A 144,179-nucleotide genomic window follows, 5' to 3' on the forward strand; every position below is an offset into this window, starting at 1 on the left:
ACTGTCTCAAAACGTGATGGTACACAGGTCGAAAAACAAAACCAAAACAGAAGAAAACTCTTTTGTCATTCTGACAGTGTCTATACAGCCATAGAAATGTTACCTCTCATAATACCGCTTCGTGGTCAGTGTTACATGCTTTGCGTCTCTGGGCTAGCCGATGTCAAGAGCGCAGAATGCAGGTATTAAAAACACTCAGTTGATGTAACTGTGAGTCATTACAACACAATGGGTGTAAATGTTCGTCACACAACAGCGTGGAGGGCAGGAGAAAAGGGAAAAAAAATTCTAAAATAATTAAAAACCCAAAATAAGAACAAGATCTTTCTGCTTACTACTTATCGAGGGTGGGTTGGATCTAAACTGCAGAATCTTGGGCACACTGAGACTCAATGCTACAAACATCAGCTCATGTTTTTAAGCAAATGTTGGGCATGATACAATTGGTTAGTCTGTGTCTTCTGCTAAATGCTGTAATGGATAGAGTGAAGACTGCAATTTTGCTCCAGAAAAGATAAGCCGTGACTATATATGAAGACAACAACTCCAACTTTCACAAGCACTAAGCACTGTCATTGGTTAAGTTTTAACCATTTTTCCGTTTTGTTTTAGTAAATGCTTTGATATTTTAAAACTTAAAAAAATCTATAGTTTAACCTTTTTGCTTATATTCACTTTGTTTGTTAATTATTTATCCTTGTGTTAAAAAAGAGCACAAAATTGAACAAAAAAAAGCCTTTTTTTAATTTATATATAAATTTGTAGTGCTGCAGTTGTCATTTTAGAGAAGAGTGAGTGCCTTTTTCTAGCATATCACCCACATTAAAGCTCCACAAGTGCTAAAGTGAGCAATTGACACTGAACTTGTGAACTTAAATAAATGAAAATAATCTGTAGATCCGGCCTACTAGCAGCTAATGTTTAATGTCAATTTTACCTCCATTTGTAGGTTACATTTAGCCACACCCCTTTTTGTCTTTAAAGCCATCCTACTGGTCAGTGAAGGAGCCTTTGACATTGAAATTTCAACAGGGAGGCTTGGAGCCAGGGCCATTGTGAACTGTTGAAGTAAAAGTCGAGATGTGTTTATAGCTCCAGCTACCTCTATCTATAGTGATTATTTTCTCATGCAGTTTTATCTTTCTTATGTTTTTTTATCACATATTCAGTTTGAATTACCCAGGTATGTGACAGGTTACTTTAAAAAATGTGGTCCCTGTCTAGAAGAACCTAATGATACAATTCATATTTTGTATTGTGGATGCATTCATATGGAAAACATTCACAGCTCAGTCCTACAACAGCTAGATTTTCTATAGTTTTCGAAAAAAAAAATTGTTAACCTTTTCATTTTTATTTAGAAACAAGCAGAGATATACAAATATTTAAAAATCCAACTGAGGCAAATTAGTATTTATATATATTAGCAAAATGTGCTACCCTTGTTAGCTTTATGGTTGCCTTTTCTAGATGTCAAGAAATTGACAGATTGAAAGCTTATAGGCATCTAAGTTAAAGAGCTCTTTATTTGTAGCATGTAAAATTTGCAAATGGCATTCATAGTCTAGCCACTGTGTCTCTCTTCCTGAATATATGAGCAGTATTCTTTTCACAGTACTGAACTGACCTCTTCTTTTCAACCTTTAACTGGGAGCCAAATAAAATACAGTGTTATGTATGTATTTTGCAGCTATGCAAGCTATTTACAAGGAATAAAATTGGAACTGCAGCCATAACGAACGGTGCCTTTGTATCACATATGTCTACTAGTAGCTTAGAGAATTTGGTTTGCTTCCACAAAGGATCAAGTATGTGTGCTATTTTTGTTCTCGTTTGAGGTTGTAGTAAAGCTGAACTCCAAGCACTTGCAAATGCACTTATCTATTCAGTAACAATAATTACATTCTATATTTTTAAACGCATCTAGTATAAATGCCTTTCAACCTCTTGTTAATCCATATACAGCTGCACTCTAAAGGATAGAGCAAAGTCACTACCCCATGAGTCTGTTGCTTCACCTTTAAACTCATTCATGGCTCAGTTTTTTTCATTCAACCAGCGGGCTGAACAAAAAAAAACGGAACCAACTCCCCCATCAACACATTTGGGGTGGATGTGAGAATCCTTCCCATTGTGTCATTGTATTCTGACAGTGGAGGAGTCAGCTGGACTCCTCCACTATCAGAATACACTGATTAGCGCTGGAGTCTATTGGCTGCAATACTGATGAAACTAAAATTTTCCAACAAGCCTGTTTGTGAGCCGTCGATCAATTGATTTTGAACAGGGCTAGTCATAGATAGAGTGAAATTTGTCTCAAAATAATTATGGGCAGCTTTACTTTCCAATCATAGGCTTGGGGCAGATAAGGGGCCTAGCTTTGTCCTGTATCTGTAGCAGAGAAAAGTCAGGTCACAAAAACTGGATTCACTGTGTAGTAGGACTGTGTAACCACAGTATCTGTGTGGAAGGACTGTGTAAAAGACAATATCCTTGCTGAACCGTATTTTTAATGTTGTTTTCATTGATACATGTCCTTTATAGCCTAACCCTGAAAAAGGCCTGAAAAAATAGAAAGTGTCACCTCCCAAAGCCTTTCGTAGGGTTTCGTAGGCGATGCTGTATCAAAATGTTGTATCAAAATAAAATTGACGTCCCTTTTTTGCCCACAAATAGAGCTTTCTTTTGGTGGTATTTAATCACCTCTGTAATTTTTATTTTTTGTGCTATAAACAAAAAAAGAGCAACAATTCTAAAAAAAAAAAAAAAAACAATATTTTTTTACTTTCTTCTATAAAGCATTCCCAATAAAAAAAAAAAATGTTAAAATCAATTTGTTTCAGCATTTTAGGCCAATATATATTCTGCTACATATTTTCGGTAACAAAAAAATCCCAGTAAGTGTATATTAATTGGTTTGCGCAAAAGGTATCGCGTCTACAAACTAGGGGAAAGATTTTTGTCATTTTTATTTATTTTTTTTTTTTTTACTGGTAATGGTGGCGATCAGCAATTTTTAGCAGAACTGCAATATTGCCAGGTCAAACTTACACTTTTGACACTTTTGAGGGGACCAGTGACATTACTACAGTAATCAGTGCTAAAAATATGCATTGTTACTATACTAATGACACTGGCAGGGAAGGGCTTAAACCCAGGGGCGATCAAAGGGTTAAATGTGTGCCTAGTGGATGCTTTCTAACTGTGTAGGGGATGGGTTCACTGGATAAACACAGAGACCTGTGTTCCTAAATAGGAGGAACACAGGATCCCTGTGTTCTTCACTGACAGAACAGCAGTCTGCCGTGTTTACATCGGCAGACCACCATTATGTCTCCATGGGGAGCGATCGCGGGTGCCCGGCAGACATTGCACCCACTGGACCCTCTGATTGGATCCCCCTCTAGCCAGTCGGCGTGTGCGCGTGCCTCCGGCAGTGCACGCGCGACCACACTAACTGATACACAGAGCGACATACATTAAGTCATTTTGTGTAACAGAGTCAACCTGCCGTCATATAACGTATACGGCGGCTGGTTGGCAAGTAGCTAACTCCATTATTTAATGAGTCACTGGCACAAAACATCTATGCAGCCACTGAAGTTTGTAAAGTCTGCACTAACTGTGTACTTGTTCTCGGTAAGTGATTCACAGGATACTGAAGTTATAATCAGTAAGAATTTCCTGGAGCCTGCACCTTAAATACGAATCAGCAATAGCAGTTCCCATGTTATGACTATAATGTTTTTAAGAGGCAAAAATTCAATTGGCCAATCACAGCACAATGTCCTGTTAGAGCCATGATTGGCCAAAGGCAGGGTGCCTTTAGCTAATTATGGCCCAGGGGCTAAGTCCACACCCCACACTATATAAGGCTGCTGCTTAGACGGCAGCCGAGTATAGTGTGTTATAATAGAGATTAGGCAGGTAGTTAGTGGATTGTGTGTTGAGTCAGTTTAGTGCAGTCAGTGTAATGTACAGACATACTCCACTTTTAAAATGTATAGATATGTTGTAGTTCTGGGTCCCCTCTCCGTGCTCCCCAAGTTTTGTGTCCCTGTCACTTATAGTTCAGGAGCAGTGCCATTCCAAGCTGACCAAGATTTCCCATAGACGCCAATGTTAAAGACAGGGAGCCGGGCCATGCCAACCTGACTAATATTTCCCATAGATGACAATGAGCACTGAAAGCCAAATTGGTCTAGGCAGGAAGGGGGTGAAAGTGCCCAGTATTTTAGTGGTTAAGGGGAACACTATGACAGAATTTAAAAACAATGGGGTGGGCAACTACATGGCAGATGAGGTTTAATGTTGAAAAATGTAAAGTAATGCACTTGGGTGCCAGAAACCAGAAAGCAAGCTACTCATTAGGGGGGGAACCTCTGGGTGAGTCTAGGATGGAAAAGGACCTAGGGGTACTGGTAGACAACAGGCTTGGCAGTGGCATGCAATGCCAAGCCGCTGCAAGCAAAGCCAACAGAATACTGGGATGTATAAAAAAGGGGATTCACTCCAGAAATAAAGAGATTATTCTCCCACTCAACAAGACTCTGGTCCGGCCACATCTGGAGTATGCTGTCCAGTTCTGGGCACCGGTCCTCAGGAAGGATGTGCTGGAACTGGAGAAAGTCCAGAGAAGGGCAACAAAAATAATTAGGGGAATGGAGGACATCAGCTATGAGGAAAGACTACAAGCACTGAACCTATTCTCTCTGGAGAAGAGACGATTGAGGGGGGATATAATATCAATGTACAAATACTGTACTGGCAACCCTAGCATATGGAAAAACCTATTCAGAGAAAGGGAATACAATAAGACACGTGGCCACTCACTAAAACTAGAGGAAAGGCGGTTTAACCTTAAAATACGCAGGGGGTTCTTCACTGTAAGAGCAGTAAGGATGTGGAATTCTCTTTCACAAGCAGTCGTATCAGCAGGGAGCATTGATAGTTTAAAAAAACTATTAGATGGGCACCTTAAAGACCACAACATACAGGGGTATACAATGTACGGTTAACAGTAAACACACACACACATCATAGGTTGAACTGGATGGACTGAAGTCTTTTTTCAACCTCACTAACTATGTAACTAAAAAACAAAAATGGCATAGGGTCCCCCTCAAAATCTATACCAGTCCCTTTGGGTCTGGTATAGATTTTAAGGGGAACTCCACGCCAAAATGAAAATAAAAAATTGAGTGGGGTCCCCCTCAAAATCCAGACCAGACCCTTATCCGAGCATGCAGCCTGGCAGGCCAGAATAGGGGGGGAGGAGTGAGCCCCCCACGAACCATACCAGGTCACTTGCCCCCAACATGGGTAGGGTGCTTTGGGGTGCTGTGGGCCACCCCAAAGCACCCTCCCCATGTTAAGGGAAAGTGGCCTGGTATGGTTCAGAAGGGGGGGGCACTCGCTCGTCCCCTCCGTATCCTGGCCTGCTAGGCTGCATGCTCAGATAAGGGCCTGGTATGGACTGGCGGGGGGGAACCCCACGCTGTTTTTTCATGTTTTTTTATCTGTATTGCCGGGAGCCGACAATACATAACAGCTGCAAGCAAGTTTTGACATTTTTTTCCTTTAGAAATGACAGTATTGCTGCAGCAAGATCTATACATCGTACAAATACGCCACTTTGCAGGCACATTAAGAGGACCCCCAGACACTATATTTAAAGACATTTTTCATTTTTACTGTTTCACTTTAGGCATTATTAAAATCACGGCTCCTGTAAAAACTATTGTTTTAAAAAAATGTTTGCATTGATACATGTCCCCCAGGGCAGTACCCAGGTCCCCATACACCTTTTATGGCAATAACTTGCATATAAGCCTTTAAAATAAGGACTTTTTATTTTTCATGTTCATGTTCCATAGACTTTAATAGAGTCTGCATGTTTTGGATGTTCTGGTGCGAACCGAACGGGGGGGGGGGGGGGCTTGTTCGACCCATCACAATATGTAACCAAAGAAAAGTAAAAGTCCTAAGCTTCATACACAAAGGTAGGCTTAGATCACAATTGAACTTGATTAGGTTTCATGAACACAGGGTGTTTGCTTTTCTCCTCGGAACGCCAACACTCCTGACACTTCTGTGCACCTCCTGTACTCTTCTTTGCCTGTACATATGCTTTTATATGGATATTAATAAAGTGGTACTATCACGTACCTGATCAGAGGCCGAGGTGCTGAGAGGGCTTCCCTTGTGGCTAAGTGCAAGGCACCCCTGGAGGTGGAGACAGGGAATGCTGTGCCCAAAGGAACAGGGGTCGCCAGCTGAGGCAAGCTCCGGTGAAGAGGTGACTGCGGTGGTTGTAGACACGTAGTGCGTGCTGAAATGCAGGATGCCTTGAAGGTGACTGGAGAAGGTAGCCAGGCAAGCGACAAGAGCGAGGTCAAGATCAAGCCAAGGGGTCAAACACAGTTCATCAAGCAGTAGAGGAGTCCGTAGGAGCAAGCCGGGGGTCATACACGGAAACAGCAGACTGAAGCATAGTGGGTAAACAAGCCGATGGTCGGAGCCAGGAGGAGAGACAAGACAGGTGAGACAAGCCGGGTCGGTAACAGGTAATCCAAGTAAACAGGAACAGGAACTCAGGAAACAGGAAACAGGAAGCTGAAGATCATCCAGCAACTAATGGCTGGAGCAGGATGGTTTAAATAGGCCACTGGGCGTCGCTGCATTAGTGTGGGCGGAAGATCCAGCTCTCTTGTGGGAAGTTCCCTGACAGTGCCCCCCCCCCCCAAAGGGCAGCCTCCGGATGCCCAATTGGGCCTGCTTCTCAGGATGCTTGTTAAAAAATTCTCTAAGAAGTTTGGGGGCATGAACGTTATTTGCAGGCTCCCATGAACTTTCCTCAGGTGAATACCCTTTCCACTTAATCAGGTATTGGACCTGTCTTCCCCTCTTTCGGCAGTCTAGGATGGCCTCTACCTCATACTCAAATTCCTCACCCACCGAGATGGGAGGTGGAGGTGGATCATCCCTTCCTGAGAAAGGGCCAGAAGAGGCAGACTTGAGCAAGGAGATATGAAAAACAGGATGGATCCTGTAGGAATCCGGTAAGGAAAGTTCGAAGGCTACAGGGTTGATTTCCTTCTTGATTTTGAAAGGGCCAATGTACCTTGGACCCAACTTCCGTGATGGGCAGGGTAGTTTGAGGTTTGCCGTGGAGAGCCACACTTCATCCCCCACTTTCAAGGCTGGATTCTCCTTTCTCTTCTTGTCATATGACCTCTTATAATCTTCCTGCGCTTTACGCATGGTTGTCTGGAGGGTTAGGTAGTTCTCTTGGATAAAGGTTAATCTATCCTGAACCGCGGGTACCGTTGCTTCTGGTACAGAGTTGGGTAAAAAAGAGGGGTGAAAGCCGTAATTGGCCCAGAATGGGGATTGGTTGGTGGTAGCATGAATAGAGTTATTGTAAGCAAACTCTGCGCAGGGCAGTAAGGCCACCCAATTATCCTGTGAGAAGGAAGAAAAACAACGAAGGTATTGTTCCAACGTTTGATTTGTTCTCTCCGTTTGGCCATTGCTCTGGGGGTGATAGGCAGAAGATAGGCAAATCTTGATATCCAAAGCCTTGCAGAGGGCCCTCCAGAATCGAGAGGTGAATTGTACCCCCCTGTCCGAGACAATACTGTTTGGTACGCCATGTAGCCTTACAATCTCCTTGATGAAGATATGTGCTGTGTCCATGGCTGAGGGAGTGCCCACCATAGGCAGGAAGTGTGCCATCTTTGATAAGCGGTCTACTACTACCAGGATAGTGGAAAAACCTTCAGAAGGGGGCAGTTCTACAATAAAGTCCATAGACAACATCCTCCAAGGCTGGTCCGGAACAGGCAGAGGTCTTAGCAAGCCCCAAGTCTGCGTGAGACTTCCTTTATTTCGGGTACAGGTCGTACAAGAACTTACATAGTCTTTGCAGTCCTGTCTAAGGTTGGGCCACCAATAGGAATGTTGGATCAGTTCTAATGTCTTGCGGACCCCAAAATGGCCTGCCGGCTGGTGGTCGTGGAACGTTTTAAGAACCTGGACTCTGGCTCCCTCGGGTACAAAAATCTTATCCCCGTGCCACAAAAGACCTTCCTGCCTTCTAAGTGTGGGGATTTCGGACTCAGGGCACCGGGCAGAAACCTGTTCCAGGGTGGCCCTTAGATCAGGCTGGATAAGAAGAAAGTTCTGGGGAGACAGAATGGTGCTGGGGGTGGCAGTATTTGGGGTCTCAGGGAACATTCGTGACAGAGCATCCGCTTTACCATTCTTGGATCCTGGGCGATAGGTGAGGTGAAAATTAAACCTTGAGAAAAACAAGGCCCACCTGGCCTGTCGTGGTCTCAAGCGCTTGGCAGATCTGAGATACTCCAAGTTCTTATGGTCGGTGAATATCATAATTGGGTGCGCTGCACCCTCCAGGAGATATCTCCACTCCTCCAGAGCGACTTTGATGGCCAGCAGTTCCCGATCCCCAACATCATAGTTCCTTTCCGGCTGAGAGAGCTTTCGGGAGAAGAAAGCCACTGGATGCAATAGTGCTTTAGGGCCCAGACGTTGAGATAGGACGGCCCCTGTGGCGACTTCAGATGCATCAACCTCCAGTACGTAGGGCAGGGCGGGGTCGGGATGCTGCAGGACAGGGGCAGAAGTGAATAACGCCTTTAATTTATCAAAAGCCTCTTGAGCCTCTTGGGACCACTGGAAGCGGCAGTGTTGGCGGGTTTGCTGGGTAATCGGGGCGATAATGCCAGAAAAGTCCTTGATGAACCTCCGATAGAAATTCGCAAACCCTACGAACCTCTGAATGCCCTTTTTGTCCGTGGGAGCTGGCCACTCCAGGATGGCAGATACCTTCTGGGGGTCCATGGCTACCCCATCAATGGAAATGATCAGACCCAAAAATTGTATAGAAGTCTTTTCAAAGGAACACTTCTCTGCTTTTGCATAGAGTCCGTGTACCCTTAGTGTGGACAGCACTTTCTTGACATGGATTCTATGTAGTTCCAGGGTAGGGGAGAAGACAAGAATGTCGTCCAGGTACACAATCATGAAGTTATCCAGGTATTCTCTAAAGATATTATTCACGAAGTGCTGAAAGGTAGCTGGAGCATTACATAGACCAAAAGGCATAACCAGGTACTCAAAATGCCCAAAACGTGTTCGAAAGGCTGTTTTCCATTCATCGCCCTCGCGAATGCGTACTAGGTTGTAGGCACTGCGCAAGTCCAATTTAGTAAAGACCCGGGCGGTACGGAACCTCTGAAAGAGCTCAGGAACAAGCGGAAGAGGGTACCGGTTTTTAATTGTGATTTTATTGAGCTCTCTGTAATCCACACAGGGTCTGAGGGTATGATCTTTCTTTTCTACGAAGAAAATTCCGGCGCCAGCTGGAGAAGATGAGGGGCGGATGAATCCCTTTTTTAGGTTTTCATCAATGTACTGGCGCAACACCTCAAGCTCGGTCTCTGAAAGTGGAAAAATCCTTCCAAAGGGAACTTCTGCACCAGGTAATAGCTCGATAGGGCAGTCGTAGGGGCGATGAGGTGGTAGTATATCGGCCTTCTTTTTGTCAAAGACGTCCAGGAAATCATGGTAAACTGGAGGAACGTCCTGGCTGGAGTCGGAGACTAGCTGGACGGTCAGGCAACTGGAAGGAGACACAGGTTTGGGCATCAGACAGTGCTGAAGGCAGTAGGGGGACCCAAAGGAGATCTCCCTTCGGATCCAGTCTATCTGCGGGTTGTGTGCCTGCAACCATGGTATCCCCAGAATTATGGGGAACATGGGGGAACATAAAATATCAAACTTCAGGAACTCTTGATGGCCAGAGTCAGTAATGGTAAGAATAGGTACCGTCTCGTGAGTAACAGGCCCGGATCGAGGAGTGGTACCGTCGGCCAACTGGACCTTGAGTTTAAGTTCTTTAGTCTGAATAGGAATCCGGAAGTCCTTAGCAAGGTTTACATCCATGAAGCAACTACATGCCCCAGAGACAATTATTGCTGGGAGTCGGACCTCCCCTTTCGCTACCTGTAGGGAGACATGGAGAACAAGATGAGTAAGGGAAGATCCTGGGACTTGCTGATACATGGAGTTGTGTGGGGAAGACTTACTGGGCCTCACAGGGCAGTTGCGGAGAAAGTGTCCGGCCTCCCCACAGTAGAGGCAGAGGTTAGCCCGCCTGCGGCGGAGTCTCTCATCAGAGGTCAGGGCAGAACGAACCATGCCAATTTGCATAGGTTCTCCTTCAGAGGAGGCTGCTGTGGCTGGAATAGGTGCAGGGACAACTGGGACCTTAGGTAGCATCCAGGAAGGCCGGAAGGACTGAACACGTTCAGATCGCCGCTCCCGCAGGCATCTGTCCAGTTGGATGGCGAGCTGAATGAGGCCCTCCAAACTGGTGGGGCTTTCTACTCGTGCCAGCTCATCTTTGAGGGCCTCAGATAGGCCAAGTCGGTACTGGTGCCTGAGGGCGGCATCGTTCCATTCAGTATCCGCTGAGCATTTGCGGAAGTCCACAGTGTAGTCTTCAGCAGGGCGCCTCCCCTGCTGTAAGGTATGGAGAGTGGCCTCTGCAGTGGCCCTGCGTTGTGGGTCATCATATAGTTGGCCCATGGCTTCAAAAAAGGTGTCCAAAGTGTTGATGACAAGACTTTTTTGTTCCAACAGGTGATGAGCCCAGGACTGCGGTTCATCAGATAGCAGAGAGATGACAAATCCCACTTTAACTGTTTCCAGGGAGAAGGTCCTTGGTTGCAGAGCCAGGTAGAGAGAACAGGCATTCTTAAAAGCCCTGAACTTCCTCCGATCGCCGGAAAAACGCTCTGGAGTGGGCACCCTGGGTTCAGGAGGAGGAGCCATCATCATAGGAGTGGGTGAGTGACGCTCCGGAGTCAGTGAGGCTGATGCAAGACCTGCAAAAGGAGGAGCTGTAGTTGCGGAAGATACTGCCAAGTTCTGTAAACGACCCTCCAACTGGAAGTACCCGTCCTGTAGGTTGGTCACTGCTTGGGTGAGGGCTGCGACTTGCTGGCACAGAGCCTCAAGCTGGGAAGCACCTCTGTCGGCCTCTGACATATTCTGGCTGGATGATACTATCACATACCTGATCAGAGGCTGAGGTGCTGAGAGGGCTTCCCTTGTGGCTAAGTGCAAGGCACCCCTGGAGGTGGAGACAGGGAATGCTGTGCCCAAAGGAACAGGGGTCGCCAGCTGCGGCAAGCTCCGGTGAAGAGGTGACTGCAGTGGTTGTAGACACGTAGTGCGTGCTGAAATGCAGGATGCCTTGAAGGTGACTGGAGAAGGTAGCCAGGCGTGCGACAAGAGCGAGGTCAAGATCAAGCCAAGGGGTCAAACACAGTTCATCAAGCAGTAGAGGAGTCCGTAGGAGCAAGCCGGGGGTCATACACGGGAACAGCAGACTGAAGCAGAGTGGGTAAACAAGCCGATGGTCGGAGCCAGGAGGAGAGACAAGACAGGTGAGACAAGCTGGGTCGGTAACAGGTAATCCAAGTAAACAGGAACAGGAACTCAGGAAACAGGAAACAGGAAGCTGAAGATCATCCAGCAACTAATGGCTGGAGCAGGCTGGTTTAAATAGGCCACTGGGCGTCGCTGCATTAGTGTGGGCGGAAGATCCAGCTCTCTTGTGGGAAGTTCCCTGACAAGTACTTTTGGAAAGACAAATAAAAATTTGGTGGGATATCAACACATTGGACCTCTATATAAAAAAAAGGTATAACTCCTAGGAGGCTTAGATGGGACATACCAGCTAATGACGGGCTCCAAGAGAAGGAATTAAAAGAAGAATGGTTAAATCTTTTTAATAAAAGCGAAGCCAGACTCCTAGATTTATTAATTAAAAGAAGACAGACCAAGCTAAGAAATGTAGAGGCTAGGATTCAAGAACTAAAAAATACACTAGCTTCACTAGTGCAAATACAAGAGTTTATAGATAAATCTAAGTTGGTGCAAGAATATGTGACTAAAATCGATAGAGAGACCAAACATAAAAGACTATAAGAATAATAAATCTATAAATGGCAAGACTATGCTACTACTAATGGATTAGAATCACAGGAATCCACTCTGGAAAAGATACCTATATGCAACAGTGCTGTGGTGGATTCCTCTATGATTAATCAAATATCCAAAAAAAAACCCAATAAAGAATATACCGAAAGTACAATTTCAGAAACCACAAGAGTCCAAGACCCACACATAAAATAATGGTGGTCAAAGGGTCAGGCCAGATCTCCTAGCCAATATCATTATTATGACCAACCACCAACATACTCTCCATACAGAGGCACGAGAGGGGCTTTAAACTACAGAGCCCCCCGCCGTCCAAGGAAAGCATGGTATTCCAGAGGGGCGTATCAGGATCACTTTGTGAGGGGATAGAACGGTTACGGCCGGGGGCAATACCAGATGGATTAACACAGGGGAACAGGATATTACAAGAACAATTGGACGCAACCAGAGTACAAACAAGAGAGAGACAGAATGGAGGGACAAACACTACAGGAAAGAGAAAGAAGAGAAAGAGAGGAAAAAGAGGAGGAAGGAGACAGAAAAAGAATGACAGACAATTAGGATCCGGTATTTTTAATCTAAGCAAGGCTGTTTTAACTGATAGTGAATTGAAAGTTTTAGATCTAGGACTGAATTTTATCCCTAATGCCAATATCAATAAATTTGATACATATATAGATGTACAAAAATTTGTGCGTAAATTGAATATTAAAAAATATGTTGAATTAAATAAAGAGAATTTTAACAACAAAAACAATGTGAATACTCTTTACAAACATAGTGATTTAAAGAACGCATCAGTGTTCAACCGCAAGAGTAAACAGAATGAGTTTTTAAATGTTTTTAAAAAGATGGTGGAAAAGGATCTGAAAACAATAAACACCAAAGGTAAATACAGATCATTTAAAGACATTGATAAAGGCATCGAAGAATTAGAGAAAAGAAAGGATATCATCATTCGGACAGCCGATAAAGGAGGGGCCATAGTCATCTTGGATAAGAAAGACTATGAAGGCTATATGAATATTGTCAATATGAATATGAAGGCTATTGTCTGTGAAGGACACTTATAGAAAACTGACTGGAAATCCAACACATAGATTGAAAAATGAGCTAAAGAAAACTATAAATAAAGGAAAGAAACCTGGAATATTGAATGAGAAAGAAGCAAAATATCTAATACCTAAGGCTCCCCGAATACCCACTATCTACTATCTACCCAAGAAAATAAAAATTCCACAAATCCGCCGGGGATACCTATAGTTAGTGGAATAAATTCCATTTTTTCCCGTATTGGAGAATACATTGATCTTTACTTACAAGACATAGTCACACAAAATTGATCCTACCTCAAAGACAGTGGTGAGTTGATTAAGACACTAGAAGAGCTAGAGTTCAACAAAGATTGTATATTAGCTACCGTGGACGTTAATGCACTATACACAAGTATAGATCAGACAGATGCAATGAAAGCGGTTGAGTGGGCATTAAAGAATAGATCGGATTTAAAGAAAAAGCAAAGAAATTTTATTTTAGAACTCCTTGAATTTGCTATGAAGAACAACTATTTCTGTTACGGAAAACAATATTCACAACAATGTAAGGGAGTGGCCATGGGAGCGAAGTATGCCCCCAGTGTGGCTAATTTGGTCATGGCAAAATGGGAAACAGAGGAAATAAAAGGAAAATGGCCTGAAATAACACTGTACAAATGATACATAGATGATATCATGATCGTATGGAAGGGTACCCAAAGCAATTTGGACTTCTTTCTCGATGAATTGAATGATAATAGATACGGTTTAAGTTTCACAGGTGAATATAGTAAGGAAGAAGTAAACTTTTTAGATTTAGTCCTTTTCAAAACAAAGGACAGGTTGGGCACGAACATTTTTTTTAAGACAACGGATCGAAACAGTTATATACCCACTAGTAGTTGTCACCATAAAAGGTGGGTTTATAACACACCTGGGGGACAATTCACACGGATTAGACGGAATTGACTTTTTGATAGTGATTATCTCATACAGACAGATTGTCTTATTGAAAGATTCCTTGAGAAAGGATACGAGAAAGAATTCTGGGAAAAAGAGAGAAATAGGATCTTCCTAAACAGCTGAAATGATGAAATGTTAAAAAGAAAAAAAAAGTGAGAACAAAATGGACGTGAGCTGTAATTTTATCACGGAATACAACCAACAATCTAAAAAGGTTTAGAATATGATAAAAAAAATACTGGCCTATTTTATTACAAGATCACACTCTTAAAACCATCCTTCCGAATAGACCAAAATGTATTTATCGGAAAAATAAATCTGTCCATAGGAGGATAGTCCATACAGTGTTAGACCCCCCTCAAAGGATTCAGATTTTCCAGATCTAAAAGGCTCTTTTAAACAATTGCAATGCATGTAGATTGACATAAAAAGGAAACAGGAAGAGAAAAAAGTTTACTGCTACTAACACCAATAAAGAATATGAGATCAATTCCCTTATTACATGCGATTCCACCCATGTAGTTTATGTGCTGGAATGTCCGTGCCAGCTACAATATGTGGGTAGGACCACTAGAAAACTAAATGTCAGAATTGCAGAACATTAGGATAATATAAAAAAAGGATTTGAAAAACATAGCGTTTAAAGACATTTTAAGCTCAAATACAGCGAAGATCCTAGTTTACTCTCATTCTACGCTATAGATAAAATTAAAGAGAACTGGAGGGGGATGGATAAAACAAAAGCCATTTCACGCAAAGAGACAGAATAGGTATATAAAATGGAGACTTTATATCCACTAGGACACAATATAGACATAGGTTTAAATTGCTTCCTTACTAATTTTTGAACAATTTATTTATAGATTCGGATACAAAATGATAGTTAATATAATTATGCAAAGTAAGATTTTTTTATAAATTATTTTATAATAATTTTTTAATATACATTTTAAAATTGTTTTTTATTTAATAGAGTATTTTTTAAGACATAAATATATTTTCCTCTCGGTTTTTTATTAGTAGATGTCTTTGGAATTTTTAGGACGCACTTGTTTTTGACAAAGTTATGTGTATATACATTTATAAGGTTTGCATTCATAATCGGGTATATAGATGGTCCCCATTAGAATAGCAAACACTCCTATAATAGAGTGAGGTGTCTGTACCTTTAAGACATATGGTATGTTCATTGGCTTATAATGGGCACAGCATAGTCTATGAATCTATAGGATAAGGTTTTTTGTTTTATTTTTCATTATAGTTTTATGTGTGTCGAGATATCCAGATATTAGCAGATTGATTTAGGTTAGTTATCAATCTTTTATTTGTTGCTTTTTTATATGGGAGTATAAGCGCACTAGTTGTTACTATTCTGCTTGTGAGAAGAAAGGTTTTGAATAGAGCATTGCGAAGATTGGATGGGGGAAGGGAGCGGTTTTCCCCTATTTAATATGGAGCGGTGTCTCTCAGCGTCCTGCCGCTCCGTGAAGACGTCATTGTGACTAAACTAGTAGGGTGGGGCTTGGGGGCGCTGAGTACAACACACCGCAGACAGCACAGGCACGGGCACGCTCATACTTTGGCTGGTGACGGTCAGGACACGGCTGCACTGCTTTATCAAATGCTGGATATCCTAGTGTCGGGTAGACACATGTATATGTAAGTGTAACTGATTTTTTTAAATAAACTTTTTTTCTGTTTCTCTCCTCTCCTTGAATACAAAACTCCCTGTCAGGGGAGTGTCATCATTCTGAGGATAGCCTAGCCGTGTGTATGATTCAGGTAGGCTGGATATACAAGCAGGATTGCCATCCATTATAGGAAAAGGATTGTCTCCACCAATAGTGGAAAAAGCGAAAGTGCTGGCTTTGCCAGCTTTATTTCTGGTGAGTTAATTTAGGGAGAAAAGTCTACACGAATGGTGGGATCCTCACGCATGGACACCTAGCAAGCACTTTATTGTTTATCAGCACTGTGATTGCACGTTTGCACATCTCATCACTTGGGGGACCAATATTGCATCATATCGTTAATAAGCATCATATGGACTATTGTTTTTTTTTTATTTCACATATGGACATTAATAGTTACTTTATTTCATGAATTGAGTTATTGGATTGATGTTGGTAATATTACTTATATTTTAGAAGCACTAGCACTTTATATACATATACATTTTTATGAGTGGTTTTGCACTTTAGTTTGTTAGCACTACAGCACTATTTTTCATTCATATACTGCCATCTTGTGGACAGGTTGTCAATATAATATTTACATGGTGTTAGGTTTGCACAAAAAAAAAAAAATGTTTTAGGATGTATTTCACACTACTATAAGAGAGATTTTTTTGCATGGTTTAACCAATAGCACACTATAGGAGATCTTTCTTAATTTTTAAGATACATTTTTTTCATTTATTTTACTTATAGCACTTTAGTATATAATTTTCAGCATACAGGTTCATTTACATGATTGTAGATCACTAGTTGGCCAATTTATATTCTTTTTCCATATAGGTTTCCATATATTCCTTTAATATCACGTTAGTTATAAGAAAAAGAGGTGATTATAAAATAAGAGAATATATATGATATTTTTCGGTTATATGTGGGTTTACAAGAATTTGCGCTAGTTTTATCTCTTACACTGCTTAAAAAAAGAGCCTAAAGCTATGTATTGCACACACATTTAGGCATGTTTTAATGTTTTTAGGCTTGTCAAGCATTTGAACATTTCTGAATATTTATTCATTCTTGCCATTTGAAAGCATTAATGCTCAAATGTAGGGATGAGCTTCGAGTTCGAGTCGAAGCTAAGTTCAACTCGAACATCGGTCGTTCGATCGTTCTTCGAATGACTAACAAATGTGCTTCTTCGTGGGAAATTCGAGATCCCATAATGCAGTGGTCCTCAACCCTGGTCCTCAAGGCCTACTAACAGGCCAGGTTTGCAAGATAACTGAAATACATCCCAGGTGATATAATTTGCTGCTCAGTGATTGCAGTACATTAGTCTGCATCTCCCCAAGGTAATACTTAAAATCTGGCCTGTTAGCGGGCCCTGAGGACCGGAGTTGAAGACCACTGCCATAATGCACTACGGGCGTGCCTTGCCTGCTGCACGTTATGTGAATGGCCAAAGCATGCACCCTGACCTCATGCTTTGGCCAATCAAATGATCTCTGCCATGATTGGACTAAAGGCAGGCTGCCTTTAGCCAATCATGGCTCAGGGGCCTAGTACACGCCCCACACTACGTAAAGGCTGCCCACGCAGCCGAAGCGTGTAGTGGGATTATGCGGGCGAGGAGACAGGGAGAGGAACACTTTTGAGGCAGGGCGAGAGTAGCTTTTTTTGGAGTTTGTCAGACAGTGCAGAGAGACATTTTTAGCAGTGTAGGGAGGGACAGGAACATGTTTGAGGCAGGGAGAGAATAGTTTATTTGCAGTTTGTGAGACAGTGCCAGTGAGACATTCCTAGCAGTGTAGGGAGGGCCAGAAGCGTGTTTGAGGTAGGGAGTGAATCGTTTCTTTGCAGTTTTCTCAGACAGTGCCAGTGAGACATTCCTAGCAGGGAAGGAGAGAGATTTGTGCTTTTTACAAGTTCAGAGATCAGATCGTGAGAAGTATATTCAGTAGTGCATACCATAGACCATAAACCATACATAGATCTCTATATATATAGGGCTATTGATTATATCATATCAGTGAGAGTATTGTTAATTAGTCACTTGCGTACATCCTATAAGCAGCATAGCTCATCTATAGGGCTATTGATTACATCATATCAGTGAGAGTATTGTTAATTGGTCACTTGCGTACATCCTATAAGCAGCACAGTCAATCTGTAGGGCTATTGATTACATCATATCAGTGAGAGTATTGTTAATCGGTCACTTGCATACATCCTATAAGCAGCGCAGCTCATCTATAGGGCTATAGATTACATCATATCAGTGAGAGAATTGTTAATCGGTCACTAGAATACATCCTACAAGCAGCACAGCTCATCTATAGGGCTATAGATTACATCATATCAGTGAGAGTATTGTTAATCGGTCACCTGCGTACATCCTATAAGCAGCACAGCTCATCTATAGGGCTATAGATTACATCATATCAGTGAGAGTATTGTTAATCGGTCACTTGCGCACATCCTAAAAGCAGCACAGCTCATCTATAGGGCTATAGATTACATCATATCAGTGAAAGTATTTTTAATCGGTCACTTGCGTACATCCTATAAGCAGCACAGCTCATCTGTAGGGCTATAGATTACATCATATCAGTGAGAGTATTGTTAATCAGTCACTTCGGTACATCCTATAAGCAGCACAGCTCATCTGTAGGGCTATAGATTACATCATATCAGTGAGAGTATTGTTAATCAGTCACTTCGGTACATCCTATAAGCAGCACAGCTCATCTATAGGGCTATAGATTACATCATATCAGTGAGATTATTGTTAATGAGTCACTTGCGTACATCCTATAAGCAGCACAGCTCATCTATAGGGCTATAGATTACATGATATTAGTGAGAGTATTGTTAATCGGTCACTTGTGTACATCCTATAAGCAGCACAGCTCATCTATAGAGCTATTGATTACATCATATCAGTGAGAGTATTGTCAATCGGTCACTTGCGTACATCTGTTAAGCAGCATAGCTCATCTATAGGGCTATAGATTACATCATATCAGTGAGAGTATTGTTAATCGGTCACTTGTGTACATCCTATAAGCAGCACAGCTCATCTATAGGGCTATTGATTACATCATATCAGTGAGAGTATTGTTAATCGGTCACTTGCGTACATCCTATAAGCAGCATAGCTCATCTATAGGGGTATAGATTACGTCATATCAGTGAGAGTATTGTTAATCGGTCACTTGCGTACATCCTATAAGCAGCACAGCTCATCTATAGGGCTGTTGATTACATCATATCAGTGAGAGTAATGTTAATCGGTCACTTGCGTACATCTTATAAGCAGCACAGCTCATCTATAGGGCTATAGATTACATCATATCAATGAGAGAATTGTTAATCGGTCACTTGCGTACATCCTATAAGCAGCACAGCTCATCTATAGGGCTATTAATTACATCATATCAGTGAGAGAATTGTTAATCGGTCACTTGCGTACATCCTATAAGCAGCACAGCTCATCTATAGGGCTATTGATTACATCATATCAGTGAGAGTATTGTTAATCGGTCACTTGCGAATATCCTATAAGCAGCACAGCTCACCTATAGGGCTATTGATTACATCATATCAGTGAGAGTAATGTTAATCGGTCACTTGCATACATCCTATAAGCAGCACCGCTCACCTATAGGGCTATTGATTACATCATATAAGTGAGAGTATTGTTAATCGGTCACTTGCGTACATCCTGTAAGCAGCACAGCTCATCTATAGGGCTATAGATTACATCATATCAGTGAGAGTATTGTTAATCGGTCACTTGCGTACATCCTTTAAGCAGCACAGCTCATCTATAGGGCTATAGATTACATCATATCTGTGAGAGTATTGTTAATCGGTCACTTGCGTACATCCTACAGCTCATCTATAGGGCTATGCATTACATCATATCAGTGAGAGTATTGTTAATCGGTCACTTGTGCACATCCTATAAGCAGCACAGCTCATCTATAGGGCTATTGATTACATGATATCATTGAGAGTATTGTTAATCGGTCACTTGCGTACATCGTATAAGCAGCGCAGCTCGCCTATAGAGCTATAGATTACATCATATCAGTGAGAGTATTATTAATCGGTCACTTGCGTACATCCTATAAGCAGCACAGCTCATCTATAGGGCTATAGATTACATCATATCAGTGAGAGAATTGTTAATCAGTCACTTGTGTACATCCTATAAGCAGGATAGCTCATCTATAGGGCTATTGATTACATCATATCAGTGAGAGTATTGTTAATCGGTCACTTGCGTACATCCTATAAGCAGCACAGCTCATCTATAGGGCTATTGATTACATGATATCATTGAGAGTATTGTTAATCGGTCACTTGCGTACATCGTATAAGCAGCGCAGCTCGCCTATAGAGCTATAGATTACATCATATCAGTGAGAATATTGTTAATTGGTCAATTGCATACATCCTATAAGCAGCACAGCTCCTCTATAGGGCTATAGATTACATCATATCAGTGAGAGTATTGTTAATCTGCCATTTGCATACATCCTATAAGCAGCACAGCTCATCTATAGGCCTATAGATTACATCATATCAGTGAGAGTATTGTTAATCGGTCACTTACATACATCCTATAAGCTGCAAAGCTCATCAATAGGGCTATTGATTACTTCATATCAGTGAGAGTATTGTTAATTGGTCACTTGCATGAATCCTATATGCAGCACAGCTCATCTATAGAACTATTGATTACTTTATATCAGTAAGAGTATTGTTTTATCGGTCACTTGCATACATCCTATAAGCAGCACAGCTCATCTGTAGGGCTAAAAATTACATCATATCAGTGAGAGTATTGTTAATGGGTCACTTGTGTACATCCTATAAGCAGCACAGCTTATCTATAGGGCTATTGTTTACATCATATCAGTGAGAGTATTGTTAATCAGTCACTTGCGTACATCCTATAAGCAGCACATCTCATCTATAGGGCTATTAAATACATCATATCAGGTCATTGACTATCTATTGGTCAGTTGCCTATACCATATATTAATCTGTATCAACATCATGTCCGAACGGCCGACAAGGAGAGGCCGAAGCTCACAGGCCATGAAAAGAGGGCAAGCAGTCTCTGTGTACATTGTGAAAAGTGGTCACAGTGGACATAGTGCATCCTCTGCAGGCGGGGCACGCCCGTCCTTTATTTCTGGTGCTGCCCGTGCTATTTAGCCACAACATGTGGAAGGGTTGGTGGAGTGGACCAAAAAGCCGTACTCATCCTTCTCATCCTCTGACACCCACGTTCACAGTAGTTTGCCCTCCACCGTAGCTGCCAAAGTGGCCCGTTCCACAGGCTCCTTCTCCACAGCTACTCCTTCAGTCGCCCCACCCTCATGCAGGGAGGAGTCACCTGAACTATTCGATCATAGTGTCAGTGACATGCTGCTCGAGGATGCACAGCAATTTGAAAGCTGTGATGTTGGTTCCCAGGTTGATGAAGGGAATAACGTGAGCCTAGAGAGAGGGGGGTGACAATGACCAACAAGAACCCAGCAGTCATGTTGCCACAGCTGAAGCATATTGCCAAGTTTGCTCCAGTGACGAGGAGAGGGAGGATGATGAGGTCACTGACTGTGCTTGGGTGCCTGACAGGATAGAAGAGGAGGAGGGGGAGAATGAAGATGACGCACAACTCCAATGAGGCAGGATGTGCTCCAGGGGCTGCCATAGCTGTAGCCAACCTATTGCGTCACAGCACAGAGCTCCACAGGTGCAGGGTGCTGCAATCTTCCCACAGACTCATCAAAGTTCTTTAGTGTTGGCTTTTTTCAGCACATGTGCAGTAGACTGCAGCATTGCTGTTTGCAACATCTGTTTAAAGCGGATCAAGCGTGGCTAGAACACCAGCCGCTTGGGCACCACATGCTTGACAAGGCATATGAAAACCTGCCATGCAGTCCGTAGGCAACAGCACCTGAAAGAGGCACTAGATCAAAACAAGCATACATCAACTTGCTCCTCATCTGTGATCTCTAACCCTACTATACCTCATGCCTTCTCAAATACCAGTATTGAGAGGGATGATGGTATAGCAATGAGTGCCACAGAGACTTGCACCCAATCTGCTAGCAGTGCACCACCATTAGATTTCAGCAGCAGGCAAATTTCACTACCCTAGTTTTTGAACCGTAGAAAGAAATACTGTCCGAGCCATCCACATGCTCAGCGTCTTAATGCTAGCCTGGCCAAATTGCTAGCATTACAATTGCTGCCTTTTCATCTGGTAGACTCTGCTCCCTTTGTGGGATGTGCTGCACCACAGAGGCAGGTCCCAAAAAGGTTATTTTCGCATAAGGCCATTATGGCTCTCTACCGTCATGTGGAAGGTAGTGTTTTGGCCTCGTTGGACAAAGTGGTCAGCAGGAAGGTGCACCACATTACTGCTGACTCTTGGTCCAGCAGGCAGGGACAGGGACGTTACATTTCTTTACAGCGCACTGGGTAACTCTGCTGGCAGCTGGGAAGAATGCAGGACAGGGTTCCGTGTTGCAGCTTGTTTTGTCACTAAGCCTCCAAAAAGCTGGTGATGGTTCTGCCACAATTGGCTACTCCACCACCTCCTCCTCCTCCATGTCCTCTTCTGCTTAATTGTCCTCTGAAGCAGCAATGCTCCCTAAGCGCTCAAGCAAGCAGTCAGGGTAAAAGATGCCATGCTGTGCTTCTGTTGGTCTGTCTAGGGGATAGGAGTCACACTGGTGCAGAGATGCAGATATTCTGTCAGCTCTGCAGGGGCAGGCTCAGAGATGGTTGATCCCATGACAGCTTGAGCCAGAAATGGTTATATGTGACAATGCACCAACCTTCTCTCCGCCCTCCGACAGGGACACTTGACACATGTTCCATGCTTGGCACATGTTCTGAATCTGGTGGTGCAGCGTTTCTTGAGCAGATACCTGGGCTTCCAAGATCTCCTGAGGCAGGTCAGATAAGTCTGTGGCCATTTCCGCTGTTCGTTCAATGCCAGTGCTCCCTTATCTGACATTCAATGGCAGTTCAACCTGCCCACAAACCGTCTCATTTGTGACATGCACACCAGGTGGAACTCAACGTTGGCAATGCTGAAGCGGCTGCACATGCAGCAGAGGGCCATCAATGACCCTTTCTGAGTATGGCACAAGCACAGGGTCAGGGGAGATTGGCTTTTTTTCGCCATGCCAGTGACTTTTGATAAAGGATGCTTGCATCGTCCTGTCACCATTTGAGGAGGCCACAAGGATGGTGAGCCAGGACAATGCATGCATTAGTGACACTATCCCTCTAGTCTACCTGCTGGAGCACACGCTGCGTGGAATCATGGACAGAGCACTTGAGGCAGAACAGTCGGAGGAAGAGGAGGACTTCCTTTCCTCACAAGGCCCTCTTTATGCAGATATCATTCCTGAAGGGCCACAAAACACACAGGAGGAAGAGGAGGAGGATTTCGGCAGCATTGATGTAGAGGATAGCATACAGCAGTCTTCAATGGATGGATTTGATTCCCCAGAAAACCCAGAAGTTGTACGTGGTTGGGGAGAGGTTGGTCCTGCTAACAATGTCATCCTTAGTGATCCAGAGAACTTAGAAGCTCATGCCTCCTCCAACTTACATTGCATGGGCTCCCTGATTCTGCAAAGCCTGTGAAAGGACCGGAGGATTCATGCTATCAAGGAGAGGGATAATTACTGGTTTGCAACCCTTTTTGATCCACGTTACAAGGGTAAAGTGGCAGAGCTCATCCTGCCTTCGCAGAGGGAGCAGAGGATGAAACATGTTGAGGAGGCCTTGAAAAAATTTTGTGTACCACCTTTCCAGACACTGGGAGGTCAACATTCTCTGGACGTGTTTCTGAGGCATCGTTCAGCCAAAGGAGAAGTGGTGGAGAAGGCGGCCGGCTGACCGATGCCAATAAACAGTTTTTTAGCCCTCAGCAGCACCCAGGGCTGTTAGGTTTAAGCAATCATCGGCAGTGTCTCCATCATATGGTGCATGATTATCTAGGCGCAAGAGCAGACTCGGGGACCTTTCCAGCTGAGCATCCACTGGGTTACTTAGTCTTGAGGATGGACCACTGGCCAGAACTTGCTCAATATGCAATGGAGCTACTGGCCTGTCCTGCTTCCAGTGTGCTTTCCGAACGGACATTCAGTGCTGCTGGAGGTTTTGTGATGGACAAAAGAGTGCGCCTGTCCACAGACTCTGTTGACCAGCTGACTTTTATCAAAATGAACAAGTCCTGGATCAAAAAGAGCTATCAAGCCCCTGAGGGCTTGGTTACGGTGTTCAGGCATCACCAACAGCAAAGGCCCAATTTTTGGCACCTGTACAGCACATGCAATTTCAAATTTGTATGAAGTTCTTACCAGCGGGTCCCGTCCTGCGCCCAGCAAGAGTAACTGTGAGGGGTTACGATGTTCAGGCACAACCTGCAGCAAAGGCCCAATGTTTGGCAACTGTATAGCACATGAAATTTCAAATTTGTATGGAATTCTTACCAGCAGGTCCTGTTCCTGCGCCCAGCAAGAGTAACTGTGAGGGGTTAAGGTGTTCAGGCAACACCTACAGCAAAGGCCCAATTTTTGGCACCTGTATAGCACATGCAATTTCACCTTTGTATGGAATTCTTACCAGCAGGTCCCATTCCTGCACCCAGTAAGAGTAACTACGAGGGCTTGGTTATGGTGTTTAGGCACCACCAACAGCAAAGGCCCAATTTTTGGCACCTGTATAGCACATGCAATTTCGTATTTGTATGGAATTCTTACCAGCAGGTCCCATTCCTGCACCCAGCAAGAGTAACTGTGAGGGCTGGGTTACAGTGTTCAGGCACCACCAACAGCAAAGGCCCAATTTTTGGCACTTGTATAGCACGTGCAATTTCAAATTTGTATGGAATTCTTACCAGCAGGTCCTGTTCCTGCACCCAGCAACTGTGAGGGCTTGGTTATGGTGTATGGTGTCGTGAAACGCATCAACCTATTACCTGTCCCATGTCTTACCAGTCTTGTATTGATGCCTGTGATGAAGAATAAATATACTTCAATTTTTGATTTCAACTATACCGGAGTACGGTCACCTTTTCTTCATGATATTGTAGCTGTCTGGATGGCGGATCCGACCTGCACCTAAGTCATACCTCACCTTGACCTCAACCTGTGTTGGATTCATGTATGGTGTTCAGGCACCACCAACAGCAAAAGCCCAATTTTTGGCACCTGTATAATACATGCAATTTCAAATTTGTATGGATTTTTTAGCAGCAGGGCCTGTCCCTGTGCCCAGCAAGAGTTCCACCCTATTTTTGAACTTTACACCTCAGTTAGATGAAAACATTCTGAAAAAGAATTGGATAATTATTTTTTTTTTGTTTCACTTACCTTATTTTTAATAAAAATTAACTTACCTTCCTTCCACTTCCTCTATATGCGGCCACGGCCCCTGACGTCAATTCCTCCTTTGCATTGACTCCTGGGAGATGAGCGTCATCAATCCCAGGAGTCAATGCGCCTGCACCGGTGTCCCTCGTCACTTCCGGCGCATGCGCGTCATTCCCTGCTGAATTAGAACAGCTTCTGGGCATGCGCAGAACCAGCTGTGGGATGACGTGCCTGCACCGGAAGTGACAAGCATGGCATTCTGGGACTCTGACATCCAGGAAGAGGGACACAAAGAGGGACGCAACGGCTTCAGCTGCCCACACAGCAGATGGCAGCACTGGACAAGAAATTTTCAAGGTAAGTTTTTCTTCTTACAGGTACACTAAGCGGGGGACAGTTCAGAGGCTATCGTTGCTTAAATGCACTAGCCCTGACTGTCCTAGGGGTATTTTTATAAAAAAAAAATAAAAATTTGGCCGGAACTCCGCTTTAATAATTGCAGTTTAGAAAACTAGTACATTTTACTAAAATAAAAGATGATGCAAATGCTGACAAATAGTGCTTACTGTAATAATTACTATAAAAACATTTTAACAGAGAAAGAGACAGAGAACTTTAGGTTCTTTGCAATGACTAACTCTTAGAATTCTGACATCAGTGTATACCAATTGTCCATTTAAGTGAAAAACAGAGCTCCCTGCTTGCATTCACCAAATGATCGAGAGGCTCATCTGATAATAGTATCTTTTTAATATGAGCTCATGTTTGATTCACAGAGTCATAAATAAGTGGCTGGTGGACCTGGCTGGGTAATTAAAGGAGAACTATCAGAAATAAATCTTTCACAGCATCTAAAAGCAAATTCTTCTAATCTAAGAGAGTGGACGGGATAGGATTCAGTGTCGAAGTGCATTGTGCAATGCATTCATTTTTCTTTCACATGCGTTGCATTGATAAACAAAAAGGCACACTTAATTAGCTTTTCACTTTACATACTAATTGCTGAGACTGTTTTATCTGGAGTTATCCTCTAAAGTCAATCCGTAATGTAACACTGAAATATTTAGAATATGCTGTTCTGCAGCTGAATAGCTCTTATGTTTAACCTGGTTTCCATTTCATGCACCTGGATCTAATGACAACTATGTTTGTTTAGGCCGGGTTCACATATGTGCGAATTGGATGCAGATTTTCCCGGCGTCCCGGCATCCAATTCACATTACATGCAAGTGTGACGGGCTCTCAATGGAGCCAGTTTACAGAGGTCTAGGGCAGCCACAATTTGCATTACAAAAGGGTCCTGTGTGTATTTTGGTCCAGTTCAGATGCTAATTAAGGCGAAAATTTGGACCTGATTCGCACTTGAACTGGTGAACCGGAACGTACCAGACCCCACCCTGGAAACCGCACCCGCACATATGTGAACCCGGCCTTAGTTGCCAATGTAGTCCAGAGCAGACATGAAAAGGTGTAACAATAGCCAGTGCGTCTATGCAACTGCTATGAGGCATTGGGGTTAGAGGAGTTGAAAAAAAAGCTGTATGAAGGTAACAGATCCACTTCTGTATTAGTAAGGGTTGGAAAGGTAACAATTGTAGCCAATGCTGACCCCATTTGAAGTCTGCAGTCTAGAATTGCTGACAGATGCACAGGGGAAGTCTTTGGGCTCCTCCCTAGTTGTAGCTCCCCCTTGATTTCTTTGTTTTGAAGCTTTTTTTTGTCTTAGCAGTACAGCCCACCCTTCTCCCCACCTCGAGTTAATTTTCAGGTTGCTGGCCAACAATTTTTGCCTTGGTTGAATTGTAAAGACAGGAGCTATTACACCCATTTGCAATTATTCAAAGATAGTCAGATATCTGATGAGGAATCTGCAATTCTTCTTAGAAAATGTCATCTGTTTCAAGCACGGTGTACAGTGGACATGTTTTGTGTCAGTGACTTGGCTTCTTGCTTTTTCATTAATAATAATCCTCTATGCAATTTTCTTGAAATAAATTAAAATACAAGAAGTATACAACTATAATACATGCTCAAACACAGAATGACTTTAGTGCTTTCTATTTTTTTGAATAATTTAACAACTATAGCAATTAACAATTTATAATACAAGAGAGTACAATGTTAAAGTACATGGTTACAAGAACATTATGTAAGCTACATATTATAAGTAAAAAGCACAAAAGACTAAAATTGCTGGTGTAACTTGTTTTGTTTGCCATACCAATTAACATTTTAAGCCTTGGGGGCGTGGCTAACAAGGGCATGTGAGTGGTCGCACCTTCACGAGGCTCCCGACACTTACCCTGCACCGATCCTTCCCTCCCGCTCTGACCGGCATATCCCCGCTCCAGCCTGCAGCCCTGTGCCCTGTTCAGCCTCCGGTAGTGTCTGCTGACCCCTGCCGCAAAGGACGGGAGGATGCCACGGCCTTGGCGGCTCCAGATATACAAGATGGCGCCCAGCAGCAGCGGGTCTCACGTGGAGGAGGGGAGAAGCACAGAGGAACTGTGAGTCGCACTTCTAAACCCCCTAAACAGCTGGGGAAAGACCCCCCAAAAGACATCCTTTATTATGCCCAAAAAAGTCAGCCTCTATGGGTCAGACAGCTCAGGAGGAGTGTGTGCCCCCCCCCCTCCTGAGTGGGGAGGAAGAACTCCTGGAAAGTATGCTGACACTGGCCCCTAATCAGGGAGAGATGGGTGCTGAGGACACTCCACAACCCAGCATGCTGATATTCAGCATGCTGTATATAAGTGCACAGTCTCAGTGGATGATTTGGGGATCTTCCTGAGGAGGTCTCTCTCCTTCCTCAAGATCTGCAAAAGATTAGGGAATGCACCACTGCGGCTGAGGGTAGAATTAGCGATATAGAAGATCAAATCCCACCCATTGCCCGAGACACAAAAATAGTAGCTCAGCAAGTTGCTGCTGCCAACAACAAAGCTTATGACATAGAAAACCGTCTTCGTCGCAACAACTTGCGTATTGCAGGACTCCCTGAAAGGGTCAAGGGACGGATCCCACTACTTTCATTGAGAACTGGCTGCTGGAAAGGTTGAGAGTCACTGCAAGGGGCCAAACCCATTTCTTCGAAAATGCTCATGATGCCACTGCATGGTTGGATCAAAATGAACAGAGCCTACAAAACTGACGTGCAGGAGGAAATGAAGGTTGACATACCCTATTTTATTTCTTGCTATGTATTTGTGGGCCTAGCACCTTTGTCTGTTCTCTTGGAAATCGTTTTTTTTTTTTTTTTGCCAGGAGGGCCATTTACTAGATCTACAAATGTGAGCAAGGCCTATGCAATTGTTTACAGAGGAGTTTTCATGAGGGGCCCTGGCCTCTCTGCTGTTTGGACTTTTCACTCAACTAAGTTTGTCCTGTTGACACAACCAGTTATTGCGAACCTAGTCTGTATGGCAGGGCTTCGAATACTCTATCAGCGCAGACTTTTGACTTTGGCATGCCCCCACATTGTCTCTGTTGAACCAGTTCATCTGTTTGATGCATATGTTTGATGTCCGGTAGCCTACTGTTTCCCACATACACCAGCCGCTATACCTATTTTTGACTGGGGGGGAACTACCTGATGCCTTTTAGGAGATTAAACTGTCTCTTTCTATATACCCTGGCCCATATACCGGCCTTCTGGGAACTGGGCTCTAGGGTGGACCTGGATTGCCGATTTATTTTCCTATACTGTCAAACGTATACTTTTACTGTTGTGCTGGCTTTTGTATATATATATCGCCTCCCTTTTCAGGGGAGGTGTTATGGGAACTGCCGTCGTACCTGGCTGACAAACCAGACCCGCCCCCCCCCCCCGGTACTCATCCTTGGGGACTTTAATTGCTACCTGGACCCGCAATTAGATAGACACCCACCTGTTTTGCAGCCTGGAGTTGGGAGGAACAAAGTGCTAGTGAAATTAATATCAGGGGTGGGTTGGACTGATTTATGTAGGTTTAGACACCCCCTGGATAAACAATTTTTTTGCTTCTCTAAAACGCATTGGTCATTATCCAGGATTGACCTTTGTCTGGGTAATACTTTCTAGTATTCCTTGGGTTTCCTAAATGGGATACTTACAGCAACAGGGAGTATATGAACATTACCCTCTCGTGGTATGGTTACGAGCTCAGCCCCCCTCATCACTCCCTAGGGCTCCTTGGTAGATGAACACCTTTTGGCTGCGACTTTATCCCTTCCATGATAGAGTATTTACACAGATAATGCATTTTTAATTTAACGTTTTATTGGAAATTTTCAACATACAGATAAAAGATACAAAGTGAACAATTATAGAAGAGCAAAAGAAGTAACATTGGTACAATAAAAGTACACGTGGTAAGGTTGTGGTAGAAACATGAATATATGTCCAAACATAAGCATAAAATACATTGGAAGATATTGAAGCAACCAGAAGGAAATGGATTACACAGTCAACCTGATCCCTGCCCGTAAGTGGATCATAGAGTGTCAGAAGCCTTAAATCTAATGTTTTAAACTGATGTTCACTCCGGAGACCAGACACCCCTAGGGGGATCAAACTGTGTCCGAGTCCGCGGAGCAGCCACCGTAATAAAGTGCTCACTATTTTAGCAGTCGGGCTTGGATAGGCAAGTGAAGTGTAAAGTAGGTCTCAGGTGCATGGTAGTTGTTAAACATGGACTGCGGTAGACCAATGAGAGAGAGAACCGTTGCAGGCTATAAAGAAGTATGATGTAGGGGTTGAATAGAGAAGGGGGTAGGAGGAGAAAGAAGGGAAAAAAAAGGGGGGGTAAAGAGGGAAAAGGAAAAGTGCCTGTTAAATGAGGCAGGCCAGGTCTGTGCTTGTTCAAATGCGTCTATTAATAAGAGCCATGTCTATATCTCGAAGCTGAAGCTATGCAGGGTAAGTGCTTAACCAGAGCTGTCCAACAACTTGCGATATGTGTCAGAGTAAGTAAAATCTAGCCAAGGGGCCCATTTAGTATAGAACTTGTCAGGTGAGTAATTCGCCTGATGTGTCAGGTCTTCCATTTTCTTTTTCGGGTTTTTCTTCAATTTCCACTGGTCCATATCTTCTTCCTCTGTTTCCTCTTCTGGGTCTCCTGGTCTGTCCACCCCGGAATGTCCATTACTGGTATATTTAATGAATCACAAAAAGCTTGAGTATCTTCTGGGAATCTTAATAACACAGTCCTCTCTTCTCGCCGTACTCCTTGACCTGCAGGGTGGCTCCAGAAATATTGTATGTTTTGTTTCTTTAAGACCTCCACCACTGGTCTCAGGATACGTTTTCTGTTGATAGTCTCCTGCGCCAGGTCTGGGAAGATCTGAAGATCCTCACCGTCATATTTTAATACTAGTCTATCTCTCATTTTCTCCCAAATCAGGGCCCATGTCTCATACTTATGGAATCTTGCGATCACATCTCTAGTTTTCTCTCTTGGTATGTTTGCAGGTCTCCATATTCTATGGACTCTTTCAAATTCGATTTTTTTCTGTGTTCGCTTTTCCCATAAGAGGATTGAATACACTTTCCAGCATTTCTTCTAGATTTTCATCTTGTCCTTTCTCTGGCATTCCTCTTATTCGCAAGTTTTTTCTTCTATGTCTGTTCTCTTGATCTTCCATTTTGTATAGCATATTTCTCTGGTCAATCTGCATTTTCTTAATTTGCTCCTTTAAGTTTTTTAACTTTTTTCCGTAGATGTCTGACCTCTTTTCTGTTTCTTCCACCCTTGTCAGGATATGTCCCAAGTCTCCGTGGAGGGTAGCCATTTCGGTTTTAATTGATCTCTCTAGGCTAGAAAACATTTCCAACATCTCTGATTTTGATGGGGGGTGGTCCTTTACCCCTGTTTCCTCTTCTCTTCCCAATTGTCCGTCTCCTACTGTTTGAGTACTTTCCCTTGACAATTCCAAACTCTCTTCTCCACTTGCTCCCATAGATTTTTGACCCTTGGTTTTTTTACTTCCCTCTGTATTTTGTTTTGGTCTTACGACTGGTTGTTTCTCGGGTAACGTATTTTGCCCTTTCCCTTCCGGGGTCATGTACATTTTAATAGTCCCTGGGCTTGCCGTAATTTTTGCAGGTTTCCCTGTCCCTTCTTTTGTCTGTTTGTTCTTCATTTTTATCTCAGGTGCTTTTTTAGTTGCGCTGAGTGTAGGGGGAGTGAGAGTTTATTTTAGGATAAGTCAGTTTATATTATTTATTTCCGTGAGAGATTATATCATATGTCACCTGTAGAGGGAGGTACTGGGGAAAAGGGTATGAATCCTTAGCTTGCCCTGTATTTTATATCCGTCAACTTTTCTGAGGCCTTCAAAAGGTTGAATTGCCGTATGGTTTAACAATAAACTCAAGAATAAAGATTTGAGTAGCTCCTTGAGGGTGTCCTGACAGATGTCCCTTTACGGGGGTATCGGGGAGCCCTATGCCTCGTAACCCTCTTCGATTTTTAGCCGTGTGTTTTTATCAGCTAAGGTTTCCCCAGAGGGCTTATTATGGGCTGAAAGGAATTTTTAGGCCAAAAGTCTATAATGCTATTGTAACAATCCCCTCCTGCGGGGATCCGGGTGAACAGCTTTTGATAACCTGTAATACAGGATCACTTGTAATCAGATAGGTCCTACTCCTTGGATTTTTATCCTCTGATCCTCCAGCCAAGCTTTTTATATTTTAAACTTTCTTGGTACAGGCTCTTATAATGGCTGAAGGGCCTCCTGACGTTTTATTCTTGCTTTGAGTATACCCGTTTCTTCTCAGTTGTTTATACGTGCCAATAGCTTAATCATGGTACTAATAGTTGTATAGCAGTGATCTTAATAATACAGGGGGTTCCAGAAAACAGCAGACAAAGAAAAAATGAAAAAAACCTCTGCAATAGGTTGTTGAGGCAATAAGAAAAGTCCAGAAAATGCAGGCTCTGGCCAGGTACTTTCCCCTTCGTTTATCGCTTTCTTTTTCTTGTAGCGAGTATAGGGGGTAATGGAACATATAAAGACAGAATATAATATCGCCCTGGTTCAGTCTGTCCTATTCAGACCTGACCCCCCCGTTACAGAAAGCAAATAGTTCATCCAGTAAGTAAACAATCTTCTGCTAGATTACAGCAAATGTCTCAGGGCGGATAGGAGCATAGAGATAAGAAAAGGGGGGGCTTTCACCCTCTCACCACTTCGCCGTAGGTTCGAGCTGTCTCCTTGGCCGCTGGGTAGGGTTCCGGTTCTCCTCCTTCTGAGCGTGGTCGACCGCCGGACCGAGTGTCCCGGCAACCTGCGGTATCTCTGATGACATGCTCCGCCAGGTGCCCGGTCCCTCTCTGGCTGCTTCGCTGAGGTCTCATGTGCCTTGCTCAGCCTCTGCCCCTCCGACCTCAGCTTCTTCAGCGGCTGCCTTCTCAGGATCTGGAGTGGGTCGCGGTTACGGCCAGTCGTATCTTCTCCCAGCAGCGGGGTTCAAATGAGGGATGAGGGAGGGATGGGTCTCGAGGGGAGCCGATCAACAGCTCATGGTAGCGGGGGAATAGAGAGCTCTCTGGAACATCTTTCTAGATTGCTTTCCACGCGGCATCAGCCTGCACACCGGTCTGGGGCCATTGACAGGCTCCTCCCTCCTAACGTAGCTCTTGATGACATATTGTCCCCCTTTTTTCCCTTCTCTCTATATCGAAGCTGGATGTAATGCTGGGGTGGAAAGTGCTGTATTTTTCCCTTACAATGTTTTGTACCAATCTGAATACTACCTGACTGTATTTGTTTGTACTGAACTTTGTCTTTCTTATATGCAATAAAGAACTTGTTTTATAAAAAAAAAAAAAAACTATTTCAACCTTGTGGCTGCTATTTGCAGCTGTTATTGCTGAAAAATGGTTTGCTATGGCAGTTAATGAACAAAAAAAGGTACAAGAAGCAGAAAAAAAGGAGGGGAGGGGGGTCAGGGAATGGGGCAAGATTAAGAGAAAGGGAAAAAGGAACTTGAAGACCATCTCTGGGATGATAATAACTCCTTCTCTACGCCTGTAGCTGATTGCTGGATAAAGAAAAAAAAAACTATAAATGTGCTTTTTACTTACCTTATGCTGCAGTCACAGGAAAGCATATTCGCAAACCTTCCTCTTCTGTTTACTTCTGACAGGGTTCTTCTCTTCTCTGTGTCCTTTGCAGACACTGACATGGACACTTACTCTTGGCTTTCCAACATCCCCTCAGGATCCAGAAAAAGAGAAACATCACAGTAGGGAACAGACCAGCAAGAACCTGATTTTGCAGGACTTAGATGAGCGACTTAAGTAAGTATAACATGCTTCACCAGGTAAGAACGTAGTATTATTATACAGGATTAATATAGCCCCAGCACTTTACAATATGAAGGGAAACAATACATCAAAAATACAATTCAATACAAGGGCTAGGAGGGCCCTGCTCCTGAGAGCTTACCATCTAATAAGGAGGGGCTGTGGGAACAAAATGTAATAATTGTGGGGGATGAACTGATGGGAGAAATAAAAGATTCTGTTATAAGCTGAAGGCAGGATAGGCTTCCCTGAAGAGTTGAGTTTTTAGGGATTGCTTAAAAAAGGACAGAGTTGGAGATAGCTGGGCAGATTGGGGTAGGGAGTTCCATAGGATGGGAGATGCACAGGGGAAGTCCTGGAGATGGGCAAGGGAGGAGGAGACAAGGGAGCTAGAGAGCAGGAGGTCTTGGGAGGTGCGAAGAGGATGGTTCGGATGATATTTGGAGAAAAAATTGGTGATGTAGCTCTGCACAAAGTTGTGAATGGCTTTGTATGTTATTGTTAATGATTTGAATTGTATTTGTTGGGCAATGGGAAACTAGTGGAGGTATTGGCAGAGAGGGGTGGTGGACACTGAAGAGTTGGTAAGAAGGATGAGTCTGGCAGAAGCATTTATGATAGACTGAAAAAAGGGATAGCCTGCGAAGAGGTAGGTGAGAGATAACAAGGGAGTGAATAAATTGCTTAATGGTTTCAACAGTTAAGAATGAGTGTATTTTGGAGATGTTACGGAGGTGAAGTCTACAAGATTTGGATAGTTATTAGATTTGGGGCTGAAAGAACAGGTCAGGGTCCAGGATTACACCTAATACCCTGCAATGAAGGAAGGGACCGATAGTTGTATTACTGATCTTGACAGAGAAATGAGGAGAGGGGGAACGGGCAGTAGGGAATATTATGAGCTGAGTTTTAGAAAGAATGAGTTTGAGGAATTGGTGCGACATCCATGCTGATGTCAGTTAATAAGTTAGTAATGCAAGAGAAGACTTAAGGGGTGAGGTGGAGAGTAGAGAGATTTATTTGGGTGCCATCAGCATAGAGGTGGTACTGAAAGCCATGGGAGTTTATTAAGTGACCAAGGGAGGTGGTGTCGATGGAGAAGAGGAAGGATCCAAGGACAGAACCTTGTGGGACCCCTACAGAAAGAGGAAGTGCAGAGGAGGAGACAGAGTTATAGGTCACACTGAATTAGAACTTTAAAAGGTAGGAGGAGAATCAGGAGAGAGCAGAGTCTTGAAGGCATAGAGAGTGGAGGTTTTTGAGGAGCAGGGGATGGTCAACAATATCAAAGGTCACAGAAAGGTCTAGTAATATGAATATGGAGTAGTGGTCCTTGGTTTTACCAGTTAGTAAATCATTAGTGAGTATTAGTAGGGCAGTTTCAGTGGAGTGTAGTAAGTGAAAGCCAAACTGTAAGGGATCAAGATGGTTGTTGTCAATGAGGTAGGAGATCAGACGGTTGTAATGGACTAAGCATTCTAAAAGTTTAGAGGTAAGTGGGAGCAGGGAGATGGGTCTTAGGTTGTTCAGGCAGGTGGGGTCCAGTGAGGGCCTTTTAAGTATGGGGGTAATCAGCACATGTTTTAGAGGGGAGGGAGAGGGGGAGGTGCCAGTAGAGAAGGAGAGATTGAAGATGTGAGTGAGGGAGCAGATAAAAGAAGAGGGTGACTATAGAAATTGTGCGGTATCAGGGTCCAGAGGACAGGTGGTAAAGGGGGACTTCTGAGAAAACTTTAGTAACCTCTTCAGTAGTAGCAAGGTCAAAAGAGGAGGTGTTGAGCGTGGTTTTGTACAGGGTGTGTTAGGTGGGATAGAAATAGTCCATGATGATTTGGGGAGCAATGTCATCTGCTGGTGTTGGTCCACTGTTTTTTATGAAGCCCTAAGTCAGTGTGGCCCCCTACTAGGAAAATCTAGAGCACTTCATGCTTCCCTCTGCTGACCAGATTTATGGAGAAGCTGATTTCATTTTTCAGCAGGACATTGCACCTGCCCTCACTGCAAAAAGTACCAATATCTGGTTTAATGATCATGGTATCACTGTGCTTGATTGGCCAGCAAACTCGCCTGACCTAAACCCAATAAAGAATCTGTTGGGTATTGTCAAGAGGAAGATGAGAGTCACCAGACCCAACAATGCAGATGAGCTGAAGGCCGCTATCATAGTAACCAGGGCTTCCATAACACCTCAGCAGTGCCACAGGCTGTTCAGCTCCATGCCACACCGCATTGATGCAGTGATTCATGGAAAAGGAGCCGCGACCAACTATTGAGTGCATATTATACTCTATATGGACATACTTTTCTGTAAGCCAGCATTTTTTTATTGGTCTTATGTAATATTCAGCCTAAGGCACACCTGTGAATTAATTTTTCTTGATATACCACACCTGTGATGAATGGATTATCTCGGCAAAGGAGAAGTGCTCACTAACACAGATTTTTGAACAATATTTGAGAGAAATAGGCATTTTGTGTACATAGAAAAAGTCTTAGATCTTTGAGTTTAGCTCATGAAAAATGGGGGCAAAAACAAAAGTGTTGCATTTATAATTGTATATATCAATCAACTAAAACTAAAAAGTTTACACGTCTCATTCACCTTGTTGCTATAGGGTTTTAATAATTTCTTACCATTCTTTTAATATTAACAATGACCAGAACTTTCTTTTTAGATGTTTACAGTGAAGGGTTGCTTGCAGCTGTCACACACTATGTGATAAATTACAGTACTACAGAGACAGCTGTCACACATGATAGGCATTCTTGATGACCTACACTACTTTAGAATGTGCCTTTTGCCATTTTGGTCACAGAGTAATAATATTAACAGCCACACCTGTAAATTCAGCTCCCTATTAGATCATGAGTAAATATAGATTACTTTTTACAAGTGTTTTTGACTTATTATTGCTGCTGCAAGGGAATTTAAATTGTAACTTGCTTTAAAAGCTTTAACTATTTTTTCAGATTTACTTGCTTGCAAGATTAGATTATATTCTTGTTAAACCAAGCTCTCAATAGAAAACGCTTTGATAATTATGGATATGAGATTTTATTGCAGACATGCTGAGTGTTGTAAAATCTTGTTATACACTTAGGGCTTTCGTATTAATAACAACATCATATGTTGATATTATCATCTATCTGCTGGGCCTAATTCAAAAGGCAGAAATAATACAAATAACTTGGCAACCCATAGCAACCAATCAAGAGGCATATGTTAGAGGTGTGCTCCCGCTAGATTGTGATTCTACTGTAACTTCCCCCTTTGTATTTTGGCACAATAACATTTACCTACTTTTTTTCTACAATCCTATATGGCAAGGTTACCTTGAAATTCCAAGGTGGAAGTGTTGATCTTCTAAAGCTGGCCATACAAATATAGATTTTTCTCCATTCAGCTTAATAGATTCCTCTGTCCACACTGAGAAAAGACCAATCTCCCATTGCAGCTACAGTATTTTGATAATTGGCCCCACCAGCTGTCAAAATACCCGAAGAGTGCCAGCATCTATTTGGATACATGTTCTTTTTGGCCAAATAGTTTTGCTCGGCTCCATTAACAGGGTCACCCACTGAGCAAATTTCAGCCAGTGCATCAGGAATATGGCTTAATAGGACCAATTTTTACTTTTTAGTTGCTGACAGCACATTAAGATACACTCAAAAATGAGCCTAGGCCACTGATCCTTGACAGCCTAATGGGCAAACGCAGAATGCTTTCAGGTACATTCAGCTTGCATTTGAGATCCATTTGAGCTACGTCTGAGATTATTTACAGTTTAATGATGGTCGCTTTTTCATTTTCATTGACTTGTATAAAGAATAGGGATGAGCTCAATGTCAGCATGTGTGAATATTACAGCTCCCAGCTGTCAATGGTTGCTAAAGAAGTAGGGAGTGCTTGCGCCCGCTGCATCCCTACCAACCAATGACATCACCGGTCCATTTACTTACATATCCAGGGAAACTCCTGGCCACATAGGCAAATGAGCCGGTATTGGATGGGTTACATCTTTGCCTAAATATGGCCACTTTTTTGTGGGCAGGCAGCAGGCATCATGAATAAGGATGGCTTTAAAATGAGGGACTTTTTTGAGGATTTTTATTTTTAATACAGACTTGTCAATCATTTGCTAGTCTATATTTATAGGTTACTTTTTTTTGGTATATGAGTAGGGGTACTAAGCTCATTCACTTAGGGGAGGCAGTATCTGTGGTCCTCTTATTATTAGATCACCACAAAAACCTTCCAGGCTTGTGAGGAAGAGGCCCATGTTTCCATCAACATGGGGATATGATGCTTTGGCAGCACCTACCCATGTTGAGGGCATGTGTCCTCGTATGGTTCGGGGGGGGGACAACACGTTAATCCCTTTCATGGCCAGCCAGGCTTCATGCTCTGATTAAGGATCTGGTATGGATTTTTAGGGGATCTCATGCATTTTCTTTTTCATGATGATCTCCCCTCAAATCTATAACAAACACAAAATTTGTTTTGGCATTGTCATATGCTCCCCAGTGCAATGTCCAGCCCCCCCCCCCCATGCTATTTTGTTAATAACCCCTTACCTATTAGCCTGGAAAAAGGGCATCTATAATTTGACAGGTTTGGCTCTCATTAAAAGATAAATTCACCTTTAGGAACATGTTCCACCAGTTTTTAGGGTGGAACATGTAACATGTTCCCATTGCTGCAGCCGCTCGCCGTTCCCTCTTCTCCCTGAGACAGCTCCGCCCACACAGTCACATCATTCATTCACAGAGCTCTGTGTTTGAATGAACTACAGGCTCTGACATCCTTTGCGGCTGCCGACTTGGAGTTCTCAATGAACTACCGCGGTGCTGTTGAGCCTTCCTTTCAGTGTGAAACTGCCTGGCTGCGGAAGACAGCTCACACTGATAGTCTGCAGGAGACCTGCATGGCATCAGTAATACGCTGATTGCTGGAACAATGCCTTCCAGGCTCCTAAAAGAAAAAATATTAAATGCACATTTTTTTACCTGTTTGGGTTTAGCATTCGAACTTCTTTTATGTTTGCTGAACCCTGCTTAAGCTGAACCAGGGCAGTTTGTCTTGTCCCTGATGAAGAGAGTTCTAATGCAACAAAAGCCCATTAACACAGGCCCCTTATTACACCTTATTACACCTCATCATGAATCCTAAACCTTACTTTTTGTGAGTATTTGTGTGGTTTATCTGGCTCCCTTCTGAGAGCAACCTTGCAATCTAAGAACATGTCTTTTTAATACAGGAGAGGAATTCACATTCAATGGAGACCCCTTACTTTCTTTAATAAAAAAGCTGCCAATAAGCATTACGCATTAGAACTTTCTTCATTGGTGTAAGACAAACTGCCCCTGTGTTTATGAATATTAGAAGTTAGGGTAGTGTTCTGTAGTCTAGATCTAGGAAAACAGCTTAGGGTGACTTCACTGTTCTTTAAAAGATACAGTACAGTGAATAAGTGTTTTCACCCCACAAGAGGGAAATTGTTAGGATCAGAAAGTTAATAATAGAAGAAAACTGCTTAAAAAAAAGAAAATCAAGACAGACACCAATACAGACACCAAATCTGAGGAAGGGTAAGCTTAACCACTTCAGCTCCAAAAGGTTTTACCCCCTTATTGACCAGGCCATTTTTTGCGATACAGCACTGTGTTGCTTTAAATGACAAATGGGCGATTGGGTGACACTGTACCCAAATAAAATGTATGCCTTTTTTTCCCCACAAATAGAGCTTTCTCTTGGTGATATTTGATCATCTCTGCAGTTTTTATTTTTTGTACTATAAACAAAAAAAAAACCCACAATTTTGAAAAAAAAACAATATTTTTTACTTTCTGTTATAAAACTACCCCCACAATTTTTTTAAAAAAGTCAAATTTTTTATTCAATTTAGGCCAATATGTATTCTGCTACATATTTTTTGGTAACAAAAATCCTAATAATTAACGTATATTGATTGGTTTGCGCAATATTTGTAGAGCCTACAAACTATGGAATACATTTATGGACTTTTTATTTTTATTTTTTTATTGTTTTTCCTAATGGCGGTGATCAGCACTTTTTAGCGGGACTGTGACATTGCGGTGGATAAATCTAACACTTTTTGGGGACCAGTGACACCAATACAGTGATTAGTGCTAAAAAAATGCACTGTTACAGTATAAATGACACTGGCAGGGAAGAGGTTAACACTAGGAGTGATAAAGGGGCTCATAGGGAGTGCTTTCTAACTGTAGGGGGACTGAATTTACTAGAGGAAAAGAGAGATCTGTGTTTCAGCCTAACCGAAACACAAGATCTCTCTCTGTTCCTCTGTGACAGAACAGAGGTCTGCCTTGTTTACATTCTGTCATTCCGCCGAACGATCAGCGGGTCCCGGCGGCCATCGTGGCCGCTGGACCTGCTAATTGGCTCCCGCTGTGTCCAATCACAGCAGGAGTGGCACTCCAGCGGTGCATGCACGTCCCCCGAACACGTCTGCACAAATTACCCTGCTGCACTGTATATTAACCACTTTCGGTGGTCCGGAAGTGGTTAATATTAGTGTTTGGTTCTTGTTTTTAGATATGCTTTAAAAATCCACTGTAATATTTACATCATTTGCTCACACCTGTAGATTTACCTGTTTTTTTACATGTTTTGGGTACAGTGAGTACAGACAGTTTTTTTCCTCTTTGAACACTACGGTGAAAAAAAAAAATCTATTTGTATGAAATTTAGTTGTAATAATGATTAAATCTGGTTTGTGCTGACAGACATGTAATGATGACAAAATTTTAATCTGAATAACATGAGACAGGCTTAAGTAGTAAATTCAAATGTCATCCAGAGCATCCAATGTTTGCCAGGAGCTGGGAATTTTAACAGAGAGGAGATACATAAAAAGGGACTTATTTGTGTATCATTTTGTAAGTTAATCTATTAGCTTAACACGCCCCGCCCCCCCCCCCCCCATAAACCTTTTGCAGCAACATATCACTTTTGGACCTAGTTCACACCTGTGCAGGTTGCAGTTTGCATGTCCCAGGTGCATTTTGTGTTTTTTTAATGCACGTTTTTGATGTATTGAAAGTCTATGGAACCAAAAACTGAAAAAAGTCGCTGGCCCTTTCCATAAAATCCACAGATGTGTACATGACCCATAGGAAACCATATAAAATGAACTGTAGTGTGTCTCTGCAAAACTAAAAATGCACTAAGAAATGCATAGGTGTGAACCAGGCCTTAATAGACACTATTGCTTGCTGCGGTCCATAATAGTAGGGTAGAACTTGATCCACAAATGAAAATGTTCTTGAGGTTTCCTCTGATTTTGAAAATTTATAATGGATTAAACATGTATTCCAGTGATCAATTAATTTATTTTAATAACTTAGTTCATATATTTAAATTAGATAATACTTTAGTTGGTAGTTGGTTGTGGACTGCTTTTAGCTTCCGGGGGTGAGCCCCACAACACAAAAAAAAGGCACAGCAGCTTTTAGAAATCCATTTTTGTTGGGAGGGTTATTCGAGAGCTTTATATTATTTGAAGGTGCAAGCTGTTGGCCAACATATTTCCACTTGCCTCATTCAACAAAATGGGTTAGACAGTCAAATTTTGTCGAGCCAGGTGGTGCTGACAGAGCCATTCTGGCCTCAAATTTGCAGATTCAACAGAAATTGGCCGAGGTTCAAGCCTTGTAACGCAGACTAATTTTCATACTGTCCAGAGCTAATGTCTGTTAGTTCCTCTTACTAGCAAAAACACATGCCTACTTATATACTTATAGAGATTTCAACATAGAGAGAAGTTAGCCAGGGAGATATATTGGAATTTCATCCACTGAAGGAAAACCCTGGCTTGAATCTACAAACAATACCCTGTGGAAAACTAAACTCTGCCTTGTACCTTCCCAAACACAATCTCTCTCCCATTATCTATCTATCTATCTATCTATCTATCTATCTATCTATCTATCTATCTATCTATCTATCTATCTATCTATCTATCTATCTATCTATCTATCTATCTATCTATCTATCTATCTATCTATCTATCTATCTATCTATCTATCTATCTATCTATCTATCTATCTATCTATCTATCTATCTATCTATCTACCTATCTACCTATCTATTGATCGATCGATCGATCTATCTATCTATCAATATATCCATCTATCTATCTATCTAGTTATCTAACTTTCTATCTAACTTTCAGTAAAAAAAAAAAAAGAAAAAAGGATGAGTTACTGCTCTTATGAGTTTGGATTGGAGAAGAGAGCAGTGAATGGAGAACGGCTATCTAGGGAACGAGGTGAATGTGTGCATATGAAATAATATGCAAGTGAAATTAAAAATAAGGATATTTGATATAATATGGTAAGATAATTGAAATGGACACATCTTGATTTTTTTAACTAAAAATAAATTAACATTTGCATTATTAATATCCGCTGTCCATTTAGTAATCAGCTCCATTTACTCCTGTGTGTAAATTTTAGCTTGAGCTACTGAATTCTATCAACAACAGGCTTTTATGATAAGTACGCAATGAAGGTAAAGGAAAATTTGTGATAAGGAGCCTAAAACTCTGTTTGCTGACTGAATAAAAGATTGCATAATATTCATATGTAATATTTCATATTGAGCTTTTTACTTTTTACTTTTGACACTGTTAAAGGAAATATGTAGAAAATTACAGCACAATTTCTTTAATATCACGTGTAAAATAAAACTTTGTGTTTAATTTTTTTTTTTCTCTTGTCATTTCAGATTTTTATGTGTCAAAAGAGCTTGACTGCATCAGACATAAATGCCAGTAACACAAAGCCTCCTGGAGAGACCACAGGAAGCAGGCAGCTTGTTATTGCCACTTTATAGCAATTTAACACAGCAATTTAACATTGCTCATGTAAATGTGCACTACCATCGCACATTCTACTACTTTATAACACCTTTGCAGCATTGTCAAGGTAAAACAGTAGTAAACCAGCTGAGCTAGCTATGTCACTTCTTCTTAGGATTATCCATCTTATAGTGTTACTAAGTCCACAAAAGTAAAATCAGTCTGTATATGCATGTGCACTGTCTATGCTTGTTATACTCACTGTTATACTCACTGAGGAACCTATGGGGTTAATCCTCTGTTTCTTCCACAACACCCAATCCATCTGCTGATAGAACAGAGCCTTGGGGGCATGCTGAACCTGCACAGTTTGGTGTGTATTACTAGAAAGTTTTTTTTTCCTGGGAAGGTGCATGTGATGGGCACAGGGCCAATCAGCACTATCCAGACAGAGGGTCAGGGGTCCTGCAACCTCATAGGACAGTCAGAGTAAAATGAAAACTCCTCCTTCAAGCTTTAGCCAGATACTGATAAAAGTCATAAAACTACTATATACTGCTAGTGAGAAAAGACATTTAGTGGTTTATATTTACTAAAATAATTGCATTTCCATGTTCTGTGTACTTTGGGAGACCAGATCTAGTGAATGCAGGGTCTTGGATTTAGTAACACTTCAACTTATATACTGCTGTGGATTGCCCTCGGCTTTGCTCTGGCAGGTGAGCAGCTAACTGTATTAAGAGAATATTGAATTTTACATTCTAGTACCTAGTACTTGCAAACAGTCATGTTACACCAATTTTTTTGACAATAACTTTGGCAGACTCTCTCCTTTTAAAATACAGGGGTATGCTAAATCTAGATGTACAGAATTTTTGACTTTTGGATATGGAAATGGATATTGAGATCATCTTACTGGAAATTTCTACAATAGTGAAATCAATTTTGTATAAGTAGTACATATTTTAGAATGTTAACATGCACTATACACAGACTTTTTTTTTTACTTTTGCAGAAAGCAGGGTTTATTTTTCGCTGTCTGTGTCCCGTTAAGAAAATTTAATTTCACTTCCTTTTGTGGAGACAGGACAGTTAGCCTGCAGTGGCTGTAAACCCTTACATATACCCAAGTGACAAGCCTCAGCTGATACACAGAGAAGAAACATATGTTGTTCCTGTTTATCTGCAGCCTTTCTTTTCTACAGCCTTCTAAAACACAGAGATCAAGGTTTTTTTCTGAGCCTTCAGCAGGCAGGGGGTGGAAATCTTCTGTAAAAAAATGAGGTGCGCTATCCCTTTAGGTAAATATCAAAACCTGGGCAGAATATTAAAATTCAGATGATGTGCAAATTGTGAAATTCCAAATAAAACGGAATAAATACAAATATGCTTCCTAAATTCATATACACAATGTCAATTCATAAATGTACATAAACAGTCCATAATTTCATTAATTTTCTTCAAAGTGCTCCAAACGTGCTCAGTGCTCCAAATAATCATAAAGTGCTCCAGTGCATATAAAGTGCTCTTCCAAACTGTGTAAATAATGGCCTCTTACCAAACAGTTTGGATCTCATATTATAGAGATCAAAACAGCATGTGCTATGACTCTCAGTTATTCGATGCTGAGAATGACGTCACGTGCTGAGAGGAGCGTGACCGTCTCCTCAGATTCTGGTGTCTGGATTATCTGTCAGAACTGATTAACGCAGACAGCAGAGGGAAGAGAGGGCAGACATAAATCATGCTTGGTGCTTTAGATTGAGGCTAGTACACACTATAGAGGGAACTGTTCTGTTAATTTTTCATTCATTTTTCAATAAGAATAATTCTTTACATTTACTTACTTAATAGAAGAGGGGAAGAAGAAAAGGCGCCAAGCAATCAATAGTGTACATACTGAAAACATACTGACAGGTTCAACTCACAGGATTTATACAGGGAGACAGTCTGTGCCTGGATGGGCTGTGTTGAGGATCCCACAAAGGATCATGAAGCATTCCTTTCCGCAGCAGTGGCTCCATGGAGAGAGAAGGGAGAATGCTTGAACCACAAACTGCACAGAGCCTGTTGACAGCTGTCAAGACCTGGAGTGTAAATGACCAATCGGGACGTGTTTTAGAGTCTAGTCATGCCTCCTTCATTTAGCCGCTGAAGAAGGGGGTGTGATTAGCCTCTAAAACTCCTCTGAAACTCCGGGGAGCTGTCCCCCATTCAGCCCATGCATGCACAACCTGTCTCCCAGAAAAAATCCTGTGAGTTGAACCTGTCAGTATGTTTTTTATGTACACCTAATAAACCGTTTTACACTATTGGTTGCTTGGCCCTTTTCTCCTTCCTCTCTTCTATTCCAGTGTGGGTTCCCTGACCCCTGAGATGGCTGCTTGTTTCCAACGGACACCATAGACATTTCCAACTGACTTTTTGACTTGTATTCCTATCTAGACGGAGTATTAAGAGACATATTTTCATATATAGGTGCATACATGTGCATCATTTTTTTTTATATTTTCACTTTTATTTTTGATTTTTATTCATAGCAGTTTGGACGTTCCGTTTTTTTCATTTTAGATAGGCTAGGGCAGTGCTGAGAATTTCTGTTTGTTCTATTTGTTTTTTCTTTACTTACATAATTCCTATCTTTTTATATAAAATGAAATATCTAAGAGATGTGATTAAAGTAGACTTGCCAATAAATACGAAGATTTCAAATAATGTGACACCAGTATTTGCTACTTCTCAGTGAGATAGCAAGACTCCCACTGACAATGGTTCCCTTCTCTCCAAAGGCCAGCAGCATTTTTGCTCAGGCAACATTAAGGGTCAGCATTTACTTTCGTGGTTCAGAACAAAGTTGTTGGCCCAAACATAATTTAGTAATTTAAATCCTGGTGCCTATGCAGTAGTCGTTATGTTTGTGACTGTACATGTGACTGTGTGTACACATGTTGCATATAGCTCAGCCCCCTGTTGCTGCCTCTCACCCTTTGATCAGTCAATGCAAAAACACTCACACAGCTAAATCGCCCAGATGCCTCTCACCCGTGACTTGCTGGTGTAAAATTGTTTCACATACTATCACAGATTAGCACCCCAGCCACCTCTTTCTTTCTGCCGAACCAGTAACTTAAACAGAATGTTTAGGGAGGGATGCTAAAGCTGATCATACATTATTAGATTTTTTAACAAACTTTATACGTAAATTCTCATCAGTATATTTGATGACATGATGAATGTTATTCGAAAGTACTTGGAAAATGCTGGCATTCGATTTTTAGGCAATGGACTTTCCTTGAATGAAAACCACATTCATGTAAGAAATGTGTTTGTTGAGTGAACATTTTCTGTCCCTGTCACCAAGAATAACATCAATTTGATCCCACTAATGATTAAAGAATCAAATAAATGTTTATAAAATCAACATTGTGGAACAAAATTCCACTAGTCTATAACCAGTGTAGGCTGTGTGTATGTGTGTGTGTGTGTGTGTGTGTGGGGGGGGGGGGGTATGAGAAATGGCTATTCCCAAACAGGATGTTGTGTTAACCTGAAGGTAAGTAAGGAAACCTGAAGCCTGTGTAAGTAAGGAAACCTGAAGCCTTGCTAAATGGAAGAGTAAGGCTGGCCATACATGTTCAATTTTCTTGTACAATTTTCTGTTAGATTTACCACAAACCACATAATATGAGGTCAAAGCTAAACAATATTTTCACTTGTATCCAATTAGGCAGGCCTTTGTACTACATAGTTGAAGGTAGATTTCTAGAAAATTGTACAGAAAATTGTAAGAAAATTGTATAGTGTATGGCCAGCCTAAGTTTGATACTAAAGTTGGCAGTGTCTAACCCCAGGAAAGTCCCTTTGTGTACAGAGAGGCTTTCCTTCCTGGAAAATTAGCCAGTAATCTAAACAAAGTAATCGGAAACAGAAGTTTGACTGCAACCATTATATAACATTATTCATAAGTATATAGATGCACACCAGTAAGCAGATAATACAAGCTTTATATAACAAAATAATATAAATGGTACATACTGTACATCCAATGTACAAACAGGCATCAGCAAAGGGTCCGATTGGAATCTTGATGCAATTATGAATATATACCTCCAGATGAATGTTGCAGCAAGGTCCACTTGCAGAGGACCCTAAGGATGATCGTGACTAGGGATGATCGAACGGTTCGGGTTGACCATCGGTTCGACCCGAACATTGACTGTTCGAAATTTGGCCGAATTATGAACTTTTTGCTGCAAAAGATAGGAATTCGGCAACCAGAACCGGCCAAAATGCAATGGGACAGAAAATGGGCTTTAAAAGCCCGTGATTTGACCAGAACCATCAGTAAAAGCCAATTGAGGGGGCAGGAGGATGCTAGGAATGTGATTGGAGTGACTAGGGGGTCCAGAGGCCAATCAGTAGTGAATACGCCCCCCAGTATATAAGATAGCCCCGCCAAATCTCTAGCATTGTAATACAGGGCTGTGGAAGAAAGTGGAAGCAGTTCTGTTACTCCTGCTTTAAAAGTGTCATTTAGAAATTATTAGTGTGAGGAAAGGGATATCTAGTGTAGTTAGGGTACTATTTTCCACTATAGTTAGATTAAAAAATCTAGTTTCTGTAGGGAAAGTGTCAGGGGGACCGTAGTGTAGTGTAGGGTGAACTGACTATGACTGCTATAGCAGGGTGACCAAACCCTTCCATGTCAGGGTGACCGCTATAGAAAAAAGATAATTTGTCTTAGAATTGCAGTAGAGCAGGGATAGGGCTCCGCTACTTTCACACCTGGCCGTTTTTGTTGCAGGCGTTTATTGGGCTTTTTTGTGGATGTCTTTGGAGGCAGGCATGACATCTGAACTTCTGTGTAGGGGTATATATACACACATATATGTATATACTGTATACACATACACACATATAGGTGTGAAAGTAGCAGAACCCTATGCCTGCGCTAATAAAATTATTTGCAGGCATAGGGCTCCGCTCCTATCACACCTATATGTGTGTATGTGTATATATACATATATGTGTGTGTGTGTATATATACCCCTATACAGAAGTTCAGATGTTATGCCTGCCTCCAAAGACACCTAAAAAATGCCCAAAAAAACGCCTGCAACAAAAACGCCCAGGTGTGTTGTGGCAGACGGTTTTTTGGGCATTTTTTGGGCGTCTTTGGAGGCAGGCATAACATCTGAACTTCTGTATAGGGGTCCTTCTGGGGTTTCAAAGCCAACAACCCAGGGGTAGGAAATGCATACATACTATATTTACTGGCATTTACAAATTCAGACAATAGAGGGCAGTAGATCCCTACACCAGCTTAAGACAATTACATCCTGCCTTCTGCAAATTGATAACATCCTTCTCCTGATATTTTTAGTTTACAGACTGTGGTTAGGTGCAATCACTAGATTGGATCTCAAGTGCCACTTTTTAAAGTGACTCTTTTGCTTAACAAATAAGTAAATAAATAAAGAAAATAACAAAAGACATCTCTGAACACTTAACTCTTCTGTCTTTGAGTGCTACAGCACCACGTCCAGGTTTGTTTGATGCTTCCTGATGCGTTCAATAGGGGTATTTTATCAAAACTGGAGTAGACAGAATCAGGAGAAGCTGTGCATGGCAACCAAGGTGAATTCTGTCTTCAGCTTGTTCATTTAGGCTTTAAAATTAAAAGAAAGAAGCTGTATGGTTGCTGTGCACAGCTGCTCCAGGTTCTGTCTGCTCCAGTTTTGATAAATTGTCATCAATGGTCAGGCCCTACAATACTACAATGTCCTGTTGCATGATAGGCAATGCAGGCCTCTGACATGCCTGGAAGTGTTAAATGTTGAAGACTTCGCCTTTGATGACAGCAGAGTTTGGAGCAAATGCCAGAAAGGTAGGTATTCAGAAGCTTCTACCACAAGGAACCTTTAACCACTTTAGTATAGTGCTTTAGCCAAAAAAATGGCTACAGCATGGTACTAGAGTTCTGGGAGGAAGTCCTACCAGAACTCTGTCCCCTGCCCCCCCCCCCCCCCCCCAGGGCACGATCTGTGACACATCTCAGCACAATCTCAGCACACATCAGTGAAGAAGAAAATGTATTTATTTGCTAAATTTTATAATAGTAACGTTTCTTTTTCAACATTTTTGGTCTTTTTTTCATTTATTTATCAAAAAATAAAAAAAACCCAATGGTGATTAAATACACTCAGAAGAAAGCTCTATCTGTCTCAAAAAAATAATATAAATTTCATTTGGGTACAGTGTTGCATGACCACGCAAATTGTCATCCAAAATGTGACAGCACTGAAAGCTGAAAATGGGCTTTGGCAGGAAGGGGGTGAAAGTGCCCAGTATTGAATTGTTAATCACAATTTCTTTTTAGATGTGACGAGGTACTTTAAAAATAATAGGTGCCATTTTTTAACATTATAATTTCAGGAAATAATTGATGCAGACCTGTAATATTACATAAAGCATTGCTTTAGGAAATTAAATTATGTGGATTTTTATTCTCCTTTATACAGGAGACGGCATTTGGAAGCAAGTGGCAAATGATGAGCTCTTTTTTCACTACTTAAAATATTCTGAAATAGGCGAGTCATTCTTTAGTTATCCCAGCATACACAGATAGAAGGAAGTTCTATGAGAAAACCCATGTAGGAAGATAGAAGGTGGAGAAGCTTCACACCAGAGCCCAGCCGCTATACAGAAAGGTGAAGCCTAAGTTTCTCCAGACTACACTCCTCTAAAATGTTTTGCCCCACTCATGAGGTTTAATCACAGGAACGCCGGCACCCATTTTGTGCTTTGGAGTGCAGGGGGAGGCTTTATAGTGCTTTGAGCAGCACTCCAAGTTCTTTGCATATGGGTCATAGTAAACCCATATACGCACAAATGCCTGTGCTCACCTCCTGTATGGGAGATGGTGGAGGGAGGTTTACATCAATGGGAATGGACGGGGGGGCAGAAGGATGACCAAAAAAAACAGTATTTAGCTGAGAACACCACTGCATATGCCTAAATTCCCCGCAGTGAATCATTCAGCTGTAAAACCTACTGTCACCTTAGAATGACCCATGAATGACAAGAGATGCCAGCTAGCTTCTCGCTCTCCTTTGTATTTTGGCATTTTCTGTCAATCATTTATTTAGCAAATTTTGGTATAACTGTATTACAGTCAAATCCATGACAACTGTGATTTTTAAATCCATAGTGACACATAAAACAAGAAATAAAGAAATAATTGAAAGGAAAGTAATACGCTGCTGAAGGAGGTCAGAACAACAAGAATCTTCTAGAAATAGCAAGAGGGCACAGGCAGATTTAGATTGTCCAGCAATGGAACTGCTGATACAAAAGTAGCAGACTGGGACAAATAAAAAACGACTTCATTTTTACAACTATTATTAAGAACCTGGTAGCAATAACTTTAGAAATCGATTCACAACCTAATTCCTCGGAATTTCACACCATACCAAGGGCACTGAAAAAGGCAACAGCTATTAAATGCAATTGCTTTTCATTGCAAAGATTAATAAGAAAGCTAAATCATCATTTCACTTTGTTAAGTTGAGTTCTAGGTGGATGTAAAATGCACAAAATAATACAACTAGGTATTAATAAATACTTAAATGCATTTTCAATGAAACTAGTATTTGTATCTAAATTTGACCTGACGTTGGTAGCAGTATCTTGAAATCCACTATGTAGTAGTACTTACAGTGGGAGAGGGAGCAACAGGACTAGGAGCTACATGAAAATGTATTGACAAGGAACATGCAATACACATTTTTTGGTAGGAAAAATACCAACTATATCTTTTTTCATTGGTGCAATTGGCTGTGCCTGGAATCCAGCTTTAAATGCAGGATAGCAACAGCAGTTATAAGCTACACAAAATATGTGATAGGGGAAAAATATATACATTCCTTTAGAACCAGGATTTGACTGCAAGAAAAAAAATTAAGTCAGCTGAGCAAAGAGCAATTAGAATCTTTGAATTCCCTTCCTTTTTTGTCTGCATGAGGATACGCACCCTCCCTACGTAGGCAGATATTTCCTTTAGGGTGATGCAGGCTTCTAACTTAGCTGACCAACAACGTTGGGTTAATGGCTCTTTAACCTCTTTCCTCCTACACTCTATATGCAAACTTTCCCTAACACAGGGCATCGTGCTCGGGATATGCTTATAAATATCCCCACTAGGGATTAACCAATGATTTGGTCTAAATCTAAGTTTGGACATTCAGATGTTTGCCAGTTCGGGTCCCCTGTTCAGTTGGAGCCAATCATTATATAAAGAATTGGTATTTCTACTGTTTTCGATAAATAATAGCTTCCCGCTGTCAATGGTTCCTAAGAAAGCAAAGGGGGTGTGGCTTGACCGTTCATGTAGCAGGACGTGTCTCACATCGGCTCCGGCATCCTGACTGTTATTATCCTAACTGCAGACTCTAATTCTGGCAGACATTGTTCGGCCACTTCGCCCACGCCTTGTTCTTACCTCTGAGCCGGCTCCCGGTCACCGGAGTAACTTGCCAGCGATGACCAGGAAGAAGGAGGACGCTGTCCCTGCGGAGAAGAGGGGCCAATATGGCAGTGTGCCGTTGCCTAAGCATGCGGGAAAAGACCGACAGCCCTCTGCCCTCTCCAAGCTGGAGTATGCCCATGATCCCTACAGGCATAAACTGGATTTAGGGGGCTAAGATCTATATTTACCTGGACTTTTCGGCCGCTCTCCAAAAGCAAAGAGTGAGATTCACAGAAGTCAAGAAACGCCTGCACGCTATACCCCTGGCATACTCCATGCTGTACCCTGCGAAACTACGGGTGATAGTCAACGACACCATTCATTTCTTTGAAAATCCTGCCATGGTGGCTAACTGGCTGGACCCCCATGAAAGACACCTGCGAGCTGCTGCTGAATGATCCGGTCTCCCTTCTGGGGTTCATGATTTCACAACAGAGTCTCTACTACTCCTTTTAAGGGCCACTGAGGGAGCACTTTGCACATAAATTTGTCTTTTATTTCCTTTTTTCTTGTTTTTTTCGTACCCTGCCTAGTTTCTGCCACAGCAGGAGCCATACGTGTTTGAGCCCTCTTCTCTACCCCCACCTCAGGACATGTAAACTGTTCCCTGCGGGGCATAGATGGGATTCGCACGTAAGGCTTCCCACTCACAATTTTTGCACTGTTGGTTTTTGTTTGTTTATTTTTCTCTCTGTTTTTCTGGGGGTCGTTTCTATCTGGACCCCATTGTACGTGGTTACGTACGTCGCACTGGACTGCCTCATATTTCAGCTATTCAAGTACACTGACTTCGTGCTCCTCACCTTCAACCTTGCCCTGTTTTCGCTATTTGATGGATTGCCCTCTAGAGGCCCCATGGGTGCCCCCCGGCTGGGGGTGGTCCACTCACTTTTTTGAACTCCCCAATGTCTAACAACAGCAGATCTTTCATCTCCTAAAATGTACGGGGTCTGCAAGATAGTGATTGACTGATTATCGGCAAAGCCAATATATCGAGGGTCGATATGCACTTTGCCGAAAATATCAGAATCGGCCTTTTGATTTACCGATATTGCTGATATTTTGGGAAAGTGCTTGTACCGGGGTGATGCCTGCAGCTAGAGGCATCTTCCAGGTACCGGTGTCCATAGCCGACGGTTGGCTGTCTTGTAATGACAACCGATGCGGCTGAGAAGCCGCTCGGCTGTCATTCCAAGGAGCAGGAGGGGACATCCCCCCTCCCGCCGCCTTCCACGGCTCACCCGGGTCTTCTCTCCCTCCGGGAGACCCGGGCATCCTACCTTTACTGCCTCCGTTTGACCAGGTCTACATCTGCACCGCCACCGTCTGACCGGGACTCCATTTATATGTATTCTGCGCCGCCAAGTACCTGAAAGTGATGTCATGACATGACATCACTTCCGGGTACTGGCGGCGCCGAATTTAAAAAACTTACAGCATTCAAAACAGCCAAACTTGATGTTTTGAATGCTCTAAAGTGCAGAGGAGGGGTGTATGGTCTTTAAGACCCCCAGATCCCTTCACCACAGTACCTGTAGACATTAAAAAATAAAAATCATTTTTTTTTTAATGTCCGAAAATATTGGCCAATATCAGCCGATACCAATATTCGATGACCAAAATATCGGTATCGGTATTGGCGGTAAAAAAACGATATTGGTCGATCAATACTGCAAGATGCCCGGAAACGTATTGCAGTTTTGACCTTTCTCTCGCACTATACTCCAACCTTCACTTGCTTACAGGAAACGCACCTGACCAAGGACCAAGTAAGGTGAACTTACTTCGCTCTCCGAAATACCCAGTCCAATTTCACTCTCTGCATACCCAGTACTCTAGAGGGGTCTCAGTTTTAATATCTGCTTCCCCTAAATTTGAAACATTGGACTCTCAAATAGATGCTCAGCGGAGGTTTATTTTCCTGATGGGTTTGTGGGATACTCATAAATGTATAATTGTTAATATTTATATACCACCTCCGTTTGCCTTTGAGGTGCTGGAGTGTCTGTCCTGATTTCTTATTAAACACCCACAGGTACCGCTTGCCAGGTTTGTAGGGGAACTGGGTCTCACGGATCTATGGCAGATTAAACACCCACTGGAGGCCTGTTTCTTCTGCCATTCAGCGTCACATTCTGCCTTATCACGCATAGACCTGGCTCTGGGTTCTGACCTGCTCTTCTCCCTCTCACCCATAGTTTCATGCATGGCTAGAGGCCTCTCGGATCACTCCCGGTACAGATTAGATTGACACTACCGGGCTCTAGGCTACCCATGCACTGGAAGCTGAACCCCTTTTGGCTCCCGCTGTTTACTAACACTGATTTTATGCATGATCAAATTGAACATTTCATAACCGACAACAGACACTCTGCATCTCCTGGTATTGTGTGGGACCCTCTGAAGGCAATTATAAGGGGTTTGTGTATCAGAGAGGTGTCCGCCATTAAGACAAGGAGTAGGCAATGGGCACAAGATGCTAGTGAAGCGGTGCTGAGGGCGGAGCTGGCATATCTGAACTCGCCTACGGCAGACACTCAGAACCACTGGCTGGAGGCGCAGCGCTTCTATCGCTCAATTCAGCAACAGCAGGCAGATCACAAGAGGTTTTTTACTTCTCAAGCATATTTTGAAGAGGGGGAAAAAACTGACCATATGCTTCCTGTTATATCTAGGGCGCAGCGACCCTTATCAATTGTACATAGCCTGTCCCTCCCCACGGCCCACGTCGTTACTGATACTCCGTCCATATTGCAGGGGTTCCGCTGCTTTTTCCAGGATTTGTACACCTCCAAAGTTGCGTATGCCCCGGGGGAATTGCAAGACTTCCTGCAGGAGCTTGATCTCCCGGAGCTTCCTGTTGGGGACCGCAAACTCCTGAACTCCCCCATTCAATTTGAGTAGCTACAAGCAGTGCTAGCTAATTTTCCTAATTCCAAGGCTTCGGGAATGGATGGGATTCCCGTGGAGCTATATAAAAATTTTAGTGGGGTTTTGCTGCCTGAGCTGCTTCATACTATTACGGCTGCTTTTGAGGAGGGTTCACTACCTGCCTCTATGTATGAGGTGGTGGTGGTTGTTAAACTGAAGCCTGGGAAGGATCCTGACCAACTTGAATCTTATCCCTCGATATTGCTCCTGACTAGGGTTGAGCGAACACGGACTGTATTATTCGCGTTCGTACCGAATAATTTTGCATGTTTTGCATGCATTGGCGCGCTTTTCATGGCAGGCTTTCAACAGCCAATCAACAAGCGTTTAACTGGTGTGCCTTAAGCCACCCCAGCCATGCCTACAAATGTATTAGTAGCTGGGATTGGCCATCTGAAGCATGTGACCAAGTCTTTATAAGTCCGAGGCAGCGCCGCTGCGTCATTCTGCTGTGTTAGTTCAGGGACAGAGCACACATCATACGTGCTGGCTGCTGATTAGGGACAGACAGGCAAAAAAAAACATTTGTGTCCGGATAGAATTGAGGGACAGGTCGGAGTGTGTTAGGCAGGGCGAGTTGTAGGCATTTTAGGGCGAGGCTGCTGATTTTTAGGGTCAGTTTTCTACGATCGATTTTGCTGTGTGGGGAGGGGTTTTCAGTGACCGATCTACGATCTTATCAATCCTTTTAGGGAGAGGCTGCTGCTGATTTTTAGGGTCAGTTTTCTACGATCGATTTTGCTGTGTGGGAGGGGTTTTCAATGACCGATCTACGATCTTATCAATCCATTTAGGGAGAGGCTGGAGATAGGCAGGTGTCAGTGGTCCACTTTGAAACTTTTAAATACATAAAGGGAATCAACTCGGTAAAGGAGGAGAGCATATTTAAAAGAAGAAAAACTACCACAAGAGGACACAGTTTTAAATTAGAGGGGCAAAGGTTTAAAAGTAATATGAGGAAGTATTACTTTACTGAGAGATTAGTGGATGCATGGAATAACCTTCCTGCAGAAGTGGTAGCTGCAAATACAGTGAAGGAGTTTAAGCATGCATGGGATAGGCATAAGGCTATCCTTCATATAAGATAGAGCCAGGGACTATTCATAGGATTCAGATATATTGGGCAGACTAGATGGGCCAAATGGTTCTTATCTGCCGACACATTCTATGTTTCTATGTTTCCTCATCCAGCCTTTTAGGGGTACAAACAATAGTAATTGGGGCCTAGTGTGGTTTTGTACGTGTGAGATACATACACTTTTTTTGATCATATTTTCTATTCCGCTATTCAATAAAAACCTTTGGGGAACAGTTAAATTGCGGGATAGTCTGTGTTGGTACGTGTGAGATCCACCTTTCCAAGTTTTTGGGGTTCATCTCATACTTCTGAAGATTTGAGGGTGCTGCCTGTTACAAACTCCTCCTACTCCTCATCCAGCCTTTTAGGGGTACAAACAATAGTAATTGGGGCCTAGTGTGGTTTTGTACGTGTGAGATACATACACTTTTTTGATCATATTTTCTATTCCGCTATTCAATAAAAGCCTTTGAGGAACAGTTAAATTGCGGGATAGTCTGTGTTGGTACGTGTGAGATCCACCTTTCCAAGTTTTTGGGGTTCATCTCATACTTCTGAAGATTTGAGGGTGCTGCCTGTTCCAAACTCCTCCTACTCCTCATCCAGCCTTTTCGGGGTACAAACAATAGTAATTGGGGCCTAGTGCGGTTCTGTACGTGTGAGATACATACACTTTTTTTGATCATATTTTCTATTCAATGAAAACCTTTGGGGAACAGTTACATTGCGGGATAGTCTGTGTTGGTACGTGTGAGATCCACCTTTCCAAGTTTTTGGGGTTCATCTCATACTTCTGAAGATTTGAGGGTGCTGCCTGTTCCAAACTCCTCCTACTCCTCATCCAGCCTTTTAGGGGTACAAACAATAGTAATTGGGGCCTAGTGTGGTTCTGTACGTGTGAGATACATACACTTTTTTTTATCATATTTTCTATTCCGCTATTTAATCAAAACCTTTGGGTATAAACAATTAAATTGCGGGATAGTCTGTGTCGGTACGTGTGAGATACACCTTTCCAATTTTTGGGGCGCATCTCATACTGCCGAGGATTTGAGGGTGCTTCAGTCTGCCTCCTGCCTGTTCCGAACTCCTCCTACTCCTCCACCATGACTTTAGGGTACAAAAAATTGTAATCGGGGCCTAGATTGTGTTTGTACGTCTGACATACACCGTTTTGTAAAATTTGTCCTATTCCGCTATTCAATATACACCCTGTTTGAGTGTAAAAAATTAAATTGCAGGATAGTCTGTATCGCTACATGTGAGATACACCTTTTTAAATTTGTTTGGCGCATCTCCTTCTACCGCCGAGGATTGCAGGGCGCTTCAGTTTGCCTCCTGTTCCCAACTCCTCCTACTCCTCTTCCTCATCCTGCCTTTAGGGTACAAAAAATTGTAATCGGGGCCTAGTTTGTGTTTGTATGTGTGAGATACACCGTTTTGTAAAATTTGTCGTATTCCGCTATTCAATATACACCCTGTTTGAGTGTAAAAAATTTAATTGCGGGATAGTCTGTATCGGTACGTGTGAGATACACCTTTTTAAATTTGTTTGGCGCATCTCCTTCTACCGCCGAGGATTGCAGGGCGCTTCAGTTTGCCTCCTGTTCCCAACTCCTCCTACTCCTCTTCCTCATCCTGCCTTTAGGGTACCAAAAATTGTAATCGGGGCCTAGTCTGTGTTTGTACGTGTGAGATACACTGTTTTTTATCCTATTCCGCTATTCAATATACACCCTTTTGGGGTAAAAAACATTAAATTGCGGCATAGTTTGCATATTTGACTGTGAGATACACCCGTGCGATACTGTTGTTGTTTTGTTCCGCTATTCAATAAACACCTTTCTAGGGCAAGATCTTAAATTACAGAAATATGAGGAGACCGTCAAATAGGGGCCGTGGCCTGGGTCGTGGTGCTGCTGGTAGAGCTCCTGTTGCAAGGAGAGGACGTGGTCGATCTGTGCCAGCTACACGCAAAAGTGAAACATCTTCCTCAAGTGTTAGTAGGCGACAGAACCTGCATCAGTATTTGGTAGGGCATCATACGCCTCTAGAAGTGATGAGGCGAGAACACAGAGAGGCGATAGTAGTTTGGTTTGCTGCTGACACTGGCTCCAGTTTCTTCACATTGTCTCCCACCCAATCTACTGCAGAAAGGTCAGAGTTGGCACCTGCAGCCGATGTCCAACCGTCTTTCACCTCACCCCCTTGCAAATCAGGCAAGCAGTCTGAGCCCCAAGCCATACAGCAGTCTCTTGTTCTTTTTGAGGACTCTGTCAGCAGGGTTTCCCAGGGCCATCCACCTAGCCCTGACCCAGAAGTGGAAGAGATTGAGTGCAGCGATGCCCAACCACTTATTTCTCAAGATGAGTACATGCAAGGACCATCACAGCACGTCTCCGATGATGACGAAACGCAGGTGCCAACTGCTGCGGCGTTCAGAATTGTGGAGACCGACAAGGAGGGCAGGGGTGAAGGCTGGGTGGAAGATGATGTGGAGGACGATGAGGTCCTCGACCCCACATGGAATGAACATCATGCAGGTGACCTGAGTAGTTTGGAGGAAGAGGCAGTGGTCGCACAGAGCCACCAGCACAGCAAAAGAGGGAGCAGGGTGCAGAAGCGGAGCGGCCGTGCCCTAGACACTACGCCTGCTACTGCTCAACTCAGCAAGGGAACGAGCGCACCAAAGTCAGCTCAAAGGAGTTCTCTAGCATGGAAGTTCTTTAGAAAATGTGCTGATGACAGGACACGAGTGGTTTGCCCCCTGTGCAATCAGAGCCTGAAGCGAGGCATAAACCTTCTCAACCTGAGCACAACCTGCATGATCAGGCATCTAAGTGCAAAGCACGAGCTGCAGTGGAGTAGACACCTTCAAAACCAAGAAACGTCTCTGGCTCATCCTGCTTCCTCTTCTGCTGCAGTCTCGGCCGCTCCAGCCACATCTGAAGTGATACCGGCACCTGCCACCCCGCAAACAGAGGATCTGTCAGCAACACCACCACCTGGGTCACCAACCATCTCCACAATGTCCCGTGGAAGCGTTCAGCTTTCCATCTCCCAAACACTTGAGAGGAAGAGGAAGTACCCCCCTACCCACCCGCGATCCCTGGCCCTGAATGCCAGCATTTCAAAATTCTTGGCCTTTGAAATGCTGTCATTCCGTCTGGTGGAGACGCACAGTTTTAAAAACCTTATGTCGGTGGCTGTCCCACAGTACGTTTTGCCCAGCTGCCACTACTTTTCCAGGCAAGCCATCCCTTCCCTGCACAACCAAGTGGGGGAAAAAATCAGGTGTGCACTGCGCAACGCCATCTGTGGCAAGGTCCACCTAACTACCGATACGTGGACCAGTAAGCACGGTCAGGGGCGTTATATCTCCCTAACGGCACACTGGGTAAATGCAGTGGCGGATTGGCCTGAGGCGGATAGCAATTTGGTGCATGTCCTTCCACCACCGAGGATTGCAGGGCACGGCCAGGGGTAAACGACAGCAGGCAGTTTTAAAACTTGCCTGTTTGGGGGACAAACCACACACCGCGCAGGAGTTGTGGAGGAGCATGAAACAGCAGACAAATGAGTGGTTGCTGCCAGCGAGCCTCAAGCCCGGCCTGGTGGTGTGCGATAACGGGCGAAATCTCATAGCAGCTCTGGGCCTAGCCGGTTTGACGCACATCCCTTGCCTGGCGCATGTGCTTAATTTGGTGGTGCAGAGGTTCCTTAAAAACTACCCCGATATGTCAGAGCTGCTGCAGAAAGTGCGGGCCTTCTGTGCGCACTTTCGGCTTTCTCACCCTGCTGCTGCTCGCCTGTCAGCGCTGCAGCGTAACTTCAGCCTTCCCGCTCACCGCCTCATATGTGACGTGCCCACAAGGTGGAACTCCACCTTGCACATGCTGCAAAGACTGTGCGAGCAGCAGCAGGCCATAGTGGAGTTTCAGTTGCAGCACGCACGCGCGAGTCGCTCTGCGGAACAGCACCACTTCACCACCAATAACTGGGCCTCCATGCGAGACCTGTGTGCCTTGTTGCGCTGTTTTGAGTACTCCACCAACATGGCCAGTGCCGATGACGCCGTTCTCAGCTTAACTATCCCACTTCTATGTCTCCTTGAAAAAACAATTCGGGCGATGATGGAAGAGGATGTGGCACAGGATGAGGAGGAGGAGGATGAAGAGGTAACATTTCCAAGGCTTTCAGGGCAGTTATTCACAAGGGGCTCCGAGGGTGGGTTCCTGCACACACAAACGCCAGGGACACAATTGTCCAGCAGGGGCACAGTTCTGGAGGATGAGGAGGAGGAGCTGGAGGAGGAGATGGAAGTATGTTCACAGCAGGGTGGCACCCAGGCCAGCTCATGGCCATCACTGGTGCGTGGCTGGGGGGATACAGAGGACACGGACGATACACCTCCCACAGAGGACAGCCTTTCGTTGCCTCTGGGCAGCCTGGCACACATGAGCGATTACATGCTGCAGTGTCTCCACAATGACCGCAGAGTTGCCCACATTCTAACTTGTGCTGATTACTGGGTGGCCACGCTGCTGGATCCCCGTTACAAGGACAACGTACCGTCCTTAATTCACTCACTGGAGCGCGATCGCAAGATGCGCGAGTACAAGCGCACGCTGGTAGACGCGATGCTGCTGGCATTCCCACCTGACAGCAGGGCCACAGTGGAAGCACAAGGCAGAGGAGGAGGAGGAAGAGGTCGCCAACGCAACCAGGGCACCGTCAGCACCTCAGAAGGCAGGGTTAGCATGGCCGAAATGTGGAAAAGCTTTGTCAGCACGCCACAACAAACAGCAGCACCAACAGCTCATATGGAACGTCTTAGCAGGAGGCAGCATTTCACGAACATGGTGGAGCAGTATGTGTGCACACACCTAGACGTACTGAATGAGGGGTCTGCCCCCTTCAACTTCTGGGTCTCCAAGTTGGGCACATGGCCTGAGCTTGCCATTTACGCCTTGGAGGTGCTGGCGTGCCCTGCAGCCAGTGTATTATCTGAACGGGTATTTAGCACGGCTGTGGGCGTTATCACAGACAAGCGAAGCCGCCTGTCCAGAGACAATGTGGACAAGCTCACGTTCATTAAAATGAACCAGGCATGGATCCCACGGGACTTTTCCGTACCTTGTGCAGAATAGCGATGGATACCGACCTTACCCAGCCATTGTTCTATTTTTGCTCTTTCTCACTCTTTTGGGGTGTACCCTCATTTAAAATTTGTGAAAAGAAGCAGTGTTGGCTACCTCGTCCTCCTCAGGGCCAGATTAACGTAGGGGCTATTGGAGCTGCAGCTCCAGGCCCCTACATTAATATAGGCCCCGGGTTGGCCATATTCACTGTTACCGCTCTTCTGTCACTTGTAAACACAGAAGTCTGGCTTCTATGCTCGCTTCCCCAGGCAGCTCCCTCAGAACCTCCCCACACAGCACGAAGGCCGGACAAGGAGGGACAGTTGCCGATGCATGGATGTGTTTATGGGCTTCAGAGACAGCATCCCATGTTGAATTAGGCATGCATGGCTGCACCCTTCCTCCTCTGGGTGCATGCCAAGGCACGGCCCTTAAGGCCCTTCAAAATCCTCAGCACCAAGCCCATGATGCTCTTAATCCGGCCCTGGTCCTCCTCCACCCCCGCTTCCACCTACACCGCCCATAGGTGTGCGCAGCCTATTGCATTAGGGTGTGCACCCCAAAGTTGAAATACACATGCATGTGTTTGCCTACATGTACATGGCCCCGATACATTACTCTCCCTGCTGGCAAAGAGAAATAGAGCAGAGCAGGTCCGAGGGAGATCTTTCCCATCTCCTCACTGGCAAACAGAGCGATAATGCTATGTGCCCTAGGTGATTAGGGTGTGCCCAGGCACATCTGGCACACCCTGTGCGCATGCCTATGAGACCGCCACATCCACCACCACCTCAACCTCCCTCCTACTCCATATGGGCCTCTGTAACGCTCCTGCGTTTTACGTATGATGTGGATTTTCAGCTGCAGAAATATTCCACTTCAGTAGTCATGTAGAGAAACGCTGAGACACCATTCCCAACTCTCAATGACTCATCATGTGTGGATGATCTCAATTCAGCAAGTAAATACACACACTCAATAAGATGTTTCCTAGAGTGACTTATGTATATAGTAACACAGTGATGATAGGCTGAAGAGACAGGTTGGGTAGAGATGGTAGATGACAGACACTTGAAAGGAAATGTTCTTGAAAGTAAGATAGTAGCAGATGGGATGCAGATAGGTTTAGCAATCATGTATGGTAGCAGATGACAGAGTAGCAGGTGGACATACAAGAGAGATCAACCCAGTGCAAGAACAGGTGGTAGTAGGCTCAAGAGCTAGCAATCTTAGATAATGCAGATGTAGTAATAGTCCTTAGTATGCAGAGCTAGATAGTGTAAGCTTTAGTATAAAGGTTATAGAGGTTTCCCCTGTGGGGTACTTATCACTAATAGCAATGTAGCAGAGGAGAGGTTCGGCAAGAGCGGATGATCCGGTAGCGGGATACAGGGATCAGCGCAGCGTGGTTCCGACAACGAGGTATGCTTGCAAGCATGAGAGCTTCAAGACAGGTTAGCATCAAGTCACAAAGCAGTTTGAACGAACACATGTGAGTGAGAGCCGGCGATCTAAATAGCCATCCAGTCCGGCGCTCAGTGATGACAGCATCAGTCTTAAAGGTGTATGCGCACCTTACCAAAAGAGAATGGTGGGGCGCATACACTTATGAAAGAGTAATTAGGGTACCCAAAGGTACCAGAACATTACAGTACCCCCCCCCCTTAAGGCCGGCTCCTGAAGGCCTCTGGAGCTGGTTTGTCTGGGTACTTCGCATGAAAATTGCGGATTAATCTAGAGGCATGTATGTCAGAGGTGTTTAGCCAGGTGTCGTCTTGGGGCCCATAGTTCTTCCATCGAACCAAGTACTGAAGTCTTCCTCTGTGGATAAGAGAATCCAGAATCTCTTTTATCTCATATTCTTCTCCACCTTCAACTTGTACAGGAGGAGGAGGTGGGATAGTAGGCCTTATTCCTTGGTCAGGAACATGGGGCTTCAGTAGCGACACATGGAAAATGGGATGTATTTTGAGGTCTATTGGCAATGTAAGCTGTACTGCAGCTTTTCCAATAAGTTTCTTGATTGGGAAAGGTCCCAAGAACAGAGGTCCAAGCTTTTTGCTAGGGATTTTCAGTCTTAAATTTTTTGTTGAGAGCCAAACGAGGTCCCCGATAGCGTACTGAGGAGAAGGTCTTCTGCGAAGATCATAGTACTTCTTTTGTTGACTATGAGCGTGTGCAATGGTAGTATTAAGCAAACCCAGAGAGTCCTTTATTTGGGTAAGATAGTCTGAGGCTACTGGGATATTTGAAGGAAGGATACGTGGTGGAAGAATAGAGGGATGAAACCCATAGTTCAAGTAGAACGGACTCTGCTTGGTGGTACTGTGGGTTGCGTTGTTGTAGGCAAATTCTGCCAGAGGGAGAAGATCCACCCAATCATCCTGTTGGTAAGAAGTGTAACAACGTAAATATTGCTCGATGCATTGGTTGACTCTTTCAGTCTGTCCGTTGGTCTGCGGATGGTAAGGAGAAGTGAGCTTCCGCTCGATCCGTAGTATGTGACAGTTCTTGCCAGAACTTGGAAATAAATTGTGATCCACGGTCAGACAGAAGAGTTTTTGGGATACCATGTAACTTAAAGACATGTTTCATCAGGAGTTCTGCCGTTTGTTTGGACAAAGGTAGTCTGCGAATAGCAATGAAATGTGCCATTTTTGTCAGATGGTCCACTGACACTAAGATGGTATTAAATCCTTTGGAAGGAGGCAATTCCACTATAAAGTCCAAGGACACAACTTCCCATGGAGTTTGGGGTATTGGTAGACTGCATAGTAGACCGGATGGTCTCGTAGTGTCAATTTTGGACCTGGCACAGACATTGCATGAGGAGACGAATTTTTGTATAGATGTTTTCATGTCAGGCCACCAGAATTGCCTGGTAATCAGATTAAGAGTCTTTGTCATACCCATATGTCCTGCCATAGGCACATCATGCGATAATTCCAAGATCTTGGTGCGTATGGTAGGTGGTATGTAAAGTTTGTCGTTGTAGTAGAGGAAGCCTTCTGCATCAGTATTTAGTTGTGGTGGGGGTGAATCCAAACTTATACCATGCAAAACCTCTTCCTTCAAGGAACGGACAACTCCAATAATGCGTTTGTGAGGTATTATAGGAACGGAAGGGATTTCGAAGTAGTTTTCTTCAGTTAGTCGTGATAGTGCATCCGCCTTTTTGTTCTTATCTGCAGGTGTGTAGGTCACTAGGAAGTTAAACCTTAGAAAGAATAGTGACCATCTTACCTGTCGGTGAGAGAGAGTTTTGTTAGTCTGAAGATATTGGAGATTTTTATGGTCCGTGTATATAAGTATTGGTAATTGGGTGCCTTCGAGTAGATGTCGCCAATTCTCCAGAGCCAATTTTATAGCAAGCAGTTCCTTTTCACCCACGGGGTAATTTATCTCTGGACTGCTTAGGGATTTAGAAAAAAAGGCGACTGGATGAAGTGGTGAAGTGTGAGTTGGTCGTTGGGAGAGTATTGCTCCTACTGCCATGTTTGACGCATCTACTTCCAGAATGTATTGGAGGGATGGGTCTGGATGGCGTAATATGGGAGCAGAAGTAAACCTTGTCTTTAAAAGGTGAAAAGCTTTATTTGCTTCATCTGACCATTTGAATGGTTTTTTAATGCTAGTGAGCTGTGTGAGGGGTCTCACAATGGCAGAGAAGTTTCTGATGAACTTCCTGTAGAAATTCGAAAATCCAAGGAATCGCTGTAGCGCCTTGCGTGTGGTTGGTGTAGGCCAATCCTGAATGCAGGATATCTTACTCATGTCCATCTCGATTCCTGTTTTGGATATGATGTAGCCTAGAAACAGTACCTCTTCTTTATGAAACAAGCATTTTTTCAGTTTCACATAAAGGTTGTGTGCAAGCAATCTCGATAATACTAGTCTTACATGTCTTATGTGTTCAGACAGGGATCGTGAATATATAAATATATCGTCCAGATATACCACAACACAGACATCTAGTAAGTCTCTGAAAATATTGTTTATAAATCGTTGAAAAACTGCAGGGGCGTTGCATAGCCCGAATGGCATTACAAGATATTCGAACAATCCGTATCTGGTTCTGAATGCAGTCTTCCACTCGTGTCCAGCACGGATTCGAATGAGATTGTATGCTCCTTTCAGATCCAATTTTGAAAAATAGGTAGCTCCACGCACCTGCTCAATGAGCTCAGGGATAAGCGGTAGAGGATAGCGATCTTTTATTGTAATAGCATTCAATTGCCTATAGTCGATGATAGGCCTGAGACTTGAGTCCTTATTGCGGTCAAAAAAGAGTCCTGCTGCTGTGGAAGAAGTGGAAGGTCTAATAAAACCTTTCTTCAAATTCTCATCCAAATAGTCTTTGAGATGGGAAAGTTCATCCTGTGAAAGAGGATAAACATGACCGAACGGCAATTTGCTATTTGGGAGTAGATCAATGCTACTATCATAGTCTCGATGGGGAGGTAGTGCTTGAGCATTTTTTTCAAGAAAAACCTCAGAGAGATCCTGATAACATAGTGGTGCAATCTCATCTGTCACCACAGGCAGGATCTTCCCGAAAGACGGGAGGTTACACGTACCCTCGCAATAGCAAGAGAGGAAGGCCAGGGTCCGTTCCTTCCAATCTATGGTTGGTTGATGTGTGTGCAACCAGGGAAGTCCCAACACAATGGGAAAGTGGGGTGAAGGTATTAGATCGAAGGTAGTGGTCTCCATATGAGACCCGTTAGTAGTGACTAGGAGTGCCTGTGTCTGATCAGTGATTGGACCAGAGGATAAAGGAACACCGTTAATAAGACTTACTGAGACAGGTTTAAGTTTAGAAATAATAGGAACTTTATTTAAAGCAGCAAAACGTATGTCAATATAATTTCCACAAGATCCTGTGTCAATCATGGCCTTAGTAGTAATCCTATTCTGGTCCCACTGTAATGTTAAGCAAACAGAAAGGTAAGGGTTAGTGATTGAAGTTGTCAATCCCCCTAGGAGGACATGTGAACACTCACCCTTCTTTTTGTAGACTAGGGGACAGACATTTATCTTGTGATCCGGGGATGCACAGTACAAGCAGAGATTACCAGATCGTCTTTTGGCTCTTTCCATAGTTGATAGAGGTGGGCGTATGGTCCCTACCTCCATAGGAACGGGGTCAACGGCCGAAATCCGAGAAGAACTGGATAATGGCATTCCCATTTTCTCAGCCTTTCTTTCTCGTAGTCTTCTATCTATGGTGATACTGAGTTGTATCAATGCATCCAGGGTTTTTGGCAGATCCGCTCGGGCGAGCTCATCTTTAACGGCCTCTGATAGGCCAAGCCTAAATTGGGTTTTCAGAGATGCATCATTCCATTCTGAATCAAGGGTCCATCTCTTCAATTCTGCGACAAAGTCTTCTACAGGTCTCCTACCTTGTTTCAAGGATCTTAATTGAAGATCGGCAGTACTCTGCCTATTGGGATCATCATATAGGCTAGTGAGTTCTGCTAGGAACAAGGCATAGGAGTTGAGAAGCTGGTCGTTTTTCTCAAAAAGAGAGTCTGCCCAGGCCCGAGGATCGCCTGTTAGGTAAGAAATAATAGTACAAACCTTAATGTGATCAGTAAGGTAGGTACAGGGTTTTAGCAAGAAAAGTAACTCACATGCGTTTTTAAATTCGCGAAGTTTTTTGCGATCGCCTGTAAATACCAAAGGAGGATTTATTTTGGGTTCAGGGGACTGAGCAGTGGTAAGTTGTGTCAGTCTAATTACCTGCTGCGACAGAGCCTGATTGTCTTCTTTTAATTCAGCAAGTGCGTGTATTAACGCAGTTACTTGCTGTTTTAATTGTGTCATCTGAGTGGTTATTTCTGCTGAATCCATTTGTGGTTCGTTCAATCTGTAACGCTCCTGCGTTTTACGTATGATGTGGATTTTCAGCTGCAGAAATATTCCACTTCAATAGTCATGTAGAGAAACGCTGAGACACCATTCCCAACTCTCAATGACTCATCATGTGTGGATGATCTCAATTCAGCAAGTAAATACACACACTCAATAAGATGTTTCCTAGAGTGACTTATGTATATAGTAACACAGTGATGATAGGCTGAAGAGACAGGTTGGGTAGAGATGGTAGATGACAGACACTTGAAAGGAAATGTTCTTGAAAGTAAGATAGTAGCAGATGGGATGCAGATAGGTTTAGCAATCATGTATGGTAGCAGATGACAGAGTAGCAGGTGGACATACAAGAGAGATCAACCCAGTGCAAGAACAGGTGGTAGTAGGCTCAAGAGCTAGCAATCTTAGATAATGCAGATGTAGTAATAGTCCTTAGTATGCAGAGCTAGATAGTGTAAGCTTTAGTATAAAGGTTATAGAGGTTTCCCCTGTGGGGTACTTATCACTAATAGCAATGTAGCAGAGGAGAGGTTCGGCAAGAGCGGATGATCCGGTAGCGGGATACAGGGATCAGCGCAGCGTGGTTTCCGACAGCGAGGTATGCTTGCAAGCATGAGAGCTTCAAGACAGGTTAGCATCAAGGCACAAAGCAGTTTGAACGAACACATGTGAGTGAGAGCCGGCGATCTAAATAGCCATCCAGTCCGGCGCTCAGTGATGACAGCATCAGTCTTAAAGGTGTATGCGCACCTTACCAAAAGAGAATGGTGGGGCGCATACACTTATGAAAGAGTAATTAGGGTACCCAAAGGTACCAGAACATTACAGCCTCGTCCTTCAGAGATGAAGAACATTGTTTTATTATTCTGTTTTTTTTTTTTGTTGTTTTAAGTTATTTCCCTATCCACATTTGTTTGCAGAGCACTTGCCATGCTCTTAACAACGTTTTGCTGCCATTTGCAGCACTCTAGCCCTTTCCATTGGTGTTTTAGAGCCATTTTAGTGCCTGAAAGTTCGGGTCCCCATTGACTTCAATGGGGTTCGGTGTCCGGGAAAAGTTCGGCAAAAGTCCGGGACACGGACCCGGACTTTGTTTTAAAGTTCGGCCGAACCCGCAGAACACGGACATCCAGGTGTCCGCTCAACTCTACTCCTGACTACTGACTTGAAAATACTTACTAAGGTTCTGGCACTGCGCCTCTCCAAGGTGATAGCTAAAATAATTCACAGAGACCAGTCTGGGTTTATACCCAACCGATCTACCGCTATTAATCTACGCTGGTTGTTTCTTAACATGCAAATACCCTCAGACAACTGTGGCCGCAGGGCTGTGCTGTCCCTTGATGCTGCTAAGGCAGTTGATAGTGTGGAATGGCGGTATTTTTGGGCGGTGTTTGAGAAATTTGGGCTAGGGACCACGTTTATCTCCTGGATTAAGCTGCTGTATGGGGCCCCTACTGCCTGTGTCCTCATAAATAATATGCTGTCTCCGTCGTTCTTTCTCTGTAGGGGCACGAGGCAGGGATGTCCGTTGTCCCCCCTTTTGTTTGTCCTGGCGAAGGGGCCCCTTGCAGCAGCTATCAGGCAAGACCCCATAAATCACGGGTTCAAGAGGAGCACAGGGGAGGAGAAGATTGAGGATCTTTTTGAGTGATTAGGAATTCTATATACTCCCTTAATGGGGGGGGGGGGGGGGTAGGGATGGGAAGGTCTGGGAAAAAAGTTTTTTTCAGTTTTTCTCAAAGCAATTTTTTTCCCGGAAAAATGGGGGAGGGGGGAATCTGGAATATATTCTTATACAATGATAAGTAGTCAAAAATGAGGGTTACTCTTTCTTATAGGACCTATATATGGAATAGTGGGAGCATGTAGGACAGCTCGGACAAGGCGGCCTGTTCCCTACATTCCCTATGTTCACATATGGGCTATTTATGGTCCGTTGAGCGAAAAATGCTAAGTCAATACAAAAAGAAAAGAGAAAAAAGAGAATCCCCTCAAAGAGGTCAACTATGGACACTGAAAAAAAGATAAATTGTATTTTATTGGAAAAAAGGACATAACTTACATGAAGTAAACTCCCAATATCGACCACAACCTTATATAAAAAAAAACATGGTTAAAAACAGGGGATTGCTGCAGCAACCAAGCATATTAGGGTATTGTGCACAAAATGTAATTATCTTCATTGGGGAAAACATACAGTCCCTAGTATGTATTGGACTTCATAAATCGCTTGATTTTGGAACAAACAGGGATCCTTATTGTAACCAATGTCAGTCCAGAATCGAAGGACACAGTTCAAATGAACTATATATGGGAATTATCCCTTGGGCTGACCAATGGTGGCGTCCTAAGACGGGCAGTCCAAAGATGTAGATAAATAGGCAGTCCAATAAATAGGAGGCTGTGTTAATCAAGGTTGTAGGTAGCACAGAAACTGTGTATATTTAGAAGAGAGATACGATACCTCCATAAAAGTTAGGACTGTCCCATCTGGTACCGCACTCTTAGGGATCTGAGTGTCCAGTCTGCAGTGTATCGGTGAAAATTGCCCAGCCAGAAACTTCCTCACTGCCTCCTAAGCTCCACTGAGCGTGTAGGGGAGGGGGCGTGTTTGCAGCAAGTCGTCACTACAGCGTGACTCTGTACTTGCGGTCTCCACAGCCGTTAGGCATAATTCCGCCAATGTCCCGGGTTGGTGCCGTCGGAATGACGCGATTCTGACGCGTTTCACCAGCCAATGAGCACTGGTTTCATCAGAGCTAGGGGAGTGCTCTGTCCTGTCTCTCTTTAAAGGCCCCTGATTAGCAACACCTTTGGGAATTTTGAAACAGTCAATCTAGCAATGCCTTTTAACTTTTAACGTTCAAACTTTTAACCTAACTTTTAGTCTAAACCGCTTGCAACAAATGTGAGTACACCCCTATGTGAAAATGTCCAAACTGAGCCCAAAGTGTCAATATTTTGTGTGGCCACCATTATCTTCCAGCACTGACTTAGCCCTCTTGGGCATGAAGTTCACCAGAGCTTCACAGGTTGCCACTGGAGTCAGGGCCGGACTGGCCTACCGGAATACCAGGAAATTTCCTGGGGCCGCTTTGAGATGTGGCCGCAAAGAAAGTTTTTACTCCCCTTTTTCAATCGCGGCTGCCAGCCCACCCCGCTGGGTATGCAGAGTCTTCTGATGTGAGCGGCGTGACGTCATATCCGGAGGCTGCGCGATGGCGGTCAGTGGTTGGTGGATCTCTAATCACTGGCTGGCTGGCTGCACAGCATGGCGGCATCCCTTCCCTGAAGTTCCCTCCCAGGCTCCCACACAGACACCGGTGAACGGCGGCATGCTGAGCTGCCCTGTAGTGTACAGGTAAGAGTAGTGGAGGAGGGACCTTGACCTTGTTTATTGCATGGGGGGGGGGCAGGCAGCATTGTATTAGGGGGAGTGGAGGAAGGGATCAGCATTGTATTAGGGGGAGGGATCAGGATTGTATTAGGGCCCCTAATACAATGCTGTTCCCCCCCTCCCCCTAATACAATGCTGTTCCCCCCTCCACCTAATAAAATGCTGTTTAGCAGGGGAGGGGGAGGGGGGGAACGGCATTGTATTAGGTGTCGGGGGGGGCTCTCAGCATTGTATTAGAGGGAGGGGGATCAGCATTGTAATAGTGGGAGGGGGAACAGCAATGTACTAGGGGGAGGGGGCAAGGGAGGGGGACAGCATTGTATTAGAGGGAGGGGGTTAGGGGGGCAGCATTGTATTAGGGGGAAGGGGTCGGGGGGCAGAATTGTATTAGGGGGGAGGGGGCCGGGGGGAAAGCATTGGATTAGGGGGAGGGACTGGGGGAACAGCATTGTATTAGGTGGGGGGATTAGTATTGCATTAGGGGGAGGGGCCGGGGGGGAACCACATTGTATTAGGGGGAGGGGACCAGGGGAGGGATTAGCATTGTATAAGGGGGAGGGGGGGATCAGCATTGTATAAGGGGGAGGGGGCCAGGGGGGCAGCAATGTATTAGGGGGGGGAACAGCATTGCATTAGGAGGAGGGGGATCGCCATTGTATTAGGGGTGGTGGATCAGCATTGTATTAGGGGGAGGGGGGATCAGCATTGTATTAGGGGGAGGGGGCCGGTGGGGGGAACAGCATCGTATTAGGGGGAGGGGACCAGAGGGGGGGACAGCATTGTTTTGGAGGAGGGGGGACCAGCAATGTATTAGATAGTGGGGAGGGGGGTCAGCAGTGTATTAGATAGCGGGGAGGGGGGTCAACAGTGTATTAGATAGTGGGGAGGGGGATAAGCAGTGTATTAGATAGTGGGGAGGGGGGCCACCTGGGCTGTTCCTAGAGCCTGTGGCCTCCCAGCTGGGCTGTCCCTGGAGCCTGCGCCACTCTCCCAGCCCCCCCCCCCCCAACAAGGAGTAAGAAAAGGAATAAAAAGAGAGAATACATGGAAGAGAGAGGAAATGTGGGGGAGGAACAAATACAAAGGGAGAGAAAGAATAAGAGAAAGAGTAAGAAGCAATGTATTAGGGGGAGGGGGAACAGCATTGTATTAGGAGTAGGGGGATCATCATTGTATTAGGGGAAGGGGGCTGGGGGATCAGCAATGTATTAGGGGGGAGGGGGCCAGGGGGGAACATTATTGTATTAGGGGAAGGGGGGATGAGCATTGTATTAGGAGGAGGGGTGGGATGAGCATTGTATTAGGGTGAGGGGGGATCAGATTGTATTAGGGGGAGGGGGGACAGCATGGTATTAGGGGGAGGGGGGGGATCAGCATTGTATTAGCGGGAGAGGTGGGATAAGCATTGTATTAGGGAAAAGGGGGATCATCATTGTATTAGGGGGAGGGGGGATGGCATTGTATTAGGGAAGGGGGATCAGCATAGTATTAGGGGGAGGGGGATCAGCATTGTATTAGAAGGAGGGGGCCGGGGGGGCCACATCATATTAGGGGGAGGGGGCCAGAGGGGGGAAACAGCATTGTCTTAGGGGAGGGGGGATCAGCAGTGTATTAGATAGTGGGGAGCAGTGTATTAGATAGTGGGGAAGGGGGTCAGCAGTGTATTAGATCAGTGGTTCTCAATTCCGGTCCTCGGGACCCACTAACAGGCCAGATTTTAAGTATTACCTTGGGGGATGCAGACTAGAATACTGCAATCACTGAGCAGCAAATTAGATCACCTGTGATGTAATTTAGTTATCTTGCAAACCTGGCCTGTTGGTGGGTCCCGAGGACCGGAGTTGGGAACCACTGTATTAGATAATGGTGAAGGGGAGGTCAGCAGTGTATTAGATAGCAGGGAGGTCAGCAGTGTATTAGATAGCGGGGAGAGGGGTCAGCAGTGTATTAGATAGCAGGGAGGGGGGGTCAGCAGTGTATTAGATAGCGGGGAGGGGGGGGTCAGCAGTGTATTAGATAGCGGGTAGGGGGGTCAACAGTGTATTAGATAGCTGGGAGGTGGGGTCAGCAGTGTATTAGAGAGTGGTGAGGGGGGGTCAGCAGTGTATTAGATAGTGGGGAGGGGGGTTGTCAGCAGTGTATTAGATAGTAAGGAGGGGGGGTCAGCAGTGTATTAGATAGCGGGGAGGGCGGTGTCAGCAGTGTATTATATAGTGGGGAGGGGGGTCTGCAGTGTATTAGATAGCGGGGAGGGGGGTTTAGCAGTGTATTCGATAGCGGGCAGGGGGGTCAGTAGTGTATTAGATAGTGGGGAGGGGGGTTTAGCAGTGTATTAGATAGCGGGCAGGGGAGTCAGTAGTGTATTAGATAGTGGGGAGGGGGGTCAATGGAGTATTAGATATCGGGGAGGTGGGGTCAGCAGTGTATTAGATAGAGGGGAGGGGGGTCAGCAGTGTATTAGGTAGCAGGGAGGGAGGGTCAGCAGTGTATTAGATAGCGGGGAGGGGGGTCAGCAGTGTATTAGATAGTGGGGAGGGAGAGGTCAGCAGTGTATTAGATAGCGGGGAGGGGGGGGTTAGCAGTGTATTAGATAGTGGGGAGGGGGGTCAGCAGTGTATTAGATAGTGGAGAGAGGGGGCCAGCTGGGCTGTTCCCTAGAGCCTGTGGCCTTCCAGCTGGGCAGTCCCTGGAACCTGCGCCGCTCTCCCAGCCTCCCCCCCAACAAGGAGTAAGAAGGAATAAAAAGAGAGAATACATGGAAGAGAGAGGAAGGGTGGGGGAGGAACAAATACAAAGGGAGAGAAAGAATAAGGAAAATAACAAGAAAGCCGGATAGAGAGAGAGAGAGAGAGAGATGGGAAAAAAAACAAGAAATTAGGATAGAGAGAGATAAAAGGGAAAGAAAGGAGAACAAAGAGAAGGAGTGGTAAATCCTAAAATGTACCATAAGGGATTTTAATTCTGTGTGAGTGGTAGGGACCCAGAGAGCGATAAATGTCCGCTGGTTAGGGGCGGAAATTACTTGCCTTGCCTTGCCTTGCCTTGGGTGCTGACAACCAACGCTGCACCACTGGGGCTGGTATGAAATTATTTCTAGGTTTTTATTCCCAGTCCAGCCCTGACTGGAGTCCTCTTCCACTCCTCCATGATGACATAACAGAGCTGGTGGATGTTAGAGAACTTGCGCTCCTCCATCTTCCGTTTGAGGATGCCCCACAGATGCTCAATATGGTTTAGGTCTAGAGACATGCTTGGCCAGTCCATCACCTTTACCCTCAGCTTCTTTAGCACGGCAGTGGTGGTCTTGGAGGTGTGTCTGGGGTCGTTATCATGTTGGAATATTGCCCTGTGGCCCAGTCTACAAAGAGAGGGGATCATGCTCTGCTTCAGCATGTCACAGTACATGTTGGCATTCATGGTTCCCTCAATGAACTGTAGATCCCCAGTGCCAGCAGCACTCATGCAGCCCCAGACCATGACACTCCCACCACCATGCTTGACTGTAGGCAAGACACACTTGTCTTTGTACTCCTCACCTGGTTGTCACCACACACGCTTGATGCCATCTGAATCCATTAAATTAATTTTGGTCCCATCAGACCACAGGACATGGTTCCAGTAATCCATGTCCTTAGTCTGCTTGTCTTCAGCAAACTATTTGCGGGCTTTCTTGTGCATTATCTTTAGAATAGACTTCCATCTGGGACGACAGCCATGCAGACCAATTTGATGCAGTGTGCGGCGTATGGTCTGAGCACTGACAGGCTGAGCCCCACCTCTTCAACCTCTGCAGCAATGCTGGCAGCACTCATACGTCTATTTCCCAAAGACAATCTATGGATATAATGCTGAGCACGTGGTTTTGTCGACCATGGCGAGGCCTGTTCTGAATGGAAACTGTCCTGTTGAACTACTGTATGGTCTTAGCCACCGTGCTGCAGTTCAATTTCAGGGTCTTGGCAATCTTCTTATAGCCTAGGCCATCTTTATGTAGAGCAACTATTCATTTTTTTCAGATCCTCAGAGAGTTCTTTGCCATGAGGCGCCATGTTGAACTTCCAGTGACCAGTATGAGTGAGAGCGATAACACCAAATTTTACACACCTGCTCCCCAGTCCCCATTCACACCTGAGACCGTGTAACACTAATGAGTCACATGTCACCAGGGAGGGAAAATGGCTAACTGGGCCCAATTTGGACATTTTCACTTAGGGGTGTACTCACTTTTGTTGCCTGTGGTTTAGACATTGATGGCTGTGTGTTAAGTTATTTTGAGAGAACAGCAAATTTACACTGTTATACAAGCTGTACACTCATAACTTTACATTGTTGCAAAGTGTCATTTCTTCAGTGTTGTCTTATGAAAAGCTATAATAAAATATTTACAAAAATGTTAGGGGTGCTCACTTTTTGAGATACTGTACATACCTAAACAAAACTATTGATGGAAATTACCAGTTTGTGACTGTTGGTTAGGACATTAAACTGTAAACTCCTTTGGAGCAGTGATTGATAAGATTAGATATACTTTGTGCATTTTGTAAAGCAATTAAAAAATGTTTTTTAATAAGATTTAAACTCAATGTCTACTTACTACCTTGGTTTGTTGGGAAATTATTTGAGAAAATAAATGCAGCCTGCCCTACTCATTGTAGTATTTGCATAGAAATACAATACTCTAAAGCCACACAGTATGACACTCAAGGCCAATCCTTAACCAGTGAGCAATTTCATAAAGTGCACCAATTTATTGGGTGCAAACAGTCTTCAACAAAACCTGAACTAGCAAAATAAATAAATCATTGCAATTAGTTAGAGCAAACCGCTGGGCACTTAAAAAGCAGCTTAGTAGAGGGTTGAGATTTCGTGTCAACGGGTATAAATAAGAAATAAGGTTACCCAATTGGCTTGTGTGTTCTGATCTTACAGCTCATAAGACATTCTTGGATGTGTTGGGTGTCAGATGAAACACAGTCCCCACCATTAATAATTACCTGCTGAGATAAGAAAAGTTCTAATCTGTGGAACATCTATCCAATCATTGTGTATTGCATATGTGCTTTTTGTTCTCTGCTGCAAAGCAAGCGAGTTCTTCTTTGTGTTATCAGAGACAAATGTCCAATTGGACTAGGGAATGGAAAAAGCTTGGGGTGTTTTTCATTTGTTTTGTAGATTACTGAGAAGGAACAGATAACGAAAATAGCAACATCACTCTTATGATGTATTCTATAAAGTGTGTTAGGAAAAGATTCCAAAGACTCATACTGCTTTCTGTTTAAATTGGTCACTCATTAAAACATGGATTTCAAAGCAATATAATCAGGCCATAGTGAAATCTACATATTGTATTACGGTTTCAAGTGATGATTTTGATATCTAATTGTTTACAGATGTAGCGCTACCCCTGAAGGAGTCGTTAGTAATAACTGTTTTTTCCCTAAAAGTACAGAAGCTGCCTGCCACCACCACTCTAAGCACCAGTCCATTCACACTGGCACCAATAACACAGTCTAGGACAGTGATGGCGAACCTTGGCAACCCACATGTTTTAGAACTACATTTCCCATGATGCTCAACAACACTGCAGAATTCATGAGCATCATCAGAAATGTAGTCCCAAAACATCTGGGGTGCCAAGGTTCGCCATCACTGGTCTAGGGGGTGTATTTTTTATATTTATTGCTTGAAGAACTTTAACAGGAGAAGGGTTAGGGCATGGTATACTGTTGAATGCAAACTAAAATTCAACTTCCTTCGCTCAGGTGTGATGCTCAAATGTTGAACTCTAGAGAGAGGGTGCATTGGCCTAGTGCAGTGATGGCGAACCCGTGGCACGTGTGCCACAGCTGGCACATAGAGCCCTCTCTGTGGGCACGCAAACTATACTCCCTCAAAATCCTATATATGAAGTGGCGGCTGCGTGCTGCCCAGTGGATAGGGAGAACCGGCCGTTGTGACAGCTGCTGATGACAGGACTGCAGTGCTTACACACGGCTTCTCCTCTGGCACCCTCATCACCCCTCCCACTTCCTGACTCTTGTGTCTGGGTCCTTCCCTCTTCTCACCCCGGCCGCTATCTCGGCTGACACGCCCCAGTCCCACCTGATGTCACACCGGTCTCTGTCTAAGTGGATGATGGGCAAATCAGGCTGGAAATAGGGATGATCGAACGGTTCGGGTCGACCATCGGTTCGGCCCGAACATTGGGTGTTCGAGGTTTGGCCGAATTTAGAACTTTTTGCCCAAAAAGTTCGGAATTCGGCAACCAGAACCGCCCAAAACGCAATGCTTCAGGAAATGGACTTTAAAAGCCCGTGATTGGACCAGAACCATTAGCAAAAGCCAATTGAGGGGGCAGGAGAATGCTAGGAATGTGATTGGAGTGACTAGGGGGTCCCTAGACCAATCATTAGTGAATACGCCCCTCAGTATATAAGATCGCCCCCGCCATATTCCTAGCATTGTTATACTGGACATGGAAGAGAGTGGAATGCTGTTCTGTTAATTTTACTTTAAAAGTGTCATTTAGCTATTTTTAGTGTGAGGAAAGGGATATCTAGTGTAGTTAGAGTGCTCCTTTACACTTAAGTTAGCTTCAAAAATTTAGTTTCTGTAGGGAAAGTGTTAAGTGTAAGGGGACAGTAGTGTAGTGTAGGGTTAACTGGCAGTGACTGCTATGGCAGGGTGACAAAACCCTTCCATAGCAGGGTGACCGCTATAGAGAAATTATCTTTTCTCTGAATAGCTTCGGCACACCCATATGGCTTCTCACCAGCCAAGCATTTTTTATGCTGCAGGGGCTGCCACTGCCAGTGCTTTTTTGAGGACATGTTTGATGTCAGACATGACATCTGAACATGTGTATAGGGGGTATATATAGACATATATGTCTGAATATATAAATATATACCCCTAGACATATATAGGTGTGATAGTAGCAGAAATAAATGCTTGCGCTAATGAAATCATTTACAGTAATATATTTCTGCTACTATCACACCTATATATGTCTAGGGGTATATATTCAGACATATATGTGTATATATACCCCCTATACACATGTTCAGATGTTTTGCCTGCCTCAAAAGAACCCAAAAAAATGCCAAAAAAACGCTAGCGTCAAAAAAAAAAATGCCCAGGTGTGTTTTTGCTGGCATTTTTTGGGGGGTTTTGGAGGCAGGCAAAACATCTGAACTTGTGCACAGTACCACTATACACAAGTTCAGATGTTTTTCCTGACTGCAAAGAACCCAAAAAAATGCCTGCTTTGAAACCGGCAAGGTGTGGAGAGAAGCTAACCCCCTGTCTGAAAGTTTTCTAATACATACAATCCTTTTTTTTCTGGTTCTGGACATGCTTCAGAGCTGAAACTTCACAGGTACACCTTTTAGACCCCCCCCCCCAGACACAAAATCACACAAAAAAATGTCTTAAAGATTGTCATTTTTGATAAAAAAGCCAATTATTGAAAACATTTAAAAAAAAGAGATTTTTACTTTGGATTTAGTATCTGGGGGGTCTAAAAAGTGTACATGTGAAGTTTCAGCTCTGTAGCATGTCCAGAACCATTAAAAAAAAGATTGTTTGTATTAGAAAACTTTCTGACAGGGGGTTGGCTTCGCTGCTGTAACCCCTTGCCGATTTAATAGAAGGCATTTTTTTGAGTTCTTTGCAGTCAGGAAAAACATCTGAACTTGTGTATAGTGGTACTGTGCACAAGTTCTGATGTTTTGCCTGCCTCCAAAAACCCCCAAAAAATGCCAGCAAAAACACACCTGGGCATTTTTTTTTTTTTGACGCTAGCGTTTTTTTGGCATTTTTTTGGGGTTCTTTTGAGGCAGGCAAAACATCTGAACTTGTGTATAGTGGTGTATATACACACATCCATATATTTATATACACACCTAGACATATATAGGTGTGATAGTAGCAGAAATATATTACTGTAAATGATTTCATTAGCGCAAGCATATATTTCTGCTACTATCACACCTATATATGTCAAGCATATAGAAATATATGCTTGCTCTAATGAAATCATTTACAGTAATATATTTCTGCTACTATAAAATCTTTTTTTTATAGTTCTGGACATGCTACAGAGCTGAAACTTCACATGTACACCTTTTAGACCCCCCAGATCTGAAATCCAAAGTAAAAATCAAAAAATCTCTCTTTTTTTTTTAAATTTTTTCAATAATTGGCTTTTTTATCAAAAATTACAATTTTTAAGAACTTTTTTTGTGTGATTTTGTGTCTGGGGTGTCTAAAAGGTGTACCTGTGACGTTTCAGCTCTGTAGCATGTCCAGAACCAGAAAAAAAAAAGGATTGTATGTATTAGAAAACTTTCAGACAGGGGGTTAGCTTCTCTCCACACCTTGCCGGTTTCAAAGCAGGCATTTTTTTGGGTTCTTTGCAGTCAGGAAAAACATCTGAACTTGTGTATAGTAGTACTGTGCACAAGTTCAGATGTTTTGCCTGCCTCCAAAACCCCCCAAAAAATGCCAGCAAAAACACACCTGGGCATTTTTTTTTTTGACGCTAGCGTTTTTTTGGCATTTTTTTGGGTTCTTTTGAGGCAGGCAAAACATCTGAACTTGTGTATAGAGGTATATATACACACATACATATATTTATATACACACCTAGACATATATAGGTGTGTTAGTAGCAGAAATATATTACTGTAAATGATTTCATTAGCGCAAGCATATATTTCTGCTACTATCACACCTATATATGTCTAGGTGTGTATATAAATATATGTATGTGTGTATATATACCACTATACACAAGTTCAGATTTTTTGCCTGCCTCAAAAGAACCCCAAAAAATGCCAAAAAAACGCTAGCGTCAAAAACAAAATGCCCAGGTGTGTTTTTGCTGGCATTTTTTTGGGGTTTTTGGAGGCAGGCAAAACATCAGAACTTGTGCACAGTACCACTATACACAAGTTCAGATGTTTTTCCTGACTGCAAAGAACTCAAAAAAATGCCTTCTATTAAACCGGCAAGGTGTTACAGCAGCAAAGCAAACCCCCTGTCAGAAAGTTTTATAATACAAACGATCTTTTTTTATGGTTCTGGACATGCTACAGAGCTGAAACTTCACATGTACACTTTTTAGACCCCCCAGATCCAAAGTAAAAATCAAAAAATCTCTTTTTTTTTTTTTTTAATTTTTTCAATAATTGGCTTTTTTATCAAAAATGACAATTTTTAAGAACTTTTTTGTGTGATTTTGTGTCTGGGGGGTCTAAAAGGTGTACCTGTGAAGTTTCAGCTCTGTAGCATGTCCAGAACCAGAAAAAAAGATCACATAGGTGTTAAAGTTAAAGGAGGGTCCCGACCCACATCCCAGTTCTACTGAAAAATTATCTTTTTTTTTTTCATGGTTCTGGACATGCTACAGAGCTGAAACTTCACATGCACACCTTTTAGACCCCCAGATACTAAATCCAAAGTAAAAATCAAAAAATCTCTCTTTTTTTTTTTTTTTTTTTTTTCAATAATTGGCTTTTTTATCAAAAATGACAATTTTTAAGAGCTTTTTTTGTGTGATTAATAGTTAATGGGGCATGACCCAGAACCCTAGGCACTTTTTAGGGGCATTTATTATTAAAAATTGTGTTTTTTGATTACCGAAGTTCGGGTCCCATTGATTTCAATGGGGTTCTGAAATCCGAACCGAACTTTTGGAAAATTCGGGTGTTCTGGTCGAACCGAACTTTTCAAAAGTTCGATCATCCTTAGCTGGAAGCAGCATAGCTGTCACACTGCCCCAGACAGGTAACCCACACAACAGGGGACTGAGGGTGGGTGAGGAGGAACTCCTCTCAGGGAGTTTGAGAGAAATTTGTCACACCCGTTGGGGAGGAGGGCCAGACTGGACCAGGAAACTCAGTTTGAGAGAGAGACAGTGATTTTCTACAGAGGGACAGGGGTGTGTGAGGGTGTCCTATATAGATGTCAGTTGGGTCCAGGGGGTCTGATATAGAAGTGAGTAGAGGTCTGGATCCTTATATAGATGTATGTAGGTATCAGGGGGTCTTATGTAGAGGTAAGTGGTTGTCAATGGGTCTTATATAGAGGTAAGTGGGTGTCAGTGGGTCTTATATAGAGGCAAGTGGGTGTCAGGGGATATTATATAGAGGTGGGTAGATGTCAGGGGATCTTATATAATGGTAGGTAGGTGTCCAGGGGTCTTATATAGAAGGGAGAATCAGGGGGTCTTTTATAGAGGTTGCTAGGTATTTGGAGGTCTTATATAGAGGTAAGTGGGTGTCAGTGGGTCTTATATAGAGGCAAGTGGGTGTCAGGGGATCTTATATAGAGGTGGGTAGATGTCAGGGGATCTTATATAGTGGTAGGTAGGTGTCCAGGGGTCTTATATAGAAGGGAGTATTTGGAGGTCTTATATAGAGGTCAGTAGGTGTCTGGAGTCTTATATAGAAGTCAGTAGGCTTTAGGGGGTCTTATATAGAGGTCAGTGTATCGGGTGGTCTTATTTAGAGGTCAGTAGGTCTTATATAGAGGTCAGCGTGTTGGCCTTTGTATGTGTCTGGAGTCTTCTAGAGATCGGTAGGTGTCTGGAGTCTTAAATAGAGGTAATGTCTAGAAGGGTCTTATATAGAGGTTGGGAGACATTGGGGGTCTTATATAGAAGTCAGTAGGTGTCAGGGAGTCTTATAAAAAGGTGATTCTAGTATTTTTTGATAAGGGTAATTGTGTCGGAGGGTCTTACATTGAGGTCAGTAGGTGTTGGGGGTCTTATATACAGGTCAATCGGTGTCAGGGGGTTTTTATATAGAGGTTGGCAGATGTTGCAGTGTTGGCACTTTGAAATTAATAAGTTGGTTTTGTGTTGCAGTTTGGGCACTCAGGCTCAAAAAGGTTTGTCATCACTGGCCTAGTGCATACCGTTTATGAAAATACGTTATCATAATCACAAACTAATAAAAAAAACATGCTAAAAAAAAAATCTACATAGAGAACCACCAGAACCATTATACATGCTTCTTGTATGTTGGGAAGATGCCACATGGATCTGCAAATTCTTACACATTTTGAGGGAGGCCACCTCTTTATCAGAGCTAGAGTTGCTGCATACTGCGTGGCTTTATAGATCACTACTCCCAGCCTGCTTTAACGAGGGGGCCGGGTTAGAGATGTGTTCGATTGATTGCATCAAGAACCAATACAATGTACATTATCAAATTTGACATAATTTCACAGGCTAATAAAAAAAATACTACCGACTAAACAGCCACATGGAGCTAGTCACACAACAATGGCCAGAAGCCTCAGTGCCAAATGCTATTTAAGGTTGGATTTATTAAATAAGTTTTTATCATATCAAGCAATATCTATATACATGTCTTGGGAAGAACCTAAATGGGTTACTATAAATCTCAACTGGTGATGCCAGATGGGGAAGATGAGAAAAAATTCCACCGGGTAGTATAGAGATGTGTAACTTTAAAAGTGACAAAAAAAACCCAAAATGGTCTGATCCTTCCTTAAAAGGCAGTCAAAAGATCGCTGTCCACAAAAAAAAAAAGGTCTTCTCAAGACCAGATCATTTGAGGGGAGGTCCTGCAATTTGTTCCTAGGAAGATCCAGCCATGTTAGCATGGCACTTTGTTGTGCACGTGTTTTGCTAATAAGGTTTCATTTTGGCGTTGGTAGCTTGATTTTGCATAGGGGGTGTTGGCAGAAAATAGCACATTAAGAGAAACTTTCATATACAGGAGGCCTGGAGTAAAAAGATTTTGAATACTAAAATGTTTTTTCACAGTCGCCACACAGATTCAAACCTGCTTTAGTGGGGTTTTACATTTCATTGGTGAAACATGAAGCAGAAGAGAGGACATTATACAGCACAAGCCTCAGGAAGTACAATACTACTGGCCTTCTATTGAACCTCTGATGTGCTCTCTACAATCAATAAACAGGGCATAGGTCACAGAAGATACAAGGTGGGAGTTTAAACTATCACTAGCTCCAGCTGCTCTACTAGCTCTGGATTAATTGGTAAAGTTTAACTTCAGACAGAAAACTAATAATAAAAGACACAAATATATGTAGCTCTGCTATCATTAATGCATCAATAAATGCATTTTGTAAATGCAAGCAGTGCAAGGACCTGATTTTAGGCTGCTATCAGACTAATGCAATCTACTGTAGTGCCTGTAGAGCAGACCTCAGAGCCAATTAGGTGAAAGGACTATTCTGATAGATGGAGAGGGCAGAGTGACAGAGAGGTGGTCAGTCTTTAGATGGGGATTGGGTAAAAGACCTGTAAGTGAATGTGAAACTGAAGCAGAGAAAAATCATATCCTCTCCCCTGCTAGACCATGCTGTGCTGTGTGAAAGAGCTTTTAAAATCTTAGGACAGAGAGGACATGAATACAAATCCTCTGGTATGTAAAACAGCTCTCCTGTATGTATTTTGTCTGTGCATTTAGCTGTTGGTCTGCAATTTAGCTGTAATTGCAAGGTTGGGGAGGATTAACCACTTCACGCAAAATCACATAACTGTACGACATTTCATTGAAGTGGTTGTACTGGGTTAATGCCTGCAGCAACAGGTATCAGACCAATACTGTTTTTTAGAGCCGACGGTCGACTTTCTTGTGATAAGATCCAATGCAGCTAATCAGCTGCTCGGCTGTTATTACAAGCAGTGGGAGGGGACGTCCCACCACCTTCCCCTGCTCCGTCCAGCTCTTCCCTCCTACCGAGACACCCGAGCGACCAGCCAGTATGTCTGCCGGCTTGCCGGAGACCTGAACAAAGTGGAATCGGCTTTGATTGGGTCTTCGATGTAGTAACCCGGAAGCGACATCACAATGTCACTTCTGGTTTACTAGGCAGCCAGCGGCACCAGATTTAAAAAATCAAAATGCAGAGGAGGGGTTTGGGGTCTTTTAGACCCCAGATCCTTCCATAAAGAGTACCTGTCACTGCCTATTACTCTCACAAGTGATGTTTACATTCCTTGTGACAGCAATAAAAGTGATCAGGATTTTTTTTTAAAGGGACAGTGTCAAAAACAATAAAAATAAAATAAATAATTGAATAATTTAACCTTTTGCCGACCAGCCGCCACACTTTTACAACGGCAGGTCAGCTCTATTATGCAAAGCAACGCACTTGTACGTCGTTCCTGTTATAGCCAGTAGGGGAGCGCACACACTTATTGGCCAGAGGAGGAGCCAATTAGCGGGTCCGGTGGACGCGATGTCTGCAAGCCACCCGCGAACGCTCCCTATGTAAACAAGGCAGACCCCCGTTCTGCCACAGATGAACACAGGGATCCTGTGTTCCTGCTATTTTGGAATACAGATCTCTATGTTCATCTAGTGAGTCCATCCCCCACACAGTTAGAAATCAGGCACACATTTAACCCTTTGATCGCCCCTGGTGTTAACCCCTTTCCTGCCAGTGTCATTAGTACAGTAACAGTGCATAGTTTTAGCACTGATTTTTGTGGTAATGTCACTGGTCCCCTCAAAAGTGTCAGTTAGGTGTCCGATCTGTCCGCTGAAATGTCGCAGTCCTGCTAAAAATAATATATGACATACTGTAAATCTATCCCCTAGTTTGTAGACACTATAACTTTTGTGCAAACAAATCAATATACACTTATTGGGAATTTTTTTTTTACCAAAAAAAAATGGCAGAATACATATTGGCCTAAATTGATGAAAAAATTAGATTTTACATTTTTTTTTATTGGTCATGTTTTATAGCAGAAAATTAAAAATATTGTTTTTTTTTTTTTTCAGAATTGTCGCTCTTTATTAGTTTATAGCTTAAAATATAAAAACCGCAGAGGTGATCAAATACTAAACCACAGAGGTGATCAAATACTACCAAAAGAAATCTCTATTTGTAGGGAAAAAAAGGACATCAATTTTTTTGGGTACAGCATCGCACAACCGCGCAATTGTTAGTTAAAGTAATATTAGTTAAAGTAATGCAGTGCCATATCGCAAAAAAACTACCTGGTCATTAAGGGGTAAAACCATCCAGTCTTTGAGTAGGTTAAAGCACCCCATCCCTTCAAAAACCCATACGTATGTCGAGCCCGCAAATGTAAATAGTGCTCAAATCACACATGTGAGGTATCGCCGTGATTGTTAAAGCAAGAGCAATAATTCTAGCACAAGACCTCCTATGTAACCCTAAACAGGTAACCGTTAAAAAATATTAAAGCGTCGCCTTTGGACCGTAGTTTGTCGCCATTCCATGAGTGTGCGCAATTTTAAAGCGTGATATATTAGGTATCTATTTACTCAGCGTAACATTATCTTTCACATTATACAAAAAATTGGGCTATCTTTACTGTTTCATGTTTTTTAAATTCATTGAAGTGTATTTTCTTTTAAAAAATTGTGTCTTAAATGTACATGATCACAAAATTAGATTCTTTTTCCCGAAAATTTGAGTTTATACATTTTTCATGCATCTTGTAACTAGACCACATAGCATACAGAGATGTACTGGTGGAATATTCAGTGAGGTATAGTCCCGCTGGCCCATGGAAGACAGAACATCCCCAAAGTATAGCTCTTTATACAGAAAAACCCCAAAGGCTTGCTCCTCATACTACCACACATGTGGAAACGCAATAATTTTTCTGCATGAACAGCTCTACTTTGGGGATGATCTTTCTCCCATGGGCCGGCGAGACTATACCTCAGTGGATATTACACCAGTACATCTCTGTATACTGTGTGGTCTAGATATAAGATGCATGAAAAATATATAAACTGAAATCTTCCGGAAAAAGAATCTACTTTTGTGATCATGTACATTTAAGAGGTCCTGAAGAAGTGGTAATTTCCGCAAAACATGTTGACCCTAGTTTCTCATCTCGACAAACAGCCATACATGTTTGTAGTGGATAATGTTTTGCTGCTATCAGTATGCAAGCCATGACAATTTGATACGTGTTTTTAAATATTTTATTGTTTAAAATAAAGATTTTGTACATATTTTTTTTTATCACATAAGTGTACTTGTGTGATCACTGGAGGGGTATTTAAAATCCATCTACCAACCTTTTGGTTGCAATATATTTACTAAAGGGGTGATACCCTCCACTGGCACATTTTTATAGTTGATATCCTCCCCTATATATACCCAACAAACACACAAAGAAACTTTTTTTATGCGCAAACACAACATGACATAAAATATTGACTTTCATTTTATTCTCTAGGGTCTCTGCTAAAATATATATATATATATATATATATATATATATATATATATATATATATATAAATAGTGTTTGGGGGTTCCAAGTAATATTTTTAGCAAAAAATACTGTCTTTAACTTGTAAACAACAAGTGTCAGAAATAGACTTGGTCTTATAGTGGTTAAAAAGTACAAGATATCAACTAGCAATTGCATGGTTTGCCTACAAATGATCTTAATGATCTGGACACTTGAAAATCAAAGTAGAGTTTGAAAGCTGGAATTGTATGCAATACATTGTTGAATTTGTAACACATGTAAATAACATGTACCATAACTGGTAGATTTTGGTCACCACCTACAATATGTGTAGCTGTGTAGTAAAGTTTTTACGGGAATTTTCGGGACAGCCATATACATTTAAAAGCAACACATGACATGTATTACCATTTGTAGTAGTGTACAAATGGATAGTATGCTGTGTAAAGGCTTTCCCTAAGATCCGTCTATGGTATTCTATGAAGGTGTAGTCTGTGATGAACCTATTTAACTAATGATTGTTTACTGCCAATAAAAATAACTTCTTTAACCACTGGAAGACCAATTTAGGTTGCTTGTTAAAGGGACACTGTTGGATAAGTTGGATAATTAGATCAGACTTCCATGTTGAATTTAAATAAGGCTTGCTATTTAATATTTGAAAATCATTTATTCATCCACTGGAAAAAAAAGTAATTGAAATAAAGACTACAACTCCGTGACTATATGTTGAAAAGACAGAAAGAGCTGTTAATAAATTGCTATTGTTGCGTATTGAGTATATTACCAGAAGGGATACACTATTAGAGTATACAAATTATGATGGAATTATAGAATTTGCTAAATGGATACAAATAAATAATTAATACCCATGGAAAAACGTCAATTTATTCTTAAGAGGTTGTTAACAATCATGCTTTACATGTTATAAACTGTAAAGTACTGATTAATAGTAATGTTATTTGTTATGTATGCTATTGATAAGCGATATAAGTGGTAGGTGTATGTAAAAGTATATCTGGCAAGCAGCTACACCATGCATTTATTTGTTATCCTTGCAGCTAAAATTAGCTCAGCCAGTTATTGACTGACAAACAGAAATAGGTTTGATTACACATTTTTCTTTTTTCCACATTCGGAAAGTTCCAAAAAAAACAATCCAAATGCAGGTTTTTCCCTGTTAAAATGCTGCAAAAAGTTAAAAACAAAGCACACAATAACAATAAAGAAAACTGTTAATAGTATAAGTTAAAAATAAAGTACAAGGTAAAAAACTGTACATAGGGGGTGGCCACAGACAAAATATTTTGGAGGTGCTGTGCAGGTGCTGGAAGCATGAGTGGTGGAGCTGATGCTACACGTCCACTTTGGATGTGTGGGCATGGTCAAACGGTGGGTGTGATCAAACAGGCATGGCCAAAAGTGAGTGTTTCTTCCCATTCTTTAACCTAGTGTGCCACCTTTTCCCCTTGGTATAGACTAAATGGGGCCTAGAGGTACACCGAAGAGATTGTGGAAGTAAAATAAGCTAAATTATGGCCAGCTATGAAAGCCCCCAGTAAGTGCAAGGGCCAGTAATGATAACTTCCAACATATGTCAGGGCCAGCAATCATAACCCCTAGCAAGGTGTCAGGGCAAGCAATAACCTTAAGTCAGTGGGGTAGTTAAATATAGCAATTCAATAGCTGTAAAGAAGCCAGATACTAATCTAAAGACACACACTAAAACAGACCACACAGTTAAGCACTCTGTCCCACGCAAATGCCACAAGCTTTTCCAGCCCATTTCCTCTTTGCACCACAAGCAACCGCTTTTCTTATATCACTCTGCCAATGATGGCAGTACTGGCAGCCTTGAGAGTACTATGGACTAGATGTCAGGAGCTGTGGGGTTACTCTACGGACCACAGAGAGGTGCCTGACACCACTCTGTCCTCGCTTATTAGCTAGGAAAAGTTAAATTCAGACTTTCACTATGGTGCATAAGTGTTGCTATGATTGTGAAAGACCTAGGGCACAAATTGACACACTAAAAAACAAAAAAAAGCATGCCATGGTAAGCGATTGGGCATGTAGAGATAGCACCTAACAGTGTGAGTGGCTTAAGATGATAGGTTAAATAGAATCTGAGCCTACTTGCTAATATATATACACAACACACATGTCACAGTTCTTGTACTCACAAATATACCTTTATTTTATGTACTAGACTAACAGACACACATACACCTTGGCAAAAATGATCAATTTAAATAATATAAATCTTCTATCATATATGCTTTTCTGCAAACAGAATATAGAAAGCTGACACCACGTAGAATACAACAGAGCATATGGAGCAGAGCGGTCAGGACTATGTGATCAGTGTGTCCTTTCATTGTGTGACATACAGCACAGCACATAAAATGATGAGGTCAGGACTGTGTAGCGTAAAGATTTCGGATGTCAGGATTATGTACAACATTAGATGCCCAGTGTGCCCTCTTACATTGGTGGTCAGTGCTTCCTCTTACATTGGTGATCAGTGCTCAGTTCAAATGCTTACATTGGTGGTCAATTCTTAGTGCCCTCTTTACATTTGTGGTCTGGCTCACATGGGTGGTTGGGGGGCAGTAAAAGCAGTGGTTTTACTGCCCTCCCTCCAAATGTCAACCTGAACAAGGAGAATAAGCCTCTCAGGGCTGTACATGAGCAAAAGTTAAATGGCATGTTACATTTAGTGGATGGTACCACCACTGAATACAATCCATTTAAGTAAAGGGGCCATGCTGCAACCACCTCTTACCTATGTGCATTTACAGTTGTGGTTCAGTGGGCATTGCTCTTCAGAGAGCAAAGCAAATGTGAATGAGCCCTAAGGGTTAAAGATAAAACAAGCAGAGGGAGGGACAGACACACAGAAATCCTGCAATAGTTGCTCTCTGCCAGAGAGTCTCTGTAAGAAATTTGATTCTGCTGGTAGAAAGGAACGCATGAAGTCTGTGTTCCGTCCCTCTGACGCTGTCATTGAGGATCTTTAATGATAGCCTGGTGTCAAAATAAATACAACATGAATAGATTGTAAGATCATTTTTTCCTCTGGCCCTGTTCCCCTATTCCTCTGTTGCACTAAAACAACAAACCTATTGCTGTCCATGTTGCTGCAGAAGTTGCTTCTCCCCTTCCCTGAATTAAACGTATAGAATAAAAACTCACATAGGAGTTAGAGGGGGTGATGAGTCATTTTGGCTTTTGTCACTTCCTCTGGAACTGCCTAAAATCAAAATGTGGCTGCAGGGGAAGGGGGTGGGGTTGCAGTGTGGACAGAGATTACTCCTTCCTTATGTTGGTCGGGGCATTGGAATTACATCATCCAGCCCTGCATCTGACCTCTGTGTGCCAAGTAAATCATTATCTCCATAGGCAGTTCTCCTGACACTTATGGATAGGAGAAAAAAAGGGTTGGCAACCCTATTTGATGTACACATGGGGGTGGGCTTTGAGGTGGGAGTGCTGCTCGCAACAGGAGTCAAGTCTGCCCACAGTCATCATGACAAACAGGACACCCACACTCCAAACTTTGAACCTCTTCCTCGAGGCATCCAAAGTGGCTGCTGATGGGGGTGCTAAAACACATCCAAGCACCCACCTGACATCACCCCTGCTTTCCATAGTACAAGCTAAAAATAAAAGTACAAGTTAAAATAAAGAATACTGTAAACAGCACAAGTAAAAATAAATAAAATTGTACATAGTACAATGTAAAAATAAAGTACAAGTTAAAAATAAACGAAAACTGTACACAGTACATGCTAGGCTAGATTACACTATATTTGTGTCCTGGGGCCTGTAAAGGTCTCTGAACCTTTTCCAAAATCACAGCCACAGAGAAATCACATAGCGCTATGCAGTTCCCAGCATGGGAAAACACACCCCGGTTTCCAGTAGGCACTGTCTTTTTCATAAGTGTGTGGGACATGGTGTGATCACAGTAAGTCCCGCCCCTGAATATAGTGTAAACCTAACCATAAAAATAAACTAAAAAAATAAAAATAAAGTACAAATTAATAATAAAGAAAATATAGTACCAGAGAAAAATAAAGTTAATAAATAGAAAGCTGCCCATAGTACGAACTAAAAATGAAGAAAACTACACATAGTATGAGTTAAAAAAAATTTTAAGTTAAAGATAAAGAAAACTGTACATTGTACAAACTAAAAATAAAGCACAAACTAAAAATAAAGAAGGCTACACAGTTTTTGCAATTAAAAACAAACATATACAAACACAAAATATGTAAAAGGAAAAAATTATCCGCTCTATGGCTAATGTGATCCTGAAGAAACTGCACAATACTTAGGTATTTGGTATTATGGCGTGAAAAACTAAAACGTTCAGCGCTACAAGTAAAATGAATAAAAATTAATCATAAATTTAACATATTCTGACATGTGCATGTGTACCTTGTGCAAGAACATAAATCATGTGCAGCAAATCCAAAATTCATTTAAATGCAAATAAAATATAGTGCATAAACTGAAACAAAACTCCAAAGTTCATTTATTAGCTTAATTTAAATGGACATAGGTATCTTATAGGCATAAAGTCCCCAGACCAAACAGAGATAAATATCAGTTCCAAAAAAAAAATAGAGAAGAATCTCAATGAGAAGCTCTTAAATCCCTGATGACGTCACATACGACGAAACGTGTAGGGTGGAAAAAGGACGTACATCGCACCACATATACACTCTCAGCTATCCTGGTGACTGGCAATCAGGGCTTCTCTCCTGTATGCTGTATATGTTTATTTTTATTGGATTCTTCTAAGTGCAATAATCTTTTATTAAATATATTGTTATATCAATGGGACTTCTCAATGGTTAGCTTTTTTTGTTTCACTTTCATGCCCAATGACTTATATGACTGACTATCCTGGCTGGGAACCACTGACCTTGTCAGATAAGCAAGGGTCCATGAGGCTGTACGATCGATTTTCTGAGTATGTGGCGAAGGACTTGCGGATTCCAATATCAACCAAATTTGTGTTTTGACCAATATTAATTAGTGGTCATATACTTCAGGTAAGCTCCTAAATGCTACACATGGGTGGCGTGACTTTTTCCTTGGGTTTCTGTATGGATTTGAATCCTTTCTGCTGACATTCCTGCACTGAGCTGTAGAAGGATCCCTTCTGTGAGGGCACTAACAGAAGGAGAAGGACTCTAGGACCCAGCATCTCCACCAGCACTTCACATAAGCCTTTATAAGGAAGCCTGTCAGTGGTTGAAGTTGCTGATTGATCCTTAGCTTGTTACCTGTGTTTCTGTGATTCCTTGCTCCTGTGATACCTAGTTTCTGACCCGGTTTGTTCCTGGCCTGTCTCCAGTCCCTGACCCCGACTTTTCTAACAGATACCCTTTGCCTGCTTCTCGTGTTTGACCTCGGCTTCCACCTAACTTCGTCTGCTCTGCTTTCCACCTGGTTCCTGATCCCGGCTTGTGTTGACTATCCTACTGTCTCAATGATTCTACAGACCTGTCACATCCATCTGCCTGCAGACTCTGTTCATCCCACCATCAGTGTTCCTGAGTCTCTCTGCTTGTAACTCTGCAGACGACCTGTACTACTTTGTTCCCGACTCCTCCTGTCTCACCACCCGGGGATACGGGAACTTAGTCGCAAGGGAAGCCCTCTCTCCTTTGGCCTCCAGCACCCGGTACCTGAAACTTTCTTGCTCATTGATATTCTTCTCTGCTCTTTATTTGGAACTGATATCTATTTCTGTTTGGTCTGGGTACTTTATGCCTATAAAATACCCATGTCCATTTAAATTCACCTAATCCCTGAACTCTGGAGTTTTGTTTCAGTTTATGCACTATATTTTATTTGCATGTAGCGGGGTTAAACATGCCTAAAGACACTGTTTGATATGTGGGAAGGAACTAGGCTCCCTCTAGTGGTAGCTGCATGGAATTTCCCGGGCTGTGACTTCCTTTTCACAAGATGAAGAAACTACATCTCCCAGGCTGCTTTGCAAGATCCAGGGTGCACGGCTGCACCGCACGGCACTATGGGGGAGGTTATTTAAAGGAAGAGAGAAGCGCGCGAAGGGGGGGGGCCTTTCTGCGCTGGACTCTGAGGAACCAGCGAGCGAGAGTGAAGGACTGACACTGGATATTGGGCCAGAGCCTTTTAGCCTGGAGGGACGACGTGGAACCGTCCCATCTCAAGCACGAGGCACATTCCTGGAGGTCATACTGCTGTTTGCCGAGACCGGAAGTCATCCGCCAGAAGGACCCCGCGCGGCTGGCATATAACCAAAGGACTGAGACCGCAGTGGAAGCGCGCGAAGGAGAAACTTCTGTTGGTGAGAGGGCACATGCCCAATAACTGACTTTATCTGCTGAAGAGACAGTTTTATCTACAGATAGCGGTAGCGCAGCAGGAGGTGATAAAACCCCGGGGTTTATCACCATACTTTCTCAGGAGACTCATAGACAAACAATAAGGTCTGTAAAGGAGTCGCCAGAGGCTTATCTCTCTCGCAGAAGTTATTGCTCAGTTACGCAGACACCCTGCGGTGACAACTAACAGCTCGTTGTTTTTTTTCTCTCTTGATCTTTATTCCTAATCTGGATTACAAATGAGCTCTATTCAATAACCTTGCTAGCGAAGATCAACAAGAAAGAAGAGAACTCTGGGGGAGGGACTCAGATAGGCCCACCTACCTGGTACTGTGTCTAGCCTTAATGCAGGAGGAGTGTGGGGGTATTCTTTTACCTTTTTAAAGCTGTTTTAAATAACCTTTTATGGACTTGTATTGTATTGTATTGTATCTCCCCTATTCAATTTGATACATAGTAAACTAAGTTTGGTTAATTACAATCTTGTGCGTTGTTCCATTGTGTCACCCAGAAGGACTACTATTCAAGAAGGTAACAAGGTATTGTTGCATAGTGAAGTATTGTATTCCAACCTGTGTATCTATTTGATAGTCCAGTCCTATTCTGGGTCAGTTGTGCCTGAGGAGGGATCGAGCCAATTTGATTGGGTTGTTAGGCAGGGTGTAGACCCAATAATATAATCAGCAGCTCCTGCGGGGGTGGTGCTACACGTGGGGGCTCGTCCGGGATTTCTACAGTCCTGCAATACAACCCTCTCAGCCATAGAATCCCCTCCCACGCAGAAATGGATCCTGTCGCTGCTGCTGAGTGGTGCAAGGAAGAGAATGTCATAGTGGAAAATGGCCTGGTGGTTGAAATCAAGGGAGAAGCCTGGACTGAAGAAAAGCTCCTCCCTGTTTTGAGGGCACTATCCACAGACAGGAAATTTTGGGTGATTGACATGAAAACTGACACCACTGTCCCACACACGTATGCACTGTGTGAGTGGAGGAAGGGGGTCCCTGATTATTTCAACGGAAACAGTGTAAAAACTACTGACCAAACAGAACTTTTCCTGATACATCCAGGAGTTCCTATTGCGGGTCCCTCATCCACCACCCCTGGGGTATCCAGCCAAGAAAAAGGTGTCCAAGAAGGGCATCCTGAGTCATCACCTTTGTCGACTTTTAGCTCAGAACTGTGTGCTGTTCTTGGGGAGATTGTGGCAAAATGTAGTAGGGACTCCTCGAGCTATTTGATGACTGGATATAGGAAGCTCCGGACATTCTCTGGGAAACAGCCTGTGCCTTCAGCAGAAGATGGGTTCGAAGAGTGGTTAGATACCGCCACTCAGGCTTTGGAGGAATGGGAGGTACCAGAACAGCACAAGAAGCAGAGAATCACAGAGAGTTTAAGGGGACCTGCATTAGAGGCTGTACGTAATCTAAAGCTTAGCAAGAAGAACTGCACTGCACAGGATTATTTGGACATTCTGCAAGATGTGTTTGGTCGGACGGAGAACGCGGCTGAACTTCTCTACCAGTTGGACCACTGTTATCAAGAAGAGGGGGAGAAGTTGTCCGAATTCATTAAACGTCTGGATAGGATTATCCACCAGATTCTGTTAAAGAAAGGAATAGACCCCCGGAAAATAGATGAGACTCGTGCACGACAGGTTCTGAAAGGGGCTCAACCTTTAGATCCCATTGCCATACTGTTACGAACTCGTCGAGATGGTGGCATTCTAGAATACCCCGATCTGATTCGAATGGTCAGAGAGGAAGAGGTCATGTTGGACAACAAGAAGAAAAGTCGGCAGTTTGACTCAACTGCCCGGGTTGGAGTGATAAGTGTGGAAGAGGGTGACTCTCAAGTTGAACTCCTAAAGACCCAAGTGTCTCAGTTGATAGAAATGGTGTCCATCCTGACTGGTCGGGTATCCACTCTACCCAAGGGGAGTATATCGGAGAGGCCAGATGAACCTGTTAGTCTCAGCACAGATCCAGAGCCACGGCCTGCAAGATTGTTAACTTGTTTCAACTGCGGGGGAGTTGGGCATGTTAGAAGGGTATGTCCCAGCTCAGGAAATGCTGCCGCGAAACCTCGCGAGCCAGCGGGAAACTTCAGAGGACACCGGTGAAGGAGTCAACCGGGTGTCCGCCAGTCTTAAGGGACTCCAGAAGTGGTGCAGGATCAGGGAAACTGAGTCAGGGGGTCAGACCCAAATATAATACCCCCAGTTCTAGACTCCGGGTTACTGAGGGAAGGAAAGTCAATGCACACCGGGTTCAGCGGGGGCCCAGATCAAGGAAGAAAAAGGAGAAGAGGGCCAGGGTACAGAGAACTGAATCAGACAACCAGGCTACATCAAGAGAATTCCCAACTAACTTGGTCGGGCCCTCCCCAGTGGTCTCGGTTCAGGTGGAAGGAATTTACACAAGAGCCCTCCTTGACACAGGGGCCCAGGTGACTCTTTTGTATAGAGACTTCTATGATAAATATCTTACCCATCTACCTTTGCAGAAGTTGGAAGATCTGGAGATATGGGGTATTGGGACCCAAAGTTTTCCCTATGACGGGTATCTGCCAATCAAGTTGACCTTTGATCCATCAGTGGCTGGTGAAGCGGAAACCTTCGACACCTTAGCGGTGGTCTGTCCTCGTCCACCAGGGGCCAACAAAAGCTCTCTCATCGTAGGAACAAACACTGACCTGGTAAGGCGCCTTCTGATACAACTGGTCCAGGGACAAGATGCTCAGGCGCCAAGGATCCATCCCATGCTACGGCAGGCCTACCAACGATTAGTGTTGGAGCAAGAGACCCCCGCAGAAGGAGTTGGACGACTCTGGAAGCTGGATAGAGCAGAAAAGGTCTTACAGCCAGGAGAGGTGGCCTGTTTTAAGGCTTCTGTTAAACTCACATGGCAACAGCCGGGTCCCTTCATTATCTTTGAATCAGGTCAAAAGGAGAGACAGAGAGGGATAGAAGTGATCCCTGAGGTGATCCCTTTGAAGGTGTTACAGGAAAACCGTGGAAGGGTTTTAGTGAGTGTCAGAAACACCTCTATTACACCAGTGAAGGTACCGGCCAGAGTGCTCCTGGGCCAAGTCAACCCGGCTACCCCAGTTGCCCCCATTGATTTCAAAGAAAAGGAACAGGGTGAAGCGGTTATAGAGGAGCTTTGCTCTGGAAACGCTGCCCTCCCGCCGGAATGGGTGAAGAGGGCCAAGGCACAACTTGCTCGATGTAGGGAAATATTCTCTAAGGACGAGTTTGACGTGGGATGTGCCAGGAGCGCTACTCATAAGATCCGCCTGAGTGAGGACAAGCCTTTCAGGGAGAGAGTCCGGCGAGTCCCCTTAGGTGACTTAGAAGATCTACGTCAACAGCTGGCAGAGCTCAAAAAGATCGGGATTATCCGAGAATCCAGGAGCCCGTATGCTTCCCCGATAGTGGTAGTCCGGAAGAAAAATGGATCTTTGAGGCTTTGTATCGACTACCGAACGCTGAACAGAAGAACCATCCCAGACCAGTATACCACTCCTCGAATCGAAGATGCCCTACAGAGTCTGTCAGGGGCGAAGTGGTTCAGTGTGATGGACTTAAAGAGTGGGTATTATCAGATCCCCATGCACCCTGAAGATCGGGAGAAAACAGCCTTCATCACCCCTGTGGGGTTCTTTGAGTTCAATCGCATGCCTCAGGGGTTGTCCGGGGCCCCTGCTACCTTCCAAAGGCTGATGGAGAGGACCGTTGGAGATATGAATTTGATAGAGGTACTGGTATACTTGGATGATGTTATCGTGTTTGGCAGAACTTTGGAAGAACATGAGGAGAGGTTGGAAAAGGTCTTGAAGAGGCTACATGAAGAAGGTCTGAAACTTTCTCCTGAGAAGTGCCAATTCTATCAGTCCTCGGTCCATTACCTGGGCCATATCGTGTCTGAAGAAGGGGTGGCCACTGACCCGGACAAGCTGGATGCTGTTGCTTCCTGGCCGAGACCCACAAATGTGACCGAACTCCGGTCATTCTTGGGCTTTTGCTCCTATTACAGGAGGTTTGTGGAGGGGTTCGCCCAGATTGCCCGACCCCTAAATGAGCTCCTGAAGAATGAAGAAGATGATGTCCCTGAGTTGGTAAAGCCGGCGAAGTCCACCATAGGCCCCCGGAAGGCTAAGGAATCCATCCAGGATCAGTGGACCCCGGAATGCGAAGGGGCCTTTGTCCAGCTGAAGGAAACCCTAACCACTGCCCCTGTGTTGGCCTATGCGGACCCCACAAAACCATATGAACTGCATGTTGATGCCAGCCGAGATGGGCTGGGGGGGGTACTTTATCAGGAGCATGAGGGTCATCTGCGACCTGTTGCCTATGTGAGCAGAAGCCTATTGCCTGCTGAAAGGAATTATCCTACTCACAAACTTGAATTCTTGGCCTTGAAGTGGGCAGTGGTTGACAAATTGAAAGACTACCTGTACGGAGCTGAATTCATTGTCAAGACAGATAATAATCCCCTCACCTATCTGTTGACTACGGCCAAGCTGGATGCAACAGGACATCGATGGTTGGCTGCCCTCTCTAGCTTCAATTTTAGCCTGAAGTATCGGCCAGGAATCGGAAATAGGGATGCAGATGCCCTATCCAGAAGGTTGCATGTTCCACAGGAACCTGCGGAAGAATGGACTCATTTGGCTCCAGAAGGGGTGCGTGCCCTATATCAGGGAACTGAATTTCGATCCCGAGGAGGGTCAAGAGCAGAAGAGATTGGGGTTTCGGCTATCGGAGTACCCAAATGCTACTGCCAGGTGACCCAAGTTGAAGGGGAGGGTTTGCCCCGGCTGTCCAAAAGGGACTTGCGGAAGGAGCAGTTGGAGGACCCTTTGGGAAAACTTCTCTTGGAAGCTCTGGAGATCCAGAGCCCTGAGTTGCTTCTAACTGACTCCCCTCAGGGGGCCCGTCTGTTGCATAGAGAGTGGACCCGGTTACAGATCAGAGAAGGAGTGGCCTACCGGAGAGGTCCATCTGAAGATCTGGAGGAGAAGTGGCAACTGTTCTTACCAGCTAAATACAGAGAGGGAGTTCTGGCCGCTCTTCATGATAATCATGGCCACCTGGGGCCCGAAAGAACCTTTCAGCTTGTCAGGGACAGGTTCTACTGGCCTTGTATGAGGGCCGAAGTTGAAGGATACTGTCATTCTTGTGTCCGGTGTATACAGAGGAAGACTCTGCCACGTCAAGCAGCCCCAATGGGCCATCTACAAAGTCAGGGACCCATGGAGCTGGTGTGCATTGATTTCCTTTGCTTAGAGCCTGATCTGAGTGGCCAGGGGAATGTCCTTGTGGTAACAGACCATTTTACCAGATATGCTCAAGCATTCCCAACAAGGGATCAGAAGGCCTCAACGGTAGCCAAAGTTCTTGTAGAGAAGTTCTTTGTACATTATGGGTTACCACAACGCCTCCATTCTGATCAGGGAAGGGACTTTGAAAGCAGACTGATCAAGAGACTGTTAGATATGTTAGGCATTCAAAAGACTAGAACCACTCCCTACCATCCACAGGGGGATGCCCAGCCTGAACGATTTAACAGGACTCTTTTGGATATGTTGGGGACTTTGAGCTCAGAGAAGAAACAGCATTGGGGCAAGCACGTAGCTGCCATTGTGCATGCCTACAACAGCACTGTCAGTGATGCTACTGGATATTCCCCTTATCGGCTGATGTTTGGAAGGGAGGCTCGGTTGCCAGTGGATTTGGCCTTTGGCATTTCGCCTGATCATACCTCTTCAGCATCGCATAGAGGATATGTGGACCGACTGCGGAAGAGTCTGAAAGCGGCCTATGACAAGGCTCAGGCCACATCTGATCAACGTGGACTGCGGAATAAAAAAAATTTCGACCTAAAAGTTCGGATCCATGACCTGCAACCAGGGGACAGGGTTTTGTTGAGAAACTTGGGTGTCCCGGGAAAACACAAGTTGGCAGACCGCTGGAAGTCCCAACCTTATGTTATCTGCAAGCAACTGCCAAACCTTCCTGTGTACCAAATTCGGCCTGAAGGAAGTGTGGGTCCATTGAAGGCTTGGCATCGGAACCATTTGCTGCCTCTCTCTGAAGCGGTTCGTATGCCCCCTGTGGAAGACTTGTCAGAGGCCCCTTCGACTTCTCGCCGGTCCAGACCAGTTACCAGATCTCAGACGACGCTCCCAGATGAGGGAGAGGGAAGTTCTCCATCTGAAGATTTGGAAGATGAAGAGGAGGTACCCGACTGGTTGTGGTCATCTCAGTTGCCAGAACCCACACCTGCCTCCCTGTCTTCATCTGACTTGGCTGATAGAGGAGCCCTTCGGGCAGAAGCCCCTGAATTCATACCCTTTCATATGCTTCCAGAAGAAGCAGCTGAGGATGAAGATCCTGAGGAGGAGGTTGCACCCTTCTCTGAAGAAGAACTGACCTCTCTTGAACCATCAGGTTCCTCTGTGTTGGAACATGAGGAGGGGGACATTGAAGAATCCTCAGAAGTGCCTGATCCTAGCACCTCTGAGAGCATGCCTCCACGGGAACAGAGGGAAAGGAGAGTCATTCACCCACCTAAGAGACTGACCTATGATCAATTGGGTGAATGTTCGGAAGAAGCTGTTTTTACCTCCAAAAGATCTCCTGACCAGCCTAGTTCCTCCACTGTAGATTTGGTGGGGGACAACCCTAGCTCACCCCCAGGCACAACTGTACAAGCCACCCAAGTTTTGGGGGGTCTGTGAGAGATCATGAGAACAAAGTATTGAAGTAGAAAACGTTTGCATTTAAGTTTGTACATAAGGATATTGGGTTTGGCCATTATAATAAGCACAGTTTTTGATGTTCACAATTTGGTTTACTTTGTGAGTTAATGTTTGCGCACATTTTGTTGCTCTGACCTCACTATATGTTTTTTTCTCTTTCTCACCTTTTGATGTTTTTTTTCCAACACAAACTTTAAGATGTAAGTGTTTAAGAAATTGCAAAGGCACATGTGCTTTTTAAAGGAGCACTATATAAAAGCACTAGAAATCAGCACTATATTAACACTGTAGAAATCACTTATTTGTTTATTAATTGCACTTTATCGTTTTACTGTTGCACTGCTATTAGAATACAAAATTGGATGTATTCAGATTGACTTATTTCAGCAAAATGTTAATGTTTTTGTTGTATAATGCCAACCTATGCACTAGGGTACATACTGTTGACCTCTTTGGGGACCAAAGTTTCTCAAGTGGGGGGAGTGTGTAGCGGGGTTAAACATGCCTAAAGACACTGTTTGATATGTGGGAAGGAACTAGGCTCCCTCTAGTGGTAGCTGCATGGAATTTCCCGGGCTGTGACTTCCTTTTCACAAGATGAAGAAACTACATCTCCCAGGCTGCTTTGCAAGATCCAGGGTGCACGGCTGCACCGCACGGCACTATGGGGGAGGTTATTTAAAGGAAGAGAGAAGCGCGCGAAGGGGGGGGGCCTTTCTGCGCTGGACTCTGAGGAACCAGCGAGCGAGAGTGAAGGACTGACACTGGATATTGGGCCAGAGCCTTTTAGCCTGGAGGGACGACGTGGAACCGTCCCATCTCAAGCACGAGGCACATTCCTGGAGGTCATACTGCTGTTTGCCGAGACCGGAAGTCATCCGCCAGAAGGACCCCGCGCGGCTGGCATATAACCAAAGGACTGAGACCGCAGTGGAAGCGCGCGAAGGAGAAACTTCTGTTGGTGAGAGGGCACATGCCCAATAACTGACTTTATCTGCTGAAGAGACAGTTTTATCTACAGATAGCGGTAGCGCAGCAGGAGGTGATAAAACCCCGGGGTTTATCACCATACTTTCTCAGGAGACTCATAGACAAACAATAAGGTCTGTAAAGGAGTCGCCAGAGGCTTATCTCTCTCGCAGAAGTTATTGCTCAGTTACGCAGACACCCTGCGGTGACAACTAACAGCTCGTTGTTTTTTTTCTCTCTTGATCTTTATTCCTAATCTGGATTACAAATGAGCTCTATTCAATAACCTTGCTAGCGAAGATCAACAAGAAAGAAGAGAACTCTGGGGGAGGGACTCAGATAGGCCCACCTACCTGGTACTGTGTCTAGCCTTAATGCAGGAGGAGTGTGGGGGTATTCTTTTACCTTTTTAAAGCTGTTTTAAATAACCTTTTATGGACTTGTATTGTATTGTATTGTATCTCCCCTATTCAATTTGATACATAGTAAACTAAGTTTGGTTAATTACAATCTTGTGCGTTGTTCCATTGTGTCACCCAGAAGGACTACTATTCAAGAAGGTAACAAGGTATTGTTGCATAGTGAAGTATTGTATTCCAACCTGTGTATCTATTTGATAGTCCAGTCCTATTCTGGGTCAGTTGTGCCTGAGGAGGGATCGAGCCAATTTGATTGGGTTGTTAGGCAGGGTGTAGACCCAATAATATAATCAGCAGCTCCTGCGGGGGTGGTGCTACACGCATTTATATGAATTTCGGGTTCATGCACATGTCAGAATATGTTTAATTTCGGATTAATTTTTTATTCATTTTACCTGAAGCGCTGCACATTTTAGTTTTTCACAAAATATGTTAACACTACTAGGAGAAAAATAAAAAAAACTGGGAATTCTATTTTCTAAAATAAAATAAAACTACAATGCACATGTTTGGAATGCAAGCTAAATAAAATATGGTCAGTAAAACACATTGGGTACAGGAAATTAAATTTTGGTTCCCTTAAATCATATTTAGGAATCATTTAATATATAAATAATTTTTCTTGTAACCACATACAAGAAGTTCTCCCTTGAAAAATAAAATAACTCCCGGTCACAGAATAAAGCAAAACATAAAGATGTTAACACAATCTAATTTGTCCACAAGAAAACAAAGTCATTCCATAAGAAAGTGTTGCTAGAAAATAACCCGAAAGCCCAGTGGATATATTGTATACAAACATGTAATGTGTTTGCTTAGCTTTTTTGCTTAGATTTTTCCCAATCATTCTTTTTTCCTAGGTTATTAATTTTGCACATATTAAAAAATTATGATGGAGGCATGATCTAAAACATATTCGGCTTTATGTGGCATATGATGGTTAAATACTGTAGATAGATATGACACTTTCTATAGTGAAGTGAAGCTGCCTGGCCAGTTTGCTTTAATTAATCAAATAAAATAAAACTTGGAAGAATGTAGCATACCTAATATACCATAAGCAGCCCTAAGAAATAGTAAAGCATGGTTCATTGTTCTTGCTGTTTATCAGCCATTAATACAAGTGTAGTGTGTAAGATGATGTTGGTACTCCAAGAATCCAATACTACAAGGATTGCATTATCAAACCATTATCTAAATTGCATGCAAAAGCAGACGAGACAAGTCTACATTTTAGGTCACTAGTAGTCTGTTAATCTTCCCCAGATCCAAATGCCTGTCATGTCTGGTTTATTGGAAGAGAATAAAAAAAAATGTTGTATTCAGGACCAAAGCAAACTTGTGCACGGGAGTACATTGCGGTAATGCAAAGGTGAGCTGATGTGAATGGCTGTATAAATTAAGGACTGGTAGTGCACTATTAGAGGTACTATCATCCACTTTTGTTTGCATTTGGGATCTCTTGATCTACATTGTCATGTGCTGACTCTTTGTGGAGAAGAACTTTCAGTGCATTAGTGAGTATTTTATCAACATCTGAGTCTCTGGAAATTAATATTGCTATTACACTAGTACACTCCAGGTAACCTAAGACTTGGTTCATTGATGAGAATTGTATATCTTAAATCTTGTGATCGTACTTTTATTATTTTTTTTTTTAAGGAGGACCTATTTATGATTTGCAGTAGTGGGCATTTATGAACTGTAATCATTATGTGATGATATATATGTATTTTAAGGTATGTATGATTATTGTTTATTTTAGCTAATCAATTTTCTTGATAAGCAGTGTTACCAGGTATTGTATGTGGGAAAACAGCATTTAAATTTTGTTTTGAATTTATTAGGTTAGGACAGATTGGTGTTGACTTTACTTCTGCTTTTTTACTGGGAGTCTATTGTGTAACAGTTTTATAAATGTGGCCAGTAAAAGAGCTTTAAAACAAGCCACCCCTGAACTCTCTAGATGCTTGGATTGTAAAGTAGTCTATTCCCACACATCCTGAAAGATCACCAACAAAGATATTAATATGCAGTTTAAATAGTTTTCTAACAGCTTAGACACACCTGCTCTATGGATACCAATATGGGGCAATAGAAAAAAACATGAAAAGCGCCAGAAATTGTGTCTCTGTTTTGAGCTTTGATTTATAAGTCCTCCTAAATACATATAGCTACAAGGGTGAATGGATTTTTTTTTTTTAAAGTGCTGTTACAGCATGTTTAAATATGTAAATACTTTAGTGTTTGCCGTCTGAACACAGGTTTTTTTATGTAATTTTAAATTTTTGCTCTTCCTATTGATTAAAATGGTGCAGATTTTTTAAAAAAAAACTCTCCGTGATTTGGTGAAAAATACTCTTGCTTTCCTAACACATGTTAAGATATGATTTCAGCCACATAGAGAATGTATTGTTTTCAGTAGGTAGCATTGCTAAACAAAAGCATAACTGAAGTATGTAATGAACATATACTACTAAAACCATGTACATACAGAGTTACAATCTATATAACCAAGGTTTTGTAAAGCATTAACATAATTAAAGTAAACCTTTGCTGAGAGACTTATGAGGGCTGCTAGTGTCAAATCCCATCTGAAAGTGCTAATTTATGGTTGACCAACTAGGTACAATGAGGTTTGTTGCAAACAGAAAGGGTCACACTCTAGTGACATCACTGGTATGTCTGTTTATTGAAAGCAACTAGAAAGCAGCATACCCCTGCCTAGGGTCACTCCTTTCTAACATGTTTCACAGAGAAACACTGAATCATAGAGATTGGGTGAAACATGTTGGAGAGGAGAAGCCATAGGTGGGGTTGTGCTGCTTGCTGACAGCTTTGAATAAATAGACATACCAATTATGTCATTGGAGTGTGACCACTTTGTTTGCAGTGTGCATGTGGAGCAGTGAAGGTTTCCTGGGATTGGCACCTGGCATCTGCAGTGAGGAGAACTAAGAGTTCTACTGAATGGAGGCTTTCTTTGAGGCCCTCATATTGGGCATTTTTGTACATGCATTTAGGAGCATTTAGTGTTTTTTTTCTGCCAGAAAACTCATCTCAAAAATGCAAACCAGAGGCTTTTTTTTTTTTTTGCCTCTAAACGCTGAGCTTAAAATATGCCTCTAAAAGTCATCATGTACATGGACACATCGAATACCTTGTGCTGCTTATAGAGGCAAAACAAAAAACGCCTGTAGAAGTAGAATTTTTTTAAGCCCAGTGTTCATGGACCCTTAAAAGACTATTCCTTAGGCTGGCCATACAGTAGTTAGATATTTTATTGATTTGATCCGTCGGATCAGTAAAGTTTTTCAAATGAAGAGAGGAAGGATGTAATTTGTGCTGATGCCTCTTCTGCTATGTAATGTCTTCTTCCATCAATGCCCCCCACCCCCTTTGGCATAATCTTCCAATGTGGCTGGAGTTTATAGAACTGTGAGAGCTGTCACAGGCTCTCATCCAGAGTTCCTGACTATGCCCACCCTTTCCGCCAGAAGATTATGATGCAGGTGGGAGGCATCATTGGAGGAAGATTTATCCTAACCAGAGATGCATCAGTACAAAAGACACACCCTACCAGAGATGTATAGTAATGAAGTAGAACTACTTCACTACTGTACTTAAGTACTAAAAGGCGATATCTGTACTTTACTAGAGTATCAATTTTTTCTCCTACTTTTACTTCAGTACATATTTTCAATGAGTGTAATACTTTTACTCCGATATTTTTTTTTATGTGCTACATCATTACTCATTACAATTACTGTTTCTGAGACTCGCAAGTCACGACCAATCCCCAAGCCGATGCGATGGCTCAGGGGCAGAGCCTCGCAGCCTCTGCCCTCCCTTGGCTCGGCCCGAGTTCCGCCTCCCGCTCGGCTCTCAAGTGAAGTGGTGGTGGCGAGAGAAGAGAGACACCCGCCTGTGGAGTGATCTCGCTGGGGGAGGGACTGTGAGTCTCTAGAGTCTAGACTACTAGACTGTCTCTGGGCACTGTGCAGCGCGGCCACCCAGCATGGGAGAACTGGATGGAGGTAGGAATATATTCTTTTTTCAGCAGGGGGGACTGGACTGGGGAGTGTGGAGAGAGAAGCTGGAGGACTCGAGAAAGCCTAAGCTAGGAGAAGTAAGAACTGTCTTAAAGTCAAGTCACTCACTAAGGGGATTGGATCTATTCAATGGGGGGAGGGACCTGCCCTGACCTGCCCTAGGGGGATCAATAATGGGAGGGGGACCCTTACCTGCTCTAAGGGGGCTCTATAAAGGGAGGGGGACCCTTTCCTGCTCTAAGGGGATCTATAATGGGAGGGGGACTCTGGCCTGCTCTAAGGGGGATCTATAATGGGAGGAGGACCCTGGCCTGCTCTAAGTGGGATCTATAATGGGAGGGGGACCCTGGCCTGCTCTAAGTGGGATCTATAATGGGAGGGGGCCCTGGCCTGCTCTAAGGAGGATCTATAATGGGAGGGGGACCCTGGCCTGCTCTAAAGGGGATCTATAATGGGAGGGGGACCCTGGCCTACTCTAAGGGGAATATGTAATGGGATTGGACCCTGGCCTGCTCTAAGGGGATCTATAATGGGAGGGGGGCCCTGGCCTGCTCTAAGGGGGATCTAAAATGGGAGGGGGGCCCTGGCATGATTTAAGGGGGATTTATAATGGGAGGGGACCCTGGCCTGCTCTAAGGGGGATTTATAATGGGAGGGGGCCCTGGCCTGCTCTAAGGGGGATTTATAATGGGAGGGGGGCCGTGGCCTGCTCTAAGGGGGATTTATAATGGGAGGGGGGCCCTGACCTGCTCTAAAGGGGATTTATAGTGGAGGGGGGCCCTGACCTGCTCTAAAGGGGGTCTACAGTGTATGGGAGGGGGGCCCTGCCTGGCCTGCTCTAAGGGGGATCTATAGGGGACCTGCCTGCCCTTGCCTGTGCTAAAGGGGGATCTATGGAAGATGGTGGACCTGCCTGCCCTTGCCTTCTCTAAAGGGGGCCATTGCCTGCTCTAAAGGGGATGTATAAATATGGGGGACCCTCACCCTAGCCTGGTCTGCGCTAAAGGGGGATCTATGGGGGACCTGCCTGCGCTAAAAGGGATCTATGGGGGACCTGCCTGGCGCCTGCCCTTGCCTGCTCTAAAGGGGGATCTATATGGGGGACCCTCACTCTGGCCTGGCCTGCTCTAAAGGGGGATCTATGGGGGACCTGCCTGTGCTAAAGGGGGATCTATGGGGGACCTGCCTGCCCTTGCCTGCTCTAAAGGGTGATCTATATGGGGAACCCTAACCCTGGCCTGGCCTGCTCTAAAGAGGGATCTATGGGGGATCTCCCTGCGCTTAAGGAAGGAATTGTGATTGTCCTTTAGGTTAATTATTTGAAATAATAAAAACAATATGATGTTCAAACTTTTGAGCACTTTCTTTAATATCTACATAACACAATACTTGTACTTTTACTTTCAGTACTTGAGTGGTACATTTTAAAATAAACTACATGCAATACTTAAGTACAAAAAATGTTGAATACTTTAGTACTTTTACTTAAGTGTGGTGCTTAAAGAGCACTTCAACTTCTACACAAGTCACTTTTTTGATAGAGCACTTGTACTTTTACTCAAGTCTGGGTCTCTAGTACTTTTTACATCTCTGCACCCTACTGACTAAGTTATGTCCCTTGCGCTGATTTTTGTGTTTTTAAGTTTGACTGCACTTAGGCTTTAAATATCTCAGCCAGGAATAATGTGTCATGCCAACCTTTTTGAAAACCAGTAAAAAAAAAACCAGTTGAAGAAAAAATCGAACATGCTCTGTATAAGGCAATGATTTCCCTTATCTAAACTTTTTCATCATCATCCTACAGCAATTTTTTATGATCTGTTTACTACTCTTTTCCTACATATTACAATTAGGAACGCAGTGAGCTTGTGAAGTTTACAGTAGGTGGAAATGGAATGTTTCCCCTGGGCATACAAGGTTGTGCCATTCAGCTGGAGAAAAATGTTGTATATCCTACGAGAAAACAGTCTGTGATTATTAAGATCACTGAGCAGTGACTGAGCAAATGAAATCTGTTTTCAAAATCTGCCATCATGAAAGTTGCTGTCACTTAAAAAAAAAAAATAACAACAGTTAGGTTGTATCTAAACTCAACCTTTTCCTTTTTTAGTTTTATATTTGTGGTCGGCTAATTAATGATGATTGGAAACTGCAGGTATGGATAAGTCGGTGTGGTGTGCCGGAACCGACGTAGGGGGTAGGCCTGTAAATAAAAGAGGGCCCACCCGAGGGATAGAGTATCAATAAAAAGGGTGAAGGTGGGTGGGGTGACAGCGTGTGACGCGGCAGGCGGGGAGGGGAGGAGCAGCGTCTTAAAGGCACGCTAGCTCCTCCCACAAATATAGGCCTGCGGCCTAACACTTGTGGTCGGCTAATTAATGATGATTGGAAACTGCAGGTATGGATAAGTCGGTGTGGTGTGCCGGAACCGACGTAGGGGGTAGACCTGTAAATAAAAGAGGGCAAAAAGTAAGCAGTAAACACACTTATTCATGACACAACTTATGATACAAGATTCTTGAAGGCTAACCTTACCTCTTTCCCGGGGTGTGGGGTGTATGCGTGGAAAATAGCTGATTCCCAGCGCCCTGGTTCTTAATTATGTGCCCTGGCGTATTGGCACTAGAAGCAGCTGAAGCCGCCCCTGTTCTGAATGAATGTCCGGAATGCGAAGAGGGGTCCCAGCCTAATTCAATGCCCAACGAGCGAATGTAAAATATAAATTAAGTAGTGGTTAAGGGACTACCTGTCAGGGAGAATAGCGGAGAGCGGCTGGGAGTGTCCTGAGCTGATAGATGTTCAGGATTCCAATTGGGCACCAGTTAACCTTGGTCGGGTAGACGGGGATGCCGACGGATGGTATATCTGCCCGGCCTTTGAACGTCGGAGTGAAAGGACAGTGGTCCTCTACCTACATAAAACCTCTTTGAGGAGGCACGATTGCCTATCCGACTGGGTTGCAAAGGTGAATTCCCGGGACTAAGGAACCCATAGACTAAATAAATGGGAGGTTGATGACTAGGTTGTATGAGGTTCGAATGGTGACGTGTCCAGTACGCCAGAAAGGTCCGGAATTCCCATCTAAGGGCAACGCTTGATGTCTCGTGATGCTCTCCCTACCAAACCTTCAATACCTTCTTCACTGGGCAAGCCCTGAGGAAAGGAGAAAGGCTTGGAGCAGATGACAAAGCGTGGATTGTACGCCAGACAAAGTAAAGTTTGCACGTGTTATATAGAAGTCTGAGCTAAAAGGTGGCAAAACAGCGAATGCGACCATGGTTAACTGAACGACCGTGTAAGACGAGTTCAACTGAGAACCTTGGAAGATGGTCATGGCTCTGTCGTAAGTCCTCCTGGTGTACACAGATACGGCCACCCGAGACAAATGTCACTGTGAGCCAAATCCGGGCTAGCCCAGGATCAACTTGACGGACTTGGGGAACTTGTGATATGTTCGCAGAAGAGGAAGAACTGACAGGTGGCTGCCACCCAGGTCAGCCAGCGAACCAGCCTCATGATGATCAAAGAAGATGAACGGCCCTACTTGATCTCGTCGCGGCTGCCTAGTTGATACTAATACTTCACAGCCATTCCTGTCCAGGATTGCCCCATGCGAAAGCCGCCGTTACTATCAGGTAAAATCCTAATAAGGCCGAAGTCTCACGAGAGGCGCATAAGCCAAGAGACTCTACCGGCCAACAAACACCTAATGAAGTGTTTATATACTGCAAACCCAGTAACGGCGGCTGCGTCCGTCCAGACCCTGAGGATTGGGCGGATCCCGGTGGGATGAACATGGAGACCCCATGCTAGTGTACCAGGAATACCAATCACATAGCCAGGTCTACCCTAGCCGGGGATTCTGAGCGTCCAAAGTTCATCTGGAAGGCCCGTTAATAAGCCCAACAGCCTAGAAATAAGTGATCTACCTTGGGGAATAATGCGCGTTGCGGAGTTCAAAGAACCAACCAGAATGTAGATCCTTACGAATAAAGTTCCAACTTGTAGGAACTTGACTACTTCCTTGCGAAACGCCCGAGTTTGACCACAGGGAGACTAGACTGTGTGGTGTGGAAACGAGTGTGACGCCTAAGAGGACTAGTCTAGTGGTGGGTACAGTAGTCTTGTCTAGTGACAGGGGGACGCCTAAGGTAGTGACAGTGCTACAGTGCCAAGGGATTGACAGGGTTGCAGTCGCTATGTGCGACCAACAGGAAATCATCCACGTGATGCAACAACGTGGGGCATCTTGAGAAAAAGAGGAGGAACCAGCAGGGAGTCTCAGCAAGGTGTCGAAACTTCCCGGGCTACTCTAGGCCCCAAACGTGAGACTAACAGCAAGGAACATACTTCTGCCCTTGACACCATGAACAAGGAAGGACAAATGGGTAACAATTCAAAGGCGTAGGAGTAACGGACTAACTGAGCCATGCGGCCCTACCTGCCTTCAAGTTTGCTTGGATGGCATTAACCAGGGTGAAATGGTAAACAGAGAATTGGTAGATAGAATGAGGGTAAATACAGGCTCGGGTTAGTGGACGAACGAAGAGCAGGCAGATTAATGACAAGATGTTTATTGGAATATGCGCTGGTGGCTATCCCTATTGAGTTTGTGCGCCAGGCGGCTCAGCAGGCCCATGGATTTGGCATGGGCCCAAGGCATATGGAACAGATGTGCAGTAGTCTGCAGGCGCTAAAATTACAGGCACCTCCATTAGGGTTATAGCATAATTGAGCCAAACAAATGACGGGACGACCAAGCCTGTCCCTAGGCTACGTCGATCGGGTTTACTAGCTCCCCCATGAGGAACCAGGAAAGGAGGGATCGGCCTCCGAGGGGCACAGGTCGGCAGTATGAGAGGTGGAAGAGCAGACTGCCTACGCCTGCCAAAATACCTGAAAAAATAGTTCCGAGCCCAAGAGGCTCCAGTGAGAACGGACGTTAAACTGGGCCAAGCTGCCACTGCTTGCTGATACAGACTTGTGGAAGTCGAAGAACAAGAAAACCCCCGTACTTGTCGCCTAAGTCAACCGCTACGAGAAGGTAAAACCTAATACCTTTCGGCATTGCAACGCACGGAGCACGCAATGTCCCTGTGGATGCCGAAGGCTAGGACAAAATCTGGTATGGAAGCTTGTAGAGTCTTGGGTCTCTGGCCTTCATCATGATGGCCGAATCACCGTAATTGTACACCCAGTTTCCTACACCGTCTAGGGAGGCAGACAGTAAGGAAACCAGATACATGTCCTCCCCTCTAAGATGTCCTTGCGGAGTGCTGGGGGGGACCATGTGTGCCGGGGTAAAGACTGGGGAAGCAGAAGGGGAGAAAAAGGCGAGGCTGGGGGCCTACTCTGTCAGCTGTTAGGAGAGAGAGCCTGTAACGGCTTAGAGGGAAGTGGGACCATGTGGGATGGTCAGCGTTTCCAGTTTGGACAGTCTGTCAATGTTAGATTGTAGTGATCAGAAGATGGTTTCTAGCGTCCCTTTAATGTCCGTCCGAGCCCCCCCCGAGAGCTGGTACCCAGTCCAGGATCCCCAGGATGTGCTGAGAGCTGTTCACAGAATTCAGCCTACTTGCCGTAGCTGAAAAAGGGGGTGCCCCTATGGCTCTAAACAGACGAAATCCTGGGGATGGTCCAGGGTCTTACAAGGGGCCTGGCGTGGAAGGTTCTCGGAATTCCCTGAGGGTACCAGTTCTCACAGGGGTGGTAGGCCTAGCGGGTGTGCCTGGGGGAGATGACCCTTCACCTACGATGACTGCTTGAGACATGCTGAAAAGAAAAAATAACACACAAGGAAAATTGGTTAAACAAACACCGTTGAGCTAAAACAGAACTGGCTGGCTAACTAGTGCCGAGGCGAAAGCTGACTACCCCGTGACAGGTGAGGCCCTGCTAGTTGCCGAGCGGCAGATGAGAGGCTCTATCTATTGGGGCACGAGCCACTAGCGTGGTGGCTGGGGGTTGGCCTCTCGGTGACGGTAAAAGATTTAAAACGTGTGGCCGTGACAGGTGAGGCCCTGACTATGACCCCAAGAGATGGGTGGATGCGAGGGAATAACTATGATTTGGCCCGAGGGCGAAAATCTCTGTGTTGAGATTGGGGTGTTGGCCCCGCGGGACCAGCTATCAGGGAGACTAAGGCCAGCGCCTAGCCCTAAATAGCCAGTTCTCTAACCCTATACGGAGGCTTGATGAAGGGGTAGTGCAACATGACAACGAAGTAGTAGTGGTACACATGGTAGTAGCATAAGTAGTGTAGTAGTATAAACAGCGGCAATACATGCGTTATTGTTAGTCATGTAGTGTAGCAGTGTAACCGTAGCACGGTGGTGGTAACAGCGTTGGTAGTGATAAAATAGTGTATAGCAGTCATATGGTGGGAATAGTATCAATGGTGATGTAGCGTGGCCGTATAGTAGCGTCCATGGTAGTGACATGCGTGACGGCATGTATGGCAATAGTGCATGTAAGGTAATGGTATTGGCAGCACATCCGTAGGTGTAAAGCAGTAACGCGTGCGGTGGTAATTGAAAATGTGGCAGTATATATATACCGCCATGGTGCACACAGTACTGGCATAGCAGTGTATCGGTACGCAGTAGTTGTGGTATTTAACAGTATAGCCGTGTAGCTGTGAAACAGTAGAACACAAAATAGGAGTGTAGAGGCACGAATAGCAGTAGTCCAAGAGATAACAGCAGTAACAGTAGTGTGAATAACATTGCAGCAGTACCCATAGAAATAGTATTTCGGAGTAGTATGCCTAGTAACCATTAGAGTAGCAATACCTACATTATCAATAGTATTTTGAGTAGCAATACCCATGGCAAGTAGCAGAGTAGCAGTACCCCTGGTAACAACAGTATTAAGGTAGCCGTGCCTATGGTAACAATAGTATAAGAGTATCAAAACCCATGGCAAAAGTATTAGTAGAAACAGTATCCCTAGTCACAATAGTATTAGAGCAGCAGTAACCATAGAAACAAGGCAGTGTCCATAGGCAGGGCAACAGTACCCAAAGTAGCAATAGAAAATAACAGCATAGAAGTACACAGCTAGTACAGTGATACGGACAGAAGAGTAGTAAGAAGCAGGGCCGTGGCCTGGTGCAGGCAAGGCAGAAAACAAGACCCCCCAGAGACCCTCGTATGAAGTGTGGCCGTGGCCTGGTGCAGGCAAGGCAGAATCAAGCCCCCCCAGGACCCTTGTATGAAGTGTGGCCGTGGCCTGGAGCAGGCAAGGCAGAAATCAAGCCCCCGCAGGAACCCCCCCCCCCCCAGCAGTACCTGCCGCCCGGCGGCCGGATGGATGGACGGGCCGCCCGAGCGGAGGATGACGGTGCAGGAGGCTGGAAGCAAGCTGTAGGCAGGCCGGGAGGAAACAGCGGCAGTGGCGGGGGTGTCAGCGGAGTTGGCGGTGTCAGCGGAGTTGGCGGTGTCGGCCGTGTCAGCGGAGATGGCGGGGGCAGCGGCGGCTGCTGCTCAACCGGAAGTTCGGCTGTCCGGGATGACAGCGTGTGATGCGGCAGGCGGGGAGGGGAGGAGCAGCGTCTTAAAGGCACGCTAGCTCCTCCCACAAATATAGGCCTGCGGCCTAACACATAATATGAAAGTTAGAATGCCTGTAAGGATGGTATTGCTATTTGTATCCAGGCCAGGGATATTCACTCCCTATTTGTCTCAGTAGCTATTATTTGGTTCCTACCTTATATAACACGGTTTACTAAACACGTCTTAGGAAATTATCACCTTGATTCTCTGTGATAAAGCCTAACACCACTTAACACCCATTTAACACCGGTTACTAAACGTACACCTTGTGTTAAATTCAGGGGTATTAACACCAAGTTTACACTGATTTTAAGACTGTTCTGAGCTAACACGGGTTTCTAAACAGGTACATTCCTATACTGACCATGTAGTTAACACAGAGACAACACCGTAAGGTGAAGAGAGGTGTTATTTGGTTCCTACCTTAGTTAACACGGTTTACTAAACACATCTTAGGGAATTATCACCCTGATTTTCCGTGTTAAAGCCTAACACCACTTAACACCCATTTAACACCGGTTACTAAACGTACACCTTAATTTATTTACTGACTTGTTATAAAATTGTGCTAATGCCCAAAAAAATGTTGGTGGTTATTTTTTTTTTTTAAAGGAAAAAAATATGAATAGAGGAAAAACTGTGCTAGGATGAAACCACAGACCCCCTTCACTCACCTGAAAAAAAGGGACTGTAAATGTGCCAGACAATGGGAAAAAGAAGCAAAAAACATTAAATCCATAAAAATATATATTTATTTCATTTCAATTAAAAGAAATGCCATCTTAAAAACATGTCAAAAAGCATGCTGATGAGATACAACGCATAGCTATACAGTATCAAATCAACACGTTTCGCAAGGGATTGCTTCCTCGGGATTCACGCTTTATGATAGCATGCTGGAATAGATGGAAAACACTCAGCACCAATGTAAGATACGAGAAATATAAACAGCAAATTATAATTTTACAAAATACTATCTATAAACAATACATAAAGCAGAGAGCATGAGGGAACAAAAAAAAAAAAAAAAACAGGGGAGGAAGGAAGAGAAGGGTGGCGTCATGGTGGGACAACATTAATAAAAGGGGCCACAATTAGGAATTCCAAAGGCCAGAATTAAAGCAAGACTTACCTTATCTACAATGGTACATATTGATTGATATATATTAGCCCTGAGCTTTCTATCTATATAGAAATAGGCAGCTCCCCCACAAGATAAAGAACACCAAGAAGCACACACATTTAGGCAACCAAACAGCAAATTGGATCTGGAAGGGAACAAAATAAAGTGGCAGCTGCTGTCAGGGTACGTACCATTAATGCACAACCTATATAAATACCAACAAAATATATAAGTATTAGTGACTCATCCTGAGGGATTATACAGTAAGACACATATCAAACATATCCAACAGACAGCCTTGGAGCCACTTACCTAGCCACCCTATTTGTAAATCAATCCCACCATACAATCGGGTCCCAGTCTATATCAGTTTACACCAGCTCTTTATATAAGGGCTAATTAGGAATGAGGCCCAGACCCTTGCATCCCCCAAGTCCCTCCAAAAAACATTGCCAAAAATGGCATTAGTGGGCTAGCAGGGACGCTCCACATAATAGACAATATATTTGTATCCTGTGGACACCGGCGGCGCTGCCAGTGAAGTCAGATCCGGGGACAAACTGGAAGTACTGCAGGAACCATATTGGTACACCTCCGGTGATCCTAATACTGGCATTTACCTTCTCAAAGATTTAATTTGCAATAGAAACAAAACCAAAAATAGCGGGCATCATGATAGAACACCCACATAAGAAAGAACAGGGAAAGAACAGGGAATACAAACATCCGGCAATGAAAAACAAAACAGGACAACAAATATCCAAACTAGGCCCCAAAATAAAAACATACAATAGCCCACAAAAAAAGAGCACAACAAAGCCCAAAATAAGATACAGGTACCCAGGAAATTGCCCAGTTTGTGGACATGAAGTATTCTATTCCGGGGTAAACGACCATCCCCCCTACCCCCAAAAAAAGCACTCAAAATGTTGACAGAATTGGAAAAAGAATCTTATGTATATATATGTTGAAAGATAGACAGTCAGCCCGTGTCAGAAAGATAGACAGTCAGCCCGTGTCAGACACCTCCCAGACGGACAATAATCCTAGAACATGAAAATTCAAGAACAAGTCTTAAATGTTCCCTAATCAAACTAATACCAAAGTGGATCTGTTTGTTAAGATGGTAACGCAGGATATATAGAAGCTTTGCCCCTTGGTAAATCCAATCAGAATATTCCCCCGATCTTCACCAGGCCACTTTTCAGTTACAGAACAATAAGGAACTACTAATCAAACCCTCTGATAAAGTGGGAAATATTGTTCTTATGAACAACACCCAATATGTGAAAATGTGTGATTGTTTTTTGAACGGTGGGTCATGGTACAGAAAGGTGGGTAGTCATATTCTAGAAAAAAACAAACGTGAGTTTTCCCAACTGATATGAGGAGAGAGAGAGAGAGAGAGCCAAGCGCCGATCTGAGTGTAGCACAGCAGTAATTTTAATGACACACAATAAAATCGTTACTCACAAGAGGTCCATAAAAACAGGCATTGGTAAAATCCAAGAGGGGAAGGTCTCTGGGGTCACATCCGAGGTGGAACATCCAGTCAGGCGGTGCCGCTGTGATGAGGGAGGACAGCCGATGGCCTCATGTCGGAGGCGGGAGACGTGCAGGTCCTCTGTGGTGGTGGAGCAGCGTGGACCGCTGGTCGGATGGTTGTGACGTCACTTCCGGAGACAGCAGGGAAATCAAACGGCGACGCGTTGCGGAGCTCCGCTCCTTCTTCAGGCCGTGCAGGGGCCATTTTGGATGTGGTATTTATGCCCATAGTCCGGGACAAGAACTACAGTGGCTCAGGAGGGACAAGATTGGGGAAGGGCGAACCAGCAATGGCATTGTTATCTATATAGAGAGTGGTGGAGGCTAGAGAAGGGAGGAGGGAACTGTGTGGGGAGGGGGAAGGGGGGGGGGAGGGGGGGGAAAAAGAAAGGGAAATAGAAGAAAGGAAAAGGGGGAGGGAAGAATGTGCTGACTTGACTTGATGTTTTGGTATTGGGGCCAATAACCGTGTAACACTACAGGATGAGTGTACATGGTATGAAGAGTAGTGTGCATGAAGGGACTGGATTATATTTTAGGACAGGAACGGTCCGTGCGGTGAGAGCGCACATATGTGGATGTATACAGTAGGGACAATTGATATGAAAAAGAAGAAGTAATAAATGAATAAATAAATAATTAAATAAATAAATATATATATATATATGTGGAAGGTGTGATCAGGGAATGTTTGGACTGGTGCAACATGATTGGATTGATTGTGTGACATGTATGAACCTACGCATGAGGGCAAGAATGGGGGAGGGGGGGAGAAAATGGGAAGGGGGGAAAAAATGTGTGCGTGCGTGAATGTGTGTTACTGCACGCATGTTCGCAAGCGTGTGTATATGCGGGATAGCATATATACACAAGCACACGACAGCACACCCACACACGCACACCTATGGAAAGTTGGTGTGCCAATGTGTGGGCGGGCGTCGTGTGGGGCATCCATGTGGTAAGGTCATACTATGAATCGAATGATGGTAGAGAGACTATGTGGGACAGATTAACAAATATATGGGGGTACTTACTTTGGTGTTGGCTTGATATGAAGAAGCATATGACGGGAGGGTTCAAAAAGGTCTCTGGAAGACGGAAGGAAGAACCTGGGCAGAAAATGATCATGTTAGAATACCACAAGAAATATTACTTAGGGAGATGGGCTACAGCAGCACATTAATTTCAATTTCTTCGTTCAGGCCCCCAGGCGAGAGCGTTTCAAGGGAGTAAATCCAGAAGGTTTCCCTCTGGCACAACCGCTTGAAACGCTCTGTCCTGGGCAAGGTATTAGGAATTGACTCAATTACCCACACCTTGAGTCCGGAGGGAGATTGGTTATGGAACTCTGCAAAGTGCCTGGGGACACTGTGTTTGTCCTTCCCTTTTTCGACCAGCCGACGATGCTCACCAAATCGTTTCCTAAGGGGTCTTATGGTGCGGCCTACGTAGAATAGTCCACATGGGCAGGTTAGACAGTATATGACATAGTCTGTGGAACAGTTGTAGAATTGTTTGATTTGGTGTTTTTTTCCTTTCACAGTGAACTCTTTCTGTCCGTGTTGAACATGGGCGCAAGTGAGGCACAAGGGTTTGCGACACTGGAACATCCCTATGAGGGGGATGAGGCAGATGGTGGTGGTGGGGTGGGGGGTGGCTGATTTGAGTTTGCTCGGGGCAATGAGATTTTTGATGTTTGAGGATTTTCTGTATGAGACTTTGGGAACAGAAGGGATGATGGATTTTAAATGAGGGTCCTCTGATAAGATGGACCAGTGTTTTCGTAAGATCTTTTCCATTTGTCTGTGTTTAGTATGGAACTGTGTGGTGAATCGTAGGGGTTGGGGCAATGGGTTCTTTGAGTGGGGTGGGGCCTGGGGAGCGCTAGAGTCATATTGTAGCAGGTATTCTGAGTGAGCTTGTTGGACCAGGGGTTCAGGGTACCCTTTATCTAGGAATTTTTGGGTTAGTAGGACACTTTGTTCGCAGTAGTCCTGTTGTTTGGTGCAATTGCATTTTAAACGGCAGAATTGACTCTTTGGGATGTTAGAGATCCACCTGGGATGGTGGCAACTATGGTAATGTAAGAATGAGTTTCCAGCGGTGGGTTTTGTGTAATTTTTGGCTACAATGTTGCCGCCTTCATGATATAGGGTAAGATCTAAAAATGCCAATTGAGCCGAATCGCATACAGAGGTGAAGGATAAATTGAAAGGATTTTGGTTACAATGTTGCACAAATTGGGTAAAGGTGGATTGGGGACCGTCCCAGATGACAATGATGTCATCTATGTACCGGCCATAAAAAATGATGTGAGGGGTGAAAGGGTTGTTCTGCCAGATGTATTGGGCTTCCCAGAAACCCATGGTGAGGTTGGCATAGCTGGGTGCAAAATTGGCACCCATCGCTGTGCCAGTGACTTGGAGATAGAAGTCTCCGTTAAACTCAAAATAGTTCCGGGTGAGGCAGAATTTGGTGGCATCTAGGATGAATAGTGCTTGCTGGGGGTGGATAGTGGGGTCTGCGGATAGGAAGTGTGAGACGGCCCTGAGCCCGACCTGATGGGGGATGGAGGTGTAGAGGGAATTAACATCCAGGGAAGCCCACATGTAAGTGGGTTCCCAGGAATAGTGACTGAGGAGGTCGAGTAGGTATGATCCGTCTCTGATGTAAGAGGGGAGGCCTTGTGCTAATGGTTGCAGGAATTGATCAATGTATTGGGAAAAAGGGCTGGTGATGCTGTCCATGGCAGCTACAATGGGACGGCCTGGGGGGTGGGTACTGTTTTTATGGATTTTGGGTATGTGATAAAAATATGGGGTGGAAAAGAAGTCTCTATTGAAGAAAGAGAGTTCTTGTTTGTTGATTATCCCCTCTTCCATTGCATCTTTGGCGAGGCTCTGCGCCTCTGCTTGGAACTTAGTGAGAGGGTCCTGGGGGAGGGGGCGATATGTGGAGGTATCTGAGAGAAGGCGGGTGGCTTCCTGGATGTAATCGGCCCTGTTTTGGACCACTATGCCTCCACCTTTGTCAGCGGTTTTAATTATGAGGTTTTGGCTCTGGGTGAGATGTTTGAGGGCAGATTTCTCTGCTTGGTTTAGATTGGAAGCTGGGGCATGGGAGGGGTTTTTTGATTGTTTGCACATTTCGAGAATGTCCGTGTATACTACTTGATAGAACGTTTGGAGATACGGACCTTTGGACTGGGTGGGATTGAATACTGATTTTGGTCTGAGTGAAGAATGGCGAACTGGGGGGGAGGAAGAGGGGTGGAGGGTGAATGGGATGAGGTCCTCATCATTATGGTGTTCAATGTGTAGTTCTTCTAGAATTTGGAGGGCCAGTTCGTCCATGGAGGAGTCTAGATCAGGAGTGGAAGGAGGGGGTTGAGGGTTGGGAGGGGGGTCAAGGGAAGCCTTGGAGGATTGAATGTTGTAATGACGTTTCAGGGTAAGGTTCCGAATGAACCTGTTGAGGTCTTTGAACAGAGTAAATTGGTTTGGTGTAGTGGCTGGGGCAAAATTGAGGCCTCTATTCAGTAAGGCGGTTTCAGCAGAGGATAGTGAGTGGGAGGATAGGTTGTATATTTTTACTGTGTTAGTAGTTTGGCTCTTTTGTTTATTTCTGAGTCTTCCCCCCCGCTTTCCTCTGTGTCTAGTTTTCTTTTGTTTGTTTGAGGAGTCGGTACAAGCAGGGGGGTTGATTCTAAAAAATGGTCTGTGGGGGAGCAACTGGTGGATTCCTGGGAGGGTTGGTCGGTTGGTCTGTCGGGATCTGATACTTGAGATGAGATGACTCTGTCTGTGTCAGTAGGATTGGGCCTAGACAAGGAGGCAGGGCCTGTGTGGGGAGGTGTGGTTTTTCTGAGAGCACTAGTGGAGCTGCTGTAACCCATTCTGGAGTTGGGTGTGGCCACCGCTGGGTTGGTGGTAATGTTGGGGGTTTTTTTAGAATGGTGGCCTTCTGGGGCGCTAGGTTGGGGCAGTGTGGTTCTTTTTCTTCTGATTCTTTTCGGTTTGGGGGTGGGGGCTATGGGGTGTATGTTGCCAGGCTGGGTCCTGGTGAGATTGGGGCATAGAGGGGGTATTAGGGGGGCAGGAGGTGGATAATGTGGACGAGGAAGGGGACCCAGTAGGGAAGGGGGTGGGCCGGAGGGGCGCGGGACTGTAGGGCGGCAGGTGGCCTGGGGTGGCATGGGGCTGGATGGGATCCGTGGTTTGGTCTTTTTCCAATTAAACACTCTCTTATGGTTATAATCATCCAGATCTCTCCTGATTTTGTTCAGTTTGGTGTTTAGTAGTAAATCTTCATCTTTTTTGGTATGCAGTTTTAGTGTGGAGAGCCAGTTCATAGGAACATGGGGAACATATTGTGAAAGATTGGATATGGTTTGGTTAATGTTGGACAGGGTTTCTTTGTATTTTAGTTCTCTCTGTTGGGCAATGATCTGCATCCATTTTTTGGTGCAGAACTCGGAAATGTGTGACCATTCTCTGTCTAGATCTGGGTTTAGGAAGGAACATGTTTTGAGGATGCGTAGGCCTCGGGGGGAGATGATCTGGGAAATGTAATATTCCAAAAAGAATTTGTCCCACCAATGGTGGTTTGCTGCGGACATGAGGCGTTCAGTTTTCCTGATAGGGTGGCTACTGCCTTGTAGTTTGTCTGTGGGAATGTTGTATAGTGGACAGAAAAAGTTGTTGGGAAAGAGTGCGTAAAGCTCCTCTAGATTTTGGTATTTGGTAGATTCTACTTGTTTGAGGAATTCCATGTGGAATCTGCTGGGGGACACTGGGTATGCTGTGGATGGATGGATGGGCGCCCAATACATCTGGCAGAACAACCCTTTCACCCCTCACATCATTTTTTATGGCCGGTACATAGATGACATCATTGTCATCTGGGACGGTCCCCAATCCACCTTTACCCAATTTGTGCAACATTGTAACCAAAATAATTTCAATTTATCCTTCACCTCTGTATGCGATTCGGCTCAATTGGCATTTTTAGATCTTACCCTATATCATGAAGGCGGCAACATTGTAGCCAAAAATTACACAAAACCCACCGCTGGAAACTCATTCTTACATTACCATAGTTGCCACCATCCCAGGTGGATCTCTAACATCCCAAAGAGTCAATTCTGCCGTTTAAAACGCAATTGCACCAAACAACAGGACTACTGCGAACAAAGTGCCCTACTAACCCAAAAATTCCTAGATAAAGGGTACCCCGAACCCCTGGTCCAACAAGCTCACTCAGAATACCTGCTACAATATGACTCTAGCGCTCCCCAGGCCCCACCCCACTCAAAGAACCCATTGCCCCAACCCCTACGATTCACCACACAGTTCCATACTAAACACAGACAAATGGAAAAGATCTTACGAAAACACTGGTCCATCTTATCAGAGGACCCTCATTTAAAATCCATCATCCCTTCTGTTCCCAAAGTCTCATACAGAAAATCCTCAAACATCAAAAATCTCATTGCCCCGAGCAAACTCAAATCAGCCACCCCCCACCCCACAACCACCATCTGCCTCATCCCCCTCATAGGGATGTTCCAGTGTCGCAAACCCTTGTGCCTCACTTGCGCCCATGTTCAACACGGACAGAAAGAGTTCACTGTGAAAGGAAAAAAACACCAAATCAAACAATTCTACAACTGTTCCACAGACTATGTCATATACTGTCTAACCTGCCCATGTGGACTATTCTACGTAGGCCGCACCATAAGACCCCTTAGGAAACGATTTGGTGAGCATCGTCGGCTGGTCGAAAAAGGGAAGGACAAACACAGTGTCCCCAGGCACTTTGCAGAGTTCCATAACCAATCTCCCTCCGGACTCAAGGTGTGGGTAATTGAGTCAATTCCTAATACCTTGCCCAGGACAGAGCATTTCAAGCGGTTGTGCCAGAGGGAAACCTTCTGGATTTACTCCCTTGAAACGCTCTCGCCTGGGGGCCTGAACGAAGAAATTGAAATTAATGTGCTGCTGTAGCCCATCTCCCTAAGTAATATTTCTTGTGGTATTCTAACATGATCATTTTCTGCCCAGGTTCTTCCTTCCGTCTTCCAGAGACCTTTTTGAACCCTCCCGTCATATGCTTCTTCATATCAAGCCAACACCAAAGTAAGTACCCCCATATATTTGTTAATCTGTCCCACATAGTCTCTCTACCATCATTCGATTCATAGTATGACCTTACCACATGGATGCCCCACACGACGCCCGCCCACACATTGGCACACCAACTTTCCATAGGTGTGCGTGTGTGGGTGTGCTGTCGTGTGTTTGTGTATATATGCTATCCCGCATATACACACGCTTGCGAACATGCGTGCAGTAACACGCATTCACGCACGCACACATTTTTTCCCCCCTTCCCATTTTCTCCCCCCCCCCCCCATTCTTGCCCTCATGCGTAGGTTCATACATGTCACACAATCAATCCAATCATGTTGCACCAGTCCAAACATTCCCTGATCACACCTTATATATATATATTTATTTATTTAATTATTTATTTATTCATTTATTACTTCTTCTTTTTCATATCAATTGTCCCTACTGTATACATCCACATATGTGCGCTCTCACCGCACGGACCGTTCCTGTCCTAAAATATAATCCAGTCCCTTCATGCACACTACTCTTCATACCATGTACACTCATCCTGTAGTGTTACACGGTTATTGGCCCCAATACCAAAACATCAAGTCAAGTCAGCACATTCTTCCCTCCCCCTTTTCCTTTCTTCTATTTCCCTTTCTTTTCCCCCCCTCCCCCCCCCTTCCCCCTCCCCACACAGTTCCCTCCTCCCTTCTCTAGCCTCCACCACTCTCTATATAGATAACAATGCCATTGCTGGTTCGCCCTTCCCCAATCTTGTCCCTCCTGAGCCACTGTAGTTCTTGTCCCGGACTATGGGCATAAATACCACATCCAAAATGGCCCCTGCACGGCCTGAAGAAGGAGCGGAGCTCCGCAACGCGTCGCCGTTTGATTTCCCTGCTGTCTCCGGAAGTGACGTCACAACCATCCGACCAGCGGTCCACGCTGCTCCACCACCACAGAGGACCTGCACGTCTCCCGCCTCCGACATTAGGCCATCGGCTGTCCTCCCTCATCACAGCGGCACCGCCTGACTGGATGTTCCACCTCGGATGTGACCCCAGAGACCTTCCCCTCTTGGATTTTACCAATGCCTGTTTTTATGGACCTCTTGTGAGTAACGATTTTATTGTGTGTCATTAAAATTACTGCTGTGCTACACTCAGATCGGCGCTTGGCTCTCTCTCTCTCTCTCTCCTGGAACCATACAGGATCGCTTCACCCTCTACAAGCCTGCAGCAATCCAAGTGTCCAGCGATTGGATTACATTCCACCACCTGTCCACAGTATATTTTTGCAGTCACTCCACTGTCTGCTTGCGCCACTTCTCTCCCCCCTCTGCCTGCCTGAACTACTGAAGTACTATTGTTGTGCAGCAGCAGACACGAGACTGCTTCTAATCTTCCCCCCCCCCCTCCCTCCTAACCACCACCCCCTCTTTAGCCAGAACTCTGATTGTCCTATTCACCAGCATATGGACTTACCAGAAAGGATTTTAACAGAACGTATGAACATTGCTCCCATGTTTTATGAACATTTTTTATTGTACTGACTGATTGATTAATTTTATTGTACTGATTAATTTTATTGTACTGATCCATTTATCACTGTGCTCACATCGGCCACTATCCTGATTCTCTCATCCCCCAGCACACTCCCTCCTCGCCTTACCATCCTTGTGCTGACTCATCCATCCATCCATCCATCCTCCTCCCAGCATTTCCCACTGACCATCCAACATATACATCTGTCCAACACAGCCACACACCTACACACCCCCATCCCCCCCCCCTCGCGGCCACACTCGCCCTGCTCATCCCATCCCGGCGCCCATCCATCCATCCATCCACAGCATACCCAGTGTCCCCCAGCAGATTCCACATGGAATTCCTCAAACAAGTAGAATCTACCAAATACCAAAATCTAGAGGAGCTTTACGCACTCTTTCCCAACAACTTTTTCTGTCCACTATACAACATTCCCACAGACAAACTACAAGGCAGTAGCCACACTATCAGGAAAATTGAACGCCTCATGTCCGCAGCAAACCACCATTGGTGGGACAAATTCTTTTTGGAACATTACATTTCCCAGAACATCTCCCCCCGAGGCCTACGCATCCTCAAAACATGTTCCTTCCTAAACCCAGATCTAGACAGAGAATGGTCACACATTTCCGAGTTCTGCACCAAAAAATGGATGCAGATCATTGCCCAACAGAGAGAACTAAAATACAAAGAAACCATGTCCAACATTAACCAAACCATATCCAATCTTTCACAATATGTTCCCCATGTTCCTATGAACTGGCTCTCCACACTAAAACTGCATACCAAAAAAGATGAAGATTTACTACTAAACACCAAACTGAACAAAATCAGGAGAGATCTGGATGATTATAACTAGGGTTGAGCGGACACCTAGATGTCCGTGTTCGACGGGTTCGGCCGAACTTTAAAAAAAAGTCCGGGTCCGTGTCCCGGACTTTTACCGAACTTTTCCCGGACACCGAACCCCATTGAAGTCAATGGGGACCCGAACTTTAAGGCACTAAAATGGCTCTAAAACACCAAAGGAAAGGGCTAGAGTGCTGCAAATGGCAGCAAAACGTAATTAAGAGCATGGCAAGTGCTCTGCAAACAAATGTGGATAGGGAAATAACTTAAAACAACAAAAAAAAACAGAAAAATAAAACAATGTTCTTCTTCATCTCTGAAGGACGAGGCCCATATGGAGTAGGAGGGAGGTTGAGGTGGTGGTGGATGTGGCGGTGACATAGGCGTGCGCACAGGGTGTGCTGGGTGTGCCTGGGCACACCCTAATCACCTAGGGCACATAGCATTGCCAGTGAGGAGATGGGAAAGATCTCCCTGGGACCTGCTCTGCTCTATTTCTCCTTGCCTACAGGTACATGGCCCCGATACATTACTCTCCCTGCTGGCAAACACATGCATGTGTATTTCAACTTTGGGGTGCACACCTTAATGCAATAGGCTGCGCACACCTATGGGCGGTGTAGGTGGAAGCGGCGGTGGAGGAGGACCAGGGCCGGATTAACAGCATCATGGGCTTGGTGCTGAGGATTTTGAAGGGCCTTAAGGGCCGTGCCTTGCCATGCACCCAGAGGAGGAAGGGTGCAGCCATGCATGCCTAATTCAACATGGGATGCTGTCTCTGAAGCCCATAAACACATCCATGCATCGCCAACTGTCCCTCCTTGTCCGGCCTTCACGCTGTGTGGGGAGGTTCTGAGGGTGCTGCCTGGGGAAGCGAGCATAGAAGCCAGACTTCTGTGTTTACAAGTGACAGAAGAGCGGTAACAGTGAATATGGCCAACCCGGGGCCTATATAAAAGGTAGGGGCCTGGAGCTGCAGCTCCAATAGCCCCTACATTAATCTGGCCCTGAGGAGGAGGACGAGGTAGCCAACACTGCTTCTTTTCAAAAATTTTAAATGAGGGTACACCCCAAAAGAGTGAGAAAGAGCAAAAATGGAACAATGGGTGGGTAAGGTCGGTATCCATTGCTATTCTGCATAAGGTACGGAAAAGTCCCGTGGGATCCATGCCTGGTTCATTTTAATGAACGTGAGCTTGTCCACATTGTCTCTGGACAGGCGGCTGCGCTTGTCTGTTATAACGCCCCCAGCCGTGCTAAATACCCGTTCAGATAATACACTGGCTGCAGGGCACGCCAGCACCTCCAAGGCGTAAAGGGCAAGCTCAGGCCATGTGCCCAATTTGGAGACCCAGAAGTTGAAGGGGGCAGACCCGTCATTCACTACATGTAGGCGTGTGCACACATACTGCTCCACCATGTTGGTAAAATGCTGCCTCCTGCTAAGACGTTCCATCTGAGCTGCTGGTGCTGCTGTTTGTTGTGGCGTGCTGACAAAGCTTTTCCACATTTCGGCCATGCTAACCCTGCCTTCTGAGGTGCTGGCTGTGCCCTGGTTGCGTTGGCGACCTCCTCCTCCTCTGCCTTGTGCTTCCACTGTGGCCCCGCTGTCAGATGGGAATGCCAGCAGCATGGCGTCTACCAGCGTGCGCTTGTACTCGCGCATCTTGCGATCGCGCTCCAGTGAGTGAATTAAGGACGGTACGTTGTCCTTGTAATGGGGATCCAGCAGCGTGGCCACCCAGTAATCAGCACAAGTTAGAATGTGGGCAACTCGGCGGTCGTTGTGGAGACACTGCAGCATGTAATCGCTCATGTGTGCCAGGCTGCCCAGAGGCAACGAAAGGCTGTGGGAGGTGTATCGTCCGTGTCCTCTGTATCCCCCCAGCCACGCACCAGTGATGGCCATGAGCTGGCCTGGGTGCCACCCTGCTGTGAACATGGTTCCATCTCCTCCTCCAGCTCCTCCTCCTCCTCATCCTCCTCATCCTCCAGAACTGTGCCCCTGCTGGACAATTGCGTCCCTGGCGTTTGCGTGTGCAGGAACCCACCCTCGGAGCCCCTTGCGAATGACTGCCCTGAAAGCCTTGGAAATGTTACCTCTTCATCCTCCTCCTCCTCCTCATCCTGTGCCACATCCTCTTCCATCATCGCCCGAATTGTTTTTTCAAGGAGGCATAGAAGTGGGATAGTTAAGCTGAGAACGGCGTCATTGCCACTGGCCATGTTGGTGGAGTACTCAAAACAGCGCAACAAGGCACACAGGTCTCGCATGGAGGCCCAGTTATTGGTGGTGAAGTGGTGCTGTTCCGCAGAGCGACTCACGCGTGCGTGCTGCAGCTGAAACTCCACTATGGCCTGCTGCTGCTCGCACAGTCTTTCCAGCATGTGCAAGGTGGAGTTCCACCTTGTGGGCACGTCACATATGAGGCGGTGAGCGGGAAGGCCGAAGTTACGCTGCAGCGCTGCCAGGCGAGCAGCAGCAGGGTGAGAACACCGAAAGTGCGCACAAACGGCCCGCACTTTCTGCAGCAGCTCTGACATATCGGGGTAGTTTTTAAGGAACCTCTGCACCACCAAATTCAGCACATGCGCCAGGCAAGGGATGTGCGTCAAACCGGCTAGGCCCAGAGCTGCTATGAGATTTCGCCCGTTATCGCACACCACCAGGCCGGGCTTGAGGCTCGCTGGCAGCAACCACTCATTTGTCTGCTGTTCCATGCTCCTCCACAACTCCTGCGCGGTGTGTGGTTTGTCCCCCAAACAGGCAAGTTGTAAAACTGCCTGCTGTCGTTTACCCCTGGCCGTGCTGAAGTTGGTGGTGAAGGTGTTACGCTGTCCGGATGAGGAGGCGGTAGAGGATGAGGAAGCGGAGTAGGAGGAGTTAGGAACAGGAGGCAAACTGAAGCGCCCTGCAATCCTCGGTGGTGGAAGGACATGCGCCAAATTGCTATCCGCCTCAGGCCCATCCGCCACTGCATTTACCCAGTGTGCCGTTAGGGAGATATAACGCCCCTGACCGTGCTTACTGGTCCACGTATCCGTAGTTAGGTGGACCTTGGCACAGATGGCGTTGCGCAGTGCACACCTGATATTTTCCCCCACTTGGTTGTGCAGGGAAGGGATGGCTTGCCTGGAAAAGTAGTGGCGGCTGGGCACGACGTACTGTGGGACAGCCACCGACATAAGGTTTTTAAAACTGTGCGTCTCCACCAGACGGAATGACAGCATTTCAAAGGCCAATAATTTTGAAATGCTGGCATTCAGGGCCAGGGATCGCGGGTGGGTAGGGGGGTACTTCCTCTTCCTCTCAAGTGTTTGGGAGATGGAAAGCTGAACGCTTCCACGGGACATTGTGGAGATGGTTGTTGGTGACCCAGGTGGTGGCGTTGCTGACAGATCGTCTGTTTGCGGGGTGGCAGGTGCCGGTATCACTACAGATGTGGCTGGAGCGGCCGAGACTGCAGCAGAAGAGGAAGCAGGATGAGCCAGAGACGTTTCTTGGTTTTGAAGGTGTGTACTCCACTGCAGCTCGTGCTTTGCACTTAGATGCCTGATCATGCAGGTTGTGCTCAGGTTGAGAAGGTTTATGCCTCGCTTCAAGCTCTGATTGCACAGGGTGCAAACCACTCGTGTCCTGTCATCAGCACATTTTCTAAAGAACTTCCACGCTAGAGAACTCCTTTGAGCTGACTTTGGTGCGCTCGTTCCCTTGCTGCGTTGGGCAGTAGCGGGCGTAGTGTCTAGGGCACGGCCGCTCCGCTTCTGCACCCTGCTCCCTCTTCTGCTGTGCTGGTGGCTCTGTGCGACCACCGCCTCTTCCTCCAAACTACTCAGGTCACCTGCATGACGTTCATTCCATGTGGGGTCGAGGACCTCATCGTCCTCCACATCATCTTCCACCCAGTCTTCACCCCTGCCCTCCTTGTCGGTCTCCACAATGCTGAACGCCGCAGCAGTTGGCACCTGCGTTTCGTCATCATCGGAGACGTGCTGTGATGATCCTTGCATGTACTCATCTTGAGAAATAAGTGGTTGGGCATCGCTGCACTCAATCTCTTCCACTTCTGGGGCAGGGCTAGGTGGATGGCCCTGGGAAACCCTGCTGACAGAGTCCTCAAAAAGAATAAGAGACTGCTGTATGGCTTGGGGCTCAGACTGCTGGCCTGATTTGCAAGGGGGTGAGGTGAAAGACGGTTGGACATTGGCTGCAGGTGCCAACTCTGACCTTTCTGCAGTAGACTGGGTGGGAGACAATGTGAAGGAACTGGAGGCACTGTCAGCAGCAAACCAATCTACTATCGCCTCAACTTGTTCTGGCCTCATCACTTCTAGGGGCGTTTGATGCCCTACCAAATACTGATGCAGGTTCTGTCGCCTACTCACACTTGAGGAAGGTGTTTCACTTGTGCGTGTAGCTGGCACAGATCGACCACGTCCTCTCCTTGCAACAGGAGCTCTACCAGCAGCACCACGACCCAGGCCACGGCCCTTATTTGACGGTCTCCTCATATTTCTGTAATTTAAGATCTTGCCCTAGAAAGGTTTTTATTGAATAGCGGAAAAGGAAATATGATCCAAAAAAGTGTATGTATCTCGCACGTACAAAACCACACTAGGCCCCAATTACTATTGTTTCTACCCCTAAAAGGATGGATGAGGAGTAGGAGGAGTATGGAACAGACAGCACCCTCAAATCTACAGAAGTATGAGATGAACCCCAAAAACTTGGAAAGGTGGATCTCACACGTACCGACACAGACTATCCCGCAATTCAATTGATCCTCAAAGGTTTTTATTGAATAGCGGAATAGGAAATATGATCAAAAAAAGTGTATGTATCTCGCACGTACACAACCACACTAGGCCCCAATTACTATTGTTTGTACCCCTAAAAGGATGGATGAGGAGTAGGAGGAGGAGTATGGAACAGGCAGCACCCTCAAATCTTCAGAAGTATGAGATGAACCCCAAAAACTTGGAAAGGTGGATCTCACACGTACCGACACAGACTATCCCGCAATTCAATTGATCCTCAAAGGTTTTTATTGAATAGCGGAATAGGAAATATGATCAAAAAAAGTGTATGTATCTCGCACGTACACAACCACACTAGGCCCCAATTACTATTGTTTGTACCCCTAAAAGGATGGTTGAGCAGTAGGAGCAGGAGTATGGAACAGGCAGCACCCTCAAATCTTCAGAAGTATGAGATGAACCCCAACAACTTGGAAAGGTGGATCTCACACGTACCGACACAGACTATCTCGCAATTGAATTGATCCCCAAAGGTTTTAATTGAATAGCGGAATAGAAAATATGATCAAAAAGAAAGTGTATGTATCTCGCACGTACACCACCACACTAGGCCCCAACTACTATTGTTTGTACCCCTAAAAGGATGGTTGAGCAGTAGGAGGAGGAGTATGGAACAGGCAGCACCCTCAAATCTTCAGAAGTATGAGATGAACCCCAAAAACTTGGAAAGGTGGATCTCTCTCACACGTACCAACACAGACTATCCCCCAATTTAACTGATCCCCAAAGGTTTTTGATTAAATAGCGGAATAGAAAATATGATCCAAAAAAAGTGTATGTATATCACACGTACACAACCACACTAGGCCCCAATTACTATTGTTTGTACCCCTAAAAGGCTAGATGAGGAGTAGGGGGGGTATGGAACAGGCAGCACCCTCAAACCTTCAGAAGTATGAGATGAACCCCAACAACTTGGAAAGGTGGATCTCTCTCACACGTACCAACACAGACTATCCCCCAATTTAACTGATCCCCAAAGGTTTTTGATTAAATAGCGGAATAGAAAATATGATCCAAAAAAAGTGTATGTATATCACACGTACACAACCACACTAGGCCCCAATTACTATTGTTTGTACCCCTAAAAGGCTAGATGAGGAGTAGGGGGGGTATGGAACAGGCAGCACCCTCAAACCTTCAGAAGTATGAGATGAACCCCAACAACTTGGAAAGGTGGATCTCTCTCACACGTACCAACACAGACTATCCCCCAATTTAACTGATCCCCAAAGGTTTTTGATTAAATAGCGGAATAGAAAATATGATCCAAAAAAAGTGTATGTATATCACACGTACACAACCACACTAGGCCCCAATTACTATTGTTTGTACCCCTAAAAGGCTAGATGAGGAGTAGGGGGGGTATGGAACAGGCAGCACCCTCAAATCTTCAGAAGTATGAGATGAACCCCAACAACTTGGAAAGGTGGATCTCTCTCACACGTACCAACACAGACTATCCCCCAATTTAACTGATCCCCAAAGGTTTTTGATTAAATAGCGGAATAGAAAATATGATCCAAAAAAAGTGTATGTATATCACACGTACACAACCACACTAGGCCCCAATTACTATTGTTTGTACCCCTAAAAGGCTAGATGAGGAGTAGGGGGGGTATGGAACAGGCAGCACCCTCAAACCTTCAGAAGTATGAGATGAACCCCAACAACTTGGAAAGGTGGATCTCTCTCACACGTACCAACACAGACTATCCCCCAATTTAACTGATCCCCAAAGGTTTTTGATTAAATAGCGGAATAGAAAATATGATCCAAAAAAAGTGTATGTATATCACACGTACACAACCACACTAGGCCCCAATTACTATTGTTTGTACCCCTAAAAGGCTAGATGAGGAGTAGGGGGGGTATGGAACAGGCAGCACCCTCAAATCTTCAGAAGTATGAGATGAACCCCAAAAACTTGGAAAGGTGGATCTCTCTCACACGTACCAACACAGACTATCCCCCAATTTAACTGATCCCCAAAGGTTTTTGATTAAATAGCGGAATAGAAAATATGATCCAAAAAAAGTGTATGTATATCACACGTACACAACCACACTAGGCCCCAATTACTATTGTTTGTACCCCTAAAAGGCTAGATGAGGAGTAGGGGGGGTATGGAACAGGCAGCACCCTCAAACCTTCAGAAGTATGAGATGAACCCCAACAACTTGGAAAGGTGGATCTCTCTCACACGTACCAACACAGACTATCCCCCAATTTAACTGATCCCCAAAGGTTTTTGATTAAATAGCGGAATAGAAAATATGATCCAAAAAAAGTGTATGTATATCACACGTACACAACCACACTAGGCCCCAATTACTATTGTTTGTACCCCTAAAAGGCTAGATGAGGAGTAGGGGGGGTATGGAACAGGCAGCACCCTCAAACCTTCAGAAGTATGAGATGAACCCCAACAACTTGGAAAGGTGGATCTCTCTCACACGTACCAACACAGACTATCCCCCAATTTAACTGATCCCCAAAGGTTTTTGATTAAATAGCGGAATAGAAAATATGATCCAAAAAAAGTGTATGTATATCACACGTACACAACCACACTAGGCCCCAATTACTATTGTTTGTACCCCTAAAAGGCTAGATGAGGAGTAGGGGGAGTATGGAACAGGCAGCACCCTCAAACCTTCAGAAGTATGAGATGAACCCCAACAACTTGGAAAGGTGGATCTCTCTCACACGTACCAACACAGACTATCCCCCAATTTAACTGATCCCCAAAGGTTTTTGATTAAATAGCGGAATAGAAAATATGATCCAAAAAAAGTGTATGTATATCACACGTACACAACCACACTAGGCCCCAATTACTATTGTTTGTACCCCTAAAAGGCTAGATGAGGAGTAGGGGGGGTATGGAACAGGCAGCACCCTCAAACCTTCAGAAGTATGAGATGAACCCCAACAACTTGGAAAGGTGGATCTCTCTCACACGTACCAACACAGACTATCCCCCAATTTAACTGATCCCCAAAGGTTTTTGATTAAATAGCGGAATAGAAAATATGATCCAAAAAAAGTGTATGTATATCACACGTACACAACCACACTAGGCCCCAATTACTATTGTTTGTACCCCTAAAAGGCTAGATGAGGAGTAGGGGGGGTATGGAACAGGCAGCACCCTCAAATCTTCAGAAGTATGAGATGAACCCCAAAAACTTGGAAAGGTGGATCTCTCTCACACGTACCAACACAGACTATCCCCCAATTTAACTGATCCCCAAAGGTTTTTGATTAAATAGCGGAATAGAAAATATGATCCAAAAAAAGTGTATGTATATCACACGTACACAACCACACTAGGCCCCAATTACTATTGTTTGTACCCCTAAAAGGCTAGATGAGGAGTAGGGGGGGTATGGAACAGGCAGCACCCTCAAACCTTCAGAAGTATGAGATGAACCCCAACAACTTGGAAAGGTGGATCTCTCTCACACGTACCAACACAGACTATCCCCCAATTTAACTGATCCCCAAAGGTTTTTGATTAAATAGCGGAATAGAAAATATGATCCAAAAAAAGTGTATGTATATCACACGTACACAACCACACTAGGCCCCAATTACTATTGTTTGTACCCCTAAAAGGCTAGATGAGGAGTAGGGGGGGTATGGAACAGGCAGCACCCTCAAACCTTCAGAAGTATGAGATGAACCCCAACAACTTGGAAAGGTGGATCTCTCTCACACGTACCAACACAGACTATCCCCCAATTTAACTGATCCCCAAAGGTTTTTGATTAAATAGCGGAATAGAAAATATGATCCAAAAAAAGTGTATGTATATCACACGTACACAACCACACTAGGCCCCAATTACTATTGTTTGTACCCCTAAAAGGCTAGATGAGGAGTAGGGGGGGTATGGAACAGGCAGCACCCTCAAACCTTCAGAAGTATGAGATGAACCCCAACAACTTGGAAAGGTGGATCTCTCTCACACGTACCAACACAGACTATCCCCCAATTTAACTGATCCCCAAAGGTTTTTGATTAAATAGCGGAATAGAAAATATGATCCAAAAAAAGTGTATGTATATCACACGTACACAACCACACTAGGCCCCAATTACTATTGTTTGTACCCCTAAAAGGCTAGATGAGGAGTAGGGGGGGTATGGAACAGGCAGCACCCTCAAACCTTCAGAAGTATGAGATGAACCCCAACAACTTGGAAAGGTGGATCTCTCTCACACGTACCAACACAGACTATCCCCCAATTTAACTGATCCCCAAAGGTTTTTGATTAAATAGCGGAATAGAAAATATGATCCAAAAAAAGTGTATGTATATCACACGTACACAACCACACTAGGCCCCAATTACTATTGTTTGTACCCCTAAAAGGCTAGATGAGGAGTAGGGGGGGTATGGAACAGGCAGCACCCTCAAATCTTCAGAAGTATGAGATGAACCCCAACAACTTGGAAAGGTGGATCTCTCTCACACGTACCAACACAGACTATCCCCCAATTTAACTGATCCCCAAAGGTTTTTGATTAAATAGCGGAATAGAAAATATGATCCAAAAAAAGTGTATGTATATCACACGTACACAACCACTCTAGGCCCCAATTACTATTGTTTGTACCCCTAAAAGGCTAGATGAGGAGTAGGGGGGGTATGGAACAGGCAGCACCCTCAAACCTTCAGAAGTATGAGATGAACCCCAACAACTTGGAAAGGTGGATCTCTCTCACACGTACCAACACAGACTATCCCCCAATTTAACTGATCCCCAAAGGTTTTTGATTAAATAGCGGAATAGAAAATATGATCCAAAAAAAGTGTATGTATATCACACGTACACAACCACACTGGGCCCCAATTACTATTGTTTGTACCCCTAAAAGGCTAGATGAGGAGTAGGGGGAGTATGGAACAGGCAGCACCCTCAAACCTTCAGAAGTATGAGATGAACCCCAACAACTTGGAAAGGTGGATCTCTCTCACACGTACCAACACAGACTATCCCCCAATTTAACTGATCCCCAAAGGTTTTTGATTAAATAGCGGAATAGAAAATATGATCCAAAAAAAGTGTATGTATATCACACGTACACAACCACACTGGGCCCCAATTACTATTGTTTGTACCTCTAAAAGGCTAGATGAGGAGTAGGGGGAGTATGGAACAGGCAGCACCCTCAAACCTTCAGAAGTATGAGATGAACCCCAACAACTTGGAAAGGTGGATCTCTCTCACACGTACCAACACAGACTATCCCCCAATTTAACTGATCCCCAAAGGTTTTTGATTAAATAGCGGAATAGAAAATATGATCCAAAAAAAGTGTATGTATATCACACGTACACAACCACACTAGGCCCCAATTACTATTGTTTGTACCCCTAAAAGGCTAGATGAGGAGTAGGGGGGGTATGGAACAGGCAGCACCCTCAAACCTTCAGAAGTATGAGATGAACCCCAACAACTTGGAAAGGTGGATCTCTCTCACACGTACCAACACAGACTATCCCCCAATTTAACTGATCCCCAAAGGTTTTTGATTAAATAGCGGAATAGAAAATATGATCCAAAAAAAGTGTATGTATATCACACGTACACAACCACACTAGGCCCCAATTACTATTGTTTGTACCCCTAAAAGGCTAAGAGTAGGGGGAGTATGGAACAGGCAGCACCCTCAAACCTTCAGAAGTATGAGATGAACCCCAACAACTTGGAAAGGTGGATCTCTCTCACACGTACCAACACAGACTATCCCCCAATTTAACTGATCCCCAAAGGTTTTTGATTAAATAGCGGAATAGAAAATATGATCCAAAAAAAGTGTATGTATATCACACGTACACAACCACACTAGGCCCCAATTACTATTGTTTGTACCCCTAAAAGGCTAGATGAGGAGTAGGGGGAGTATGGAACAGGCAGCACCCTCAAATTTTCAGAAGTATGAGATTGTGTTCACTGTACCCCACAAAGATTGAGTTCACTGCACCCCACAATGATTGTGTTCACTGCACCCCACAAAGATTGTGTTCACTGCACCTCACAAAGATTGTGTTCACTGTACCCCCCAAAGATTGTGTTCACTGCACCCCACAAAGATTCTGTTCACTGTACCCCACAAAAATTGTGTTCACTGCACCCTAAAAGGATGTTGTTCACTGCACCCCACAAAGATTGTGTTCACTGCACCCTAAAAGGATGTTGTTCACTGCACCCCAAAAAGATTGTGTTCACTGTACCCCCCCAAAGATTGTGTTCACTGCACCCCACAAAGATTGTGTTCACTGCACCCCAAAAAGATTGTGTTCACTGTACCCCCCAAAGATTGTGTTCACTGCACCCCAAAAAGATTGTGTTCACTGTACCCCCCAAAGATTGTGTTCACTGCACCCCACAAAGATTCTGTTCACTGTACCCCACAAAGATTGTGTTCACTGCACCCCAAAAAGATTGTGTTCACTGTACCCCCCCAAAGATTGTGTTCACTGCACCCCACAAAGATTCTGTTCACTGCACCCCACAAAGGATTTTGTTCACTGCACCCCAAAAAGATTGTGTTCACTGCACCCCAAAAAGGATTTTGTTTACTGCACCCCAAAAAGGATGTTGTTCACTGCACCCCAAAAATGATTTTGTTCACTCCACCCCAAAAAGATTGTGTTCACTGCACCCCACAAAGATTGTGTTCACTGCACCCCAAAAAGATTGTGTTCACTGTACCCCCCAAAGATTGTGTTCACTGCACCCCACAAAGATTCTGTTCACTGTACCCCACAAAGATTGTGTTCACTGCACCCCAAAAAGATTGTGTTCACTGCACCCCAAAAAGGATGTTGTTCACTGCACCCCAAAAAGGATGTTGTTCACTCCACCCCAAAAAGATTGTGTTCACTGCACCCCACAAAGATTGTGTTCACTGCACCCCAAAAAGATTGTGTTCACTGCACCCCAAAAATGATTTTGTTCACTGCACCCCAAAAAGGATTTTGTTCACTGCACCCCAAAAAGGATGTTGTTCACTCCACCCCAAAAAGATTGTGTTCACTGCACCCCAAAAAGATTGTGTTCACTGCACCCCACAAAGGATTTTGTTCACTGCACCCCAAAAAGATTGTGTTCACTGCACCCCAAAAAGGATGTTGTTCACTGCACCCCAAAAAGGATTTTGTTCACTGCACCCCAAAAAGATTGTGTTCACTGCACCCCACAAAGGATTTTGTTCACTGCACCCCACAAAGATTGTGTTCACTGCACACCAAAAAGGATTGTGTTCACTGCACCCCAAAAAGATTTTGTTCACTGCACCCCAAAAAGATTGTGTTCACTGCAGCCCAAAAAGATTGTGTTCACTGCAGCCCAAAAAGATTGTGTTCACTGCAGCCCAAAAAGATTGTGTTCACTGCAGCCCAAAAAGATTGTGTTCACTGCAGCTCACACACAGAAAAATGGATGTGGATCACTGACACCTGCCTATCTCCAATCCCACACCACACAGCAATATCGATTGTAGTTTGTAGAACACAGTTTCCCTAAAATTCAGCAGACTCTGTCCCTAACAGGATTGAGAAGAGATCGTAGATCAGGATTGAGTGCAGATTCACCCCACCCCCCACACAGCAATATCGATTGTAGTTTGTAGAAGACACTGACCCTATAATTCAGCAGACTCTATCCCTAAAATGCCTACAACTCGCCCTGCCTAAACACTCCGACCTGTCCCTCAATTCTATCCGGACACAAATGGTTTTTTCCTGCCTATCTTTCCCTAATCAGCAGCCAGCACATTGATGTGTGCTCTGTCCCTTAGCTAAGCAGCAGAATGACGCTGCTGCGGCGGCTGCCTCGAACTTATAAAGACTTGGTCACATGCTTCAGACGGCCAATCACAGCTACTAAGACATTTGCAGGCATGGCTGGGATGGCTTAAGGCACACCAGTTAAACGATTGTTGATTGGCTGTTGAAAGCCCGCCATGTAAAAGAGCGCCAAAGCATGAAAACCCGGAAATAAAACGACCGAACACGGATTTTTACCCGAACATACAGTAAAGTGTCCGTGTCCGTGTTCGGGTAAAAAAAATCCAATTATTCGGTACGAACACGAATAATACAGTCCGTGTTCGCTCAACACTAATTATAACCATAAGAGAGTGTTTAATTGGAAAAAGACCAAACCACGGATCCCATCCAGCCCCATGCCACCCCAGGCCACCTGCCGCCCTACAGTCCCGCGCCCCTCCGGCCCACCCCCTTCCCTACTGGGTCCCCTTCCTCGTCCACATTATCCACCTCCTGCCCCCCTAATACCCCCTCTATGCCCCAATCTCACCAGGACCCAGCCTGGCAACATACACCCCATAGCCCCCACCCCCAAACCGAAAAGAATCAGAAGAAAAAGAACCACACTGCCCCAACCTAGCGCCCCAGAAGGCCACCATTCTAAAAAAACCCCCAACATTACCACCAACCCAGCGGTGGCCACACCCAACTCCAGAATGGGTTACAGCAGCTCCACTAGTGCTCTCAGAAAAACCACACCTCCCCACACAGGCCCTGCCTCCTTGTCTAGGCCCAATCCTACTGACACAGACAGAGTCATCTCATCTCAAGTATCAGATCCCGACAGACCAACCGACCAACCCTCCCAGGAACCCACCAGTTGCTCCCCCACAGACCATTTTTTAGAATCAACCCCCCTGCTTGTACCGACTCCTCAAACAAACAAAAGAAAACTAGACACAGAGGAAAGCGGGGGGGAAGACTCAGAAATAAACAAAAGAGCCAAACTACTAACACAGTAAAAATATACAACCTATCCTCCCACTCACTATCCTCTGCTGAAACTGCCTTACTGAATAGAGGCCTCAATTTTGCCCCAGCCACTACACCAAACCAATTTACTCTGTTCAAAGACCTCAACAGGTTCATTCAGAACCTTACCCTGAAACGTCATTACAACATTCAATCCTCCAAGGCTTCCATTGACCCCCCTCCCAACCCTCAACCCCCTCCTTCCACTCCTGATCTAGACTCCTCCATGGACGAACTGGCCCTCCAAATTCTAGAAGAACTACACATTGAACACCATAATGATGAGGACCTCATCCCATTCACCCTCCACCCCTCTTCCTCCCCCCCAGTTCGCCATTCTTCACTCAGACCAAAATCAGTATTCAATCCCACCCAGTCCAAATGTCCGTATCTCCAAACGTTCTATCAAGTAGTATACACGGACATTCTCGAAATGTGCAAACAATCAAAAAACCCCTCCCATGCCCCAGCTTCCAATCTAAACCAAGCAGAGAAATCTGCCCTCAAACATCTCACCCAGAGCCAAAACCTCATAATTAAAACCGCTGACAAAGGTGGAGGCATAGTGGTCCAAAACAGGGCCGATTACATCCAGGAAGCCACCCGCCTTCTCTCAGATACCTCCACATATCGCCCCCTCCCCCAGGACCCTCTCACTAAGTTCCAAGCAGAGGCGCAGAGCCTCGCCAAAGATGCAATGGAAGAGGGGATAATCAACAAACAAGAACTCTCTTTCTTCAATAGAGACTTCTTTTCCACCCCATATTTTTATCACATACCCAAAATCCATAAAAACAGTACCCACCCCCCAGGCCGTCCCATTGTAGCTGCCATGGACAGCATCACCAGCCCTTTTTCCCAATACATTGATCAATTCCTGCAACCATTAGCACAAGGCCTCCCCTCTTACATCAGAGACGGATCATACCTACTCGACCTCCTCAGTCACTATTCCTGGGAACCCACTTACATGTGGGCTTCCCTGGATGTTAATTCCCTCTACACCTCCATCCCCCATCAGGTCGGGCTCAGGGCCGTCTCACACTTCCTATCCGCAGACCCCACTATCCACCCCCAGCAAGCACTATTCATCCTAGATGCCACCAAATTCTGCCTCACCCGGAACTATTTTGAGTTTAACGGAGACTTCTATCTCCAAGTCACTGGCACAGCGATGGGTGCCAATTTTGCACCCAGCTATGCCAACCTCACCATGGGTTTCTGGGAAGCCCAATACATCTGGCAGAACAACCCTTTCACCCCTCACATCATTTTTTATGGCCGGTACATAGATGACATCATTGTCATCTGGGACGGTCCCCAATCCACCTTTACCCAATTTGTGCAACATTGTAACCAAAATCCTTTCAATTTATCCTTCACCTCTGTATGCGATTCGGCTCAATTGGCATTTTTAGATCTTACCCTATATCATGAAGGCGGCAACATTGTAGCCAAAAATTACACAAAACCCACCGCTGGAAACTCATTCTTACATTACCATAGTTGCCACCATCCCAGGTGGATCTCTAACATCCCAAAGAGTCAATTCTGCCGTTTAAAACGCAATTGCACCAAACAACAGGACTACTGCGAACAAAGTGCCCTACTAACCCAAAAATTCCTAGATAAAGGGTACCCCGAACCCCTGGTCCAACAAGCTCACTCAGAATACCTGCTACAATATGACTCTAGCGCTCCCCAGGCCCCACCCCACTCAAAGAACCCATTGCCCCAACCCCTACGATTCACCACACAGTTCCATACTAAACACAGACAAATGGAAAAGATCTTACGAAAACACTGGTCCATCTTATCAGAGGACCCTCATTTAAAATCCATCATCCCTTCTGTTCCCAAAGTCTCATACAGAAAATCCTCAAACATCAAAAATCTCATTGCCCCGAGCAAACTCAAATCAGCCACCCCCCACCCCACCACCACCATCTGCCTCATCCCCCTCATAGGGATGTTCCAGTGTCGCAAACCCTTGTGCCTCACTTGTGCCCATGTTCAACACGGACAGAAAGAGTTCACTGTGAAAGGAAAAAAACACCAAATCAAACAATTCTACAACTGTTCCACAGACTATGTCATATACTGTCTAACCTGCCCATGTGGACTATTCTACGTAGGCCGCACCATAAGACCCCTTAGGAAACGATTTGGTGAGCATCGTCGGCTGGTCGAAAAAGGGAAGGACAAACACAGTGTCCCCAGGCACTTTGCAGAGTTCCATAACCAATCTCCCTCCGGACTCAAGGTGTGGGTAATTGAGTCAATTCCTAATACCTTGCCCAGGACAGAGCGTTTCAAGCAGTTGTGCCAGAGGGAAACCTTCTGGATTTACTCCCTTGAAACGCTCTCGCCTGGGGGCCTGAACGAAGAAATTGAAATTAATGTGCTGCTGTAGCCCATCTCCCTAAGTAATATTTCTTGTGGTATTCTAACATGATCATTTTCTGCCCAGGTTCTTCCTTCCGTCTTCCAGAGACCTTTTTGAACCCTCCCGTCATATGCTTCTTCATATCAAGCCAACGCCAAAGTAAGTACCCCCATATATTTGTTAATCTGTCCCACATAGTCTCTCTACCATCATTCGATTCATAGTATGACCTTACCACATGGATGCCCCACACGACGCCCGCCCACACATTGGCACACCAACTTTCCATAGGTGTGCGTGTGTGGGTGTGCTGTCGTGTGTTTGTGTATATATGCTATCCCGCATATACACACGCTTGCGAACATGCGTGCAGTAACACGCATTCACGCACGCACACATTTTTTCCCCCCTTCCCATTTTCTCCCCCCCCCCCCCATTCTTGCCCTCATGCGTAGGTTCATACATGTCACACAATCAATCCAATCATGTTGCACCAGTCCAAACATTCCCTGATCACACCTTCCACATATATATATATATATATTTATTTATTTAATTATTTATTTATTCATTTATTACTTCTTCTTTTTCATATCAATTGTCCCTACTGTATACATCCACATATGTGCGCTCTCACCGCACGGACCGTTCCTGTCCTAAAATATAATCCAGTCCCTTCATGCACACTACTCTTCATACCATGTACACTCATCCTGTAGTGTTACACGGTTATTGGCCCCAATACCAAAACATCAAGTCAAGTCAGCACATTCTTCCCTCCCCCTTTTCCTTTCTTCTATTTCCCTTTCTTTTTTCCCCCCCTTCCCCCCCCCCTTCCCCCTCCCCACACAGTTCCCTCCTCCCTTCTCTAGCCTCCACCACTCTCTATATAGATAACAATGCCATTGCTGGTTCGCCCTTCCCCAATCTTGTCCCTCCTGAGCCACTGTAGTTCTTGTCCCGGACTATGGGCATAAATACCACATCCAAAATGGCCCCTGCACGGCCTGAAGAAGGAGCGGAGCTCCGCAACGCGTCGCAGTTTGATTTCCCTGCTGTCTCCGGAAGTGACGTCACAACCATCCGACCAGCGGTCCACGCTGCTCCACCACCACAGAGGACCTGCACGTCTCCAGCCTCCGACATGAGGCCATCGGCTGTCCTCCCTCATCACAGCGGCACCGCCTGACTGGATGTTCCACCTCGGATGTGACCCCAGAGACCTTCCCCTCTTGGATTTTACCAATGCCTGTTTTTATGGACCTCTTGTGAGTAACGATTTTATTGTGTAGCATTAAAATTACTGCTGTGCTACACTCAGATCGGCGCTGGGCTCTTTCTCTCTCTCTCTCTCTCTCCTGGAACCATACAGGGTCGCTTCACCCTCTACAAGCCTGCAGCCATCCAAGTGTCCAGCGATTGGATTACATTCCACCACCTGTCCACAGTATATTTTTGCAGTCACTCCACTGTCTGCTTGCGCCACTTCTCTCCCCCCTCTGCCTTCCCAACTGATATGCAATGCATTTCAGGAGAGGGTAATCACTAAGGATTTGGTAGATTTTTTTAATGGTTGATCACAATATGACACCTACCTTTTATGCACTACCCAAGGTGCATAAATGTGTAAAAGATCCACCTTGGAGTCCTATTGTCTCTGGTAACAACTGTTTGCCTGAAAATACTAGTTCTTTAGTGGATGAGCAACTTAGGCCTCGTGCGGAGGCCCTGCCATCATATTTAAAAGACACAATGCATGTTTTCACCTTGTAAGAAGGGATTTATGTAACAGAAAGTACAATCATTGCATAAATTGATGTTGAATCCCTATATTCCCTCAAGAGAAAGGCATAGCTGTAGTTGAGTCATTTTTAATGGGAACACGGAACCACCCAATACAGGTACAATAAATGAATTGTGCAACTTTTGAACTTCATCCTCACACATAATGTGTTTACCTTTAATGGCTTCCACTACCTCCAGGAGCAGGGGGTGGCAATAGGAAGCAAGGGTGCCCCATTGTATGCCAACCTGTTTCTGAGCTGGTGGCTTTTTTCGTGTGAGGAGGCATCTGTGTATCTCCGCCACATTGATCTCTGGCAGCAATACATAGATGATGATTAGATTTGTTTGGACTGGATCAGTATCCTTACTGCAGAGATTTGTGAACTTTCACAATGTGAACACTTTCAATTTGTTTTTTACACTTACATGGAATAGATCCAGCCTTCCTGGATTTGTATATACAGAGAGACCAGGAAAATAAAATAATTACCAGATTATATTGTAAATCCATGGCTAGTAATGCTCTATTGCATGTGCAGAGTGCACATCCTCGACACATAATTAAGATTATCCTGATGGAACAATATGCCCAAATTTGTAGGAACTGTTCTGACCCAGGAGATTTTGAGGAGAAGGCTGAGATTTCTGGCCAGGGCAACAGCAAACAATCTTTGATACGAGCATACCAATGTGCAAAAGTTAGACCTAGGGGCCTTCTTTTGTTTCAAGGAGAACCTAAACAGGGTTTACATATAAATACTGTATTTATTACTGCATTTAATAAAAAAATGTAAATTTCCCAGATTTTCCTGATTTCCTGAGGATATCTGGAAAATTAGGAAAAAACATTGGCATGTTCAAGCTGATGATGAAATGCTGAGTGAATTTGTGGACAAAATCCCCAGAATTACCTTCCTAAGGACAAATCCAAGATTTGGTCATCAATATATCGGTGGAGGTGATCTGGTGTGCCAAGTGGTGTCCCAAGTGGTTAGACACTTTGCCAGTGCACATCCTGCATAGGAGTCTGGCCAGAAGCTTGAGGGGAGGGAAGGCGCAGATCAGACAATACTGACCCCACAGGGCCACCAGCTTGTCTGTGGCGTCTGCCAGTGGATCCCTTGACCGAGCCACAATCCTCTGCACCTTTTTGTTGAGCTGAGATTCCAACAGATCCACCTTGTGTGCAATTGGGTGGTGCGCTTCAGAAGTGGAAATATAACTTAAAAAGGTGTAGCTTAAAACATGGCTTAAAATTGTGAATAAATAAAATGCAATACTAAAGACGTGTTCATGTGGTAAAAATGTGTTGTCGGTTAAATTATGCCGTGGTGATCAAATAAATTCCATCATATACATTAAAATGTAAATAAACCATTACAATATATCTTCTATACGAAAAATTGCTGAGTACTTCAATTTCACTTCAATTTCATAAAAAAACAGTGAATAAATAATCCGTTGACAAAGTATAAATATATAGATAGAACTTCAAAACCAGTTAAAGGTGCTTTGTGCTTTCTGAAATAAATAAAGTGCACTGTTCAAGGTATCCATTCATAAACATCAAAAGTCAGGTGCAATTCCCTTCAATAGCTTCAAAGAATAATAAACGTGCTCTCATGCAAAAAATAAGGGTGTTGTGACTTGCTGCCTCCACCAGGTGTCACATCTAGGTGTTCTATATTCTCACCTCAATAAGGTGTATATTACGCCTGTATATAAAGCTTAGCCTCCGGGTAACATGTAGGCTTTTGCTAATTCCAATCTCCTGTTTCGACCTCCGGGTATTTTCCTGTCCTGTCCTTTCAGCTTTTGGGGTGTTAGGCTTTCTGGCGTCCTTAACTCCTTATTGTAACCCTGAGGAAGTCACGTGATGTGACGTAACGCGTAGGAGGAGCCGCCAGACTACCGGAAGTGACGTTGGAGATCGGAGCGATATCGCTCCCCACGCTGCATTCATATATTATTTGCGAATGAATGATCTACAAATTTTAAGTGCAACTATGTTTTTAACAATAAACCTGATTTGATATACTGCACCATGATTGCCCTCTATTTTAACTGAGCCCGAGGTTACGATAAGGAGTTAAGGACGCCAGAAAGCCTAACACCCCAAAAGCTGAAAGGACAGGACAGGAAAATACCCGGAGGTCGAAACAGGAGATTGGAATTAGCAAAAGCCTACATGTTACCCGGAGGCTAAGCTTTATATACAGGCGTAATATACACCTTATTGAGGTGAGAATATAGAACACCTAGATGTGACACCTGGTGGAGGCAGCAAGTCACAACACCCTTATTTTTTGCATGAGAGCACGTTTATTATTCTTTGAAGCTATTGAAGGGAATTGCACCTGACTTTTGATGTTTATGAATGGACACCTTGAACAGTGCACTTTATTTATTTCAGAAAGCACAAAGCACCTTTAACTGGTTTTGAAGTTCTATTTATATATTTATACTTTGTCAACGGATTATTTATTCACTGTTTTTTTATGAAATTGAAGTACTCAGCAATTTTTCGTATAGAAGATATATTGTAATGGTTTATTTACATTTTAATGTATATGATGGAATTTATTTGATCACCACGGCATAATTTAACCGACAACACATTTTTACCACATGAACACGTCTTTAGTATTGCATTTTATTTATTCACAATTTTAAGCCATGTTTTAAGCTACACCTTTTTAAGTTATATTTCCACTTCTGAAGCGCACCACCCACCCAAATTGCACACATTGTATTGACTGGTTCCTGGTGCCAGTACTGTGGTGCAGCAGCAGGAAGGGAAACATATACGACCTCGGATAGCGCAGGAACCACTCATACATATAAGATCCACCTTGTGGGTGCCCCACTGGAGACACAGCTGATGAAACACCTCCGGATGAAGGGACCTCTCCCCTTGGTCCAACGCCTGCCAACGGAGGTAATCCGCCTACCAATTTTCCACCCCAGGAATGTGTACGGCGGAGAGGGCTGGAGCGAACAGTTCTGCCCACCTTAGAATGCCAGCTACCTCTAGAGCCACCAGGGCACTTCTTGAGCCCCTTTGGTAATTGAAATAAGTCAAGGCCATGGCATTTTCCGATTGAATGCACACTGGGCATCCCTGAATACGATCTGTCCAATGGTTCAGATACAGTCTGATCGCTCGGAGATCTAGGACAATGATCGGTAGTCTGGACTCTTCCAGTGTCCAGATCCCCTGAGCAGAATGCTTGCTGAGGACGTCTCCCCAGCCAGACAGGCTGGCATCTGTGGTGACCACTGTCCAAGACAAGGGGAGGAAAGATTTTCCCAGCTGAAGGGCCGCAGAGTGAAACCAACATTTCAGGGACTCCTTTGTTCCCTGACTCAGCCGGATCTATTGTCCAGAGATTGCAGAGTCTTGTTCCACATGGTCAGAATCTCCCTTTGCAGGGATCTCGTATGAAACTGTGCAAACGGAACCACCTCGAAGGTAGATACCATCAGGCCCAGCTCCCACATGCAAGTCCGGAGGGATGACCATTTGTTGGACAGCAGGAGGCGAATTGCAGTTTGCAATTTCTGGAGTTTGTCCAGAGGAAGGAGCACTCTGGCTATGGACAAGTCTAGAGTTAGGCCAAAATAGCCCAGCTTTGTGAATGGAACCAGGGCAGACTTCTGAAAATTCAGAATCCAGCTGAACTCCCGCAGAGATCGTATTGGGATCTCCAGGTTCTCCACCAGGGCAGAGGAAGATTCCGCTCACAGAAGGAGATCGTCCAAGTAACCCAGTACCACAATCCCCCATTGGCGTAGCAAGCACGGGAGCCAACACTTTTGTGAAGACACAAGGAGCAGGGGTGAGACCAAAGGGTAAAGCCACAAACTGATAATGCTCCTCTCCCACAGCAAAGAAAAGAAAATGCTGGTGACTGGCACATATTGGAATGAGAAGATAGGCATCCTTAATATCTATAGAGGCGAGGAAATCCCCTAACGCAGGGATGCCACCACCATTAGAATAGACACCATTCTGTACTTCTGTACCTGCACAAAGCAGTTTAGCACCTTGAGGTCCAGGATTGGACATGCTTTGCCTTTCTTCCTGGGGACTGTGAACAGGTTTGAGTAAAAACCCTGAAAACGTCCAAAGTCGGAACTGTGACAATCACCTCGTGAAGGAACAGGTCTTGTACCACCCCAAACAGACCTTGAAACCGGTCTGGGGACAGGCGCAGGTTGGAAGGAAAAAACCTTGGCAAAAGGCCTGAATGACTTTGTGGACCCACTTGTCTTGTACCAGGGAAGTCTACGGGTCTGGAAACTAGCAAAGACATCCCCCCACCCCTGCACATTCATGCAGAAGGAGCCGCCAGAGGATGCCCTGAGAGGCTTAGATTCATTGTCAGTCAACCATAAGGGACAAAAAAAATTCTTATGAGCCGAGAAGGAAGGTCCACGTGTATGATGAGGTTCCTTGCCCTTAGTAGCCTGTGGAAGAAAGGTAGTCTTCGCCTCTGTGAGACCTTTAATGATGTCCTCCAGGGTAGCTCCAAACAGGCGATTTCCTTGAAAGGGCAGATCAGTCAAGGCCTTTTTAGAAGTCTGGTCCGCAGACC

The sequence above is a fragment of the Pelophylax lessonae genome (assembly GCF_965119305.1).
Source record: "Pelophylax lessonae genome assembly, chromosome: 1".
In the NCBI taxonomy this organism is placed as follows: domain Eukaryota; kingdom Metazoa; phylum Chordata; class Amphibia; order Anura; family Ranidae; genus Pelophylax; species Pelophylax lessonae.